This window comes from Dipteris shenzhenensis, chromosome 1 (genome assembly GCF_047967505.1).
Source record: "Dipteris shenzhenensis isolate YYH24624 ecotype China chromosome 1, Dip_SZ_1.0, whole genome shotgun sequence".
Lineage (NCBI taxonomy): Eukaryota > Viridiplantae > Streptophyta > Polypodiopsida > Gleicheniales > Dipteridaceae > Dipteris > Dipteris shenzhenensis.
This window is the reverse complement of record NC_141596.1, coordinates 50,537,459-50,681,637: the sequence shown is the minus strand read 5'-3', so window position 1 is coordinate 50,681,637 and position 144,179 is coordinate 50,537,459. Positions and strand designations below refer to the sequence as shown.

Genomic DNA, 144,179 nt, shown 5'->3' with positions numbered 1-144,179 from the left:
TAAAGGGTTACCGACATGATTGTAATTCTTTTAAAACAAAGACACAATATGCCTCATTGATTCATGTTTTAGAAACTATTTAGTTTTCCTCCAATGAACAATTTTTTATAGGTTTTTATCTTTGAGGGACCTATAATTCCTTTGATGGTATGTTCTCACTATTTTAAAGCTTGCATTTAAGGCTTGATGAATATACAAGTTTCATTCAATGTAGGCTTCATTATACATAAGATTAAGGTGTCCCACTAAACTCAAAGAGTTCATAAGCATGATTGTAATTCTTTTAAAAGGAAGACAACTTACAATTACTTCACGAGTCATAGTGCACCCTAAAATCCTTTAATAGGTCAAAATAATTAGGTGGGTGCCGACTAAATGAATAGAACTTTAAGATGATCGTAGGCATGAATAAGGCATGGAGAACTTGCCTTCCAATGTCCAAAATATAACTATTCCCCATCCCCAATGCTCCTTTCCCTGGAACAATCACCCCGATTGTCTTCAACTCAAATCCATTTGTGATTCCTGGGTCGTATCCCGCTTCCAGGACCTTGCGAAATCCGGCTTTACCGACAAACTCCTTGTTGAGTCCAGGTTTCATCTCTTTGCGTGCCTGGCCTATGCCAATGGTATTAGCAAACGGATGGTACCCATAGTCAAGCACGTCGCCTGGATGTTCTTGTTGGATAACTTCCTTGACGATCCCAAGGAAATGGGAGCCAACTCGGCTGCGGCTGATGAGATTTTGCAATCAATTATAGGTGTCTTAGAAGGCAAAGTCATCAGTAACTCGTCCTCTTCTCACGTGGCGCGCGTGATAACCGAAACTGCCGCTGATTGGTGGAACGAGATCTGCGAAGAGATGCCGAAGACGCAGCAGGGTCGCTTTATCCGATACTTCAAGGCGTTCCTCGACGCGAATAGGAGCCAGGTTATCTATCGACAAACACAGACTGTTCCTGATCTAAACACTTTCATTGAAATACGTCGATGCACTTATGGGTGGTATCCGGCCTCCATACTGATGGAGTACACGCTGGGCGTAGAGCTTGATGAAGAAACATACACGAATCCACTCATTTGCAAACTGCAGGACGCCACAACCGACAATCTCTGCTGGGTGAACGATCTGGTGTCGTTCAAAAAGGAGTATCTTGAAGGCGATTATTTCAATCTTATTGCAGTGATGTATTTGGACCATTCAAAATCCAAATCCACATGCAGTCCTGTCGACTTGTCGGGGATTGTTTCGGAAGTGTGCGAGCTAATCAAAGTCAAAGACGAGGAGTGTGTTAGGCTGGTGAACGAGATAAGGAAGACAAGCCTGATGGATAAAACTGGGCTGCAAGGCTATCTCGAAGGTGTGGGCAATTGGCTGGCGGGAACACTTTACTGGAACTCTTTGAGTGCTCGATATGCAGATCTATCTACACACTGATGCTTACATATGTAAGGTCATGTCTACACATCGATCTAAAAGCTTGATTTGAAAGTTTGCCTCTCAAATATCCCTTATTTAAAGGCATCTATCACATGTAAGGTCATGTACTATCTATCATAAGGTCGCAATGTATGCCTCTTGGGACTTGTTATCTTTCAAAACCTCCTTTATCTCTGGTACAATATATATGGAAAATAAAGCCACTAAATTAAAATGTTCCCTTAGTTTTTTGAATCAACAAGTTTTGACCTTATAGATAGTTCTATTGATGGCACATAAGCCAATTAAAGTTTTTCCATAATAAAACCTTGCTCTTACTTTGCTTTCTTATGAAAGAAAAAGTTCTTTAATAAGAGCCCATTCCTACTTACTGCATGAAAAGCATGGCATTCGGATTTTAGATAATATGATACATAATATAATAAATGCGGAGTTCCTTTAAGTGTTGCTTCTATCTTTAAAAGCTGCGGCTTTTTCCTCAAAAGAACAATTCATAGCTTTAAGCTTTGAAAGCCAAGACATCATTTTTTACAATGCACCTTTCCAGAATATAGAATAGAATAGCTAAAATGTCCCTTAAAAGCTTTGTTTCTACACGGTGAACAACATGCCACTATAGACAAGCTAAAGAAGTAAACAACACAACAACATGAGACACAGAGACAAGCACACATAGGTAGTGTGAGGATAGAGCTTCACATAGATGTTGCACATAAAGCAAGCTTCCATAGGCATAAAGCAAAACTCAAATAAGATAACAATTGGCATATAGCCACATTGTTGCTACATGTACCTCAATAGTACTATGTTGCACAATGCCACACCATCACTAACATAGGCAATCCTACCACATAAGCAAGAGTGCCACTTAGGCACACTTACCTTTGTAACATATGTACACGCTTGTTGGTACATGGATAATTATGCAATGCCATCTAATATTCGAATCTTAATCCATAATATAAATTCAAGATAGTCACAAATCATATGAGGAGAAAAAAACCTATCGATTGTAGCTCCTAGTTTATATATGCCTTTTGAGATTGTATCTAAGAGATATCCAAGTAAGATGTGGGGATGTATGAAGCCAATGCATGATTAGGTCATGTAGCCATTTTTTGTGAAGTATATTGCATATGGGTAACTTGCCTGGCCCATAACTTATGCAGTGCCTAACATAATTTGAAAAACTTGGTCTCCAAGCAATAACACACATTCCAAATTCGAATGTGAGATTTAAGAAAAAGAAATTAACGTTTTGAATGAGATTGTTAAATAATTTCAAGAGTTATGTTGCATGTGAAGCCCCGGGGGGGGGGGGGGGGGCACTAAGAAATACGTAAGATAGCATGTGTGATCAACAAAAGGGGTTTTATGTAAGTATATATTCATCTTCTACTGAATATCTACTATCTTTAATCATTCAAATGTTTTGTTATTCATATCTACCTCCTTGAATTTGGATCCACATAAATCTATGATTGGTAGGCTTCCAGATGACGACGAGTACATAAGGTCAAGAAGGATATAGAATCAATTGGCAAAAGGTGGCAAAGCATCATGTGAGTATACCCTAATCCTCATCGTTGTCTTACAATCGACGCTCTTATCTTATTTCCTAACTTGTTTCGTTCTTAGGGAGGAAACTTTGACCCATATAGAGACCTAGACATGGAGACTAGATCTTAAGACGAAGCAGAGAGGCTCATAGAAGAGGAGGTGGATCAGGCCTACACAGAGAGGCTATATACGAGGAGGGCAAGGAGGACGAGGAGGGCGAGGAGGATGAGGAGAGTTGGAGGGGGAGGAGGAGCAGTAGGATAGGACATTTTGTCGTTTGGTATTTTGGCACTTTTGCCATTTTATAGGGCATTATTTCAGTAGATTTGCCATTTTCCACTTCGGCACTTTTGCCATTTTGTAGCGCATTAATGTGGCAGATTTTCCATTTTCAACCTCGGCACTTTTGCCATTTTGCAGACCCTTTTTGTAACATTGTAATGTAATTTTGTAGACCTCTTTTGTAACATTTATAATGAAAAATTTTTTTGTGGGGCAGGATGGCAAGCCCCATCCTACCCCATAATTTTTTTAAAATTCTGTTAGAACGTTGGTATATACTGACACTCCAGTGTCGGTAGATATCAATGTTCATACCGATGCCCATACTGACACTGGAAACATTCACTTACCGATGCCCATACCGATGACTATATCAACACTTTCTTTGCGATGTAGACACCGACGAACATTCCAACACTTTTCACTGGTTAAGTTTTTTTTTCTTTGTATTTAGCATCAGTATCGGCGTCGAAAAGTGGCCTGTATCTTGTAGTGACCTCAATTTCAACCTTTCCCAGCAGCTGAATTTGTGATTGGCAAAGCTGATCGAGATCATCTTGGCTTTGTGTTATTGTTATATGTTTATAGTTTTAGATTCACAAATGTGTAGTAATAGAGTAGGATATAACCTGATGTAGTTTATGAAGCATCATATTTATGTGACAATAGAGGGTTTTCAATCTTACATGCTGCATCGAGGATAGTTGGTTGAATTTGTACATTTGTCATTGTCATATGTATGTTGTAATTGCTTATAGATCATTGGATCTTCTTTAACGAATTGTGTTTTCTAGATCAATCATAGCACTGTCTAGCTTTTCATCATGGAACCCAACATCTCGCCTAAATTGATGAGAGAGATACAATCATAGCATTGTCTAGCTGTTCATCATGGCAGCTAACATCTTGCTGGAATTGAGGAGAGATAAAAATGCGAGTTTGTCATGTCACAACTTGGTTTCATGTAGCTTGTAGAGTAGTGCCCAAGCGTGATGCCCAAGCGTGATGTGCATGAAGTAATTAAACTAGAATGCTTGGTGATGTGTTGTGCCAGCTAGAATTGTTGAGATCCCATCAAGATTTTGAGTTGTCATTGGATGGAGAGGCAAAGCTTGTTCTTGTGCAACTAAGTGGTCCAAAATGCAGGCTTCCATTGCCTAAAAAACATGAGAGAGAAAGGATTAGTTGGCACACACCTTGTGGCCTCCACGAATGAGGCAAAAGAAGAGATTAATGTAGGAGTTGCCCAAGGTAGGACATCAATGCAAATGTGCACTCAATATGTTTCCTAGTGCAAATATGATGTGAACTTTCTACATCGTGCAATAATGGTCCTTAAGAAATTGGGATCGGGAGTGGAAGGAAGGGTGCACTAAGTATCAATTGTTGGTGTTTCAAGTCTAAAATCAACAGCTTCATATGAAGGAAAAAGAAGTAAACACGATATTGTTGATGCATATGCCATGTTGAAGATGGAGCTAGCCATGTCAATGACATACAGAGGCGTGTGTCATGCCATAGGACGTTCTGATGATGAGGAGTTATGGATTATCAGTCCATTCTTTAATGGTGGCTCAATCCATAACATGTTTATGCATTTTCTTGCAACTTTGGAAAGCTATAGGTAGCAAAGCAAACATTGGTACCTAAGAGAGGACTCTCGTCATGTTTGGGAAAACCTAGTGATAAAAAAGCGGGCGCGATTGTTTGTAGATCAATCCTTGCCTATCGCTATTGGTTGCGATCAGTGCACTGAAGGTAGTGCATGCTAGAAGGTATATACATGTATAGATTTGAATGCATGTAATTATATGCTCGACTTCACTGCCGATGAGAAATAAATGCATGTGGGGATAATTGATTAGGGAACACAACAACACAAAGCAACTATAGACGCGCTTGGTAGATGCGCAAAATAGCGGGCACGTCTATAGGCGTTGCTTTAGTAGAGGAATTACGGGCGCGTCTAAAAGCGCGTCTAACAACTCGTCTATTTGTGCGTGTATTAACACGTCTATTTGCACGTCTAAACTGAGAAAATATGGGCCCGTCTAACATCGTGTTTATCAGCGCGTCTATTTGCGCGTGTATTAGCGCGTTAACACTGAGAATCAAACGCGCATTTAGATGCGTAGATAGACACAAACCAGAGAATACAAAAAGTGAGATTTTGGTGCACATCATTGCTTTCCAAACATTGCCCATGATTACCAAAGCACATAATTTTAACAAAAACATCAATGCTTTTTTGCAAGCCCACATCTATAAGAATTAAGTGAGGTGAGGAGAATGAAACAATATGTAAAATAGTTTTGCCAATATCAATGATGGGGCTACGGTTCAATCTCATCCTCAATGAGATCTTGCCAAACTATCTACTTCAAAATCCAAACAAGTGTTTAGATCTACAAATACATTCAACCCACTACTACTTGTGCTACTCATGTGCTCATCGAAATCAGCATCACCAATGGTAGGCTCGTCCTCACGGGTAATGGCCTCAATATCTGTATCTCCTATCTCATGATCATCCTCCTCTCTCGTATCACGATCATCATCACGTCCATGGCCATGATCATCCTCCATACGCTCCATATTAGTAAATGTACTATACATCACTTTGGAACGTGGCATAATAGGTATGACATGCCACCATCTATTATTATCCACCATTGGTTGATAGACAACCTAATTCAAACACAAATACAATCATGTTATTTTTCTTGCATCAAATATTTAAAAGCGAGTATTTTTATATGTGTGCACAGTACCTGTTCACATTGTTGCGGTAGTACTAGTGTGTCCTTCCTACTTTGCCAAAACTTTGTGGAGTCAATAGTTACAAAGCCACTTGCATGGCGTTTGATTGTTGCATTAGGGCCTCTTTCCACCACATCCTTAAACCACTTTACATCCAAAACATACACAAAGAAGTGTCGAAAGTCAAGCATAATAATATCTTGGATTATGCCACAATAATCATCCATGGCTCCATTGGCTCCCTCAAAGCTAGCAATGATGCCGCAATCTTGTGTGTTTCTCTTATCATCAATCTGTTGTGTTCGAAAATGCTTGCCCTCACACCATATAGCATTGAACATAGTGCACTACACCAAGAAAAAATCAATTAAATAAGCAATCTAAATTATTGAAAGCTCCTAACTTATGCATAACATTCTATATACCAACCTTGCTCATGCATCCCCTAGCATACTCCCATTCTTCCATTGTGATATGCATCCCCTCGTCTTTCTCTGCTTTTTCCATTTCATCAAGTAGCCAATCCACATGAATATCCTTTGGAAGTGCTCTTAGATACTGAGGGTATGGCACGCGAGATCCGTGGTGTGTACGAAAGAGGGCCCTTTCTTCTTGTCTTCTTGCCTTTGCATCCTCGTATCTTGTCACCCATCTTTTCATCACATCACTATTAAGCACGCAAAAGAGATTGATACTATTATGCAACTCCGTGTCTATTACTTTGTTGCGTCCTTTCCCTTGAGGCACAATAGAGGTCATCCTTAGGTCTTCATCATCTCTCCATAGTCATGGGAGAGAGCTATCCACATCAACAAGAAACTCAGAAATATATACAAGTGACTCTTGTACCAACCAACCCTCGGCCATGCTACCTTCGGGTCTTGCATTTTGTCTCACGAAGCCCTTCAAGGTCTTCATGAAGCGCTCGAGGAAGAACAACCATCATGCATGTATAGTACCACATATAGCAATCTCATCCACCAAATGCACTATAAGATGTAGTTGGCTTGTGAGAATAGAACATGGAAATGTCTCCTCCACTAAACAAACCACCTCCACTGACATAACTCGAGCATTCTCAAGCATGGTGGGATCTATTTCCTTTGAGCTCACATACCTAGAAATGAAAAAGTACAGCATATTAGCAATATGCATTCAAACTTGCATGGAGCATTGATACGCATCATATTTTGTATCATGTAAAGTACCTCACAAGCTCGCCCATCTTGTAAATACAATCTTTCACATCCTTCGATGCACTACGTGAAATGCTAGTAGGTAGTATGAACTGAACCCATGAGAAGGTGGTTGATTAGTTGCTTATAATTATTCACTCACAAATTTGAAAGGAAAAGGATATTATGCACATAAAATACTTACTTGGAGCATCTTGTGCCAATCATGAGATTTCAAGCCATATAATTGCTCTACACCTCTTTTCTTGCTCTTTGTAAAGGCTCCCTTCAAACACCTCATGCATCCAGTGGGAGTACGAATTGTAGTAATAGCGCGCTTCACTGTCGCCATCTCTAGCTTTGATAACATCCACGGTGCACGAGGTAAAAAAACACGCCCATTTGGTCTCTCTTGTGGCCAAGCTTCATGCATCCTCCCTATGGTACGTAAATCCTCCCTTATGCCTGCGGAATCTCATGTCCCATTCAAATGCTCCCAAATGGTAGATGCCACATTCTTGAAGATATGCATGGGATCAAGCAGGTGATTGATCTTGAGGTGGGACCAATATGGTAAACGATAAAAGATGGAGTATCTAAACAAAATAAAGTGTTAGCGGGCAACCTTTATTTCCAGCCAATATAGCACACAATAGTTACAAACCCTTACCGGCTCATGCCAAGTGGTGGAGGAGTCGTGGAGCCATCCCAGATTCTCATCCAATCTCCTACGATGAGTGATTGTGAGAGGACTTCATTCCAAGGGGCAACATATCTAGGATGATCAAGTAGGAGAAATCGATGGTGATTCTCATAGATGACCTTATTCAATGCGTCTACCCGTGAGGCAACTAGCGAAGGACCACAAACAGGACATGCATGGTAACCCGATGTAGTGAGACCTGAACAATAGACGCAATTAAGAGTTGAAGGTGGGTTTAGCGTGCACGATACATGTTTCCTCGAGTTGAACAATCTCCATACTTTGAGATGTGATTGAGTGTAATCTTGCGTGCACGATACATGTTTCCTCGACATCGATCACACATACATTTGATTTTTTGCTCCAACCACATTTCGTGATGGTGGATACGGATGGATTCATCCTCACTGGAGCTACTTGTTGAAGATGAAGATATCCTACAAACAAACAACCCACAAAAATTTGCTCTTCTTCAAATGTTTAATTTTAAACTCTGTGGCGCATCTAAAAGCACGTCTATTTGTTATGTGGTGCACGTCTATAGGCACGTCTAAAAGCGCGTCTAAAACCGCATCTACTCTATGTATTTAGACGCGCTTTTAGACACGCCTATAGACGCGATTTTTAACCTGCTTTTAGCGCGCTCGCTTCGCTTTTCTTCACATTACTTATACTTCGCGGCTTGCTTGCTTCCTTATTAGCAGATCCACAGTTTTGACGCTTAAGAGGAAGGCTCCCACTCTTACTTCCAAGCTTACACTTAAGAGGAAGGCACCCACACTTACTTCCAAGCTTAAAGGAGAGGAGGGCGAACAAGGAGGAGAAGCAACTTTGAAAAAGGAGAAGAACCTTCCATACCTCTATCCAAGGTAAGTCTTTTTGCAGTTGATCTTCTTTGGAAGTTTGCTCTCTTTGGATTTGTACTTTCTCGTATCCAAAAAATGCATGATCTGGGTATCAGTGTCACGTTTGTGTGTCGGGCACAGTGTCCTTTTCTACTCTTTAGAAAAGTCCGTCTGTCGGAGTGCGTCTATAGGCACGTCTCAGAGCGCATCTAAAACCGCATCTACAGGCGCGTCTAGCCTATTTACAGATGCAGACAGCCGCGTCTATAGACACGCTGTTATACGCAAAAATAGATGCGCTAATCAGATGCGTCTATAGATGCGCTTCGACAGTCAGTAATCCTCTCTTCCCTTCCCCTTTCTTCTTAGCTCATCAGTAATAGATTTTTTTTCTTTTTTCCAGTTCAACATGTGGCCAGGAAGCGCTTCTAGCTCACCTGATCCTCGGGATTCTATTTGGAAGGACTTATATAACCTTTTAGGGCACCCTCCTAGTCTTGCGGAGTTATACGAGTATATGACAGGTACTTTAAACACCCCCCAGGAGTCGGCACTACAGACTCCAAACCACCCCACACCAGCTGAGATCACCCCAGCGGAGTCAGTACAGCCCAGCCGGCTACACAGCGCAGGCCCATCTCCCATGCCATCTTATGCCCCTTCCCCCATGCCGTCTTATGTCCCTTCCCCCATGCCGTCTTATGCCCCTTCTGCCATGCCGTCTTATGCCCCTTCCCCCATGCCGTCAGGAGGTCCTTCTGTCTCGCAGAGCCGTCGACGTACTCCTGTGCAGTCGAGACTCAGTTCTCCAGCTACGAGTGGTCAACGTAGTCCCGTGCAGTCTCCAGCTACGAGTGGCCAACGTACGAGCTTGAAACGACATAGTAGCAGGGCGTAGTAGCAGGGAGAGCGGTGGGGGATGCATGGCACAGTGCTTTGGGAGGGGTGGCGGTGGGGACAATGATGATTCAGATGATTTAGACGTGCCTTCGGGTGATGGTACGATATTCTATGACATCACTCAGACAGGAGGCATCTTGATGGATGTGCGGGGGAAGGACATCATGGCCTTCATGCGCTCTGTAATTGCTAACAATTATAGAGATTGCTTTATCCACTTCAAAGACCAGCCAAAGAGGTTGGCTGATGAGACCCTCACTGCTGTTCGTTCTAGGTATCCTAACCCCCCCAATCGCCAGTTCACAGATAAATGGGCCAAGTCAAAGATTATTATGATACTTGGCAATAAAAGATCTTCGCTTAAGAGGCAGGCACTAGCAGAGATTACCAAGCTCGAGGGAGGTCAACCACCAAGGGGCCCGCCCCACACTGCTCACAAGCGTGAGTGGAAGAAAGCAATGAAGTCAGCGAGGGAGGACCCCAGTCTGCAGCACGTGGAGGCACGAAGGATCCAGATGGAGGAATATGGAAGCGCGCATTTTGGAGCAGGGGGTGTTGATTCATAGGAGGCCCAATTTGTAAGTATCGATCTCAAATTATATTGCTTATGTAGTTTATTAGGAGGTTGTTTCTTTGTACTAATCCCTCCGCAAATTGTGTCGTCTTGTAGCTTGAGATCATGGGCAGATACCCTACTCCTGTGGAGACAGCCTACCACTGCCACCATCGCAGAGGAGATACATGGAGGCACTTCTATGATGACGGGTTGATTACTAAGGAGCAGTATATCCGGGCTACTGGAGCGGTCCCCTAGGTATTTGAAAGTAATTAAATAATGCCAATATAATAAGTAAAGATTTGATTTTTCATACATTGATATATGTTGTCCCTTGTTTATAGGCCCGTGCACAAGACGACGAGAAAGACGAGGAAGGAGGCGCAGAAGGGAGTGCAGAAGGGAGCACAGAAGGGAGCATGGAAGGCAGCGAGGATAAGTCGTAGAAGTAGTGCTAGCTACTCTTTTTTGTACTTAAAGCCACTGACTTGGCTTCGTGCCTCTTGTATATACACTTCTCTTATTTTTTGTACTTTAAGCCACATGACGTGGCTTAGCTTCCTTATTTTTTGTACTTGAAGCCACATGACGTGGCTTAGCTTCGTGCTATATGTACATACAAGCACTTTTTGAGCTTTCAATTTTATTGCGTTTTGGAGTTGTAATGTTTTATTTGGAATTGTAATTAAAATACGATTGCATTGGCTGTAAGAATTGAATTACATAATGTGGAAATGGGATTCTTGTAACTATATAGCATACACAACATACACAGCATTCTGTAAATTTTAAAAAAAATATTATAAAGCGCATCTATCAGTGCATCTATAAATGCGTCTATATACGCGTCTGTCTGTTCGACAAGCATCTATTTTTGCATCTATAAACACGTTTATAAGAGCGTCTATTTAAGCATCTAAATGCATGTCTATACGCGCGTGTGTCTGCTATATAGACATGCTAGTAGACGTGGGTCTCCAGACGTGAAAATAGACGCACAAATAGATGCGCCCGTAAGTTTTTTATTTAGTTCAATAAACGCGTCTGTGTGCGTGTCTATGGGTGCTTTGTCTTGTTGTGGAAGCTCATTGCATTGGACAGAGAGTCGTGAGACACAAGATCCCAGATGTGCTCCATGTGCAAGATTTTCTTGGTTTGCTCTAAAACTTTATTGTAGGGAAGAGGCAGCCCCAAGAACAACAGGCCCAAGTGGTCACCTCACACCGGCTATTATGCTGTGGGTTGGTTATTTGGAGAAATCTATTGAGAGTTCACGCTCAACATCATGTGATCATGTGTGCATAGCACCATCACGTGATCATATGTGCATAGCACTAACCCAACAGAGTGCTATAAAGGAAAGGGTTAGATCCCCTAACCCTATTCCTAACCCTAAAAGGGTTTGTATATATTCTATTTTTTCAACTAAATCTAGTGTATAGTTAGTCATTTGTGGTGTTCTCTCTAGCTGTGCCCTCTCTCCTTATCTCCACTCTTCTCGTCTCCCCTCTTCATATTTTGTCATGGTATCAGAGCATGGTTTTGCCTTCTGCTGAGATGCCATCCTTCTTGTGAGAGTGATTGAGAGATTGAGAGATCGAGAGAGATTGAGTGTTCTCTTCTGTTGAGAGAACCTTCACTTTCTTTGATAGAGAATTTCCATTCATTGGAAAGATTTCCATCCATTCAACTCCACTGCGAGAGTTTTTTGATTGAAAGCAAGAGAGAGTGATCTTCTTCAAGTGTTTGTGAGAAAAATAGGTAGAGCCTTCTTGAGAGATTTCTGCTGTGAGAGGGAGACATGTTGAGAGACATGCTTCATTGAGAGAGCTAGCAACGCATAAGCAACCCTCTAACTCTTGCTCATGCAACAGCAAGCACGGCCTACTACAAGGCAAGCAAAACTCATAGTTCTCATAGTTTGGAAAGCTAGACGCCTCTCCAAACTACAAAGATCTCCAGCAGCACTTGCATCACCAGTAGCTAGCTCCTTAACCGCCTCAATGACTATCTGCAAGGCCTCTACTCCACGCTCTCAGCTTGTAAAATGATGGCTCCCCAGTAAAGGCGGCTTCTCAGCATCAACTGCTCCATGGACGACCCCCCAACAATAGCTTCACGGGTGACCCTCTGACAACAGGCCATCCTACCGCGCTCCTTTCTGCAACAGACTTGTGGGCAATCCCGAAGAAACAACACTTCACCTCGAGTGCGACCCACGGCCTTCTACTCTCAGCCGCGTGCCTTCCTAGACGGCCTCCCTACAGCACCTTCCAACGCTCCATCATGCAAGATGGCCAACGCTCCAACCTTGCCTCTCTATTCAGCGAGCGCTCCAGCGATAGCCTCTCCACCCGACTATACTAAGAAGCTCTAAGGTTCCTTCTAGCACTCCAGCGCTCTTTCATTCCTGCAATGAAGCTCCAAATGGCCTCCTTACCTCCACGGGCTTCGACGTCTTCTACAGCATCGAAGCATCACTCAAACAGCTGTGAGCTTGCAAGCTTGAAGGTGAAGAAGATGGTGAAGCACCGCAACTCCAAAACGAGCTCCCTGCATGCAACGACACAATGACGGATTGTCTCTTTGCCATCATCTTCTCCAAGTGGCCATTTCGTCGTCGTCTTCCTACTTAGAGTCTCTCTTGCTCTCAGACTGATATGTTGCAGATAGGAGCTAACCAGGGTTAGGTTCCGTCAACCTTGGTTAGGTGGTTTGGTCACAATTGTGACACATGGCACCCTATCTGCCACGTCACTCTAAGTGACATGTCAGCAGCCCCATGAAGCTACCACATCATCAGCTTATCTGCCAGTTGTCACCGACTGCCATGTGTGAGTCAAAGTCAATCTACCACATCAGCATGTGCCATGTCAACCTTATCTGACATGTCATCTGCCACATCACTTGTGCCATGTCATCATAGACACGTCACGCTACCAGCTCATCTGCCACATCAGCATAGCCATGTCATCACTGCCATGTCATTATTACCACATCATCTACTGACATCATCATTTGTGCCACCTCAGCTGTCCAATCAGCACTGACCCCTGCAGGCACACACAGTGCTCCACAGTCACTTCATGGCCACAGCCACCTCAGCACAAATGTCCATTGGCACACCTCTTGGTAGTCATAGTGCCACATCACACTGCATGTGACCCATAGTGACACATCATCATTGAGCACCATTTGCACTCCTTTTGCCCCTCCACCTAGATCAAGTCGTATCTCTTGATCCAGGAAGAATTTGAGGGTGCTTCAAAAAGGAAAGTCGCTCGTTTTTTTGTGCTGTACGCGTTGTCACATCAGACGCACATTTTGGTGCAAGTTACACTCACATTCAAGCCTCGCCAACAAAACCACTTCCTTCACGCACATTTCTCTTTGCATCGAGCATCTGACACAGCACTTAAAAAGAACAAAAGAAAAGGAATTATTTACTGTTCTTTCATCGATCGACAGTTGGTATAGATATAGATCAGAGTAGGCTAGATCACCATAGAGGGGACGCTTTAAATCTCCCCAAGTTGCCAATCTAAGCCATGCCGAAAATTCTTGACTAGTACCTACTCGGAGTAGTCCATACGCTCACATACGGTTTCACATCATTACATTACCTGAAACCTTATGTTCATCAGTTTAGTGAGCAAACTTCAGAGAGTACAGAGGCATTGCATATTGTTTCAGTGGGTAGATAGCACTTGATTTCACACACACATGCCACCATTGTAAAGCCTATTCGGCTATCTCACAGCATCGTGCACATCATTTCAGCCTTGTAAAGCCTCTTGGCTATTCCCGGCATCATTGCCACAAGCCTTGTAATACAGATCATAGATTTTATATATTGCAGTTCTATCTTCATCGACAGCTCAAAGATTTCACTTGGCACAGTCAGTGTATTTGCAGTTGATTCATACAAAGATTTTCACGACACTTTTGGGTACATTTCTTGCACCATGTCTATGACTAGCAACCTCAATCTGGAGGCATCTACTAAGTTACACAACTCCAATTATGGTACATGGAAATACTGAATGGAGACCATTCTTGTACTTCAGGACAAATGGGAGTATGTCGATGGGTCTACACCTAGACCATTGGCCGATCCACCCACAAGTAGCTCTACTCCATCTGTTGTCACAGCACCAGCAGCGGGATCTACAATTGGATCTACAGCTACACAAATAGTTTCCGCACCAGTAGTAGATCCTACCATTGCCCGAGCTCAGGCAGAATGGGATAAGAAAGACAAGTACGCCTATCATCTGATCAAGCAGAATGTGCAAGATGTCATGCTAGAATAGCTCAACACAGTCAAGACATCGAAAGAAGCATGGGATATGTTCGCAGCTCTCTACGATTCTAAGAACACATTCAGGATTCTCACACTAAGAAAGCAAATCAACCAGAGTTTTCACAACAACGAAACCGGTCATGCTTATGTACTCCGCATAAAAGAATACAACAATCAACTTGCAGCAGCAAGAGAGACAATGAACCCCGCAGAAATGGTTCAATTCATTCTGAATGGACTAGGAGAGGGATACGAGAATCTAGTCCAGAGTATTGCCATACAACGGCAAATTCCAACACTGGAAGAACTTCAGTCAGTCCTACTTGGTGAAGAACTCAGGACGCAAGCAATTCAAGCACGTAAAGGTCATTCTAATGATCAAGCATTCACAGCTTCAGACAAAAGCAGAGGCAGAGGCAGAGGCAGAGGTAGAGGTAGATTATATCAGAAAAGTGGTCATCATCAGCAACAAAATCAAAGTGAGCATCAGCATCAGCATCAGCAAAGAGGAAATCATTCCAACCGAGGAAGATTTCAAGAACGAGGGAATGCATCCACCAACGTGTCAAACAATCAGTGCAACTATTGTCACAAGTTTGGACACCATGAAAGAGATTGTCGCAAGAAGCAATACGACCAAGGCGATCAGTCCAGTAGTAATCAAGGGAATTCCTGAGGCAGAGGAAATCATCATGGTGGACATTCTAGTCACAGTCATTTTCCAAATAAACATGGAAATATGTTTATTGCAAGCGACGAAATGCATCAGACGGATACAATGTACCCAGACACTAATTTCAATCCCAAAAAGGATTTCAACTATCAAGTCGACCAAGTGGAACATGATCCTTGGTATATCGACAATGGTGCATCATCTCACATGACAAATTATCAGGAATGGTTCACAGAAATGAAGCCATTAGAAGGAAAGAAAAATGTCATCTACACAGTAGACAATACACCGAATCTAGTTTAAGGGATAGGCGTTATCCCTATGAACAATTTCACTGGTACAAAAGGATTAGTGAAAGATGTGCTCTATGTTCCGAAGCTCAACAAGAACCTTTTGTCAGTAGGTCAAATGATGGAACACAATTACAAAGTCATCTTCGACAGTGATGAATGCACTATGAGAGACAAATCCAAAAGATGTCAGCTAGTAGCAAAAGGTGTCAAGGAAGGATGCTTATATAGAATGCTAGCTACAGTACTAGATAAGCATGCCATGTCAGCTCAACCGCAATAGATGCCACTATCTGCAAAATGGCACAAGAGATATGGTCATGTCAACTTCAAGTACTTGTTAGATCTTAGGAATCAGAATATGGCAATTGGGATTCCGAAGCTACAGTTTCTTGGAAAGGTTTGCAAAGCATGCTGCTTTGGCAAACAAAAGCGAACCAACTTTGGCAGAAGTACCTCTCGTGCACGAGGTATTCTTGATTTGATACATACAAATGTATGGGGTTATGCCCAGACCCGCAGCATCAATGGTTCACTTTACTACTTGACTTTCATCGACGAAGTTACAACAGATATTGTTGGGTCTACTTTCTGAAAGAGAAATCTGAAGCGTTTTCCAAATTTCAAGAATTCAAAGCCATGGTAGAAAACCAGACAAGCAGAAAGATCAAGGTCATGAGATTAGATAGAGGAGGTGAATACATGTCTTCAGCATTCATGAACTTTTGCAAAAATCATGGCATTTGAAGACAATTCACATGTGCAAATAGTCCTCAACAGAATGCAAGAGCTAAAATGAAGAATGGGACTTTAGCAGACAGTGCTAGAGAAATGCTTAGTGAAAAGCACCTTCCAAATTAGTATTGGGCAGAAGCAATAGCCACTGCAAACTATTTGCTTAATTGGCTTCCTACTGCAAAACGATACAAGGTATGACTCCTTATGAAGCATTCACTGGATACAAGCCACACATTGGGCATCTCCGCATATTTGGTTGCATAGCATATGCCCACATACATGATGATCATCGCAGGAAATTGGATGCGAAGTCAAGCAAATGCATCATGGTTGGGTATAATGAAGAAAGCAAAGCATACAAATTGTATGATCCCATCAACCGCAAGGTCATTATCTCCAAAGATGTAATCTTTGATGAGGAATTAGAATGGAAAAGCTCACCTACACAGGAGATAGAAGCACCGACTTCACAATCATCTACAGAACAGGTTGATGAAGAAGAGCAAGAATTGCCAATAACACCCCAAGCAAAGCCACAATAGCTCATACGGTCTACTAGGGAAAGCAGACCTCCAGCCAGATTGACATATGTTCAAAAAGGCAAAGCAATTCAAGTTGAAACCACCAACTATGCTCTTATGACTACCATCATGGCTACAGAAGAGCCAATGTACTTCGAAGATGCAGTAGACAAGCCAGAGTGGCAAACTGCTATGAATGAAGAAATGGATCCTTTGTATAACAATAATACTTGGGAATTATGTGACCTTCCACTAGGAAAGAAGGCCATAGCAAACAAATGGGTATACAAAGTGAAGTACAATCCAAATGGAAGTATTCAAAGATACAAAGCCAGATAGTTGCAAAAGGATTTGCATAACAATATGGTCAGGACTATGATGAGACTTATGCTCCAGTAGCAAAGATGGATTCCATACGGTTCTTGATATCCCTAGTGACACTCAACAGATGGAATGTGTATCAGCTCCACGTCAAGAATGCATTTCTCAATGGTTATTTAGGCGAGGAAGTCTACATGCAACAACCAGCAGGTTATGTTGAACCAAGAAAGGAGAATAAGGTTTGCCATCTCAAGAAAAGTCTCTACGGCTTAAAGCAAGCTCAAGTATTGTCTTGGAATTGAGTTTTGGAGAGATTCAGATAGCACATTCATGAGTCAGCTCAAGTATGTTGACAGTCTCCTGAAGAAGTTTCATATGGCAGACTGCAAGATTTCAGCCACTCCCATGGAGCAGAGTTTGGAACTTACTAAAGATTCAAAAAAGCCTACAGTCATTGACAGGTACTATAGGCAACTCATCGGATCTCTTATATATCTGACAATCACACGGCCAGATATTTTGTTATGTAGTAAGCTCACTAGCACAATTTATGGCAAATCCAAAACAATCTCACTGGAATGCAGCCAAAAGAGTCTTGAGATACATCAGAGGTACAAGACAGTTTGGGATAGAATACAAAGGAAGTCATCCATGGTTGCATGGATACTATGACAGTGACTATGCCGGAGATCATGAGACTAGGAGATCGACACAAGGATATGCATTTTCATGGTTGTCAAACAAACAACAAACTGTTTCTTTGTCTTCGACTGGAAGCAGAATATAGAGCACTCACTACAGGTGCATGTGAGGCTATATGGCTCAGAAGACTATTGTCAGAAATAGATTACTTTAATGAGTCAAAGCCAACAACAATATATTGCGATAATCAATCCGCTCAAGCATTGGCCAAGAATCCAGTATATCACTCCAAGACAAAGCACATTGATGTCAGAGAGCACTTCATCAGAGAAAGAGTGTTACTTGGTGAAATCACACTACAGCATTGTGATAGCTAAGAGAATGTTGCAGACATATTTACCAAACCACTCGGTAAAGAGCTATTCGAGAAACACCGACTAGCTCTTGGTTTGATGCAGAGGAAGGACACTCCCATTAAAGGGGTGTGATGGAATGTAATGCTCAGTTCTTCTTCGATTCCCCAGAATCATCATCTTGAGGGAAGGCCTATTTCATGATGTTGATCTTGAGGGAAGGTGTTGAGAGTTCACGCTCAACATCATGTGATCATGTGTGCATAGCACCATCACGTGATCATATGTGCATAGCATTAACCCATTAGAGTGCTATAAAGGAAAGGGTTAGATCCCCTAACCCTAACCCTAAAAGGGTTTGTATATATTCTATTTTTTCAACCAAATCTAGTGTACAGTTAGTCATTTGTGGTGTGCTCTCTAGTTGTGCCCTCTCTCCTCATCTCCACTCTTCTCCTCTCCCCTCTTCATATTTTGTCAAAATCACCAAATTAATTTATGATGCTGATCAGTATGGTCAAAATATCGCTAAGAATGACATTGTAGTGAGACCCTCGCTTGATTGCAAAAATAAATTTATGCACGACAACCTCAAGGCATGTGCCTCCATGGACTAAAATTTGAATAAAATCCATGCACACATGGCCAATGAAGAAGAGGCTTTGCAACGCACAGAAGAGATGAAGATTTTACTACACTTTGGATTTGAAATGAAACTCTTTGGGTTGTACAAAATTTTACTTCATCAATGTAAGTCCTTTCACAATGTAAGTCCACTATTTTGCAAATGTTAAGTCCTACATGCTCTTTTCATCAATCAAAACTCCACCTTCAATAAATAATGTGCATGAGCAGCAATCACAATTCCATCTTTGTTAATTGTGCTATGTTATTTCATTCAAGCCCGCTCAAAATTTCATCTTACGCATTTGATAACTAGGAATGGATGCTTCACGTGTTTCTAATTACATTTCATTCAACATGCTCAGGTGTAGCTAATTATGTTGTGTTATTTCATTCAAGCCTACTCGGATAGAAACTCCTCATTCTACACACCAATTTCATGGTTTTCATGGTATTTTCTATAAATTTTATGCTACCACTAGGCTTTTGTCAGTTTTATGCAATATGGCATTGTCCTCACACACACCATATACACAAGCTACCTTTGAGGCCCAAGGCCAAGAATCTTGCTCAAAAAGTGCAATGAAGTACTTAATGGACATCATCGATGCTACATGGCACGAGAGTAGGAGGGCAGAGGCGGTTGCAGTTGCACAAGAAAGCTCCTACCATGACTCGAATGGTTGGAAAGTGAGACACATTCATGAGGCTATCATCATTGAGTAGTTGCCATCGGTGTGGAGAGTCTCTCAATGGGCCCATGAGAGATGGCCCATAAAACAATGCACACACCAAGCTATGCATGAGAATGCATGTTTTCTTTATGACATGGTGTAGTAAGATCACCACATAGCAGTTGTATTCAACAATACTTTGTGAAGATGTTGTATACAAAATTTGTGTTGGGTCAGCTTCCCGTCATCTTGTGGACTTTGCTGACAAGCCGCAAACACATGAGCTTGCATGGAGTGCACCTCCACTAGTTCGTGTGGTTGCATCACTGCCTTCAGACATTGGAAGTCCATCCTCAGATAGAAATTTCCACCATCTATTGTGATTTTTGTTTCAATCTATTTGTGAGTTAGGTTTGAGGTTCACTTTTATATTGTCTACACATTCTGAAGTTTTCATGAACGTGGAAGAGGGAGTAGTAGCACCTGCTCATGGCACTCGTAGAAAAGAACTCACCTTCACACCATTAATTGTCCAAGATGTAGTGCACGAGCATCAAAATGTTTTGAGTGAGAAGGAGCATCTCAAGTGAGAGGTCAAACAGCTGAACATCTTGCTTGCGCATAGAGGGAGCACACCAGAAACTAAGAATGTGCTCTGATAACAAACTCATTGCCACTACTTACCATCGGTAAGTTAGGGATGCGCAACAAGCCCTTCAACATATAAATGTGGGCAGAGCCATCCAAGATATAGATCCTGACTTCATTGACCTAGCTACTCGCAAGCCATCCACCCTTCTTTTTCCTATCACATATGTGCCTGAAGGACCTTTGTATCCTATTTGACAAGATCTCTTTGATACAGCCACTCGGTACTATGTGTTGTTGTGCCATCATTTTTTTCACTTGGTGTGCCTTGTGGACAATTGAAAACAAGAAGTGCATGTGTAGCATGTAATACACTAGTGGCACGTGAGTTGTACGATACACTTGGCATTGGGGCAACTTATTGGCTAACTGCTAGGTCGCAAAGTGTGGATTGTAGATAACTTTATTGAATACTCATGCAAATATGTATTTATTAATGTGAAGCTTGGATAAATCTTTTTGAAACTTTCTTGCCTATTGTTTTAATTTTTCATATGTCCATCGTGCTCTCAAATTCTCTAATGTAGTCTTTGTCAAATCATGCTAATTGAAAGTTTGTTTACACATAAATAAAGTGGTTTGTGTGTTGCATTTCGAAGTGCTTCTAATACATCATATCACGTTAGTTGAAAGTTGGTTTAAGTGTATATGAAGTGGTTTAGGGTTGCATTTTTAAACATCAGATTTGTGTACTTTTAGATTTGTTCACCATGCTTGCAATCCTCCTCTCATGCTTTGGGTCCATTATTCTTATCATCCTTTTGTGTGGCCTCTTCATGGTGCTACTACACAATTGCCATCACTATGGTTATTTGTGTGGTTCACCACCTGTACGAACCTAAGGGATGGGTTGAGGAGATGCCCTACTTTTTAAGAGATGTTTTTTGTAACTCTACTATGTGCCGATGTATTTTTTTAAAACTAAACTCTATGGGAATGGTACTATAATTCACATTAGGTAAAGAGGTCATACTTTACACTACAACTGTAACTGCCCCTATCTTAAATGAAAAGGTTTTGTGGCTATTCGTGCGGTTCACCGCTCGCAATGGTGCTAAGGAAATTTTGAGTTTCAATCCTTAAAGTTGAGGAGTATATGGCTACATTGTAATTGTCTCATTTGAGACTAAATTTTCCTTAATACAGAATGTTTTTTCTGCCAAAAAAAAAAAACACTTTAATGTTGGACAATGTATTTTTTTGAAATTGAACTCTATGGCAACGATATTGTAATTTGCATGAAAAAGAAAACTCATGATTTTTAACTTAATTAAAAGACTGTAAAAGTATATAAATTATAGTAAATATCGATTAAGCTTCAGCATCGATACTTTCACTGTCATTAGATTTTGCAGGTTAAGCAACCTCTAGTACTGGAGCATCATGCAAAGGACCAGGAAGAGTTTCAGCCACCAACTTTGTGGGATAAATTTCAAGGCTAATGTTTGCAAGTGAGGTGTCAATGCCTCAACAATTTCCAACCATCTCCATGTAGTCATGTTCTTTGCCAATTGTTGTATCTTGACATTTGTAAATAATCCTTCCTTGTTTCTAAAGAATGATAACTCCCTGATGGCTGCTACATACTCATTATTGTCCTCAAAGAGAGTAGCCAACAATGCATGCCCAGTTTTCATAGTCTTTGCATTAGTTTCAGGATCATATTCCCACCATTGACTCATCCAATACATGACTAGCATAGTGCATTGAGTTGTGAGCTTGAGTCCACCATTTACAGACAAATTCATTAGTAGTTGACATTTGGCCAACGTGTAATGGCTCTCATTTTGCTGTCTCCTTCCTTCAGTACGTCACGTTCAACAGTCCATCAAGCCATGTAGGCATTTCCTATACTTGATCATTTGACATCTAATTTATGAATGGCATTCCAAATGGGATTCATTACCTCTACTGCATCTAAAATCCTCTTCCAAAAGCTAGAGGAAATGGATTGACTTTTGAGCTCATTATAATCCATGCAAAAGTTGGCCGTGTGATATTCAACTATCCGCAATGTTGCCTATGCACTATAGAGAATATTTTGGTAATAACATCCTACAACTTTAACAAGCACTCTAATGCAATATAGTTCATACCAAAGTGTGTCTTGCTAGGCTTTAAAAGTTCCATCCTATACAATGGATCTTGGTGGTTTCTAAATATGCCAAAAAATCTTTCATGATTAAGAAAATACAGTACCATCTTTCAGCCCATGGGAATCTTAAAAAACTGTCTCGGAGTTCTTGTACCAATCCTTGAGTACTAGGTCGAGACAATGACAAGAGCATGGTGAGGCCCAAATCATTGTGGATATATTTACTTATCATCTTTCCAGCTTTTCTACACTTATTTTCATTGTTTGTGGTGACTTGAATCACATTTTGCTGCCCCACCTTTTCAATTACCTTTTGGCATTGTTCAGCAACATACTCTCCTGTCTTTGCTTGGCCACTTGTATCGACTGAAAGATGGAGTGCCTCACCTTTGAAGGTGACAAGACTCATTGTCACATTCTTCCATCCATATCGGTGCAAATAGTCTTATCCATGCCATCATACACAATCTGATGCATCTCTTCTTATCTTATCATAGTACTTATCCAACATGTCATCTCGCACAACGTGGTAAGATGGCATAGTAAATGAAACACCTGCTCTTGCGACAAAGGCCATTGTATTTTTCCAATGGGGACTTAGAACCATATTCAAAGGACATCCAATACGACATATCACTTCAAAGATGTCTTGTTGGGATTTTTCATCCCATTGTGTTTAAAACAAGCTTCAAAGGATATTTGGTCATAGTCTTGCATATTGAAGAGACATTCTGAACTTGTCCTTACTCCGTGGATGCATTCATACATCTTGATGTTTTGGTTGAAGCACCAAGAGTGCCCATAGGAATCTCTTGTGAGGAAGCACCTAAGTCAATAGATGTAGTTATAGCAATAGATGCCTCACTTAGGGATTCTCCATGCACAATAACTTATCTATCATGTGCTCGACACTTTTTTGTCCTCCTCCTAGTTTTCGTAGAATCCCTTCAGTGCCTCCGTCAGTTCACTTCCCAATCAAATTTTTGGGGTCTCCTAAGAAGTGAGATCAAATCCTAGTGCTTGATCCTATGAGCTATTTTCCACATATTGTGCAATTCTACTTATTAGGATATTCAATTGTAGTAACATAATTTTGTGGTGCATCTAGTGCATGACCATGTTTTTTTGGAGGCATCTTTACACCTATCTATCATCCAGTCATTAGAAAAAAATAAAACTATAGTCTACTGTATAAATGCTATACATTATGTGAAATAATTCTCAAAACAACTTTTGATTCATTGCAACCAAGTCTTACTACATCGCTTTACTTGCACATTACTTCAATATCGAGACTAAAACAGTCCATGATCATTGATGCAAACATCATATAACCTCAATTTCTAAAAAATGGGGTCCATGATATGAATTATCAATCAACTACTTCAGGAGTTTCCTTAAATGCTACATTCTTATCTCCCATGTGATCATCATCCACATGTTTAGCTCCCCGCAAGATGGCAACAACATTATCAACACCTGGTCCCTCACACCTCTAGATCATGTGCTCAGGATCTCCCAAGAAGTGTGAAATTTTCTTGTACCTTAGCGTGATTTTGAATCCCTTCTTGTGTAGCCATGAATACTGCCAATGTAAGACAAACACAAGCACTTATGTGTTATTCATGTCAATTGATATAATATTTTGATACAATATAACGTACAAATATTAAAAAATTAAAGTACCTCTAGGTCGAGTAGTGGGTCTAGGGGTCAATATGTGCCTCGAGGGGTTCACCTCATAAAAGTTTAGTGTACCATGTGCATTCAAAAGGAGGTGTATTTTAATTCAATCTTTTGGGAAAATTTCACTGGATTACAATAACATGAGGGGGATTTTAATTCAACTTTACAAAAAAAAGCTTATTTTATAAGTAAAGAGGGGTGTTTTTATTGGGGGGAAAATTTTAGTTGAGGGGTTTTTGAAGTACCCCTTGAACACACATGATACATTGGGTTTCTTAGTATTGCACACCACAAGATATGTGCATCTACTTTATGATATTTCTCTAATTCTCTTTCATGTAAGATAGCCACACCTCAACACAAAGAAACCATCCAATCGTCTTGCACCCTCTCGACATAACTAGATGTCTAAATCTGGCTATTGGAATGAATAGGTGTGGGATGACAGTTAATTGCCTTTTTCCATGTCCTTCTCTCTCTCAAGTAAGCATTATCTGCACTATGATGATTCACAACACCATGCAAAAGTGTAAAAAATAGTCAACAACCAGTTAAGAATGGTGAACAACTAGTTGATAACTATACTTGAGGCAGTAGAAGCAATACAAATAATATAGGATCTTTGTAGTTGCATGAATAACACTTGTCATGTGTGGCAATCATTGTTCAATCACTTGAATTTAAAGCTACTCAAAACTTGTGTGAGTCTAAGATATTCTTGGCACATACCCTGAACTTTATTATGCAAAAAGTATCCCTTCAAAGTTTCAAGCTATTAACATGCGAGGCACAATCAGAGTTTCTCAAATGGAGATAGAAAATATTCCTATGGAAGTCAAAAGATCAATGTCTACATCAAAAATGATTTATGATACTGTATCTACATTGATGGCACTTAAGCATATAGTCTCTTTTATCTCTCCACATAATCTGCAATCAGGATGGATAAAGTAATGGCAATGCAAAAAAAGTAGAAGAAGCAACTGAATCAAAGCTAGTGGGGTAGAATAGGTAGCTTCATGGTTACCCTTTGGAATCTCACATTTTTTAGATTTCAAATTCTATTTAGATGATCAAGGACCACAAAACCAAGCCTATCTATGGGTAATTGGCATAATAGACTATCAAGCAATAGATTGCTAGAGGAGGATACCCTAATGCAGACGATGAATTTATGTTCTTGTGAAAATGAGAGGATATCTACCCATGGATTAGTATGTCTCTCAAGACTTGGTGGCAAAAATATTCCATTTACCACTTATTCCACCTCCATCGATTAAAGCCGCAAGAGAATGTATAGATGACATGCTTGCTAAGGAATTTGGAGACCACGAGTGTTTGTTATGACAAAATATGAAGAGGGGAGAGGAGAAGAGTGGAGATGAGGAGAGAGGGCACAGCTAGAGAGCACACCACAAATGACTAACTGTACACTAGAATTAGTTGAAAAAATAGAATATATACAAACCCTTTTAGGGTTAGGTTTAGGGGATCTAACCCTTTCCTTTATAGCACTCTATAAGGTTAGTGCTATGCACATATGATCACGTGATGGTGCTATGCACACATGATCACATGATGTTGAGCGTGAACTCTCAACACCTTCCCTCAAGATCAACATCATGAAGTAGGCCTTCCCTCAAGATGATGATTCTGGGGAATCGAAGAAGGACTGAGCATTACATTCCATCACACCCCTTTAATGGGAATGTCCTTCCTCTGCATCAAACCAAGAGCTAGTCGGTGTTTCTTGAATAGCTCTTTACCGAGTGGTTTGGTAAAGATGTCTGCAACATTCTCTTTGCTATCACAATGCTGCAGTGTGATGTCACCAAGTAACACTCTTTCTCTGATGAAGTGCTCTCTGACATCAATGTGCTTTGTCTTGGAGTGATATACTGGATTTTTGGCAAATGCTTGAGCCGATTGATTATCACAGTATATTGTTGTTGGCTTTGACTCATCAAAGTAATCTGTTTTTGACAATAGTCTTCTGAGCCATATAGCCTCACATGCACCTGTAGTGAGTGCTCTATATTCTGCTTCAGTCGAAGACAAAGAAAAAAATGGCTATTTGTTTAACAACCATGATATAGCACCTTGACCAAGGAAAAATGCATATCCCTGTGTCGATCTCCTGGTCTCATGATCTCCAGCATAGTCACTGTCACAGTATCCATGCAACCGTGGATGACTTCCTCTGTATTCTATCCCAAACTGTCTTGTACCTCTGATGTATCTCAATACTCTTTTGGCTGCATTCCAGTGAGACTGTTTTGGATTTGCCATAAACTGTGCTAGTGAGCTTACTGCATAACAAATATCTGGCCATGTGATTGTCAGATATATAAGAGATCCAATGAGCTGCCTGTAGTATCTGTCATTGACTGTAGGCTTTTCTGAATCTTTAGTAAGTTTCAAACTCTGTTCCATGGGAGTGGCTGCAATCTTGCAATCTGCCATATGAAACTTCTTCAGGAGACTGTCAACATATTTGAGCTGACTCATGAATGTGCTATCTGAATCTCTTCAGAACTCAATTCCAAGACAATAGTGCATAAGTCCAAGATCTTTCATGTCGAACTCTGCAGATAAGTCTTGTTTTAATTTTCTGATGAAGCTATCCTTGCTTCCTGTCACAATCAGATCATCTATGTACAAAAGTGCAATAGTAATATCTTCCCCTTGAACTTTGTAGTACAGAGTATGATCTGCATTGGACTTCATGTATCCCAGATCAGCAAAATACTTGTCAATTCTGCTGTACCAACTTCTAGGTGCTTGCTTTAAGCCATAGAGACTTTTCTTGAGATGGCAAACCTTGTTCTCCTTTCCTGGTTCAACATAACCTATGGGTTGTTGCATGTAGACTTCCTCGTCTAGATAACCATTGAGAAATGCATTCTTGACATCGAGCTGATACACATTCCATTTGCTGAGTGTCGCTAGTGATATCAAGAACCGTATGGAATCCATCTTTGCTACTGGAGCATAAGTCTCATCATAGTCTTGACCATATTGTTGTGCAAATCCTTTTGCAACTAATCTGGCTTTATATCTCTGAATACTGCCATCTGGATTGTACTTCACTTTGTATACCCATTTGTTGGCTATGGCCTTCTTTCCTAGTGGAAGGTCGCATAATTCCCAAGTGTTATTTTTATACAAAGCATCCATTTCTTCATTCATAGCAGTTTGCCATTTTGGCTTATCTACTGCGTCTTCGAAGTACACTGGCTCTTCTGTAGCCATGATGGTAGTCATAAGAGCATAGTTGGTGGTTTCCACCTGAATTTCTTTGCCTTTCTGAGCATATGTCAATCTGGCTGGTGGTCTGCTTTCCCTAGTAGACCGTCTGAGCTGCTGTGGCGCTGCTTGGGGTGTTGCTGGCTATTCTTGCTCTTCTTCATCAACCTGTTCTATAGATGACTGTGAAGTCGATGCTTCTATCTCTTGTGTAGGTGAGGTTTTCCATTCTAATTCCTCATCAAAGATTACATCTCTGGAGATAATGACTTTGCGGTTGATGGGATCATACAATTTGTATGCTTTGCTTTCTTCACTGTAGCCAACCATGATGCATTTGCGTGACTTGGCATCCAATTTTCTGCGATGATCATCATGTATGTGGGCATATGCTATGCAACCAAATATGCGGAGATGCCCAATGCGTGGCTTGTGTCCAGTGAATGCTTCATAAGGAGTCATACCTTGTATCGGTTTGGTAGGAAGCCGATTAAGCAAGTAGTTAGCTGTAGCTATTGCTTCTGCCCAATATTGATTCGGAAGATGCTTTTCACTAAGCATTGCTCTAGCACTGTCTGCTAAAGTCCCATTATTCCTTTCAGCTCTTGCATTCTGCTGAGGAGTATTTGCACATGTGAATTGTCTTCGAATGCCGTGATTTTTGCAAAAGTTCATGAATGCTGAAGACATGTATTCACCTCCTCTGTCTGATCTCATGACCTTGATCTTTCTGCCTGTTTGGTTTTCTACCATGGCTTTGAATTCTTGAAATCTGGAAAACACTTCAGATTTCTCTTTCAAAAAGTAGACCCAACAATATATGTTGTAGTCGTCGATGAAGGTCAAGTAGTAAAGTGAACCATTGATGCTGCGGGTCTGGGCATAACCCCATACATCTGTATGAATCAAATCAAGAATACCTCGTGCACGAGAGGTACTTCTGACAAAGTTGGTTCGCTTTTGTTTGCCGAAGCAGCATGCTTCACAAACCTTTCCAAGAAACTGTAGCTTCGGAATCCCAATTGCCATATTCTGATTCCTTAGATCTAACAAGTACTTGAAGTTGACATGACCATATCTCTTGTGCCATTTTGCAGATAGTGGCATCTGTTGCATTTGAGCTGACATGGCATGCTTATCTAGTACTGTAGCTAGCATCCTGTATAAGCGTCCTTCCTTGACACCTTTTGCTACTAGCTGACCTCTTTTGGATTTGTCTCTGATAGTGCATTCATCACCGTCGAAGATGACTTTGTAGTTGTGTTCCGTCATTTGACCTACTGACAAAAGGTTCTTGCTGAGCTTCGGAACATAGAGCACATCTTTGACTAATCCTTTTGTACCAGTGAAATTGTTCATAGGGATAACACATGTCCCTTGAACCGGATTCGGTGTATTGTCTGCTGTGTAGATGACATTCTTTTGTCCTTCTAATGGCTTCATTTCTGTGAACCATTCCTGATGATTTGTCATATGAGATGATGCACCGCTGTCGATGTACCAAGGATCCTATTCCACTTGGTCGACTTGATAGCTGAAATCCTCTTTGGGATTGAAATCAGTGTGTAGGTGCATTGTATGCAATTCCTTGCTTGCAAGAAACATATTTCCATGTTCATTTGCAAAATGACTGTGACTAGAATGTCCACCACGATGATTTCCTCTTCCTTGGGAATTCCCTCGTGGATTGACTGCCTTGGTCGTATTGCTTCTTGCGGCAATCTCTTTCATAGTGTCCAAACTTGTGACAGTAGTTGCACTGGATGTTTGACACATTGGTGGATGCATTCCCTCGTCCTTGAAATCTTCCTCGATTGGAATGATTTCCTCTTTGCTGATTTTGATGTTGCTGAGGATGATGCTGATGCTAATGCTGATTCTGACTTTGATTTTGTTGATGATGACCACTTTTCTGATATGATCTACCTCTGTTTCTGCCTTTGCCTCTGCTTCTGTCTGAAGCTGTGAATGATTGATCATTAGAATGACCTTTACGTGCTTGAATGGCCTGAGTCCTGAGTTCTTCACCAAGTAGAACTGACTGAAGTTCTTCCAGTGTTGGAATTTGCCGTTGGATGGCAATACTCTGGACTAGACTCTCATATCCTTCTCCTAGTCCATTTAGGATTACTTGAACCATTTCTGCGGGATTCATAGTCTCTCCTGCTGCTGCAAGTTGATTGTTGTAGTCTTTGATGCGGAGTACATAAGCATGACCGGTTTCACTGCTATTGCGAAAACTCTGGTTGATCTGGTTTCTCAGGGTGAGAATCCTAGATGTGTTCTTGGACTCGTAGAGAGCTGCGAACATATCCCATGCTTCTTTTGATGTCTTGACTGTGTTGAGCTGTCCTAGCATGACATCTTGCACATTCTGCTTGATCAGGTGATAGGCATACTTGTCTTTCTTATCCCATTCTACTTGAGCTCGGGCAATGGCAGGATCTGCTACTGGTGCGGAAACTGTTTGTGTAGATGTAGATCCCGCTGTAGATTCCGTTGCTGGTGTTGTGACAACAGATGGAGTAGAGCTACTGGTGGCTAGATCGGCCAATGGTCTAGGTATAGATCCATCAACATACTCCCATTTGTCCTGAAGCACAAGAATGGTCTCCATTCGGTATTTCCATGTACCATAATTGGAGTTGTCTAACTTAGCAGATGCCTCCACATTGAGGTTGCTAGTCAACATGGTGCAAACAATGTACTCAGAAAGTGTCCTGAAAAACTCTATATGAATCAACTGCAAATACACTGAAGATGCCAAGTGAAATCTCTGTACCGTCGGTGAAGATAGAAATGCAGTAATATATATATAAAATCTGATCTGTGTTACAAGGCTTGTGGCAATGATGCCGGGAATAGCCAAGAGGCTTTACAAGGCTAAAAATGATGTGCACAATGCCGTGAGATAGCCAAATAGGCTTTACAATGGTGGCATGTGTGTGTGTGAAATCAAGTGCTATCTGCCCACTGAATCAATCTGCAATGCCTCTGAACTCTGAAGTCTGCTCACTGAACTGATGAACGTAAGGTTTCAGGTAATGTAATGATGTGAAATCGGATGTGAGCATATGGACTGACTCCGAGTAGGTACTAGTCGGGAATGGCTTAGATTGGCAACTTGGGGAAATTCAAAGCGTCCCCTCTATGGCGATCTAGTCTACTCTGATCTAGATCTAAACCAACCATCGATCGATGAAAGAGCAGCAAATAATTCCTTTTCTTTTGTTCTTTTTAAGTGCTGGGTCAGATGCGTCGATGTAGAGGCAAATGTGCGTGAAGGAAGTGGTTTTGTCGGCGAGGCTCAAATGTGAGTGTAACTTGCGCCAAAATGTGCACGTGATGTGACGAGCACGTAGAGCACAAAGAAACGAGCGACTTTCCTTTTTGGAGCACCCTCAAATTCTTCCTAGATCAAGAGATACGACTTGATCTAGGTGGAGGGGCAAAAGGAGTGCAAATGGTGCTCAATGATGATGTGTCACTGTGAGTCACATGCAGTGATGATGTGGCATTGTGCTTAGCAAGAGGTGTGCCAATGAAGCTCTGTGCTGAGGTGGTAGGAGTGTGCACATGCAGTGTGTGAACAGTGTGCCTGGCAAGGGACTGTGCCTGCAGGGAACAGTGCTGAGGTGGCACTACTGATGTGGCAGAGGTGACATGTCACTAATGACATGGCAAGTGACGTGGCTGATGATATGGCAAGTGACGTGGTTGATGATGTGTCACTGATGATGTGGCAAGTGACGTGGCTGATGACGTGTCATTGATGATGTGGTAGGTGATGTGGTTGATGATGTGTCACTGATGATGTGGCAGTCGATGATGACATGGCGTGATGATGTGGCACTGGTGACATGGCCTGATGACGTGGCTACTGGTGCTGACGTGGCAGATGATGTGACACTTGGAGATAAGGTTGCCACGTGGCACACTGGAGACCTAGCCTACGTGCTATCTTATCTTGCCACGTGTCGCTTGGAGAAGCTCACAGAATCTGTTGAGATGCCAACGAAATCTTGAAGATTCCATCGTCGTTTCCGTTGGAGAGGCCGATTGGAGCTCTGTTGAAGAGTGCGGGCATGTGGAGGAGACGGTTGCTGTGCCAGGCGTTGAAGGGCCGTCGGGTGCCAAGAGCCTGAAGGCTTTGGAGGTCGTGAATCGGTGGCTGCTTGGAGAGGTGGCTGGTCGTCGGAGATGGCGCTGGAGCCTGGCTTAGTCAAAGCTAGGAGTTTTCAATGAGGCGCGCTGGCGTTTTTCGCTAGGTGGCGCTGTCTGCTAGGGAGTCCGCAGAAAGGAGCCGTCGGTGGCTGTGGTGGTTGTGAGAGCCTTGGAGATCGCGCATTCAGCCGATCGTGAGCTCTTGGAGCATAGATGGTGATGGAGGTGGCCCGTGAGCCCCCGATGAACCCGTTGTTGTTGCGCGGAGCGGCCGTTGAAGACGCTGGGCTTTAGAGCTACATAGTCGGTTTGCAGGTGCTTTGGTCATAGATGCTTTCGAGAGTCTCTGCTTGTTGTAGGTCCAAATGGTGCATCGTAGTAGTGTGGTCGGTGAAACGTTGAGGCTGGAGAGAGCTTTGAAGATGCCCAAAGAGTTTGAGCAGCGTCGACGTTGCATGCGTTACGTGCTGGAAATGCCATCGAGGGCGTTGCTGTGGAAGAGCCGTATGGCGCTAGAGGTTGTTGGCAGTTGAAGACGGTGGAGCAGACCGTGAAGGAGCACGTTGCTCATTGGAGAGGCTTGGAGGTCTGTCAGGAGACACAACACTATAGCTTGGAAGTCCTTGCAAAGGCTTCCAGTTTCTGAGAAGAACTCATCCATCCGTATGAGCTTTAGGAGGCCGTGAGCTGCCAAGCTAAGGTCATTGGAGCTTGAAGGTGCGCCTTGAAGGAGAACTAAGACCGTAGAAGCTTGCTGTTGAGGTTGCCTTGGAAGCTTGATCTCTCTGGCTAGAGTTCTTTCACAAGCTTGTTGTAGAACAATTGGAGGACTCTCTTTTTCCTTCAACTTCTCTCTCTCAAACGAAGAATAATGGACGGAAACTTTCTCTCTCAATCACAATGGAAGTCCTCACAAAGAACTCAAGCAATGAATGTAAAACTCTCTCTCGCTTTCAATCAAAGAACTCTCTATCTCACAATCTCTCTCGCACTCTCAAGAATTGCAATGCCTCAATGGAAGGCAAGGGAGCTCTGATACCATGACAATATATGAAGAGGGGAGAGGAGAAGAGTGGAGATGAGGAGAGAGGGCACAGCTAGAGAGCACACCACAAATGACTAACTGTACACTAGAATTAGTTGAAAAAATAGAATATATACAAACCCTTTTAGGGTTAGGGTTAGGGGATCTAACCCTTTCCTTTATAGCACTCTATAAGGTTAGTGCTATGCACATATGATCACGTGATGGTGCTATGCACACATGATCACATGATGTTGAGCGTGAACTCTCAACATGTTATGAATGCATAGCTACTATAAGAAATGGTGTTAGTGCCATGCCCATGAGGTTGCAAGTGGACGGAGGATTCAGTAGGAGATGGAGGAAGGAATAGGAAACCGAGGATATGAGGAAGAAGATGGACGAGCACAAGTGTGAGGTATTCGGAGTGAACAAGGGGTATAACTATCCTTAGCTGATTCTAGGCCTCAGAGCTGCATGGCGATTGATGCTGAACTCAAGATATCACCAGCAGTTAAGTGACCATCACAACAAGGAGTACACAATCTCGCCATTGGATTCTGTGCACCTACCCCTATCCAAGGAATGAGTACCTCACGTGTGACTAGGAATGGGCATTTAAGGTGGCCTTCATGGTGATATCTTTGCAATTGGAACCCGTTCATTGGCAATGGTAATACCCACCATCCCTATAGATACGCCAAGTAGAAAGAAGTCGATTCACAATACTCAAAGATCCAAAAGGGTCTTGACCACTGCATCTTCAGCTTCCTTGCATGCGGCCCATGCAGATGTTGAAGAGTAGGACCAAGTGTCCCTTCTTAAAGAACTTATTATTTGATGCCAAGTCCAATCAAGTCTCTTTCTTTGTGCTTGCACTACCTATTTCAAGTAGTAACTTTCCATCCTATCTTCCTCCAACTTCTCCGGACCATCAAGTCAAAACTCCATGGACTCCTACAAAAGTAGCTTGTCTTCGATTGCAATGCAGAGGCTCAGAACAACATATTCCAATGGCATGATAGCCTCCATCCTGATTGCCAATTTGAATGGTGTGAGACCTATGGTGACTTTGAATGATGTGCGGTATGCCCATAATAACAAAGTGTATAACTTGGTTGTTCTGCCATATTGCAAGTGCCTTGAGCAAAAGGGACCTGCAATAAATTGCCACACCCATGCAATTATTCCAAACACAACTTCAATAAATTCTCCCAAATACCACTTCAATCAATTTATGCATTCATGTGTAGCTAGGGCCATGAGAGGGTTGAGTGGGTGTTTCCAAATGGGAGAAATGGAATCTACAAGGGATTACCAGAATTTGAGCGACTACGTTCGAGCGAGACCAAAGTTGAGACCAAAGTTCGAATGGGCCTACACTTTCAAATTTAGCACTGGAGTTCATTTATCAATTTGGAAAAGTAGCAATCATTGATGTCAAGCCCTTTTCTCTTGGGCAAAAAGTATAGCCATGTTTACACCTGCCCAGGAAGGACCTCGCTTTCGTTATTCGTGGATAGTGGTTTGGTGCAAAGCAGGTGTAAGTTTTTATGTATATCTTGCTTCATTATAACAAATGTTTGCTTGGAAAACTTGACCATTTCCAAAAATTCTCTATGAATTTGCAACTCTAGAGGTAAATAGCAATAGTTTCTTGCCCTACCTATTACATGTATACAAATCTTTGCTCTCAGACAAAAAGCACCATGCTTGGACAAGAAGTAGATCAAAGGGATTTGCACATGTACAAGTAAATCAAAAGATTTATCTCACATCTTTATTGGACTGGAAACATCCTTAGTGGATATATTAGAACTATAGTATGGCTTCTATGAAGTAGTCTCCAAAAATTTGCTAATACACCCGTGCACATATTCCAAATACCTACTACCAGCTTTGCAAAATGTCTCCTCTATGGTCTCCAAATTTAACCAAGTCCATTGCTAATACTTGGTTGGCTTTGATGATAAGCCAAGGCCTGGAGCAATTCAACCTTTGTAAGTGCAGCTTGGTGCATGAACTCATGCACTTTGTCACTCAATCCCAAAACATCCATGACGACAAAGTAGATGTGTTTGCACAGAATGTACATCCCTTTCTTTGCATCTTGTTGCATGAAGTCCTTGCAAGATGATCGTGGAAACTCTAATATTGTCATTGTGTATGTAAAGCCTTTAGCAAAAGAACTCTTTGTACGCACATGAAATTTGTAGAATTTCAACATTCAAACACTGAGCCTTCTAAATCCTCTCTTGAAAATCTTTACTCAAATTTGATCTCCACTATACTATCTTGTTATCCCTTTGGCCTGCATAAACATGACTCATTGCTGCAACACTCCTTGGCACGTGTGCTCCCTCCACATGTAGACTATCATCCTCCTCAAGCACAAAACCTGCTTGTTGCAAGTGCTCCTTTTCATGTGTTTAAGTCCCAATTGCGACCTTCCATACCCCAAGTGAATGACCAAGCACACCCAAGATGGAGTAATCAACACACCAGGTATGGCCCACAGAGGTATTGCAAAACCACACAAACTGCTCTTTGATACAATTAGGATGTTGTCTTCTACCCTTGAAGCAAGGTGCGGGGAAACCTGCACTCCCTCTTCGACCCATTATGTTAAGGCATTAATAGTTTGTGGGGTTATCATGGGCTTACAATAGATTCATAGAGGTGCAAGTACCCACAACCCTTCGACCGATGATTGCGACCCCATTTTGTATATCCATGGGACCAACGGTGTCTCCTCTTGATCATTCTATGCAGGTTCACGTATTCGGATTACACATTGTGTCTTTCCTGTCTTTCTAAGTGCTGAGTATGATTCACATGTGCATGAGTATGCATGCAGTTTATCTTTCCATAGCGCCTATAGCTTAGGGTATTACACACTGGCCACCACAACTAATCATCAGTTTCCTACATGTGGGTTGTGCATCAACCTTTATGGTGCACCATTTGTGTCAGCATTGCCGGGCGGGATGGCAGGTGACATGACCACGACTTGAGGTTTCAGTGGTGGCTTACCTGCAAGCTCGTGTGACCCAGAAGTGACAATAGATCAGCGTTGTGCTCGAAGAACTATTTGCAAAGAATACACGACCACAACATGCCCTATTTGATGATCACCATTTTGACATTGAATTAGTTCGTTAGATTTTGTGGCTTCATGTGGAAGGAGACCGTCTGACCCATCAAATTGTAGAATTAACCCATAGCATAAATCCAAATGAGGTCGCAAGGACCTCTGAAGCCCTTAGTTTTGACAAGAGGCTGCCCCGTTAGCCTAGCGGTCCCTCTCCAACGATGGAGAATTATGGGTGGAGCGAGATGTTTGGCAGACTCCACAAGATGCTAGCATGGGCATTTTGGGACCTAATGAAGCCCAATTTGAACTAGAGCACCCTGCAAGAGCATGCGAGGGCACCTTATTCGATAGATGAGTGCGAACGATGCCATTCGTCCCTTTCGAATGGGGTCGGTGCGTGCTGAGCGAGCCATCTTCACCAACAATAGGGCATGTCTCATCAGTGGTACAAGGTTTGTTCATCACTCTGCCATCTCTGATGACAAGAGGAGGGCTAATTCCATAGGTACTAATTGTTCTGGTTGCTCTGATCAATCCAATCACGATGGTAGCATAGTAAACGTGAAGTACACCAAGTTTCAGGGGAGAGTTCGCAATGATCCAGATGCACATGTCTGACAATTTGATGACTAACTATACCATAGATTTCGTTGAAAATATATAATATATACAAATCCTTTTAGGGTTAGAGTAGGGCATCTAACCCTTTATTTTATAGCACTCTATGTGTTAGTGCTATGCACAATATTGAACACATGATGTTGAGATGGTTTCTCAACACGTTCCCTCAAGATCAACATCATGAAGTAGGCCTTCCCTCAAGATGATGATTCTGGGGGATCAAGAAGGACTGAGCATTACATCCCATCACACCCCTTTAATGGGAATGTACTTCCTTTGCATCAAACCAAGAGCTCCTCAGTGCTTCTCAAAAAGATATTTGCCAAGTGGCTTGGTAAAGATGTTTGCAACATTTTCTTTACTATCACAATGTTGTACTATGATGTCACCAAGTAACACTCTTTCTCTGATGAAGTGCTCTTTGACATCAATGTGCTTTGTCTTGGAGTGATATACTAGATTCTTGGCCAATACTTGAGCCGATTGATTATCATAGTATATTGTTATTGGCTTTGATTCATCAAAGTAATATGTTTCTAACAATAGTCTTCTGAGCCATATAGCTTCACATGCACCTGTAGTGAGTGCTCTATATTCTGCTTCTATTGAAGACAAAGAAACAGTTGGCCATTTGTTTAAAAACCATGATATAGCACCTTGACCGAGGAAAACTGCATATCCTTGTGTGGATCTCCTAGTCTCATGATCTCCGGTATAGTCATTGTCACTGTATCTATGCAACATTGGATGACTTCTCTGTATTCTATTCCAAACTATCTTGTACCTCTGAAGTATCTCAAGACTCTTTTGGCTATATTCCAGTGAGACTGTTTTGGATTTGCCATAAACTGTGCAAGTGAACTTATTGCATAACAAATATCTAGTCGTGTGATAGTCAGATATATAAGAGATTCGATGAGCTGTCTATAGTACTTGTCATTGATGGTAGGCTTTTAAAAACATTTTTTAAGTTTCAAACTCTGTTCCAGCATTCAGTGGACACAAGCCACACATTGGTCATCTCTGCATATTTGGTTGCATAGAATATGCCCACATACATGATGATCATTGCAAAAAATTGGATGTGAAGTCATGCAAATGCATCATGGTTGGCTATAGTGAAGAAAGAAAAGTATACAAGCTGTACGATCCCATCAACCACAAGGTCATTATCTCCAAAGATGTAATCTTTGATGAGGAATCAAAATGCAAAACATCAAATTCTCAGGATATCGACACATCGATTACTTAGTCACCTACAGAAAAGGTTGATGAAGAAGAGCAAGAATTGCCAGAGACACCCCGAGAAGGGAAACAACAATGTAGACAGTCTACTAGAGAAAGAGACCACCAGCCAGATTGACATATTCTTAGAAAGGCAAAGCTATTTAGATCAAAGCTACCAATGATTCTCTTATGAATACCATCATGGCTACCGAAGAGCCAATGTACTTCGAAGACGTAGTTGACAAGCCAGAATGGAAAACTACTATGAATGAAGAAATAGAAGCTTTGTACAAAAACAACACTTGGGAGTTATGTGACCTTACACCAGGAAAGAAGGCCATAGCAAACAAATGGGTTTATAAAGTAAAGTACAATCCAGATGGAAGAATTGAGACTAGTTGCAAAAGGATTTGCATAGCAATATGGTCAAGACTATGATGAGACTTATGCTCTAGTAGCAAAGATGGATTCCACATGGTTCTTGATATCACTAGCGATACTCAATAGAAGGAATGTGTACCATGTACATGTCAAGAATTCTTTTCTCAGTGGTTACCTAGATGAAGAAGTCTACATGCAACAACCAGCAAGTTATTTTGGACTAGGAAAAGACAATCAGGTTTGCAATCTCAAGAAAAGTCTCTATGGCTTAAAGCAAGCACCCAAAAGTTGGTACAACAGAATCGACAAGTATTTTGCTAATTTGGGATACATGAAATCCAATGCAGATCATACTCTCTACTACAAAAGTTTAAGGGGAAGAAATTATTAATGCATTTTTGTACGTAGATGAACTAATTGTGATCGGAAGTAATGATAGCATCAAAAAGTTGAAACAAGACTTATCTTTAGAGTTCGACATGAAAGATCTTGGTCTTGGAATTGAGTTCTGAAGAGACTTAGACAGCACCTTCATGAATCAGCTAAACTATGTTGACAATCTCTTGAAGAATTTTCATGTGGCACATTGCAAGATTGCAGCCACTCCCTGAGCATTGCTCTAGCACTATTTGCTAAAGTACCATTCTTCCTTTTAGCTCTTGCATTTTGATGAGGAGTATCTCCATAAGTAAATTGTCTTTGAATGTCATTACTTCTGCAAAAATTTATGAATGCTGAAGATATGTATTCACCTCCTCTATCTGATCTCATGACTTTGATCTTTCTGCATGTCTGGTTTTCTACCATGGCTTTGAATTCTTAAAATTTGGAAAAGACTTCAGATTTCTCTTTCAGAAAGTAGACCCAATAATATCTACTGTGGTCATCGATGAAAGTCAAATAGTAAAGTGAACCATTGATGCTGCGGGTCTTGGCATGACCCCATATATTTGTCTGAATCAAATTAAGAATACCTCGTGCTCTAGAGGTGCTTCTACCAAAATTGGTTTGCTTTTGTTTACCAAAGCAGCATGCTTCGCAAACTTTTCCAAGAAACTAAAGTTTCAAAATTCCAATTGCCATATTCTAATTTTCGAGCTCTTTCAAGCTTTTGAAATTGACATGTCCATATCTCTTGTGCCATATTGCGGAAAGTGGCATCTATTGTTGCAATTGAACTGACATAGCATGCAAACTTGGTACTGAAGCTAGCATTCTGAACAAGCATCCTTCCTTGACTACTTTTCCTACTAGCTGATATCCTTTGAATTTGCCTCTAATCGTGCATTCATCTCCATAAAAGATGACTCAATAGTTGTGTTTTGTCATTTCACCAAATGATAAGAGGTTCTTGTTGAGCTTCGAAACCCTTTCGAAACATAGAGTAAATCTTTCACCAATCCTTTCGTACCACTGAAATTATTCATAGGGATAATGCCTTTCCCTTGAATTGGATTTGGTGTGTTATCTGTAGTGTAGATACCGTTCTTCTGTCCTCCTAATGGTTTCATCTCTGTGATCCATTCTTGATGTTTTGTCATATGAGATGATGAGCCACCTCAGGGGGGTCACTATGTGTAAACCCTCTATATCACGTGCGTTCAAGGCCTATTTGTAAAATCCTTTATTTGTAATTTTTCCATTAATAAAATATACCCTTTTTCTATACAAACCTGTCAATTTTTTCAAATTCATTTAAAAACTCCCTTATGTAAATTAATTTTTGTAAAATTTAGATATTAAAAATATCATTCTATTGAACTCATGTGATAGGGTTACATATGATGAATGATCCCCTCGAGTGTGGCACTATCTATGTACCAAGGATTTTGATATTCTTGATCAACGTTATAACTGCATTCCCCTTTTGAATTGCAATCAATGTCAAGATATATTGTTTCAGTCTTCTACATGTCCTTGCTTGCAAGAAACATATTCTCACGTTCATTGGCATAATGATTGTGACTTGAATGTCCACCATGATGATTTTCTCTTCCTCAAAAATTCCCTCAATTGTTGCTAGATTGACCGCCTTGGTCGTATTGCTTCTTGCAGCAATCTCTTTCATAGTGTCCAAACTTATGACAGTTTTTGCATTGAATGCTTTATATGGTGGTGGATGCATTCCCTCATTCTTGGTATCTTCCTCTATTGGAATGAACTTGGATTTTAACGTTGATGTTGTTGAGGATGCTAACTTTGCTGATGACTTTATTGTTGATGATGACCACTTTGCTGAAATGATCTACCTCTACTTGTGCCTCTGCCTCTGCTTCTATCTAAGGATGTGAATGCTTGACCATTGGAATGACCTTTGTGAACATGAATGGCTTGCCTCATGAGTTCTTCACCAAGTAACACTCATTGTAGCTCTTCAATTGTTGGAATTTGTCATTAAATGGTAATACTCTAGACTAGATTCTTGTATCCCTTTCCTAGCCTATTTAGAATGACTTGAACTATTTCTATGGGATTCATGGTCTTTCCTCTTGCTTGTGCAAGTTGATTGTTGTAATCCTTGATCTTGAGTACATAAGCATGATCAGTTTCATTGCTGTTGTAGAAACTTTGGTTGATTTGGTTTCTCAGTGTGAGAATCTTGGAAGTGATCCTAGACAAATAAAGAGCTACAAACATATCCCATGCTACTTACAAACATCCCAGATGAAGCTAACAAATAACACACGTGAGGAGCCAAGTGTGTACATTTGAGGGCTCCATTCCTATGAAAAACTAAATGAGTTCATGAAATAGTGCAATCAACAACTACCAAAACAAGGATGGCTCTGACCAATTCACAAACGGTAATGTCAAAAACTATCATGATAAATCATCTACAACAAGAGCAACAATAGAGTTTTATTAACAACTATCTAATGAAGTAATTTTCAAGGCTTGTGAAAAATATATTAAGGAAGCTAGACATCCTCCATGTGGGAAAAAATATTACTTATTACAACACTACCATTTATATAAACCATCCATGGTATTTTTGAAAAATGATTTTCCTTAAGTATCTCTTGTGACTACTGTAAATGATTGCTATCAAACCGTAGTTCTACTTTTTCCAATAATGTTTTAATAAAAAAATTACGCACTAGTTTTGTATATTTTAATAATCAATAAAAATAAACTTTGAAAGCTACTAAAAGAGAGCATGACTTTGAAAGAAAAGACTCTCATCATGCCAAATCACAAGAAGTATGTTAAGGTATAACTGTAAGAAAATAATACAATGTCTGTGCTCAACAGATAACAGGATCTTGTATGCAAGAGAGAAAACAAGATAGTATGGAGAATCAAAATTTTGATTATTGTAGAACTGATACAATAGATGGCGTTGCCTCCCAACCGTGCACTCCTGTGAAAGAAGCTTCGATGGCGTGCTGGAAACAGTAGAAGACGGAGGCTAGATGCTAAAGAATCAGGGTTGCTATAGCCAGTGATGAAATGGGCTTTACGGGCTTGCTCTTATATAGCCACCAGTCATAGTCGGTTAGGCTCAATTGGGTGACCGACCCAATCCGCCCAAAACGATCGACTGGGGGTCGGTCCCGAAATAGGCCACCGACCATATGATAGAACCGGTGCGCAAAACAGAGGCACTAACCTATGGTCTCCGTTCGGCCGAGATCATCTGAGGCTCCAAACGAGCCCCGCAACCCGAGAGTGGGCTGCCTCGAGAAATGCTCTGTCTACTCTCAGTGCGATCAATCAAGGGATGCCTTCCCGCACTTGCATGTAGCCTAGTTGGCAGTATACCAACTCTATCTGAAGCCATCCAGCCATCAGGCCACACATGGCCCCCATCTGGTGTCCAAACCAGGACCTACCGGATAACCGAGCTACTCAAATGCCTTCTCCTCATATGGGGGGCTTACAAGTAGAGTTAGCTGGTTCCCGCATAGTTACACGAGAGTGGAGCATTGATATCTAACACCCCCCCTCAATGTCCACCTGCAAGTGAACTTACTTTTTCGGCCCAATGCCAAGTCGATGAAGATGCCTCTCCAGCAAGTCTCTTCCAAGAGCCTTCGTGAAGATGTCCGCAGCATTCTCTATAGTCGAACAGTACACCAAGTCGACCTCTCCATCCATGATGAGCTCGCATACAAAGTGATATTGAATCTCAATATGTTTTGTGCGAGCGTGGAACACCGGGTTCTTTGCAATCACCATGCAACTCTGATTGTCACATGATAATTGCGTAGGCTTGTTCTGCACTGCACCCATGTCCCCCAAAATCCTCCTCAACCACACTGCCTCGCAAGAAGCAAAGCATGCAGATTTGTACTCGGCCTCAGTAGAAGAAAGAGCAACTGTGGGTTGCTTCTTGCTGACCCATGACACAACTCCAGATCCAAGTGAGAAACAGTACCCTATCACTGATCTCCTGCTGTCCACGTCTCCTGCCCACCAATCCGAGTCACAGAATCCGATCAAGATGTTGCCCTTGGTATAGGTGATGCCATAATCAAGTGTGCCTTTGATGTATTTCAGCACCCGCATCCTTGCCCTCCAATGGTTCTCCCGGGGCTTATTGGAAAACCTGCTTAGTACACCAGTCACAAAATTGATGTTCGGCCGTGTGTTGCACAGGTAAATCAAGCTGCCCACAAGCCTTCTGTACTTCGCTTCGTCCACCAATGGTGATGAATCCTCGTTTGAGAGCTTCGCGTCAACCTCCATAGGGGTACCAACTGTCTTGCACTCAGCCATGCCAAATGCCTTCAGTATCTCTCCAGCATACTTCAGCTGTGAAATGAAGATCTGTTTCGGCTCCTGCCAAACTTCAATCCCCAAACAGAAATGCATCAGTCCGAGGTCTGTCATTTCAAACTCTCTTCCTAGCAAATGCTTCGTCTGCGAGATCTTCTCTTCATGGTTCCCTATTATGACAAGGTCGTCCACATAAAGGACCACGATCATACACCTGCCTCCTTCTCTGAAGATATACAAATTTGCAGTAGATGGGCTCCTCCTAAACCCGTTTTGCAGAAAGTAGGCATCAATTCACTAGTACCACACACACTCGTGGAGCCTGTTTCAACCCGTAAAGTGCCTTCTTTAGTTTGCAGACTTTACCTTCTGAACCGGGGATCTCAAAACCTGGTGGTTGTTCCACGTATATCTCCTCCTTGAGATCTCCATTCAGAAAGGCGGATTTCACATCCATTTGAAACACGGGCCAACTTCCCTAGGCAGCTAAAGCCAAAACACTGCGAATTGTGGTTAGTCGAGCTGTGGGAGCAAAAGTATCTTGATAATCAAAACCATGTACCTGTGCAAATCCTTTTGCCATGAGCCGATCCTTGTACTTATCGAACGTGCCATCAAACTTGTACTTGGTCTTGTACACCCACTTGGTTTCGATTACCTTGCGTTTTGGTGGTCGATCCACAAGGTCCCAAGTGTTGTTCTTCATTATGGATCCATACTCTGATTGCATAGCCTCCATCCACCTATCATCGCCCTGTGCCTCTTCAAGACACTTGGGTTCATCAACACGGATCACTTCTGTCATCAAAGCATAGTTGACCAAGTGTTCCTGCGCCCTTCTTTGCTCCTCTAATCTCTTGGACTAGCAGTGTTCAGATGGTTCCTCCTCAATGGTTGGAGGTTCTCTACCATCCAAAAGCTGCTTTACCCACTTCGAGAATGGCCGTTGCCATTGTGGTTCTGTAGGCTCTTCTTCATCTTCTTTGTCTTGAATCCTCCCAAGCACCGTTGTGGGATTTTGGTCTGCTATTGGTGGTGGTACTGGATATCCTAGTCCTGGTTGTTTGGGAAGGAAGCATCCTCCTCCAATTGATGCGGCTGTTCTGAGAAGACCACATCACGACTTACAATTACCTTCTTGGTAATAGGGTTATAGAGATGGTAACCCTTCGCCTCTTCACTGTAGCCCAAGAAAATACACTTTCGGCTCTTCGGTTCCCATTTGGTCCTGGTAGCATCAGGGACATGCACAAAACAGTCACATCCAAAAACTCTGAAATGTGCACCTGAAGGTTTCTTACCAGAAAAGGCTTGCAGTGGAGTCATCCCATTCACAGCCTTCGTGTAGCTATGATTCAGGATGTAAACTACAGTGTTACATGCTTTAGCCTAGAAAGTCTTTGGCAAATCTTTCCCTTTCATCATACTCCGGCCCATTTCACAGATGACGCGCATCTTGCGTTCTGCTACTCCATTTTGCTGTGATGTATGTGGCGAGGGTTTCTGCCTCTTGATTCCATGACTTTTGCAGTAACTTTCGAATTCAGTCGATGTGAACTCTCCACCTCTGTCTGATCTCAACTTCTTCACCTTCCTCCCTGTTTCTTTCTTCATTACATGCCATTCCTTGAACCTACTAAAAGCCTCATCTTTAGTCTTCAGGAAGTATATCCATATCCTTCTACTGTAGTCGTCGATCAGCGTCATGAAGTAGTAGGAACCACCCAAAGCTTCCGCCTCCATCTTTCTATAGAGGCCCGTGTGAACGAGCTCTAGAGGAGCCTTTGCCCTGCTGGCCTCTTTAGCAAAGGGATGCCGATGCTGCTTGCCCATCATGCAAGCTTCACATACATTGGGCAGATCTGAAATTTCTGGTAGGTCTGCAATCATTCCACTTTTATGCATCTCCTTCAAAGAACTAAGGTTTAGATGACCAAACCTCTCATGCCACAACTTAGTGTTCTTCACATCCGCTCGAGCACTGAAAGCTGAGAGTTCATAAATGTTGTTGCGCCGTGTACCTTTACCAACGACCTTTCCTTGAATATCCAGGATCTGTGCACCATTCTTATCGAATTGAACTTTGAGGTCTCGATCCATGATCGTAGAAATGGACAACAAGTTCCTCTTGATATCTGGCACATAAAGAACATCGGACAACTGTTTTACAACTCCATTTGACTTGAGAGCAATCGTACCTTTTCCTTTTGCTAGACATTTTGCATCATTTCCGACTACTACCAGGATGTCATTCCCTACCGGCTGTAGAGAGGTATACCAATCCTTCCGACTGGTCATGTGGCACGATGCACCACTGTCAATGATCCACGGTTCATCCATAGATACATGAACTGCATCCATGCAAATCTCCTCAATTGTGACGAAATATCACCAAAACTCAAAGCTCACAGCTCTACTGGTACTGCCTGCACGTTGTTGCTCGACTCTTTCTTTACTCCATTCTTCTCATCTGCAATCTTCTTTCGACACTCATTCTGCTTGTGCCCTGCCTTGTTGCAATAGAAGCACTTGATCTTCTTCTTTCTCTTTTTATCATCAGAAGAAGATGGGTTACCAGAGTCCTTACCCTTACCTTTCTTTGATCCAGTCTAGAAAGCCGAATCTTCTCCAGTCCTCGTCTTTTGATGCATCTCCTCCTCCAGAAGCATTGCGCTGAAATCCTCAAAGTTGAGGGGCGGATTTCTATTATGCGTATTCAACACCATAACAAGACCATCGTACTTTGGTGGGAGAATCCGTATGCACCTTCGTGCTAGATTCGCGCTGGTGATGGTGATGCCAATCGCAGTCATCTGATCGCGCAGATTCTTCACCCTGGTGATGAACTTCTCTGCCGTTTCAGACTCAGACAACTTCTCGTTCACGAGTTAAGTCTCTAGATTTTGAATCCGTGTTTGATTCGTGGTCTCGTACTGATTTTTCAAGACCGTCCATGCCTCCTCTGTTGTGGTGACATGTTGAATTAACGCCATGACGGAATCACTAACACTGCAGACAATAGAACACAGTGCATCTACATTTCTTCTTGTCCACGCGAGAATCTCATCCGCAATTGGTACTATCTGTTGTCCTGCATTGGCTGGATCCGATCTCGCAACTGGCCTCACATCCACCCCAGTAGTAGTGTCCCAAAGCTCGTATGCGCTTAGGATGGTCTTCATCTTGAACTTCCAGAGTGGATAGTTAGAGCCGTCCAACTTTTTGCTTTCGCCGAACGGTGGGATTCGCAGTCTTGCGGGCTGGGCCATCTCTTACAATCTTCTCGCAAATAGAAACACACTACCAAATCTTCTTGCTAGAGTCCAGGCTCTGATACCATGTAAGAAAATAATACAATGTCTGTACTCAACAGATAACAGGATCTCGTACACAAGAGAGAAAACAAGATAGTATGGAGAATCAAAAATTTGATTACTGTAGAACTGATACAATAGATGTCGCTGCCTCCCAACCGTGCGCTTCTGTAAAAGAAGCTTCGATGGCGTGCTGGAAACAATAGAAGACGGAGGCTGGATGCTAAGGAATCAGGGTTGCTGTAGCTAATGATGAAATGGGCTTCACGGGCTTGCTCTTATATAGCCACCAGTCGTAGTCGGTTAGGCTCAATTGTGTGACCGACCCAATCCGCCCAAAACGGTCGACTGGGGGTCGGTTCCGAAATAGGCCACTGACCATATGATAGAACCGGTGAGCAAAATAGAGGAACTAACCTACGGGTCTCCGTTCGCCATCCGAGATCATCTGAGGTTCCAAACAGGCCCCGCAACATGAGAGTGGGCTGCCCCAGGAAATGCTCCGTCTACCCTCAGTGCGGTCAGTCAAGGGATGCCTTCCGGCACTTGCATGTAGCCTAGTTGGTGGTGTGCCAACTCTATCTGAAGCCGTTCGGCCATTAGGCCACACATGGCCCCCATCTGGTGTCCAAACCAGGACCTACCGGATAACCGAGTTACTCAAATGCCTTCTCCTCATATGGGGGGCTTACAAGTAGAGTTAGCTGGTTCCCGCGTCGTTACACGAGAGTGGAGCATTTATATCTAACAATAACCACATATCTTAATTTCTAGTCTCACATCAATCTTTTGTTATGCATGCTTTGATATAAAATTTTGAAAAATGAGTTTACTTAAGTACTTCTAGTGTGTATTCTTAGTAACTTTTGCAAACCTTAGTTTCATTTTTGTTAATAATACTTTATGCAATAATTTTGTTATTTATTATAATCAATAGAAATTCAATTTTAAAAGATTATGGATAGGCTTGGTCATGCATTGTTAGTTCCTAGTACGTGTATGTATTTTCTAAATTCATAAATAATTTATCTCATTTATCTATTAAGGAGAGGTTTTAGTTATTCAGAGGAGAAATTTGAAATGTTCAATTAGGATGCTTTTTTGAACGTGGCCTTCCAATTCTTTGTTTTAGTTTTAATTCATTTGCCTCCCAAGGAGTCCTCCTCTAATTTCATGTGTGCTCCACCTTCACTATGTGTCTCTTTGTCCTTTCTATCTTTAAAGGTATAAAGCTTGTACCTTTTGTAGTTATGCCTTCTAAATAAAACATTACTTAATATAGAGTGTCAGGTCAAATTTTCCTTGCCAGCATGACCATTAGGACAAAAAAATTGCCTCTCCAGATTGTTGACAGTGCAATTTTCCTGCATCTTTTAAAGCTCTTGTGTATAAGTTTGGATCACATTTTTCTGAAAGAGTATCTTATTGATGAGATATGATTTTTCAAAGCCCGAAAGTTTGAATTTTTTAGAAAGGGACTTTAGGCACCATTGAAAAAAAATGTAGTGCTCGATTCACAATTCCATTATTATCAATCTGATTCCAATAGTATATTCCCCAATATCCCTATCTCCCTTTGGCTTTGTCCCCCACATTGAAGCATCTATTTCCCATAGAGTCAATGAGAATTTGAGTCTAGATTGAGTCTATTGTTGCTGAGAAGTACCTTGTATCTTTCGCTTCTTGATTGGATGTCTTGATTGGATGAGATATGACCAGCATTACGATATGTTACTGACTTTGCTTCAAGTTCATTCTTCATCACTCACTTAGCATGAATGACATTACCTAACATTATCCATTAGGTAATTTTCTTTTAGCTCAACTTATATGAGCAGGATCTAGATTCGTATCAATAGGATACAAAAGATATCCATTGCTCTAGTTTTCATGCTTGAGAAATAATCTAAGAGCTAAGGAATGCATTGTATGAAATTTTAACCAAATGAAGAGATGCAACATACAAACAAGCTACCCTCACAAGAGTAAATGGATGTAGGAGCTATAGTTTGTAGCCCAATTATGAGTAGAAGCTAGATTTGTATCAGTAGGAAATGAAAGGTATCCATTGCATGAGTTTGCAGGTTTGAGAAGGAATCTAAGAGCAAGGAATGTAGTGTATAGAATTGTAGCCACATGAAGAAATGTCGCATACAAACAATATATCATTGCAAAGTCAAACAAATCTAGGAATTGAAGTCTGCAAGGAAATATAGGGGAACAAAGACAAGGATAAAGCATAAAGCATATCTTGCAAACAAAGTCAAACTAATGTTTGACCTAAAATGTGCAAAGAATTTATCCTAAAAGGTATTTTACAATTTGTTAGTGTCAATAACAATTATCAAAATTGTCTCGAGATTTACTAGTGATATATTTTATATAATCATCTAGATATATTTTTTACATTGGTTTCATTATTAAGAAAAAGTTGAAAGTTTTTTCTCCTATAAAAACAAAAGCTCAGTATATATGCCAAGATTGGAATTAAATTTAGAAAAAGAGATAATATTAGGCTTTAAGATTCTAAATTTATAAATAATTTCCATGAAAGTTCACCAAATTTTTATTTAAAAAATCTAGATACGTTAAAATTTGGCCAGAATATATATTCATAAATAGCTTGAGTTTAGATTCTAGGCTCTAGCTAGTTGTTGGCATGTTACTTGTAGATAACCATAAAAAACTAAACATTCATTCAAGTTTGTCACTAGCAGTCATCATGATAATGTTTGAAAATTAGTGGTTCTATATTGTAGTTCTTATCTTCTTGAGTCTCAACTCTAGAATTTCAATTGCTCTCAAGTCTTGGCTCTCCACCCTCAAACTCACACCAAGCCTCAAATATTACTCTTTAATCTCTCTAACATTTTGATATCACGAGCAACACCTCATACTACCTTGCAGCTTGCTCTAGTAGCCAGTGTCCAACATCCAAAGGTATGGGAGAATTTTGTGAAAACTTTGGATTTTTTATGCCATGAGATGTCTTTAGATAATTTTAAAAATTTTGCATTAATGCACAATTGATGAGCATAAATTTTGCCTTAAATTAGCATGAATATTAAATGAAAATGTGATGATTGACAAGATTGCATTAGGAAGTGTAGGACAAGCTACCACCAATAAATGTCATATTACCATCAAAATACATGACAAATATCAATTAAAAATGCTTGTGGGGATTCTTCATCATTTAAACTCGTCCAAATTCCCATGAATTTAATGGAACATGTTATATTTCACATCTACCCAAATGCTCTAGTATGTAATAGTCTTGTTCTTCATTGATACCTTGATTACATATGGGTATTTGGTTAAGTCAAATAATCACCAAAAGCCTCTGACCATTTATGTATTTAAACTCATTCTCCTTCACTAGTAGCTATTCTACCATCTATATCCTCCAATATAGAGAGAGCATTGAGAGAAATCCCACTAATATCTTGAATCCCTATTATTGGATAATTTATCCCACTAACCTCTTCATTTATTTTCCCTTGTGCTTTCTCAACATAGTTTTATACCGACCAGTAACGTTAAGTTGTACTCACATTCAACACAAGAAATCTCTTAAGTGTTAAGAACAATAAACTTACACATAAAAAATGTTCGTCCTCAATACCCATGACCATGTCAGTAATTTATGCTCTCCATACATGCTTGAATTTAATGATGTAGAGCCCTTTTGTGCAATCCTTTTCTTCTGGTAAATAACTACCTATGCCTAGGTGATGTCAAGAAAGCCCATTTAATAGTACTCTAAACATATAAATATGAACTATACTGCATTGCAAATTTTGAGTGATGCCTTATCACATTAGCTTAATTACATCTACCATGGTCCATATAAAGAAAATTTTGAATATAGCCTTTGAATTCACCTATTGCTAACACTTCTCTCGAGCAAGGAAATGGCTCGAATTTTACTCCTTTAGATTTGGTTGTCTAATATCAAGTAGGTAAGCCTTGGGTATGATTTCATCTTGATCACAAATTGTTTTTTATACACAAATGGTTGGTAATTTTATCACTACAAAACTATTCTCATCACAAACAACATTAAAAATGGCACACAAGTATGAGAGCATCAATATGTATTCATCCAAAAGATGCCACTTCATTGCTTCCATATAATACCACATCTAAGCCCTCTTCTAGTGTGAATATATATAACAAGTTTAAAAATGTAAAAATATCTTCATCTAGTGCATAAACACAAATGGCAAGAGATGATCTATATGAGTAAATTATTTTTCATAACTATGATCAATGCATGTTATCAACACTTGAAATGTGTTAATTGATATGATTAGTTAACTTATAGCACTTTAACATATAAATATGATAATATATTATAATCTCAACACTAGAAAATAAGACATATCTATTTCACCTATGCATACATAAAAGAATCAAGGATTCTATATTGGTCTCTCATTGGTGGATAGACCTCCCTTGGGCCCCACTACCTTCCACTTGCATCCCTCTTGCCTGCACCACCTCTTGGGGCATTGACTCATCCCCTTAAACTTTTGGATGGTCCCCCTACCCTCTTCCTTCTCCATGGTGGGCCCAAATTCGTGTGGAATTCCCCCGCCCCCCTCCCTTAAATTCGTGTGCACTTTCCAGCTTTTGGATCCAACTTGGATCTCAACTCATCTGGCACATGAACATAGGCAATGCAACCAAAAACTTTCAAATGATAAATATCTAGTTTCCTACTAGTATACCTCTCCTCTGGCGTCATGCCATGTATTGCCGCAGTGGGAATCCTGTTCATTATGTAGACTGCTGTAGCAACTGCTTCAGCCCAATAATAATATGGCAGGTCTTTTTCGTTAAGCATGGCACGAGATACCTCTCCAATATGCCTGTTTTTCCTTTCTGCAAGTCCATTTTGATGTGGGGTATGACTGCATGAATATTGATGCTTTATGCCATGCTCCTACAGGAACCTTGCAAACTCATTTGATAGGTACTCTCCCCCTCCATCTGACCTTAGGCATTTCATTTGCAGGCCTGTTTCTTTCTCAACCATAGCTTTAAAAGCTTTGAAATGCCCAAACACTTCACTTTTCTTTTTTATAAAATACACCCAAACTTTTCTGCTGTAGTCATCAATAAAAGTGCCAAAATAATGACAGCCTCCAATAGATGCAGCTTTAGTAGTCCACACATCAGAGTGGATTAATTCCAATGGCCTCTTACTCTCTTGAACATGTCTAGGAAATGGTTTCCTTGCCTATTTTCCAAATTGACAGGCTTCACATACCTTATGCATTTCTGCAACCTTGAACTTAGGCAATCTTGCAACAATATTCTGGGCCTACATTAATTTAAGTCACTGTACATTAACATGACCAATGCGTTTATGCCAGATATTTATATCTACGACTACATCAGTCCCATGTGCAAACATTGCTGCACTCAATTCAAGCATGTCTGCATCCAACATAAACATCCTGCCCTTCTTCTTCCCTTTTGCTATCAAGCGACCTTTATTTTTCATATCCTCAACAAAGCATCCATAAGGATTAAATCTGACCCTTGCAAGCCCTGCTCAACCATTTGATCAATAGAAACCAAGTTCTTGGTGATATTCGGGACATGAAATTTTTCAGACTGGTATTTCTTTTTCCCATCCTGCATAGACAAAGGAATTTTACCCATCTGCACAATAGGATGTGTAGTATCATCACCAGTCTCCACAAATCTTGGTCTTTCCATTTTCCTTGCATCTTGCATCCATTCTGCATGACCTGTCATGTGGTTTGATGCACCTGAGTCAACATACCACACATCATTGCTTTCTTCTGCACTTGTCATAGAATCGATCATGTGCTGCTCTATAAACAAATGCTCATTTCTGTCATCACACTGTCTACTAGAGGATGCATAATTGCCTTGCTACAATTTTTCAGTCATGATGTCATTCTGCTTTTTATAGCATTCTTTAACCATATGACCCATTTTACCACAGTAGTAGCATTCAACATTGCTGTTTGTGTTTTGGCCTCTCTGCCATCCACCATGACCTCTTTGGCTCCCCCTGCCTCTAAAGTTACGATGTCCTCCTCCATAGGACTATTTTTCTTGAATTTGCTGCATATTTTGATTTCTGCCACGGCCTCTAGATCGGCCTGCCCTACCTCTGCCTCTACTCCAAACAATCCTCTGCCGTAATGCTGACCATTGCCGCCCCATCCTTGCCATGTCATACTTCTCTCTCGATCTTCAACCCGCCAGCCTCTCCCTTCTCCTCTAACCTTCAGACCCTTGCTGCCCACCCCATCCTGCTCAACTTCCAAGCGTGGCGTCGGGTCATCACAAAGTCCACCAATTACCCACAAGACGATGACGTGATGCAACTAGCCAAGCCTGATGAACTCATCCCATGGGTTTGCACTCCCGACGGCCTCCAAGCCGATATCAACTAGATGCAGACCTATGGCCGAGCCTCAGCACTCCAAACGCAAAGTCACCTAGTTGCCTACCATCCCCTTGGCATAATCATTCTATATAACTGGGTGCTGTAAAGCTCTCCAGGACTCTCTCGAGTCCTTGGTCAACAATTTTAAAACAATCCACATAGCATATCCTGAAGAAGTCACTGAGGCAGAGGGGCAAGAATCCATAGCAATTTTCAAGTCCACCACCCACCCATCAAAATCCCACAATCGCCTCCTATTGATCCCACCCAACCCCCCCCAGCAAACCACCCATGCCATCCCGCCCCAACTCCCCCGCACAAACCTCCCCGTGTACTCCTCCAATGCCTCCAACACAAGCTTTGCACAGTAGGGGACCTCCCAGTCCATCTCCTCCAACACTCATGTCAACCTTTCAGAGGAAGCACTCAACACGCTCCTCAAGCCAAAGAATTTTGTACATATGCCCACCATCGACCTATCACCCACTGGGACTGTTGAAGAGGAACCCATGCCTATGGACAACAACGATGTCCCTCCAACACCCCCCTCCTCCCCGCCCAAAGATGTTCAATGGTGACCCAATCTACAGTCCTTCCAAGATCTACCCAACAGTGCCCTAATGCATCACTGGAAGAAGCAGATCGAAGGCTCTCGCCTCCACCTCTATTAAAGTATGGAAGTTCGCCCTCTTACACAATTTATTACCCAGTCCTTCAACGATTGGCGGTGAACCCATCCGAAGCACACTAATTAGTGTGACTGTAGGTGACTGAGTAATTAGTGTGATCACCCAGTGTGATCACCTACAGAAAAGGGTGATGAAGAAGAGCAAGAATTGCCAGAGACACCCCGAGACGAGCAGCAACTCAGACAGTCTATTAGGGAAAGTAGACCCCTAGGAAGATTGACATATGCTCAGAAAGGCAAAGCAATTCGGATTGAAACCACCAATGATGCTCTTATGACTACAACCATGGCTATAAAAGAGCCAGAGTACGCAGTTGACAAGCCAGAATGGCAAATTGCTATGAATGAAGGAATGGAAGCATTGTATAAAAACAATACTTGGGAATTATGCCACCTTCCACCAGGAAAGAAGGCCATTGCAAACAACTGGGTTTTCAGTAGCAAAGATGGATTCCATAAGATTTTTGGTATCACTAGCGACACTCAGTAGATGGGAATGCATATCAGCTAGATGTCAAAAATGCTTTTCTCAATGGCTAGCTAGACGAGGAAGTCTACATGCAGCAACCAACAGGGTATGTTAAACCATGGAAAGAGCATCACGTTTGCCATCTCAAGAAAAGTCTCTACAGCTTAAAGCAAGCACCTAGAAGTTGGTACAACAAATTGACAAGTATTTTGTTAATCTTGGATACATGAAGTCCAATGCAAATCATACTCTCTACTACAAAGTTCAAGGGGAAGACATTACTATTGCACTTTTGTATGTAGATGATCTGGTTGTGATAGGAAGTAATGATAGCTTCATCAGTAAGTTGAAACAAGGCTTATCTACAAAGTTTGATAGGAAAGATCTTGGACTTATGCACTATTGTCTTGGTATTGAGTTCTGAAGAGACTCAGACAGCACCTTCATGAGCCAATAGAAATATGTGAATAGTCTCCTAAAGAAGTTTCATATGGCAGATTGCAAGATTGCAGCCACTCCCATGAAACAAAGTTTGAAATTTACTAAAGATCCAAGCCTACAGTCAATGATAAGTACTATTGATATCGCATTGGATCTCTTATATAACAGATTATCACAAGGCCAGATATTTGTTGTGCAGTAAGTTCACTTGCATAGTTTATGGCAAATCCAAAATAGTCTCATTGAAATGCAGCCAAAATAGTCTTGAGATACATCAAAGATATAAGAATAGAATACAGAGGAAGCCATCCAAGGTTGCATGGATAATGTGACATTGATTTGCAGGAGATCATGAGTAGGATATGCATTTTTCTTGGTCGAGATGGTTGTCAAACAAGCAACCAACTATTTCTTTGTCTTCAACAAAAGCAAAATATAGGGCACTCACAACATGTGCATGTGAGGCTATATGGCTCAAAAGACTATTGTTAGAGATAGATTACTTTGTCTCATCAAAGCCAACAACAATATACTGTGATAATCAGTCGGCTCAATCATTAGCCAAGAATCGAGTATATCACTCTAGGACAAAGCACATTGATGTCAGAGAGCACTTCATCAGAGAAAGAGTGTTAGTTGGGGACATCACATTGCAACATTTTGACAACAAAGAGAATGTTGCAAATATCTTTACAAAACCACTTGGGAAAGAGCTTTTTAAGAAACACCGACAAGCTCTTGGTTTGACCCAGAGAAGGGATGTGATGGAATGTAATGCTCAATTCTTCTTCGATTTCCCAAAATCATCATCTTGAGGGAAGGCCTACTTCTTGATGTTGATCTTGAGAAAAGGTGTTGAGGAACCATCTCAACATCATGTTATCATATGTGCATAGCACTAACCCAAAAGAGTGTTAAAAAGGAAAGCGTTGGAGACCCTAACCCTAACCCTAAAGGGGTTTTTATATATCCTTTATTTCAACTAAATCTAGTATACAGTTAGTCATGAAGGAGTTGAATAGTTGAATGCAGTCTTCAATGGTCTCCCTTGGAAGAAGGTGGTCAAGTTATTGGAAATGAACCAAATAGCGTGATTAAACCAAAGTGGTTGTGCTGGCTAGGGGAGAGGGAGGAGACGGGGGAAACCCTAGAGGAGGGATTAGAGGAAGTATGGGAGGATTAGTGTGCTTGGTGTGTGGGGTGCTTAAAAATAGAGTGTAAAGGAAAAATTACATGGGGGGTACATAAAGGAATAATTCATAGTTGGGAAAGTATACGTGTGTGTGTGCATGCATGCATGTGTATGTGTACGCACGTGTGTGTGTGTAAAGAAGTAAGTCTTTGTATGTAAGAGATGCATTTACTAATCAAAATTATTGGGTGTGTGCGCGCGCATGCGTGCATGCATGTGTGTGTGTGTGTGTGTGTGTGTGTAAAGAAATGATTGTTTGTGTGTAAGAGATGCATTCACTAATCAAAATTATTGTGTGTGTGTGTGTGGCCCACCCCAACCAAAGGGTAAGACCACATGGTGGGAGTAAGCCCACCATGTGGAACTTACTCCCAACCTACTGACAATAAGTGAATAAAAGTGGATCTATATGATAAGTGTCAAAATGAAAAAAACTTATGTCTGTACCTATGGCATTGGTTTCCTTGCTTAATAATCATCTTGATTTGTACTCTTGCTTAAGTTATTGTTCAATAATGGTTGTGTAGGCAAGGGTTGGGATTACTTTGTCATGGAAGGCTTAGGTAGTTGGTTTTTTGTTCCTTTATGTTAAGCCACACATACACACACGAGCATATTGTGACTTTAATAATTGCAAAAATGAAAATGTTAAAGTAAAGAATAGTAGTGTTATGATACATGTATATACTCACAATGTGAAGGAAACAAACTAAATTTACAAGATCAACCATGTACAGACGCTGAACCCTCACCTCCAAGCTTTTTTTGTCTTTAGAAACCCACCTTTTCAATGCCTCTCTTTCTTTTCTCTAACGTGTGATTGCATTAGCCTAAACCCTTGAGCAATGCAAACATCATTGTCGTCCTTCAAATATTGTCATACACAAGATTGAAGTGATAGCTTTGGGCTAGGAGAAAGTGATTGCTTGATTGGATGCAGCCACACTATACCTCAATTGTGAGTTTATCATAGCAACTTTCTCTCTCTTTTTTAGTACCTTTGAGTAAGGCAAATACAAATGTAGATTCAGTCCGATCTAGCGTCCTTGAAGCCCATCTTCTTTACCAATCAATTCGAATGAATCCTTGCATATGTAAAGAGTCTACTGGACACAAAATTAATGAAACAAATATCATCCCATAAATCTAGCCATTCTTCAACTTCGAGCTATTGATATCATGTATTGGGTCTAATCGGTGCAATCCTCTTTTTCACCATGTTCTGATCTGCAACCACAAATTAGACAAAAACCCTTTGCATTTTCATAGCCATGAGATGACTTTCCTTATCCCTAGTGCACCACTTGGCAGCACCATATCAAGGGCGACGCTCATTGCACCTATCCAAGGGATATGCATGAAGCAAACTAAGCCCTTCAAACCCTTGCAATACCAAGATTTACGATTCTTTTTCTCTAAAGGGTAAATACATGAGATTGAACCTCTTGATTAACCTGGAGATAGCCTTTGTTTACCCGTATCTAGTAATACTCACATTCGACAAACAAACAAAGCATTGCATAAGAACTTGCAAAGTATCACCATTCTTGCATAAGAACTTGCAAAGTATCACCATTCTTGTTTCTTGTCAACCTCATCCAAGGAGTCATCAACAAGAGACCTTCTCTTATGTTTATCTTTCCAATTGCCAATTTCTTTTTTCCCCTTTTGCTTTTGTTTTCCACGTCCATTTGGTTGCCATTACAAGATTTCACCACAATTAAGTTTCAAATTGAATTGGCATGGCTTAGACACTCACTTAGCTTCCAAATCTTCCCTGATATGTTTCTCTCTATGCCCATATGAGCATTCAAAATCTTTACAGTAACATGTAAGGAACTACCCAAGCAAACTGGTGAAGGATCCCTTGTCAATGCGCAATTGCCACGTATCCTCGTACCTTTGCCACATACAAATATCTGTTTTCTTCTTGGGACCTGGTAGAAAGCACATCATAGCTTTCGAGAATAGCAAAGGATTATTCCTCGGCCTCAAAGACCCACTCAACTCAATAAATGTGCTACCTTTGTCTTGAAATCACTACTCCACTAACCACCCAACGTTTCTACACCTTGCAGAGTCTTCATGGCCTGCATTGACACATTCTTATTAAGATGAGCTCGAGTTGGTGAGCCATCCTACACCAGCTCCCTCGAGGCAAGCATGCAAGACTCTCTCTTATCACGCTTCTTCAAAACCCAACGAATCAGTCCATCACAAAGGCTCCCTTCAGGAGCAACAAGATTAGTGTATTGACTCATGCATCTAGGAGTTACACACCTATCACATTTACTCACAACTGCACATGCAAGAAAGCTGTAAAAATAAGTAACTTCATGAACGGTGACGTGAGGTGACTTTCTTGGTTCACTCTAAAGAGCCTTGTTTTATGCTTAAGATGTAGATCAAACAACCGGATAAACTGCTCTCTCCATAGTTTGAACAAGAATATTTCTCATGTTTAGCCATATGCCTTCTTAAGATATGTTATTCTTTTAAGGTTATTAATTTCATACAAATGCAAATTTTCAACTCAAGACTTGCCCTAGCTTTATCCAACACTTTAGAATTAAAAAAGGGTACAATTTCAGCGTGTCTCAGTTTTTTAGGGCCATTAAGCAGTACATAAATTTGGTGTGTGCATAATTCAGGCGTGTCTTAGTACAGAACGTTCAGATATTCCATTCTGCAGAGAGAGATCAATAGTTGTTTCAAAGCACGTGCATCTGCTATTACAACAGACAATGAATGAACAGAATCATAACACTATTACGGTTTTCTACTTTTAATGTGATTCTTGGGAACTTGAGAACATTTAATGGCAATAACTGAATCGTTTTTTATTCTTTTAGCATAAAGTTCCTCCTTAATGGAGACCTTTTTCTCTTTGAACAGTCCTTCCATGTACATATATAGCTTTTAGGAAAACAGTTCGCCGGCCTCTCTTTCATAACAAAATCCGCTCAGAGCTTGCCGCAACTGGAACTAAGGCATTAGCCATAAATTACTATCATGCCTACAACAAATGGACAGGTCACTCTTTCCAAACTAGCACCTCAAGTCCAAATATATGCAAACTGCCAAATAGGTAACGATCAGTGTAGGACACAAATCTTCCCTGGGGGGGCGAGAGTTAACACTCCTTGGAAGTTAATCTGGCAATTTGCAGGTTCTCTCTTACTCGGAATGCTAATCATCCTTATTATTGTAAATTCTAAAAATTGATCTAATCTTTGACGTAATCCAGCTCCACAATATCTGATACCAGTACAATTTTCTTGTCTTTGCAGCACGAGGAGGACCAAATAATCCCTTGTACAGTTCCTTCTGCTTCTCATATACTTGTTTGTCCTGTTCAGCAAGTAGACGCAGCTCTTTAACAACAACTTTGTCTTCCGGAGATAGCTTCTTAACTTTCTTGAAATCCTCTCTGGCTTCATCTGTCCGACCAAGAGCAGCACGAGCCTTGCCTCGTCTAAACAAAGCTTTGACATTTGTCTCATCCTCCTGCAAAACCTGATGAAGTTCCAAGCATATTTGGAGCAATCAGAAAATCTGCTTGTTTGCATTCTAGCCCAATACTCAAGTGATGCCTCAATAATCTTCAAACGTTTTGTCAAGCTAAGGCAAGCAAGCACACTAGAAAAGCTTTTTGGATCCTGGAAATCTTATATCCCTAGGGCATCTGACGCAGAAATTAAACGACTCGATTGAGTGGTTTTTACAAAGATTTGAGCCAGTCATTGTAAATTGACCTTAATCAAGCTTTGACAAATTCAACATACCATACTGCACTGTGCAATTGCATCATCATAACGATCCAATCTCAACATACAGGCTGCCATGTTCAAATGGCATGGATGTTGAAGGGGGAAGGTGATGTGGGAGAAGTACAAGAGGGAGAGAGTGAGAGAGAGAGAAGACTCCAAATGTGCGGGTGTGAAGTGATGAGCCACACCACAAACTCATAGGTTTTATTAGGATTAGGTTTTCCCCCTATGACTGTCTTAAGACAGTCATAGGTGTCATATCTTTAATAAAGGGGTGGCAATGTGCCTTTACCCCAACAACCTCCCACCTAAAGGCCAATGTGCCTAAAGGGGAGAAAAGAATAAAAAATTACAGCAATATACAGTTACTGTATACAAGACCATAAAATAAGAGTGGTCTCATCCTAATCCCATGATGTGGCGGCAATGTGCAAACCGCTCTGTAGGCAAGCTCTTAGTGAGCAAATCTGCAGGATTATCATCAGTATGCACTTTCACAAGCTCAAGTCGCTTGTCTTCCAGTACCTCCCTGATGAAATGATATTTCACTTCTATGTGCTTGGTCTTCTGATGAAAGACCGGATTCTTTGCCAACATGATAGCACTCTGACTATCACAATGCAAAACTGGCATATCTCCTGTAATGCCCAAATCTCCCACCAGCCGAGTAAGCCATATTGCTTCCTTGCAAGCCTCAGTGGCTGCAACATATTCAGCTTCAGTAGTTGACAGTGCAACGCATTTCTGCAACCGAGACACCCATGATATAGCACCTCCTGCAAATGTGAAAATATAACCGGTAGTAGACTTCCGGTTATCTGCATTCCCTGCATAGTCTGAATCTGTAAAACCATGCACCAATGCATCTTGCCTGCCATAGCATATGCACAAATCTTTGGTACCCTTGAGATACCTCAAGACACCTTTCACTGCTTCCCAGTGCCGCTTGCCTGGATTTGCCATATACCTACTGATGACTCCCACCGCAAAAGCAATATCCGGACGAGTGGCAACCATGGCATACATCAAAGAACCAACTGCAGATGCATACGAAACTTTGGCCATTTCAGCCTTATCATCATCTGATCTGGGGCTGTCCTTACTGCTGAGTTTTAAATGTGGAGGCATCGGGGTACTAATAGACTTCCCCCCCTCCATTTTAAATCTCTGCAGTACTTTGTCAATGTACTCCTTCTGTGACAGAAACAAAAGTCCCTTGGACCTGTCACGAGTAATCCGCATGCCAAGAATATGATTTGCATCACCCAAGTCTTTCATGTCAAAAGACTTATGCAGTTGTTTCTTCAAAGCACTAATCTCCTGCTGAGATTTACTGGCAATCAGCATGTCATCCACATATAGAATGAGTAGCATCAAACTGCCATCCTTTGCCCGTTTGGTGTACAAGCAATGATCGGTCTCACACCTATGATACCCTTGGGACTGCATGAAGGCATCAAACTTCTTGTACCATTCTCTTGGTGCCTGCTTGAGTCCATACAAGCTCCTCTTGAGCTTACACACAAGCTGCTCTTTCCCTTTAACAGCATATCCCTCTGGCTGACTCATATAGATCTCATCATGGAGATCTCCGTGAAGAAAAGCAGTCTTCACATCCATTTGACATAAATCCAAGTCCTCATGAGCAACAAGAGCTAACACTGCTCTCAAAGTAGTCATCTTGACTACAGGGGAAAAAATCTCATCAAAATCAATGCCCTTCTCCTGCTTAAATCCCTTGGCAACCAATCTGGCCTTATACCTCGGTAAAGCATTTGAATCCACTTTGACTTTGTAAACCCACTTGCATGGCAAAACCTTTCTGCCTGCAGGTAGCTGCACCAAGTCCCATGTATCATTTTGAAGTAGGGAGTCCATTTCAGATTGCATGGCTTTCTCCCACTTCCTTTTCTCTGTTCTTCCCATAGCTTCCTTGAAGCTGGAAGGCTCACCACAATCTGTCAGCATAATAAAATCAGCCACATTATTGGCTCCTGGAACAAACCTGGCAGGAGGCCGTTGTACACGGGTGCTCCTCCTAACAAAATGTTCCGGATTAGGCTGCTGTCCAGCCTGTTCGTCATGCATGACGGGTGGCTGTACCACCATATCTGGCTGTTCTACAGCCCCATTTGCTGGCATATTCAGTGGTGCATCATTGGCAAAATTATCTGGCTGATTTTCAGCCTGTATACCCTCTTGAACAGGGTTATCTGCAGCAGCCTGCTGCTGCAAATAAATGGGCATTCTTTGCTGTCCAACATCATCATAAATAACCCTCCTGTATTCCACAGGTTGCACGGGTTCCTTGTGTACACTATCCTCTTTAAAGATGACATCATTGCTGCGTATAATCTTCCGTTTAACGGGATCCCATAACCTGTACCCCATTTCACCTTCGTCACCATAACCCATAAAGATGCATCTGAGAGACTTTGGCTCCAGTTTGGTGCGCAGTTCTTTGCGTACATGAGCAAAACACTCGCAGCCAAACACACGTAAGTGCTTATATGAGGGTGGCTTGCCAAACCACACCTCCTCTGGCACTTTCAACTCCAAAGCCTTGTTTGGCGACCTGTTAATAATGTGAACTGCTGTTTGCACAGCTTCTGCCCAAAAGCCATGGGGTAATGCAGCATAAGACAACATACATCGAACCTTCTCCTGAATAGTTCGATTCATCCGCTCACTTACACCATTTTGAGATGCATTATGAGGGGCTGTGAGTTCCTGTTTAATGCCCTTAGCTTCACAAAACTGTACAAAAGCATGTGACACATACTCACCCCCATTATCGGATCTGAGGCATTTCAGCCTACGACCTGTCCGATTCTCAACCTGAGCGACAAACTTCTTGAAAGCATCTAAGGCATCGCTTTTATGCTTCAAGAAATAGACCCACACTCTGCGTGTGGCATCATCAATAAAAGTAATGAAATACTTTGCACCCCCTAGTGATAACTGTGGCATCTCACACAAATCAGTGTGCACTAGATCAAGCGGTGCTCTATTCTGGGGAGTTCTCCTCTTATGAGGAGTCGCAGAATGCTTGCCAAATATGCAATGATCACAAGTAGGCAAATCTGAAAAAGAAAGAGACGGCAGATAACCCAAACGTGACAGTTCTTGCATTCCTTTAACAGACATGTGTCCCAACCGGCTATGCCACAATGAAACCTTTGGTAGCTCGGTTATGGCAACAACATGATTACCCGCACTGGAAACATAAAGAGGGTACAAGGTATCACTCTTAAAACCCTCAGCCACTACACCCTGGCCATCAGTAATCACCCATTTGGAATCCCCAAATGTGGTGTGGTAACCACTGTCATCCAACAAGCCAGTGCTAATCAGATTTTTCTTGATTTGCGGCACATGGCGAACACCATCAAGCATAAATGACCGTCCATCAGGGAATACTATCTGTATACTGCCAATCCCTGCAATCTGACATGCATAGTTGTTCCCAAGATGAACAACTCCATGAGTACCTGTATAGGAAGTAAACCACTCCCTATGAGGAGTAACATGAAAAGAAGCACCTGAATCCAAGAGCCAGGTGTGCATGTCATGGCCATCAATAACCAAAGTATGTGCAATTACAGCAGAAGAGCATAAAACATCATGTATGTCACTGTCACTATCCTCTGCTGCAACATTCACTGCATCCAAGTCATCTGCCTTGGCCTTGCCTTTGCCTTTGCTTCCACTGCCTGCATCCTTTGTTTCAGCCTTCTTGGCTTTCTGATCCCGTATGAACTTAAAGCACTTAGACTTCACATGTCCCTTCTTGCCACAATAAAAGCATTCAATATCCTTTTTGCCACGGGACTGACTGCGGGATTTGGACTTACTAGCAGATCTCCCCTTCTGCTGAGTCCTGCCTCTATCCTGTACCTGCAAGGCATTTGAAGACTTGCTGCTCGCATTATTCTTCCTGCTCATCTCCTCCATAAGGAGAGAGCTCTCTACATCAGCATACATCAGAGTGACATTCGAATTAGACAGGGTGGTCTTGAAAGTGTCCCAACTCTCAGGGAGGGTACACAACAAGAAAGTAGCCTTGAACTCCTCATCAAGGTTCAATCCCTGTGCAATAAGCTGTGTAAAGATGGCATTGAACTCACTCAAGTGTGAGGTCATAGCTGTACCTTCCTTCATGCGAAGATCAACCAGCTTCTTCAACCAATAAACCTTACTGGCTGAACTCTTTTGGGCATATAACTCTGCTAGCCTCTGCCATAGGCCATAAGAGGTCTTTTCAGCCTGAACATTGAACACAAGAGTATCAGAAATAGTAAGCATGATAGCTGCCCTTGCGGACAAATCAAGCTCTTCCCAGTCATCATCTGCCATGTCAGATGGCTTGACACCCTTTACCCTTATGGGCTTAGAAATCTTCTTAAGCAGAAGTACATTCAAACACTGTTCTGCCCATAATGCATAATTGTGTGCCCCTTCCAACTTCTTTATGTTCAGAATTGATGATTCACTTCCCCCTGATGCCATATCAGATAAGGAAAGTACCTGACTCCCTGTAAGTCAAAAAAAGACTGAATAAAATTCTGATTTCTCAGAAAAAGCCTGCTCTATCAAGAGCCAGGAGCACTCACAATAGTGCTGTTTTTTTTTTTACTGTCAGAAAATCTGCAGCAAAACAAAAAATTTCTCTCCAATTACTGTACCTTCTGACACACTGTACCGTGCTCAAATAGGCATAAAAAACAGTAATTTCAGAATGCTGCAACTGCTCCACAAGTGCTTTAACAGTGCGTCATCAGCTGACAAGGCACAAAAAAAAGAACTGCTGTCCTGATCACTTCTCCCACCTCAGATGAGGTATTGCACTGATTTAATATGCATAAACCACTTGGCATACACTGTTTTGTTTACTGAAAAAGAGGCTCTAGACACTTCAGCCTGTCACAAACCTGCAACAGAAAATGGGACAAATCCCAAGCAATCACCCTTCTGCCAAGGGGATAAAAGGCATCTGAAGGTCTCAGACAGTAACCCAAGTGCTCTCAAGCAAAATCTGGGCAAAAGCCCCTTGATCTGACACTTGTACCAAGTGAAAACAACCTCAACAATGAGGGATAAGGCATACAATGTGCAAATCTCTCTGACAAAATCAACTAACAGTGTAATGCAAATACTGCCCTGTGTAGAAATGACATACACAGATCCCAACGTACAAACACTCAATGAGGAACCTTTTGAGCACTATCAACGATGGACAGTTAGGGACCGAGTAAACTCGATGCGCCCTGGCCAAGCGTGGCTCAACTGAGGTTCTCTGAGTGTTGCACAAGAAATGTGACCTGCAAGAAAATGTCACCTCCACACTACGGAAATCGAGACAAATGTGTGCACTCTGGCACCACACTACCTCAAGGCATACAATGCATCAACTGCTGGGCAAAAGCCCTATGATCTGCTCACCCGTAAACTGAGATTCAAACCCAGTAAAAGCATATATCCTCTGCAAAATCAAGGCATTACCTTCCCAAAACAAAATAACTGTGCAATCAACCACACACTGTGGTTCTGGTCACCTCAAGCACGAGGGAGATGAAGGTACTTGCTGTACTTTCAAAAAAACACAGTTTTGAGAACTGAAAAAATGATCCTGAATGAAGAGCAGAGTGCTCTTTCTTCTCCCAAAAAAAAACTGATGTACCTGCTGTACTTTTGTACCAGTGTACTTGTGCAGGGTACCTGTGTACCTGCTGTACTTCTGCAGGGTTCAGAAAATTTTTTTTCGAAAAATGCACTTCTCTTGACGTAGATCCCTGACGCTGCTCCCAATGACGCAGGTTCCTGTACGTACGGCGGCGTCCGTACAGTACAGACGCCTGTACGGAGTCCGTACGGCGGTACGGACGGCCGTACGTCCGTACACACGCCGCGCTGTTCGAGCTCTGAAGCTGAAGCAGCTAGCAGCAGCTAGCTGCTGCTGTTGCAGCTGCTGGCGCTGCTGTTGCAGCTGCTGGCGCTGCTCGGCGCCGCCCTGCGCTGCCCCGCGTTGCTGTCCCGCGCTGCTGCCCTCGCTATCCCGCTGTAGCCTTCCCGCGCTGCCCCGCTGCAGCCGCCTGCGCTGCCCTGCGCTGCCTGACTGCGCTGCCCGCTGCAGCCTTGCTGGCCACTAGGGCAAAGAGGTAGGGGGAGTGGGTAGACGGAGTGGAGAGGGAGGGGTAGGCTCTGATACCAGTTGAAGGGGGAAGGTGATGTGGGAGAAGTACAAGAGGGAGAGAGTGAGAGAGAGAGAAGACTCCAAATGTGCGGGTGTGAAGTGATGAGCCACACCACAAACTCATAGGTTTTATTAGGATTAGGTTTTCCCCCTATGACTGTCTTAAGACAGTCATAGGTGTCATATCTTTAATAAAGGGGTGGCAATGTGCCTTTACCCCAACAGATGTTTTACAGCATTCGCCATGTCCTTGTATTTTCCAAATAACTGAAACATGAACTCATCATTCATATACGCCAGAGCCTGATCCAAACACAGAAAAATAATAATGTCATGATCTGATGCTGTGCATGCAAACAAATTGGGACCCACCAAGGTTGAAAACAACCTATACTTTCAAAAGATTAAATATATCAAATCTTACAAAAAGATGGCCAGTTTTCTCTTTCAATGCCTCACAGAGAGGTAATTCTTTGTATTGTTTTCAAAGTCCTCATAGGAGTTACCTTTTTCACACGGGGAGGGAGAGGAGCAGGGGATACCTGGCTCCCTCCCCAAGGAGAGTGTTAATTGCAGCTATATCTGTAAACGTAGTACTGCATCAAGACTGGAGGACACTTTATACCAATGTTCAAGAAGAGTTAAATCATCCTAAACTCCTGACTATTCTAGTTGGCTGGCTAGCCAGACTGAGGCTAGGTTGGCTGGCTCCTTGTCCAGTTGGCCATTGGCTGGCCTGTGTGGGTGGCCTTTTGGCTAGCTTATGGTGCCGCTAAATGGGCTGTCTCAGGCCCTGTGTTCTTGTCTGCTACCCTTCCCATTCTTGTTGCCTCAATGCGAACCTCTACCATTACTGACTCCTCATGGTCATGCAAAGAAGTGAGATCCACGTCGACGGATGTATCTCACCTCACCATAATTGCAGAGTGCTCAATAACGGGGGTGATGAAGAGAAGCCGACCACCAAGGAATCAAGGTGATGACTCTTCCTGCACTGAAAATGAGCTTTTCCACTTAATGTGGAAAAATAAACTTGGTGGATCCAGCCTTACGATGGAAGAGCCAGATCCTTCCCACTAAACGATGGAGACAACTAAAGATCAACTGGTTAAGGAGCCACACTAGACTTCGATAATTGAATGAACCTGCTGATGGAGAATGAGGGTCAATTCCCCACATGTAAGGCGTACATACGAGGAGAGCATGGAGGATTGACACCGGTAGAAAGACGGGGAATGATGAGGGAGAAAGGGGCTGCCAAAAGGCAGCACATTGAACTGAGCATGTGGACAGCATGCATATATTTTTCCTACTTTAAAAAAAAAAAGTTTCTGTCTTTACCCTGTTAACCAAATCGATAAATACATGTCCAAAACTATTGCAACAAAAGCTAGCATACATTAAAGATAATATACTAGCTAATAATAATCTGTCTTTAAAGATGATATGCGTGGTGTAGAGCAGGCATTTGCTGCTAAGTACAAAGGAAAGGCAAAGTTTGCTGGTTTTCAGCCAAAGCATGATGCAGCAGAGCCATCTGGAAAGGACAAGAAGAATGCAAATAAGCCCAAGAAAAGGGGCAGATGCTATCACTACAGATCACCACATCTCAGTGTGTCCAAAGAGGATTGCAAGGGAGAGGGAGAAAAATAAAGAGTCTGGCATGGCAGTTGCAGATTCTTCATTCCATTGGTCCTGAGCACTCCAGAGCACTCCTGCAGTAACCTGCTGGAGAGCAACGTGGAGGGCAGAAGCACAGCAATGTTCAGAGTTCCATACACAGTTCAACCTGCAGATCATTCTTAAAGGTGAAGAACAGAGGGAACTTGAGAGTTGAAGGAGTTCTTGCAGGAGCAACAGTCCCAGACTTCTACATGTCAGAGGGATCTTTGTCTGCAGAGAACTAAAGAGCTTATTTGGCAGGAGTTGAGCCGCTACTGAAGCCTGCAGGAGGCACATAGCAGAAAAGAAAGAGTTTTCCACAGAGAGTGCAGCGAAGAGATGTTAGAAATCGAGGGTATGCACAGCGGAAGACTGATAGAATAGCCCAGGAACTCACACAGCATGTGTGGGGAGTGGAATCACAAACTTCTTAAACTTATGTGCATCAAATAGATGTGCAGACTCATCAATAGACAATAATCCAGCCAGATATAGAAACCACCAAAACAATATATTTCCGTCCAAAGCTATGGACACAATACAAAAGAGATAGATCCAAAGTCCCACCAGAGCGTGGTCCTTTGATCTTACCACCATGTACTTCTACTATCTGCCGGATATCTCTAGACTTGAGCCCGCATGCTCCACCTCGAGTACATGTGGACTCTCCCTGCAGATCACAACACCTTGCTGCCCTAGAAGACACCCAAGGTCTAGCCCTTGAGAGCTCAGTCTGCAGCAACTCCTGGACTCCTCTGCCACCTCGATGTAGGCCTGAGGGTGTGAGTACAGCTGCTCCTGCTGCTCCTCTGATGGCTGACCTGTTGGATCAATGAATGCCCTGCAATGGACTGCTTTTATAAGCCTCAAGGGCCCTTGAAAATACCGACTGGTCTGCCATAAACTGGCCGACTCAGCAGATTTTGACATCGAAACGTTCCCAAGGACTACGACCAGGGAGTTACTGAAGCATCGCCATTGAAGTGTTGGCATTGTGCCTAGATGTGTCGGTCAGAAAGGGTGTTGGAAAGGTCACCTCCCCATCTGTAAGCCCCCATATGAGGAGAGCATGGGGGGGTGAACCTGTCTAAGAGATGGCCACATGGGCAGCATCATGGCTGCCATGAGGGCAGGGATCAGATAGAGAAAAGAGAGGACAAGGGTACCTGGCTGATCTGCAGGAGCATAAGGCGGAGCAGAGGACAGCAGCAGGGACCCAAGAGAAGAGGCTATGAACTCATGGATGGCGTCAACAAAAGTACAGAGCAGTAGGGTGCAGCAGAGGTGGGACAGACCAGCACATGGGTCAGCCAAGAGAGAGGCTGGTTGGGCAGGCAGCCAACCAGGCCTTACATAAGGCAGACCTAGGGGCTGGGCCCTTGCCTTGATGTGAGGGGCAAAGCCCTAGTTTTGTGGGCCAAAGGTCCCTAGTTTTGAGCCCCAGAAGGGGCACTTTAAGGAGATTCCGCTGCGTGGGAGTTGATCTTTAGCAAGCAACTCCCTAATGATACCCGACAAATGATATAAGACACATAACATGACATGATAGGAACTTCCTGATACATGGTGGTTCTTTCCTATGGTTCCTAGTTTCATAAGTAGTCTTTTCTTAGTTTCATCAGTCTTGGAGATGTGAGATAGACACCTCTAGTTCCCCATGGGGGATGTACTTGTTAGAATTTAGAGCATCTCATGCATGCAGAGTGAGGACTTCTATGTGGGTGTGCCCACCCTGGAAAGGAGTAGTTTTCTCAGTTAGTTTGCGGCCTGTTTACCAAGGCATTTGGCCAGGGTTAGAGGCAGGTTAGAAGACTGGTAGAGGGCCTATTACAGGCTGGTTTTGTGCCAGCTGGCTGGGGCTAACCAGGCCAGCAGTGTGGCTGACCAGGGTTGGGTCAGTCAGCTGACCAAGTTCGTGTCAGGTAAAGCAGACCTAGGTCGGCTATCTGCAGACCCTACCCCCACACTATAAATAGGGCTTCCTTGCCACATCTCGATAAATCCATTTCCTCCCATATCTCTGGTTGGCACTGTTTCCCATGCTATAAACGAAGTTATCTTGCCTCATTCAATCTCTCTCTCTCTCTCTCTCTCTCTCTCTCTCTCTCTCTCTCTCTCTCTGTGTCTCTCTCATGTATGCTTCCGCAATGTGCAACATTTACATGGTATCAGAGCCGCAAGTCGTCTAGAAGCTGGCCTTGGACCTGGAGAGTGTGGGGCTCATGAAATTTACCACTGGCAGGCGTGACACACGTCAGAGGGTGCTGGTCAGGGTGCTGGTCACTGAAAATTTTTAAATCAATTTCTTCACTTTAAAATTAATACAAGTTTGACGTTTGAAGTTTGAAGTTGAAAGTTTTGTAGCTCTCTGTCAATTAAATGTGTACAATGTATATTTTCCTGGTTGTTTAAATTGTAAAATTAGGGTCACGAATGATTCAGCCCTAGGGGCTGATCCATACTTCCGTACCCATATACCGTATGCGTATGTTAACGTATGGAAAAAACTATGATTGCAGGCATGGACCCCAAGGGATTTGGAATTTTTTGAAGAAGGCGCCTTAGCAGCTTCTTCTGCCTTCCTACTTTCCCATCCGGCCCCCCTTCTCTTCTTTCCCCAGCCACCCTCCTTATCTCTTCTTCTTTCCCACCCATCCTCCCCTTCATCAGGGCTGTTCCTCCGATTTTCAACACGTGTGTGTGAGTGATTGGAGTGGATCCATGGCACACCCGTGTATGAGCAAGGAGGACAAATTCAAAGGATCCAATATGCTCATTGGAAGCTGAACATGAAAATCTAGTTCATTCACAAAAGCCTCTAGGAAATCATTCAAGGGTATGAAAGGAAGCCCAAACATCCAAAGAACTCGATATGTTGGGATTGACCGGGATGAAGCTTTCCTTGAGGAACTCCAAGATTGGGAGGACCGTGATTCTAAGGCACATTCGGCGTTGGTGCGGACCATTACGAACGAGGTCTCCCCAGCAGTGCAAACCTTGGCTAGTGCCTCTAAAGTCTGATCCAGGTTGAGGATCTCTATGCCCGGGATTCTTCATACGGGGGTTGTCACTTTGCAAGGTCAGCTCTACAGTCTTGAATTTCCTGCAAGTAGCTTGATGCAGCCGTTTATAATGAAGGCCAAGGTAATCCATGACCAGCTACAGGCAATGGGTGCTTCCTTATCCTCTCCTCAGTTGGCTGCATTTATCCTCACGAAGCTTCCAACAGCGTATGATGTCATTTCCCAAGCATTGCGGTGCCAAGTTTCGACAAATTAGTTGGATTTTGATGACATCTGCTCCCTTCTCTTGGAGGAGGAATCTATTCTCCTGTCCCAGGTAAGTTGAAAGTGTCTCATGGTGGTGATCAGGGACTTTTGATAGTGTAGAAGAAAGGAAGAAGCTGGTGCTATGCCCGTGGGAAGAGAAGTCACTTTGCAAATGATTGTCGGTCCAAGCACAAGACGAAATCCAAGGACTAGGACACAACTTCATCAGGCACGCTCTTCTTCGGACAAGTCTGGTGATCCGAGGCAGCTCTTGCTCAAGAACTCCAGATTGCACCTGCTTTCTAGCAAAAAGGTAGGGATGCCACAGCCAGAGAGGGCTTATGGGCGGAAGAGCGGGCTGAGCTATGGACTTGATGTGTTCGAAGTTCATTCCTTGGTGTAGCAAAGACTATGGACAGGACGTTTTCGAGTTTATTGTTCGGGGTTCCTAGATGTTATGTGTTCGCCAATGGATATTGGGCATGGTTTGCTCTACAGCTCAGCATTCTTTACTTGGAATTCACTGCACACTGGTATGGAAAACCAAAAGCCAAGCAGATCTCTTTGCTGTTCATGGTGGCATTGTGTTTCGAGGATCCAGATTGACAGGTGCTCTCTCCAAAGTGATTCCAATATTCAGGTGCTGGAGGGTCCATGGTTGCATCTTCATTTAGAGCATCTCATGTGTGGAGAGTGAAGGGCTTCTATGTGAGTGTGCCTGCCCTGAAAAGGAGTAGTTTTTGCAGTTAGTTTGGGGGCTGTTTACCAGGGCATTTAGCCAGGGTTAGGGGCAGGTTAGAAGGCTGGTCAAGGGCCTGTTACAGGCTGGTTTTGTGCCAGCTGGCTGGGGCTAACCAGGTCAGCAGTGTGGCTGACCAGGGGCGGGTCAGTCGGCTGACCAAGGGCAGGTCAGTCGGCTGACCAAGGTCGGGGCAGCTGAGCTGACCTGGGTCGGGTTAAGCGGACCTAGGTTGGCTATTTGCAGCCCCTATCCCAACACTATAGATAAGGCTTCCTTGCCACATATGGATTGTTCCATTGCGCTTGCCACGTATTCATTCTTCCATTTCCTCCTCACAAACACCTCTGGTTGGCACTGTTTTGCATGCTATAAACGAGGCTATCTTGCCCCTCTCTCTCTCTCTTGTGTACGCAATGTGCAACATTGACAGTACTCTCATGATGATTTCAGTTTTCTTTCTCATTGACTTTTTAGACCTTTTTCAGGCATTTCACATTTGATGAGTCCCCTGTTGAGGTAGTTTCATGATACACTTATCTGGGGGTCGTCTTTTCCGGACCCACCTTCACCATGAGACCCGCAATGCAGGCGCGCCTGAGCAGAGGATATGCTTCATTGGCTAGACTAGAGGGACAGTGCTGCCGCTCTCATTTTCAGGATCCACGGACCAAAGGGTTGGCTTTTTGACTCCTTGGTCCACCCTGCAGGGATGTATGGCAGCCCATGCTGGGGGGCAGATTTGTCGGATACAGAGTGGGCCAAGGTGGAGCGGCTACAGGTTCTCATGTTATCACGGATGATCCGTGGTAAGCCATCTGTCCCTCACCAGATCATTCAGGTGGAGTTTGGGTCACCCCCATTACAGCTAGATGCTGCATTTCAGGTCATTACATATCTGTACCGAGTCAGGGAGTATGGGGATTACACATCCGGGCGTAGCAGGATACCATGGCTAGCACTGTCCTCTTCTATGGCACTTGCAACAGGGCAAGATCAAAGGTGTTGGTATGCACGCACAGAGAGATGGTTTGCAGGACTAGATCTCCACATGGACAGACTACCTCCTTTCCAATACAGCATGGACGGTCCTTTCTCTCCCCTCCTATCACACGAGGTCAACTAGGTTATTCTTGAGGATCTACTACAACTACACATATTCCGGACTTGGTTGAGCCCGAGTGATCTTCCAGTGAAGATGAGTTCTACAAAGATCACTTCCTACATATCACAGTGGAGGGTTTCATTGATCCACCAAGATACATGCAGATTCACCTACCCCACTCGCTGAGGATCTCCCTTGGGCAGTTCCGGGTCTCTTCACACAGACTTCGTATCGAGAGCGGCCGAGCAGAGCGGTTACCCAGGGAGAGGCACATATGCACACTGTGTGACATGCAGGAGGTTGAGACGGAGGAGCACTTTATCTTCAGGTGTCCTATTTACTATGAGATCCGAGGGCGTTTCTACTGCCTCTTCAGAGATAGTTATGGGATGTTGGCCCATGTCCTCTCCTACCCAGACTAGCGATGCTTGGCTGGTTTCATTCATGAGATGCTCAAACACCGAGATAGGATACTCCGAGCACAGAGACAGGAGTAGCCTTCTCCTTCGACTGATCCCTCTCAGAGCTCTATCACGGAGTTCTTTTAGCTAGATCACATAGACTCCCTCGAGGCGAGACCCCGACATGACCGTGACCCGGAGCCTATGACCCGACAGCTCAAACAGAGGGTTGACTCACATATCACACTTGGGGACATCCCCTCCTTGTTTAGAGTCGGAGCCCGACCGACGGGGGTCACAGTGGCCTTGGTTAGACGCAGAGCTACGACCAAGAGACGTATCAGGACTGCACCCTTGAGGAGGCGACAACGTTCTATTGCTGACCTCATGCCTCCACTTCCACAGCCTCATACATCCCGATATTGTGTTGCTGACGATGATGATGATGATGATGATGATGATGATGGTTATGGTGATGCCGACGATGATGCTGAGATGGATATATATATACATATAGTCGGGATATGACTATGTTGTACTTAGGACTTAGTACTGCCATTTTGCATTTTTTTGCATTCTGCATTGGTATGGATGCTCGTTTAGTAGCTCCACTACCACAGCTCATTGTATCAGGTTTTTCAGTCTCATAGACCCATCGGTCTTCCGAAGACTTTAATAAACTCTCTCTCTCTCTCTCTCTCTCTCTCTCTCTCTCTCTCTCTCACACACACACACACACACACACACACACTTTTTTTTTAAATAGTAATATCCAGTGCAGTATATTTATATGCTCATGAATTTACATGATGGGAGGTCTCCGAAATGGAGAGTATCCCAAAGATCAGAAAACTAAAAAGAAAAGCTCTATGCAAGAAGCATCCATATCACCCTCATGGCACGCATCATATAAGGATTGCCGCAATGAGGCTCGGAAAGATTCATATGACTTGTGAATCTGCCGACCCAAGTATGCCAAATTATGCTCACTCCAGATTGTCCAAAGAGCCCAATATCTCACCCAAGAGAGAAATAGTGAGTATTGAGACAAAGACCTCATAAATCTGCCAAAGAGCCAGAAATGTTTCCCAAACCTGTGACTCGGGAAACGGAGCCGAAGATGATCTGAAATTCTCCTGAGAAGGATCCTAGAACACGGGCAGTGCCAAAGCAAATGAAGAACAGTCTCTGAAGGAGCCTAACATCTTAAACATGTGGATGGTGCAATGCGACGTTTAGCAAGTGTGACCCCCATTGACAATATGCCTGTCATACATCTCCAAAGAAAAAGTCTTTGTTTCAAAGGCATTTTACACTTCCATAATATCCCGAGATTCTTCCGCCACCATGAGAGGGGCTTCCTTATATGCCACAGAGAATTAGCATATTGCTGAATCCATGGAGCAGGCTGAAGAAGCCTGTAGGCTTTGATGGAGGTTAAGGCAGAAAGAGGAACAGGATGAGTGCATGTAGCAGAGGGTTGCAATTGCCAATCCGTAAGCATGTCTGTGTCAACCACAGGAGGAACAGGTAGAAAAGGATGTAACAAATCAACAATTTTCTTCCATATAGACCTATGATGCATTCCCAATGCATAGGAAGCAGTGGCCTGATAAAAAGATAAAACATAGCCCTGATCATCTACCACATCATGTATGTATCTAATTCCCAATTTCATGAGATTGTATGCCCGAACAGGTTCCTGTAAAGCGAGTGGAATGTCAAAGATGGCACTCCAATGAATACTTTCTTTCCTCATTGAGTTTGTCCCCGAGCAATTATCAGGAGCCCATTTGACCTTAGAAAGTACTTGTTTCCAGTCAAGTATCAGAGCAATAGACATGGATTTGTCTTCGCGGCACAAACCCATACTGATGAGGATGAAGTCCCGCATCCAGTATCCTGTGAAGCCTATGCACAATCATTTTGGCAATGAGTTTATAAACTACAGGCATCAAAGTAATAGGCCTCCAATCTGACATATGGTCACACAGATGTTTTTTGGGCACAAGTTTGACTATGCCATGCTTCCAAGAGTGCGGCAACTGATTTTCTTGCCAGGCAACATTGATCATTTGCAAGAGGACTTCTTTCAAATCATCCCAAAAAGAAATATAAAATTCCACCGTAAGGCCATCCCAACCAGGGGACTTGTATTTGCTGAGGTGGAACAATGCATTATCAAGTTCTGTGTCAGTAAAAGGTCTCTCCAAGATAAGAGCATCATCCATTTCCACTATTCCAGAAACATATTGGAGAAACTCAGTCCTAGCATCAGTCATTTGATTTGATGGGGAACCATGAGCGGAGAACAATTTCTGGAAATAATTTTGGCATTCATCTTGGAGATCAGAGAAAGAGTGCGTCCAAGAGCCATCGAGCTTCCTTACCCTTAGACATGAGTTTTTCTTTCGAGTAGCATGCAAGCCCTAGAAGAAGGCTTTTGATGAGCAGCCCTTATCCATGAGGGGCTTCATTCTTGCCCTAATCTGCCATTTGTGCAATTTCCTCTAATCATTAACAGTCAATTTAATCTGAGCATGTGAAAGGGAATCGTTTTCTGAATCAGAGACAGGCCTTAACTGAGAAAATTCAGTCAATTGTTGTGCTGTCCTTTTTGCCCATTTAACCTCATTCCTCCATTCAGTCATATGCAACCTGCAAAGGCAAGGGATGAATTGCAAGTCTGATCATTTGCTGGAAAGAGTGATGTCGGAAATAAGCCTGATTAACATGCAATAATCTACTGGAAAGGGGTGGCAAATCATCCAGAGGCATGCCAAGCTGCAAATTCATCCACAATGGGGCATGATCTGACAAGCCCAATGAGAAATCTATAAGGAGATGAGGGCTAAAATCTGCAAATTGTTGTGGGTAAAACAAATACCATCTGTCAAGCCTTGCCCAGTATGTAGTAAGAGCATTATGATGAAAAGTATATCCAAGCACTGACCCTTGGAGAAGCAGCCATAAATCTTCAGCCTGCACAGAAAGAAGCATGCTATCCCATTTCTGTCTTTCCAATGATAGCATATGAGATCTTGAAGTGGTGTTATCTCTTGGTAGAGGGGAATTATTAAAATCTCCACAGATGAATGCATTGGATCTCCATGGATATCTGCATAAAGAATCCCATAATGAAGCCCTCATGGCAGAGGTCTGGGAAGCATAGACTGATGCAAACTCAAGAATATCACCATTGACATTACATTGTATGACCATCATCTGCCACTGCTGTCATTGAAGGCTAACTAAGATTCCAGCTCATGTCTAACCAGTATGCATACACCTGAGTAGGTAGTGGTACCAGCATAATATATATCATAACCGCCAAAATAATCATGATGACCAACCATGGAGTGTTGATTATGCTCTTGCAAACAAACAATATCTGGCTGCATTTTATGTACATAATTCCATAAAAGCCTCCACTTGGAGACATTGCAGAGGCTCTGTACATTGTATGTAAAGCACTTAAGTGTTTGAGGCATGAAAGAGGTATATACAGCAAGGTATCATAATAAAACAAGACATCAGAGAGGCAAAGCCTCTGCCTGCATGGGCTGCATTCCTTCATGATCCATGAAAGACATAGCATTTTCCCCTTCTTTTGAATCACATATGGGGATGCCCTTCTTCAATACCCCCACCCAATTTTGAAGGATAGGAGCTGAAGTAGAAGCCTGTCCGGGTGAAGGAGAGGAAGCATCCCATTGACGAGATTGAAGGGGGCGTTGCTTCAATACAACCACCTTCTTAGGTTGTTGAAAACCATCCTGATCATTCCCCGCAAATTCCTTCATCTTCTCTTTTCCTTTATCTTTTCCTTTTCCAGCAAGTGACTGCACCTGATTGATTGGTTTGGCATTCTTTGCTCCATTTCTATTTGCTGTCTTAGCTTGCAAATTCTCATTCATTTCCCGTGTCTGGGGCGGCAAGGCATTGGGAGGGGGCTGATGCAGAACCATTGGGCATTCAGAGGCTAGATGCCCAAACTTGTGGCAGGCAAAACAAGCTCCTGCAAACACGCCCCACTTCAATTCAAAATACTTTTTTCCCAATTGCACTCCCTCAACTTCCACTGCAATAGAAGGAGGGGTAGGTGTATCAGTGTCCCAGAGAATGCAGAACCTGTTACGGTTTCCCATGAGGCGTGGAGGACAAATGACCTGTCCCAAAGAAGCAGCCAAGCCAGGCAACTCTTCACGCATATAGTCCGGGAAGTTAACAACCTCAACCCATACAAGACAATGATGTCGTATAAGACTTTGATAATCCTTGTTTGGGGACCAGGGCATAGCATGTACCATCTACTTCTCGTAAAACAGGGGAGAGAACTCGAGAAGCCTCTGCTTACACGAAGCATCTGATAAATGCACCTCATAAAGCCTCTGGAAGCAAAATACACTCCCTCTATCAAGCATCCTCCAAGGATGGCCTTAATCCACTGCGTGACATCACTGGCCACTGGGATTCTTCCTGGAAAGAAAATTATAACCGCAGTTTGAGAAAACTTCCTGAGAGGATTCACGAGGGACGGCAATTTCAATTTGTACGTGACCTCTGGAACCGGTTTGCCCCATTCCTGTCGTGACTGCTGAAAGTCATCCTTAAGGGTGTCAAACACGTACTGAGCTTCCATAGTAAGTTCATCATCTTGTGATGCAGGCTCTGATAGGCGGCGCTTAGCATCTGCGGGCCTTTCTTTTCGAGCATATGTACAAACATCCAAACCTGAAGCCATGATTGAACTACGACAAGACAAGAAGGAAAAAAAGAGCGTACACACAGGACTGTACGGAGAAGTACAGAAACAACAAACGTGTACGGAGCTGCAGACGGGACTGTACGGAGATGCAGACGGAGCTGTACGGACGTACGAAGCGTGGTCTTCCTGAAATCTGTACGGAGATGCAAATGGGATTGTACGGAACTGCGTGCAGAACTGCACGGAGGTACGTCCACCTAACCTATCTGTGTGTACGGACGTACGAACAGCGTGCGAACGCTGTATGGGGACTGTACAGGTGTATGGACAGAAGGGGGAGGCTGTACGGAAACCTTGACGAGGCTGAACAGCAGAGGTCGCACTCTCTCTCTCTCACACACACACACACATCCACACACTCTCTCTCTCTCTCTCTCTCTCTCTCTCTCTCTCTCACACACACACACACACACACAAGTTCGCACACCCGGCATGCACATTAGTTCCTTCACTCATTTTCTCATTCCTTTTGTCCCCTCCTGCTATTTCTAGCATCTAGTAGACTAGGGAGATATGAAGGTTATATCAAACTTGATGTATTGTGCACTACAAAGTTGACTTGTATAGCCCTTCCTATAATGCCCCCTATTGCACTATTTGGCTAGAACAGTCCTACCCATATTACTCGTACTGAGTTTTTGTCACAACTCCAAAGGTCAACAGCAGACCCAGCTGTGCTGACACCTAGCATTGAAGGAGAAGGCAAATGAAGAAGTAGGCTCACTCTCCTCAGTCAAGCTTTAACTGCTTTAGAAGACTCTCCCACACAAGCAAAGCACAAAAGCCTAGAAAGAAGGTGCAGCGGTTATGCAAGTTCATTCCCAATATGGAACATCTTTTTTTTTCATTTAAAAGCCTTGATGAGCCCATGAAGCATATAAGAAACATAAGGCAACAACAGTTTCAACACAGATTAAGTCATCCACATAATCATATACAGGTGAGCAAGCACAGACGGTTGAGGTGTTTCAGCCCACAAGTTGGGAAAGTATGGTTAGGGATATTCCTCGTTAAATATTCTGCCATGATTGACAATCTGAATGACACATACATATGATAGTCGTATGGCTAATATTGAGATAGTTCTTTCTAAAGACTCGTTTCAGCAGTGTGTTATCATCCTAACTCTGACAGCTGCTAATGGTAAGGGAGTTTGATGATACGGACATAGCATCACACACATATGAGCACATGGTGCTGCCCAGAACTACATCTCACGCACCCCTGCTATGGAGCACGTCCCATGTTTAAGCCAGCAAGAGTCAAACTTGACACCTCCATCTCTAGGACAAAAAGATGGATTATAGTGACTTGCTGTTTCCAAGGTTCTTTTCTGCTGTATTTCTTGTCTTGCAGGCTGCACATTATATGCTTTCAGCAGGAGCACACCTTTGAGGGATTATCAATGTGCACAAATATAATTTTTCCAAACTAGCAATCTTAGCTTTTGCCAGAATAGCTCATAAAAAGTGAGTATAGAATTGTGTGGCATTTCATTTCTACAGTTGTATTGATTAGAAAAGGAATTGACAGCCCTCTTGTTAACTCTGATAACCTTTTAGTTGTTTTGGGACGAAAATCAGGTTTTGGCAAGGATTAGGTAACATCTCGTACTGCTGTATGGCTTCCTCAATCTTGTCATCTTTGAAAATCTGGTTTCCATCTGCCTTTCTCCTATCTGCTGCTTCAATACGCTCCTCAACAGTCATCTGAGAACGAGGCTTTCCCTACATGCATAATTTCAGCATAAGCTTCGTTAATCGTGACAAATTTCTCGTGAAAAAGTAGATTTTTAAAAACATTTGCATGCACAGGTACTCTGCCAAGTTACACGTGCAGTGTTTGATGTTGTCATCTACATGCTCTATAAAATATGCACATCACACACTATAAAAAGCTACTCTCAAGCTCCACATCAGAGATCGTCTTTCAATCCTCACCAACAAACAGTCATGCATTAAAACATAAACTGGAATTGGGAAAAAAGCTGATGTACTTGGTCGAATCATGACAAATCCACTGCAGAACTGTACATGAATCAAAAAGGACACCAAGGAGAGATTGCATGAATTCCGAGCACAGTTGGAAAGGTACACTTGCACACTCACTTCTTTCCCATCCTCAAACCCAATCATCTCAACTTCATAGATAAGGTCCGCCTTTGGTGGCACGTTAGGGAAGGAAAAATTCCCTTCTTCACCATAACCAAGTTGCCAACCAACGTGAAAGAGAGCACTTTCACCAGCTTTCATGCTTCCACCAACTGCTATAGCGAGACCTCGATGTACTGTCTTCTCTGGTAGAAAAAATAGATAAGGTTGTAAAAGTCACATCTGAAATTTAAGAGAATTTTGGCAGCATACATAAGAAAGTAAAAGGTGAATGCACCCATCCAAATAAGCGAAATACATGTAGTTCTAACAATTCTGGGCAGAATACTAGAGGGATAGGAAGCTAAGGCTGATGATTCACCATGCCCCAGGACCAGTTCCATCGGTTGCTGTTCCTGGAAAGTATCCTGAAATTTGTGCATGATCATCTCAGTCCATGCTCGATAATGTACTGCCAGTTCAAAAAACAAGAGACGTAAAGGCAAGTTATCAAAAGTTATCAATTCACAACAAGCAGAACCCAAGTTCATTTACACTGCAAATGGAAACAAAGCATCAGTGTAAAAATGGCAATATTCTTATCATAGCACAGTAAAATCTGTCCTTGGGTTGTTACGCTGGCATGATGTTTCACCTCTATGTTTCATAATAGGCTGTATTTTATATAATGGTCCCGAAAGTTTAAACTTTTGACAAGAACTAAAGATATGGGAAGACCCAGTCTCCGAGAATGATAGTTTCCATGCAAAGCCTTGACAAGTCCACAAAGCATTCAGCCGATTGCTCAACTACCTTGGCAAATTATAGTACCTCTTAAAGCAAGCTTGCCATGTCAATTATTTTATCGCTGCATTGTTGTGATGCGTTGGAGATGTTATATTGTTCCAGGGAAAAGAAGTCACAGATGGACACACATTGATTGAGAAAGAGAGTTGTTGGCCTCTGTCGTATACAATAAATATCAATTTTGCCAGTCTTAAGTATCTATTCCCAACAGCGAAGCACGCTTACTCCTATAAGACTCGGTCATAACATTCCCTGGACAAAGATCCTGTCTGTACGTTGATCTATAGAGGTACCCTCTTGTTGAAATAGTTTCACAATGAAGCAAATCTCACTGCATAAACCTCAACGTGCACTCACAAAAGCAAGTGGAATGTTGCGAAGGAGGCTTTCCATGACCCTCCTTTACGATTTGTTTTGTCACTCCCTCATGCAGCACTTCCACTTCCGACGCGACCTTGGGTGGCAATGCTTCGTCTCGCTCGAGAGCGGCGCTTTTAAAAACGGAGCCCTCAACTTGGACTGCGTCGTCATTGCCTGAAACACAAGCGAAACTGTCATGGGCGTTCATGCAACTCGGGAAGTGTCCAATCAGTAATGAGTACATGGGAAGTAGAGGGAGAGATGCGAGACAAATAAGTACTTTGCTTGTTGACCATAATGAGTGGACATAAAACCCAACTCTAGCTTAGAGTTGACACTAACCCACGTCTGCTTTAGAATAAGCATGGCTAGATATCATAACTGCAAACCCTATACAAACAGGATAGCCCAACGTTGGTTTGTAGTTGACTTGAATGTGGTCATGAGATGACATGATAATCCAACTTTGGTTTGGAGAGTGGAGATTGTTGGGATATGTGTGATCAAGGGCTTGCTAGGAGCATGTGTGCATCCACTAGCAGTCACATGGTTGTGTGTGTGTGTGTAGAAGAGGCACACTTAGTGCCATAGGCCATGACATAGGTGATGATGTAATGCAAAGGCCCCCACATGGGGTGGTGCCTAGAATTTCCTTTATGCTAAGAGTTTGGGGTATTTAACTCTCTCTCCAACCAATTATACTTGTGGAGAAGGAGACTTCTTTGTAAGGGACTGGACACTGCCACATTAGTGGTAAGACCTTCCCAATATGCCTTCATCATATAGTTCCTCTGACATTGACTATGTATCTCAGAGGAAAGCATTCCAAAAGAGGCCAAGAATGAGAGTAAAGCCCTGTAATGGTGAATATTTCATCAAGGTGAACACCAAGAAAAAGATATGTGCCTTCTGTGGAGTACCCAATCATACTATGGAGTATTGCCACCTAAAAAGGTTTTCTCTACAGCTGCTCTCCAAGAGACAAGCCTAAGAAGAGAGGAATGACTCCCAAGAGAATGAAGCATTTCATGTGAAGAAGAGCTGCATCAACAACAAAGGAAATCTTGCTGAAGGAAAGACTCCATCAACAAATGAAGAATCAAACTTTGTGGTAGAAGATAAAGACTATGCCTTTTGAGCACTTTGTCTTTTGAACTTTATTTATCATCACTTGGTCAAATTTTGACGTTCTCTGCCTGGAATAGTACTCCAAAAAGAATGTTATGTGTTTTGTATTTTGTAAATCACCTCTGGTCACCATATGATGTAGGCCATGTGATATGTGTTTACCCCCATGGTACCTCTTGTAGAAATGAGAAACTAGGTCCACATAAAGGCCTAAGATTCATCCTTGTACATGCAAGGGAGATAACCATTTTGGAGGGGTCTATCCCATTTTTGTAAACCTCAATTGACCCTTGGGCACCTTTGCTAGCATGAGATCCTAGCCATAGATTTATCCTTGACCACCATGAGATGGCATGAGAAATTATGTGACTAGATGTATCCTTTGACATAGCATGAGGCAAACCCTTGAGAGGGGGTATGTTGGGATATGTGTGATCAAGGGCTTGCTAGGAGCATGTGTGCATCCACTAGCAGTCATATGGTTGTGTGTGTGTGTGTGTGTGTGTGTGTGTGTGTGTGTAGAAGAGGCACACTTAGTGCCATAGGCCATGACATAGGTGATGATGTAATGCAAAGGCCCCCACATGGGGTGGTGCCTATGATTGTGGAGTTCCTATGGTTTAGGATTTACCTCCATTGATGTAGGAGAGGTGCCATTGATTTAGGCCACCCTCTCTCCCATTCTATAAAAGAGGGACTTCCCTCTTAAATCAAGAGAACACCCATTGCTAATCTTTTGTGTTCTCACTCCTCTTGCCACCACAATGCATCTATTCTCCCCCACGTTCCAGCAGAGATGAGTGCACATGATGACTAACTTTGGTTTATGATGACCGAAGGTCCATATTAGTGGAAGGCTTAATAACATCTCCAAGTTAGATCAAGGATGGACCCCATTCAAAGGCAAAGGGACCACTTTGTATCTCCTTGAATATGGAATTTGGGTGTAGAATGTGTTGATTTTTACTTCGGTGTGTACGTGCTACAGTGCTTCATCAATTCTTGGTCAAGATTTTATATGCAATTTGTAGAGACACCTTGCTACTTGTAGTAGTGGGCAAGTTACCGCTTGTAGCACCTTGCTACTTGTAGTAGTGGGCAAGTTGCCGCTTTCCTTTGTAGTAAGTAAAAGATTCCCACCCTCATGTTGTCATGTAGTTGTTGGAACCCTTCATGTCCTCGACCGCCTTTGTAGGATAGTACAAAGGATCCCTAAAAGCTTTTGCTACTAGTAGTTATGGGAAAGGCGCCCCTTCTCGTTGCACCTTTCTTAATAGAGTCTCCCACTCCTAACACTCTTCACAATCTCTTCTTTGTGAAGACTACATTGCCATGATGGAAACCTCCTTGGAAACCTAAACTCAATTCTAAACACTAATTTCCTCATGTGACTTGGCCATAGCTTTAACCTACAACTCTAGTCCCCCTTGAACTTTCACACCTAGGCCTTGGTGAAAGTTTTCAAACCTAATTCATCCCTGAGCTTGCAACTACACTCCAGAAAATAAGAAGTGCCTTTATCAACCTAAAATATATCGAGTTAGGATTTGCCAGCTAGGCTTCCAACTTGTCATAAAAAACACCCAAAGACTCCATGTGGCCTCATTTAGGTGATTGATATGATTGACATTGACCTCCCTATACCATAGCGATGCCTTCTTAAGAAGTGCCTTTATCAACCTAAAATATATCGAGTTAGGATTTGCCAGCTAGGCTTCCAACTTGTCATAAAAAACACCCAATGACTCCATGTGGCCTCATTTAGGTGATTGATATGATTGACATTGACCTCCCTATACCATAACGATGCCTTCTTAATTCTCATCTCTCTTTTTATTAAATGTGCTAGCATCTTTGAGAAAGCATTCATCCTCAATACTCTACTCAACATCCATATTTCTTGGAGCCTCTTCTTCCATCTCTAGAGTTTTAGAACTTGGAAACATGTTGTTTCCAATTTCTTGGAGCCTCTTCTCCCATCTCTAGAGTTTTAGAAATTGGAAACGTGTTGTTTCCAAATCCAATGCAAGTTGCCATAGCATCCAAGTCCTTCTATGATAGCTCATCCCACTTTAGCTCAACATAGATTACAAAGATAAGGAATGTGTATGTTTATTTAATGAGTTGCCAAACACTAATAGGGTACTATGATCCAATACAAGGTTGGAGCAATTATATGACATTAAGCTGGTCAATTGATTTGGGCATAATTCTGTGATAACTATCAATGAAATGGCTCATGCTTTCTAAGATGGTAAGTAGGCTAAGCAAGTTATTACCTGAATTTTGAAAAACAATAAAATCAACTATGATATTCACATAAAGTAAGATGCTATAGTAAGATAGATGAAGTACATTACTCATAAGACTTTCTAGCTATTATTGAGAGTTTGGGATAGACAACTTATGCAGTGGCATCAAAGAGTGCTTATATTTCATAGTATTCTATACGCAAGGTAGACTAAGTATATTTACTTAACCTATTACTAATGTAGTGGTATCAAAGAGTGCTTATATTTCATAGTATTCTATATGCAAGGTAGACTAAGTATATTTACTTAACCTATTGGTTTGTGTTGGGATAGTTTCGAAATAGGCACCTCATAAGTTTGACGTGATGATATTTTCTTGAGTTGCAATTTTGTGAATTATACAAAATTTGAATTTCGATAATAAAGAATCAATTCCCTTTTAGATAGCTTGTTGCTATAGGTGTTTCATTTAGATCAATCAAGGGCATTACATTTTTGTTAATGACAAACTATTTAAACTCTAACATATCCGTGAATTGTTCGACTATTTTACATACTACTCTGATACCACTTGTTGGAATTTCAAGCATGCAAACCTTGCTGAATTTTGAATGCACTCAATATAACTTCCACATGTGATATAGAATAAAGCAAATAAACACTCGACATAAACAAAACAAGAACGAGATTAAATCGTTCCTCATGTACATGCAATTGCTTAATTACGGAACGAGATTTGTGACTCAATGAACCGAGAGATTGAACTTTTATTGATATCAACTTAGGACTCTATCTAAAGACCTAAATTACCATGCACTTGGACTGTGTTTGTTGCAGTTCACATCATAAGGATTGACCCTGACACGGTGAATAGCTGCTTATAGACTAGACACAATACTAGAACTAGCCAAAGCCTCTGTATGCGGCTCTCTTTGAGAGTTAGGACAAGAAGGAGAAGCTTGAAGCTCAATGACGGTTGTGAGAACAAATGAAAACAAAAAATGAATCAAATGAAGACAAAAGACTATTAAGAACATGATTAATCCTACACTTAACAACACTAACCACACGTTCAACTACAGAACTAACATGGCCATATACTCACAACATCTACCCTCATTAGCAAAAAACCATCCCAACTCTCCATAGACTCTTAGCAAGGACAACAAAAAGAGAACTATATGGACGTGGAGCTTGGGTCTTCCAGGTGTTTTTCTTGTCGTTTGGGGTCTTGGAGGTGGATTTGGCAACAGGCGTGTGCCCTCCCTTTTTAATCATATCTTGTAAATCTTCAATGGCCATCTCTAGCACCTTTTTCCCCATGTATTCAGGATTGATGTCGACAAAACCTTTCAAAGTAGGAACGAGGAGTGCTCCTAGCAAAAGCATGATATCAACTTCATGCTTCATTATCTTGAAATACTGGTAGAATAAAGATTCCAAGTACTCTACCTACTCTTGGTTTTTGCTTGCCATGTGTTGACATGAGTTTTTGGTGAGGAGAGTTGCACTAAAAATAATAAAAAATACATGAGGGATATTAAATTGCATGCAAGCCCAAGAAGCTGCCATGCCGGCCTCATCATCATTGAGCTCTATGATCATACCGAGTTTGGTTGTTCTGACTCTCGACATTCCTTATTTTGCACAACTCCCTATGCTCAAGGGTCCATGAGTAACTGGGGACAATACAAGCACCTCATAATTGAGCATAAATTTCTTCATCATAGCTTCCTTCAAGGCACTAGAAGAAATCAACCTAGGTAAAGGAAGCACATATTATTACTCTCAGCTCCATGACACACATCATCTTGTGAGTCACTATAAAGTGTGCTTCTCTTACCAGGATATAATAGTTTGCCATCGAGCCTACTAAGCTTTCTCAGATGCAAAAGAAGGGCTGTTAGCTCCTTGGCTCAATGCTTGGAATGGTATGAGCCTTGATGGTGGAAAAACCTTGGCTATCCCTTGATGGTGGAAAAACCTTGGCTATCCATGGATGGCTTGATGGAGTCACGATGGTATGAGAGACGCCCAACATCTTCTGGCCTTCCATTTCCCTTTCCTTCAAGAAAAGGGAAATAGATAGACATGGAAAGGCCTGGTGACCTTCCAAATAGGCTGGGTCTTTGTTGTTGAATCATAGTTGTCGATCTCTTGGCTTGACCATTCCCTTTTGGAATGGTAGCCCAATGACGGATCCACAAGGGTTTTAGAAGAAGGGCGTGCCTTGTGTGCTATGCTAGAAGCTGGTTCTCCACCTTTGCATGGCACCTATTTTGTCCAGCTTTTTCTAGAAGCCCCTCATTAAGACTGTTTCCCTTGGTTGCCCATCTAGCAACTCCCCTGGTCATGGCTATGGCTCGTGGAGTGCTATGGGATGGACAACCAAGGCAAATAATAGATCCCATGACTTGGGCAGCATTAAGCAAAAGGGGCATCGGGGTTGCAATAGAAGATTCATCATAAGGGTGGAAGGGGGCTTTGAGAGCATGGAAGGGGGTAGGAGAGGGATTTTCCTAGGTGCAGCAAATTGTTTCTCTCCCCTTAAGGCCTTTATATAGCTAGGTTGGAGGACTTCCCACCCTCCCACTCTTTTCACCTTTGTTTCTTATGTCAGTTTGTGGGACGTTGGGTGCCTATAGATGCTATGATCACATAATCTATCAGTGGATTTTTTAATGACCAGATAATCATGATACTGGCACCCCCTTGTCGAGATGAGGGGGGAGGGGTGGTGGCACATGCAAAGTCCCAATTAAATATTCCAGTCAGCACCCACCTTTCTGGTAGCCTAGCCTCGCATAAGCGGTCATATACATCATCGTCTAGCCAACCATGATGTGAAATTAGATGGTTGCCTTGGGAGAATTTCTTAGTCTCATCCCTGTCTCATCAGAGCCAAGATCATAATAATTCAATGGCAAGCAAACTACCATTTTGAATGGCATTATAACTAGAAAATCTAAAATTCTAATAGTCTAATTTCCTATTATTCTTACTTTCTAATTCTAGCTTAATGCTAATCCTAGCCTGCGGTCCTGACATTGTTATAATAGTTTGATGCAAGCTAATGTGAGTAGAGAGTTTAGATGGTGATGACCGCTCTCATGTAGGGCCAGCTGGTGTCTATAATTGTCCAGATGAACTTTGATCATCCACAATCTTAGAGTTATCCAAGAATACATATCAGTAAATTTCAACCTGCAATGTGGATCTTGAAAATCTGAGCTTGCAAATCAGGTGGTCCCGAGTCTACAATGTTGATCATCAAAATCTGAGCCTGTGAATTAGATGGTCTCTTACAGCTACACACTTGGAACAAACATGGTACTATAATGTGGATCTTTTGAATGAGATGGTCTTGAGTCTTCTCATCCAACATGCACACACAACCATACTGATCCCCCTTTTTGCACTCTATGACAAAAATAAAACAAAAAACAGTATGTGCAAAAATGCCTTCTAAATAAAAAAATTTCAACCACCGGGTTGGTTTAGGACAATCACAGATAATCAAGCTAATAACTAAACTAATCAAGATAATAATTAAACTAATTGAGCTATTAGCAAAAAAAATTAAAAATTAGTTTAGGATAGTCACATATAATCAAGCTAATAATTAAACTAATCAAGGTAATTAATAAAGTAATCAAGCTAATAGCAAAGAAAAACAACCAAGCTAGCTTAGAACTCGTTTAGAATAGTACCACCGGGTAGGTGTTTGAACTAAACTAGCTTGGTTATATATTGCTGTATGTGCAAAAAACACAATCTAATTAAACTAATCAAGCTAATAATTAAACTAATCAAAGCTACTAGAAGACAAAACAAATTCTACCCTTGGGTTGGTTTAGGATAGTCATATAACTAATGTTTGACCTGAATAGGTGTTCGTGACATATAACAACTATACAATAACGATATGTTGCTGTTCACTTCTGCATTTCTGTCCAAACACAATTTCAATCATTTAATTGTTGCTATTTGACTTGAACCAACTCGGTGATGTTCCAAGCACCAGGCTAATTTAGGACAATCAGGTTTAGATATTAACAGGTATATGACCGGAACAAAACAAAAATTAAATTTAAATAATTTACTAGTAGGAATCACACTCAGTGGGGTCACCGTGCATAAACCCTATATATCATGTCCGTTCAAGGCCTATTTGTAAAATCCCTTATCTGTGAATTTTTCATTATTAAAATGCACCCTTTTCCTATTCAATCTATAAATATTTTTTCAAAGTCCTTTTTATAGCACCCTTCTGTATGTGAAAATGTGTGAAAATTTAGAATTAAATATGTCCTTATGTTGAACTCACGTGATAGTCGCATTTAATATTTAGTGACCCCCCGAGGAATCACATCAATTTTAACCATCAATCTGGTCATCAATTAGACAATAACAATATATTGTTGTTCTGTTGTGAAATATGTTGCTGTGTTTTTCTGCTCAACCACACCGGTATAGGACAATCACATAGCTAGTGTTTGACCTGAACCAGCCATGGTTTCTTGATGTTCCAACCACTGGGTTGGTTTAGGACAACTACGTTAAGTCCATCTAGAAATTAAACATTACAAAACTCAATCACAGACAACCACTGAGCTGGTTTAGGACAATCACATGATGTTCCAACCACCAAGCTATTTTAGGACAATCACATTAAGTCCAAGCTAGCCAGATTTGAAAATTAGATAATTAAACTATTCTAAATCTCAATCATAGACAACCATTGGGATGGTGTAGGCAAACCCTGATCTGCATTGTATCTAGCATGTGTATGATGTGCTCGTCCAATTGCTTACATCCCTCTGCTTTTTATAGATGTCCTTTTGATTTCAAATCAAGATGATTGTGAATTACTTCCGCTCTGTCTTCAAGAGTTGGAGCCATGTTGGTCCTTTTGATTGACAACATCTTCCACATTATGCGGCCAAGCCATTTCTTTTGTGTTTTAGGGGATACCAACATAGCTACTGTCACCCTCTTGTAGCTTGTTGATCTAAGATCATGTTCTTTGCTCTAATGATGTGCACATGTAATCACTTCATAGTACTGCTATGTAAGAAATCTTCTTTCTTCTCGTTCTTTCTCCCTCTGCAAACATTGCAAAAGTGTCCTCCATTGTCATTTTGATACCATGCCATTGCTTTACTCAACCCATAATTTATTCCTTGTGTCTTGACCAAGCTTTTCAAATTTCCTATCTTGTAGCCTCTGTTTGCTTCTCTTGCAAGCCATGACAAACTGCATCTTTCCATTGATTCCATGGCAACGATCAGTGAGCTGCCAGAATAGAACCTCCAAAATAGAGACTGGCTAGCTTATAAAACAATCAAAGAATAGAAGACAACTTACTCGAGTCATCCAACCCTGGGATTGCATATTCACGTAATCACATGAATTTTCTTTGATTACGTGTCATGATGACACATTTCATGAATCATGGGCACAATCATGCCTTTGCGCTATCAAGTGGCCCTAACTTGAAAGCTGAATATATATTGGCGGTAGTATCAATACTACCAGTGGTAGTCTCCTACTGGCAGTAGTACTAATACTATTGCCAGTAGTTTGACACAATACTACTGGCGGTAGTATGCACACTACCGGCAATAATATTATTACCGATGGTAGTGGCAATATTCCTGCGAGGGATCCTATTACTACCCATGGTAATTGACATACTGCTACCATTAGCACTACTATTACTAGTGGCAATACATAAATTACCACCGGTAAATACTACCAGCCCAAGATATATGCCATCCGCCAGGCTCATTTTCACCAAAAGTGGATTGAGAAGAGGCAAAAGTCCTCCTCTCTCCAAGTCTTGGCCGAGGGGCCTGGCCTAGGAAGTGGTTCCTGGTCCCACATCCTGGAATAGGTCGAGACATACATGGTGGTTGTAGCTAGCTTGATTTTTGTAAATAGTTGGACTACAACCTACATGCATGGTGGTTGTAACTATTGTTATAAAAAGTTTAACTAAACCTTCATATTTGTCAAATGGCCAGCTTAGCCTTCTACTTTCAACCATCGAACTTAGCTCTAAACTACATCGACATTCAAAAAGTATAGCTTCCAAGATTAATAGAGTGGCAAGCCTCTTAGGCCACATTCATAAACACCTTAATAGCTTAAAATTTACAATAATAGTATTGATAATAAAAGTTACAATAATAATATTGATAATTGCTTTGTTGTGAATATCAAAAGCCACACAAAATCTCCCATAGTACACATATTTTTGTGATCTACCATCATGTCATGAACCTTAGTGGTGCACATATGGTGTCCAGAAACACAATTTAAAAGACTGCAAAAGTGCATTAAAGCTCTATTAGATGCCATTCTTTTGAAGGGGTTATGGAAAGCATTTCATGTAGTTAAAAAAAAAAAGAATGTATAGGGTGGGAATTATTGTCAGATGCCTGCCTGCTCATTATTGTGTGGCAAATGTAGCTCTTTGCTATTGTCAAGTGATAAATCTTTCTGCATACACAGTAAGATTTGCTCGCAAGCATGGGCTTAATGTTAGATATCAATGCTCCACTCTCGTGTAACTACGCGGGAACCAGCTAACTTTACTTGTAAGCCCCCCATATGAGGAGAAGGCATTTGAGTAGCTCGGGTAGGTCCTGGTTTGGACACCAGATGGGGGCCATGTGTGGCCTGATGGCTGGACGGCTTCAAATAGAGTTGGCAACCCGCCAACTAGGCTACATGCAAGTGCGGGAAGGCATCCCTTGACTGACCGCACTAAGGGTAGACGGAGTATTTCTCGGGGCAGCCCACTCTCGGGTTGCGGGACCCATTTGGAGCCTCAGATGATCCCGGATGGCTCTAGGCCGAACAGAGACCATAGGTTAGTTGCTCTGTTTTGCGCACCGGTTCTATCGTATGGTCGATGGCCTATTTCGGGACCGACCCCCAGTCGACCGTTTTGGGCAGACTGGGTCAGTCACCCAATTGAGCCTAACCGACTACGACTGGTGGCTATATAAGAGCAAGCCCATGAAGCCCATTTTATCACTGGCTATAGTAACCCTGATTCCTTAGCATCCAACCTCCGTCTTCTACTGTTTCCAGCATGCCATCAAAGCTTCTTTCACAGGAGCGCACAGTTGGGAGGTAGCGCCATCTATTGTATCAGTTCTACAGTAATCAAATTTTTGATTCTCCATACTATCTTGTTTTCTCTCTTGCATATGAGATCCTGTTATCTGTTGAGCACAGACATTGTATTATTTTCTTACACTTAACTGCCAGCAGTAAGCAAACAGTAGGGGAAGAGCTAAGTAAGGGCGAGTGCAAGAGAATGATGAGAAGCATTCGGGATGCCTTTTTTGTTAGGGTGTGCAACATGGAGGAGAGTGAGATGGAATCAACCATGTCTAGTCTAGAGGGAGTCAGCACTATGAAAAGGAGTATTCTTAAAGATGCTAAGAGTAGTTTATAGTCTGAAGGTCATGATGATTTTGCCAGTTGCGGGTGCAATGGGAGATAGATGCCATGCTTTGGGTTGGCAGCTTTATTGGGAATGCAGTGACCTGATTCAACGAAGCATGTAATGTAGACCCTACTCTTGCACAAGAGTTTGATGTCTTCAAGTTAACGCAATGGATGGGTGTATGGGCCAAGCGCACAAGAGTAGGGTCCTTTCATGAGATCACCATGTCATAGTGTCTAAGTGCTGGGACAAGGAGGCTGAAATAGCTTATGGGCGAGCTATGTCCGTGGCCGCAGGTGAAGAGCAGCTAGACTCTACACCCTCTCAACCATTAAGAGGTCATGAGGTTCAAAGGGCACAACACGTGGTTAGTAATATAGACAGAGTGTCACACTTGGCATATGTCATAGAGAGGGAGATACAAGTTGGCGAGAAAATCGGCTCAAGCACCTATGGCACTATATTTAACGTGCAGTTGTTAGGAGCTGCAGGGTTGCCATATCACATGGAATATGCCAAAAAGAAGTACAAGGGAAATATTGGGACACGTACACGAGAAGCAAGGAGAGAAAAACTCATGCATATTTTACACCCAATCCTTGTACGTGTGATCGTAGCAACCCAAGAAGAGCCACTATGGACCATCACGCCATACTTTAATGGTGGTAGCTTGTTGCAGCCCTTCAGATTCTACCAATGGAGGACTAGGGTAGGTAGGTTCATACACTACTTCCACCATTTTCTAAGGGGAGGAGCGAATCTGATGGCCATAGCAACTAGGGGAGTCCAAGCTACATTAGAGAAGGAAGATATTGCCCAAATCAATGTACTTTGTGAGAATCTCCTCCATATCATCCATGCACTTGTGGATGGTTTAGCAAGGCTACACGCTAGAAGGTGGATGCACACAGACCTACACTTGGGCAATATCTTATTGGATTTTGTTGGAAAGTCTAGATGCCGAGTCGGCATCATAGACTAAGGGATGGCCATGGAATTCTTAGAGAGTCGAAAAGCAATCAAGCATCTAAAGAAGCAGTCTTTGGAGACAGATGCTAACTACCGAGTTTGTAGGAAAGAGGAAGAGCATGGGTAGAAAAAGAGGAAGAGCATGGGCAGAAAGAGGAAGAGCATGGGCAGAAAAAATGGCTTGCACCTAAGCTACAAGAAGTAGCATTAAGAGGTAGATATACATGCCATGTAGATATGCATGCATTGGGATGGATCATTGTTGAGATAATTTATTTTTTTGAAGATGTCTGGGGTTATCTTGAGGATGATTGGAAAAATGCCTCCTTCTCATGTCATTAATTCCATTAAGCATCATGCAAAAGAACAAATGATGCATCACATTGCCGATCAGAGAAAGCCACTTGGAGAGATCAGTGATATCTTAAAGAGAGTAGAATGTGAGGGAGAATTGGGCTATGAGGCCTATGGAAGAGATGAGCCTGGCCCTTAGGATTGCAACATAAGCCACATTTTTTGTCTTGTAATATTTTTGGGACCCCATGTGTCAAACTTATTGTAATGAAATTCTTGTTAAAAAATAAAATTTAATTTGTACCATTTGACGTAAATAAAGATTGCAACATGTACATTTTGTTAAATTAAAATAATTTTGTTATAACTTGTTTTGCATAGCATATGTAATAGTTTGCATCTTGCATGGGATATGTAACATTTTTATCTTGCATTGAGCATATTGCATGTGACAAGTGCATCTTGCATCCTACGTCACACATTGGCACCTCACAAATGTTGAATTTGATGCATGCAGACTTTGCATACTGTTGCACACCAAGCATTCATCTACACTTCGCTCTCTACAACAAGCAATAATTCCTGTGTCACAAGGAGAGGATACTCCTCCTTTGCCTAGTGAGGCAGAAGGCTCTAGAAGAGCATGCAAACATCCATTGATGCAAGCAAGAGGAGGCTGAAGAGTAGGCTTGATGTGCTGTCCACAAAACACGAGAATGTCAGCCATGCTTGGAAAATGGAAAAGAGAGATGAAATGAGGCTTATCTATTGGCAAACGTAGTTCAAGCGACTACGCAGGGTTGCCAGTGCAACGCCTAAGCATGTGCAAGATATGATTGCACGTACATCCTATATGCTCAACCTGGAGGTCTGTATGTTTAATATTTCAAAATTTGCATGCTTCCAATATTAGATGTATCATTTCTTAGGTCTTTTGTCAATAATTATCACATACAAACTAGCAACCAATGCCATGGGCATTGGTTTTGCAGGCATGCAATGGAAAGAAGTGAACAAGCTTGTCTCAAAATAAGAGCTTTTGGCAATATGGCCCTTAGAGGCTTATGAAGAGGAAGCCTAAGGCAACCAAGCAAGGAGACGTAGGAGGGAGGTGGAAGCACCCCAACCTAAGCTTTGGACCAGCATGAGAGATAGAAGATAACAAATTGCCGAAATTAACGGATTCAACAAAATGCTAGGCAGATATATATCTAGATATATGGGAAGGTGCCACACCATAATGAAGTGGTGATGTACTTTGCAAAATTCTTGTACGTGCACTTCATAAAGGGTATCTAGGTGGATTTCTCATCTTATAAAGGACAAGGGTAAGAGATTACAATGTACATTTACGTCCAATAACAGGTTATTAAGAAATTAACAACTTATACTGAGCAAAAATTGAACAGAGGATCTTACATTTATAAAACTCGGCAATTGCTGAGAGCCTTAAAGTCCAAAAGATTACAGCTATCGGCCCATAACCATTCAAATATAAAAGTTAACAATAGTGCATATTGAGAGCCTTAAATTGAACAAAAAGAGATTACATAAATGTAATAAAAACTCAGCAATTGTTGAGAGCCTTAAAGACCAAAGCATTACATCTAGTGAGCCAAAAGATCATTGAGAGCCTTAGAGGCCAAAAGATTACATCCAGCCATTGCTTGTTGAGAGCCTTGTCTAAAAAAGAGGGAATTTGTACAACTTAGTATTTCTGCTAGTCTAGCTTGTTGCATTAAAATTTTTTAGGGAGCCAAAGGAGGAGACAATGGAGAGGTTGAAGACCATGCACATTGTCAGGACTCAAATTATATTGCAGTTCCACCTTCATCGATAGTTCAAATTTCACTTGCTACAGTCAGTGTTTTGTAGTTGATTCAGACAATGTTTTTCACGACACTTTGAGTACATTTCTTGCACCATGTCTACGACTAGCAACTTCAATCTGGAGGCATTTGTTAGGCTAGACAACTCCAATTATGGCACATGGAAATGCCGAATGGATACCATTCTTGTACTTCAGGACAAATGGGAGTATGTTGATGGATCCACACCTAGACCATTGGATGATCCAGCCAGCAGTAGTTCTATACTCCACCTGTTGTCACAGCACGAGCAACGGGATCCACAGTGGGATATCCAACTACACAATTAGTTTCTGCGCCTGTAGCAGATCCTGCCATTGCCTGAGCTTAGGTAGAATGGGATAAGAAAGATAAGTATGCATATCATCTGATCAAGCAAAATGTGCAAGATGTCATGTTAGGACAACTCAACACCGTCAAGACATCGAAAGAAGCATGGGATATGTTCGCAGCTCTCTACGAGTCCAAGAACACATCCAAGATTTGTCACACTGAGAAACCAAATCAACTAGAGTTTTCGCAACAGCAACAAAACCGGTCATGCTTACGTACTCATAATTAAAGACTACAATAATCAACTTGCAGCAGCAGCAAGAGAGACTATGAATCCAGCAAAAATTATTCAAGTCATCCTGAATGGACTATGAGAGGGATACAAGAATCTAGTCTAGAGTATTGCCATCCAATGGCAAATTCTGACATTGGAAGAACTTCAATCAATCATACTTAGTGAAGAACTCAGGACTCAGGCCATTCAAGCACCCAAAGGTCATCCTAATGATGAAGCATTCACAGCTTCAGACAGAAGTAGAGGCAGAGGTAGATCATTCCAGAGAAGTGGTCATCATCAACAAAGTCAGAATCAACATCAGCAGCGTCCTCAGCAATATCAGAATCAGCAAAGAGGAAATCATTCCAATTGAGGAAGATTTTAAGGATGAGGGAATGCATCCACCAACGTGTCAAACATCTAGTGCAACTACTGTCATAAGTTTGGACACTATGAAAGAGATTGCCGCAAAAAGCAGTACGACCAAGGCGGTCAATCCAACAGTAATTGAGGGAATTTTTATGGTAGAGGAAATCATTGTGGTGGACATTCTTGTCACAATCATTTTGCAAATGAACATGGGAATATGTATCTTGCAAACAAAGAAATGCATAATACTGATACAGTGCACCTAGACATGGATTGTAATCCAAAAGATGATTTCAGCTATCAAGTCAACCAAGGAGACCAAGATCCTTGGTACATCGACAGCAATGCATCATCTCACATGACAAATCATTAGGAATGGTTCACAGAGATGAAACCATTAGAAGGACAAAAGAATGTCATCTAGACAATAGATAATACACTGAATCCATTTCAAGGGACAGGCATTATCCCTATGAACAATTTCACTGGTATGAAAGGATTGGTAAAAGATGTACTTTATATTCTGAAACTTAGCAAGAACCTCCTGTCAATAGGTCAAATGACAAAACACAACTATAGAGTCATCTTCGACGGAGATGAATGCACTGTCAGAGACAAATCCAGAAGATATCAGCTATAGTAGGAAAAGGTATCAAGGAAGGACGCTTGTACATAATGCTAGCTATAGTACCAAAAAAGCATGCCATGTTAGCTCAACCGCAATAGATGCCACTATTTGCAAAATGGCACAAGAGATATGATCATGTCAATTTCAAGAGCTTGTTAGATCTCAGGAATCAGAATATGGCAATTGGGATACCAAAGCTAGAGTTTCTTGGAAAAGTTTGCGAAGCATGCTGCTTCAGCAAACAAAAGCGAACCAACTTCAGCATAAGCACCTCTCGAGCATGAGGTATTCTTGATTTGATACACACAGATGTATGGGGTTATGCCCAGACCCGCAGCATCAATGGTTCACTTTACTACTTGACTTTCATCGATGACTACAATAGATATTGTTGGGTCTACTTTCTGAATGAGAAATCTGAAGTGTTTTCCAAATTTCAAGAATTCAAAGCCATGGTAGAAAACCAGACAGGCAGAAAGATCAAAGTCATGAGATCAAACAAAGGAGGTGAATATATGTCTTCAACATTCATGAACCTTTGCAAAAGTCACGGCATTCAAAGACAATTCACTTGTGTAGATACTCCTCAACAGAATGCAAGAACTGAAACAAAGAATGGTACTTTAGCAGACATGCTTAGTGAGAAGCATCTTTCGAATCAGTATTGGGCAGAAGCAATAGCCACTGCAAACTATTTGCTTAGTCGGCTTTCTATCAAACCGATACAAGGTATGACACCTTATGAAGCACTCAGTAGACACAAGCCACACATTGGGCATCTCCACATATTTGGTTGCATAGCATATGCCCACATCCATGATGATCATCGCAGGAAATTTGTTGCAAAGTCACGCAAATGCATCATGGTTGGCTACAGTGAAGAAAGCAAAGCATACAAGTTGTATGGTCCCATCAACCGCAAGGTCATTATCTCTAGAGATGTAATCTTTGATGAGGAATCAGAATGGAAAACCTCAAATACACAGGACATAGAAGCATTGACTTCACAGTCATCTACAGAAATGGTTGATGAAGAAGAGCAAGAATTGCCAAAAACACCCCAAGCAGAGCCATAGCAGCTCAGACGGTCTACTAGGGAAAGCAAACCTCCAACCAAATTGACATATGCGATGGCTCTCATCAACCATGTCTGTCATGGCTACGATTCCACTGGGCTGGCAGTTAAAATTACCAGTCATCGGGCTCACATGCTCAGTAGAGAACTAGAGTGCATGGTAATGAGTGATTAGAGCTTCATGATTTACCTTTGTGGGAATTACTACCCGATGGTGGTGGCTCTCATTAGCCACGTCTGTTGTGGCTTAATTCCATCAGGCTAGTAGTTAATTACCAACCACCAGAGTGGCTTGCTCACCCACCACATGACATCTACTTCATGATTACCAGCCCGTCTGGGGTTGCGCCTAAGATTCCACTATGAGGGCCCTCTCATCCGCCCTTGCTCTTATACTTTGCTCCACACGTTCTGCTACTTTGCTCCACACCCCTCCTCCATCTCTTTTCCACCCCTGCTCTACTTTGCTCCATGCCCCCTCCTCCAACTCTCATCACTCATCTGCTCCCCTGCTCATCTGCTACTCACCCACTCATCTTCCCCATGCCTACTACCACCCCCCCAAGATGCTCTGTGATCCCAATGTTATCTACCTTCTCATATAAGGTGATTGTGTTGCACTCACATGGAGTAGAAATTTTGGCACTAGTGGAGACCCTTCGTTCCCACAGTTGATTCCCCCCACATCTGCCTGTCACCACCTTAGATGACATGCTCACAAAGGGTCTCTTTATGGCTGTGGTGTATGGGTTCCCCCTAGATGTCGACGAAGGCCTTAGTATTTTTAGAGCAGAGTACTCTTGACTTGTTGGGGGGGCCATAATTCTGATATGAATTACAAGGCTTGTGGCAAATGATGCCGAGAATAGCCAAGAGGCTTTACAAGGTTGAAATGATGTGCACAATGCCGTGAAATAGCCGAATAGGCTTTACAATGATGGCATGTGTGTGTGAAATAAAATCAAGTGCTATCTGCCCATTGAGAAGTATTATACACATGGAAGAAAAGCATACATGCTAAAAGCAAGTGTGTAAAATTTAATATTTTCTTATTTTTTAAATTAATTCAATTCTTTGATTGACTACTTTTTAAAATTGAAAGGTTATTAGTATATAATCTACATAATTTTAAATGTTATTAATGTATAATATTAATAATTTATATATTTATTTAAATTTATATAATAATTAATTTATATTTATGTTAGTTTTTAAGTTAATAATGTATAGAATAGCAATATATTCACTAATTCTTCATTGTTTTAAGAATAAGTATTATATAAAGCACATATGCTAGAAGACCTCCCTTTCAAGTTATATTTTTTTAATTAATGTATTTATATAATAATTATATTAATTTATAGATTAATAATATATATTTTTAGCAAAATTATATTTTAACATTAGTTAATAAAAATTTATTATATTATGGAGTAAAAATATTATAAATGGATTTCTTATATTAATAAAGTGTCGTGAGAAGAGTTTTTTGGAAAGAGATTTATGATTAAATTTTGTTTTGAAGTTATTGCGTACGCAATAGGTAGGGAGGTTTGAGTGGTTTTGAGGTTGAGAGAGAAATTTGTAATAAAGTGTCATGAGAAGAGTTTTTTGGAGAGATTTATGATAAAATTTTGTTTTGAAGTTGTTGCGTACGCAATAAGTAGGGAGGTTTGAGTGGTTTTGAGGTTGAGAGAGAAATTTGTAATAGATTGTTTTCTTTTTTGAGGAGTTTTTTGGAGAGATTTATGATTAAATTTTGTTTTGAAGTTGTTGTGTACGCAATAGGTAGGGAGGTTTGAGTGGTTTTGAGGTTGAGAGAGAAATTTGTAATAGATTGTTTTTTTTTGTTGAGGAGTTTTTTGGAGAGATTTATGATTAAATTTTGTTTTGAAGTTGTTACGTACGCAATAGGTAGGGTTTGAGTGGTTTTGAGGTTGAGAGAGAAATTTGTAATAGATTGTTTTTTTTGTTAGAGAGTTTTTTCAAGAGATTTATGATTAAATTTTGTTTTGAAGTTGTTGTGTCCGCAATAGGTAGGGAGGTTTGAGTGGTTTTGAGGTTGAGAGAGAAATTTGTAATAGATTTTTTTTTAAAAAAAATTGTTGCGTGCCCAATAGGCTAGGAGAGAAATTTTTGAAAATAGGTTGTGAGAGTTTGAGGGAAAGAGGAAAATTTGTGGGAAAAAAGATTTAATGCAAAAATCTTGATGCTTTTGAGAACTTTAGAAGGAGTGACTTTGTTCATGGAGAGGCTTTGTACCAAAGCCGATATGGGACTGACATCAAGAAGAGATACATGCTGGCAAAGAATAGATTCTTGGAAAGATGCAGGTTGAGCCCATTGATGGGCAACACTTTTGTGAAGCTTGCAGGATCGCCCTTGATGAGGGAAGAAACGGAAACTTGCCACAAATCGAGTGGATGGAAAAGTTTCAACGGGTCATTTGTCATATATGCATATTTAACGATGACTCGAAGTACATTCTAGAATCAGAAAGGCTGAATTCTGCTCCATTTAGGTTGAAAAAAAGCTCTTCTCTTTCTGAGATCTTGATAAAGGCAAGGGAGTTATGGATGGGCTGTGGAAAGCCACAAACAGTGAAGGGCAGGAGACCTACATCTGAGTACATGGCAAAGAGGACTCGGTTCTATATATGCTTGAAAGGTGTTGTAAGCAATACACAAGGCATACCAAGTTATAAGGTTGAGGCAAAGGATTTGAACACCGCCGTTGCAAGATACAAGGATGTTACTTGCATTGTCTTCCACGAGGACTCAGTGTTTCAGAGCATGGTGGATGTTTGCCAAGCATATGAAACATGGAAGATATCCTTTGAGGCACCAGAGCACACTGCAACTCAGAGGAAAGAAATAAAGAAACCGATGTCTATTGTTTGGTGGAGAGCATTAAGGTTTGTTCCAAATGCAATAACAGAAGAAGTATGCAAGAAGATCCTAAGTGGTGACTGCTTCTTTGGAAAGAAGAGCAAGCATAGCAACTTGGATGAAGTGGTCAACCGAATGATTCAAAGTGAGGCTGCTCTCTCGGCACTATTATTTTTATTGAAATCTGATGATGAGTTAGCTGGCAAGTCAATTGATGTGGATAAGAAGAAAGCACTTAGCCTAGGTCAACTCCTTGATAAGACATGGGCTAGAAAGTGGTTGGCTTCAATGGATGCAGATGCCACACCAACAAAGGATCTAAGAGCTAAAATACCAAAGGTTGTTGAGACAGAATATATGGACATCAAGAAAAAGGCCTTGCAGTCCACTGCCCAAGGTAGAGCAATTGGTGGTTTAGATGATGGTTCTCCATTCAGCTTCTCCTATGATATCCTCCTATCAGAGAATGATACAAAATTTGCACACATCAATGGCATTGATATAGAGCATTTCATAACAATGAGCGGTCATGCTTGGGAGAAGCCATGTGTATTTTTCATAGATGAATTGCAAGACCTTGCAGTGTCACGGATAGTTGAACTTGTGCAGTTTATCGTAGAAGGTCCTATGGCAGATAAGAAAAGATCAATGTTGGTCCTGTTCATGACAGAATCACAAAAGGATGCCTTGTATGCGAGTTTGACATCTGCATTTGGGTATTTACTTTCAAAAGTATACCATGGTATAATCCTACGCAATCATATGACTGTCTTGGAAGGCACTGCCATTCAAGTCTTGCAGCCTTTCTTGATGTGCTTCTTATCCAGGGGTGGTGGCAATCTAATCAAAATTCCCTTAAGGACTCTCGAGCTTCATTACTTTGAGGACAATAAGGTTAAGCTTGATGCAGCAATGGTGGATTACAGAAAGCCGATGGATCCTGATGTGATACTAGAGATGACAAAGAATTTACTGAATGATGGGTGGGAAGTAGCATTGTATCGAATGGGTTTTGCTGCTAAGAAATTGCTATGCCAAGGTAGAAATGTAAATGTCATTGATACCGCCCATCAAATTGAGTTCTTTGACACATATTACAGTTGCACTACCTTCTTTGAAGAGGAAAATATCAAAGAAGAGGGTAGTGAGAAAAATGTCGAAGACGAGGATAGTGAGTCTGAGGGTGATGATGAGATTGAAAGCTCTGCATCCGATGACTTACGCCAAGAAGAAATCCGCACAAAGAATAAGGGTGATCAATTGTCAACTAGAGTCAAGGAGGTTCCACTCATCATACGGGAAGGCTCACGGCAGCAAGAAGTAGTAGTACAGCACGTCACAGGAAAAGGTAAGGCTAAAGAGGTGGAAGCACTTCCCTTGAAATTAAAAGTGAGGAAGGCACCCTTGATCTTGGGTGAAGGACATGCAAGGGGATCAAGCAAGGAAGCCTTAATCAAAGAAGGTATGGACGAGGCAAAGCATGACCAGGAGGAGTTACCAGGAGGCATAGATGGTTCTTTAACCATGATCTTACAGACTCCAGAGCAGCCTACTAGTCAGGAACCTAGTAGCCAGGTCCCTACTCACCAAGAACTTGGTCATGAGACTCTAGAGCAGCCTACTAGTCAGGTGCTTGGAACTGAAGAGCAAACTATTGAGGACCTTGCTACTGAGACTCCAGTCTTAGAGCAGCCTATTAGTCAGGACCCTGGTAGTCAAGGGCCTGGCATTGAAGACATTGGTACTGAGTAACATGATGGCTGACGGCTTTATAATCACAAGTTTTGAACTTCTATGTAAAGCGAATATCTAATAAAAAGTTTACTACTTTTTTGATTTCTTTACTCTCATTATTGTGTATAAAGATTGTTTATGAGGTCCATTTTATACTTAATGGTGTATTTTAAACTTTATGTCAAATGTATTTTTATAGTTAAGGGTGTTTTTTAATACCAAGTGAGGTGTATATGTACACCACTTACACATAAAAGGATTTATCTACACTACCTTTCTAAGGGGTTTATGTACACCACCTTTCAAAAAGAAATGGTCATAAAGGTGTGTGCACACCACTTATACATAAAGGTGTTTATTTACACCACCTTTCTAAGAGAATTGGTCATCTATTATTGGTCATCTATTGATGTTCTTAGGTGATAGTAGCTCAATTCACAAGAAGTTATGAAGATGTTTATGTAGACCACCTCTGTAAGAGATTTTTGTAAAGTTATGAAGATGTTTATGTAGACCACCTTTGTAAGAGATTTGGTTATGCATTGATGTTCTTAGTACTTAATCATCAAATCTTTTGTTTTGAGTTGTCAAATCTAGTTCAAAAAACAACATTACTAGTATAATTTTTGGACTGTTTTTTGGTCCATTTCTCAAATTGGACTTTACACAAGTCCAAAAATTTTGAATAGTGTGTTCCTCTTATCTACCCCCTATTTACGGGACCTTACCTTATAAAATGTACCTTCCTTCCCTTATATAACCCCCCTCCCTTACACTCACATGGTACCATACGATAAACCCTAGTGGACTCCCCGGGCTCTGAGGGATCTATTGATCTGTAAGGAGTCCGTAAGGGACCTTTGCAACATAATTTAAATGTTTCAAAGAAGAAGACACAATATGCAGTGCTTTTTCATTTTTTAAAACTACTCATAGGACAACATTCAACATCTCATCTAATCAATCAAATTTTATATTGTATTTTATCTCTAAGGAGCCTATTCCTTTGACGGCCTAATTCTATAATGTGGCTTTCAATTTTTTGACACATATATAAGATGGTGATCTTATATTATTGACTTTTATATCCAAGGGACCTTCCTTTGACTGCCTAATTTTCACACTATTTTATAAGATGGTGGTCCAAGGGACCTATTCCTTTAACGGCCTAATTTTCACACTATTTTATAATTTGACTTTTTTATAACACAGATAAGGTCATGGTCTCTTATTAAAATTAAAGGGTTACCGACATGATTGTAATTCTTTTAAAACAAAGACACAATATGCCTCATTGATTCATGTTTTAGAAACTATTTAGTTTTCCTCCAATGAACAATTTTTTATAGGTTTTTATCTTTGAGGGACCTATAATTCCTTTGATGGTATGTTCTCACTATTTTAAAGCTTGCATTTAAGGCTTGATTAATATACAAGTTTCGTTCAATGTAGGCTTCATTATACATAAGATTAAGGTGTCCCACTAAACTCAAAGAGTTCATAAGCATGATTGTAATTCTTTTAAAAGGAAGACAAGTTACAATTACTTCACGAGTCATAGTGCACCCTAAAATCCTTTAATAGGTCAAAATAATTAGGTGGGTGCCGACTAAATGAATAGAACTTCAAGATGATCGTAGGCATGAATAGGAGGTATTGTCTTCCTCCAACTTTATGTAGACCCATCACCTAAGGGCCTTAGCACATGGATGGGGCTAGCATGGGTTTAGGATGGGAATATTTTTGTCATCATTACTCCCATCCTACACCAAGTGGTCTAGGATGGATTTAGAATGGGAGTAGCCACTTTTTCTCCCATCCTGGACCATGGCCTCTAGACCCTGGCAGCCAGAATAGGTTCCCCTTTTTTAGGGATTCAAAAACATGGAAGGATGACATGTGTCCTTGTCCCCACAAGGTCCCCACCTCTTAAACACATGAAATGATGCCATGTGTCCTCTTCCTCCTAAACCCATCCCTAGTTCTTTTTTTGTTAGCACATGGTGGGATGGGAATAGGATAGAAATATGCATGGGACCACTTGGGACCACCTTTTCCCATTCCCATCCTATTTCTTCCCATGTGCTAAGCCCCTAAGTAGGAAGCGTGGCTTTATGATAGATTTAGGGGTTTTCGCTTTGTCCGTACTAGATGTGGGGGGGGCCTGGAAAAGATGCTTATAATAACATGTGATTATAAATACGATGTTAATTATGGTGTGGTAGTTAGAGCGTATAAATGTTGTTGGATCAATTCCCAATCGTCTATAATCTTTTGCACTTCCGACGCTCAGCTTTTTCGCCGACCCACAAAATAGGCTAGGGACTCGGCGTTGATGGGATAGGACCTGTCTGAAATATAGGACATGGTACAGAATGGGATTTTGTCTCATTAATGTTCGTGTCTACATTGAGTGGAAATTCAAGTATTGTGGAACACAAAAATTAGGGGGAGCACCTCGCATAAGGGGTCACTTTCTTGGCGACTCAAGAAAGAGCATTCAGCATTATGTGGCCCCAAGAGCTGTTGTAGTAGCTCGCATCTTGACAAAGAAGTTATAATCTTCTAGAAAAATCCAAAGAAGATCAATTTGAAAAAGTTAAGGTGTAAGTGAAGTAGAGTCTATAAGCACACACTACGATGGAAGTACAAGTGTTGTAGGCTCCCATGCCAGAACTCCTTGTGTGGACACTAGGACAACATTCAACATCTCATCTAATCAATCAAATTTTATATTGTATTTTTTCTCTAAGGAGCCTATTCCTTTGATGGCCTAATTTTATAATGTGGCTTTAAATTTTTTGACACATATATAAGATGGTGATCTTATATTATTGATTTTTATATCCAAGGGACCTTCCTTTGACCGCCTAATTTTCACACTATTTTATAAGATGGTGGTCCAAGGGACCTATTCCTTTAACGGCCTAATTTTCACACTATTTTATAATCTGACTTTTTTATAACACAGATAAGGTCATGGTCTCCTATTAAAATTAAAGGATTACCGACATGATTGTAATTCTTTTAAAACAAAGACACAATATGCCTCATTGATTCATGTTTTAGAAACTATTTAGTTTTTCTCCAATGAACAATTTTTTATAGGTTTTTATCTTTGAGGGACCTATAATTCCTTTGATGGTATTTTAAAGCTTGCATTTAAGGCTTGATTAATACACAAGTTTCGTTCAATGTAGGCTTCATTGTACATAAGATTAAGGTGTCCCACTAAACTCAAAGAGTTCATAAGCATGATTGTAATTCTTTTAAAAGGAAGACAACTTACAATTACTTCACGAGTCATAGTGAACCCTAAAATCCTTTAATAGGTCAAAATAATTAGGTGGGTGCCCCACTAAATGAATAGAACTTTAAGATGATCATAGGCATGAATAGGAGGTATTGTCTTCCTCCAACTTTATGTATACCCATCACCTAAGTAGGAAGCGTGGCTTTATGATAGATTTAGAGGTTTCCGCTTTGTCCGTAGCGGATGTGGGGGTCTTTTCCAGTGGCGGGAACACCGGGAAAGATACTTATAATAACATGTGATTATAAATACGATGTTAATTATGTTGTGGTAGTGAGAGCGTATAAATGTTGTTGGATCAATTCCCAATCGTCTATAATCTTTTGCACTTCCGACGCTCAGCTTTTTCGCCAACCCACAAGATAGGCTAGGCCCTAGGGACCAGACAAACCCCAAAGCTCACGTGCGATCAGCACGACCTGTCTGAAATACAGGACACGATGATAAACGTGTGCGTTGATCTTACTCCGTCGGGCTCTATTTATTACCGTGACACAAACCCGATACGGCGTTGATGGGATAGGACCTGTCTCAGGTCTGAAATATAGGACACGATGATGTCTCAGGTCTGATAAACGTGTGCGTTGATCTTACTCCGTCGGGCTCTATTTATTACCGATCTTCTTCTTCTCGACTTACCCGCATACCGACTCCCGCTCTATCCCCTTCGATCTGTCTGTCGTCATTCTATCTTCATTCTATCTTCCTCCATGGAGAACTTGCCTTCCAATGTCCAAAATATAACTATTCCCCATCCCCAATGCTCCTTTCCCTGGAACAATCACCCCGATTGTCTTCAACTCAAATCCATTTGTGATTCCTGGGTCGTATCCCGCTTCAAGGACCTTGCGAAATCCGGCTTTACCGACAAACTCCTTGTTGAGTCCAGGTTTCATCTCTTTGCGTGCCTGGCCTGTGCCAATGGTATTAGCAAACGGATGGTACCCATAGTCAAGCACGTCGCCTGGATGTTCTTGTTGGATAACTTCCTTGACGATCCCAAGGAAATGGGAGCCAACTCGGCTGCGGCTGATGAGATTTTTCAATCAATTATAGGTGTCTTAGAAGGCAAAGTCACCAGTAACTCATCCTCTTCTCACGTGGCGCGCGTGATAACCGAAACTGCCGCTGATTGGTGGAACGAGATCTGCGAAGAGATGCCGAAGACGCAGCAGGGTCGCTTTATCGGATTCTTTAAGGCGTTCCTCGACGCGAATAGGAGCCAGGTTATCTATCGACAAACACAGACTGTTCCTGATCTAAACACTTTCATTGAAATACGTCGATGCACTTATGGGTGGTATCCGGCCTCCATACTGATGGAGTACACGCTGGGCGTAGAGCTTGATGAAGAAACATACACGAATCCACTCATTTGCAAACTGCAGGACGCCACAACCGACAATCTCTGCTGGGTGAACGATCTGGTGTCGTTCAAAAAGGAGTATCTTGAAGGCGATTATTTCAATCTTATTACAGTGATGTATTTGGACTATTCAAAATCCAAATCCACATGCAGTCCTGTCGACTTGTCGGGGATTGTTTCGGAAGTGTGCGAGCTAATCAAAGTCAAAGACGAGGAGTGTGTGAGGCTGGTGAACGAGATAAGGAAGACAAGCCTGATGGATAAAACTGGCCTGCAAGGCTATCTCGAAGGTGTGGGCAATTGGCTGGCCGGAACACTTTACTGGTACTCTTTGAGTGCTCGATATGCAGATCTATCTACACACTGATGCAAAAGAATAGTTAGCCTCTTAAATATCGTTTGTAATCAAGGCATCAATCACTTCTCACGACTACATATGTAAGGTCATGTCTACACATCGATCTAAAATCTTGATTTGAAAGTTTGCCTCTCAAATATTTTTTATTTAAAGGCATCAATCAGTTCATGCTTACATAGTTATCACATGTAAGGTCATGTACTATATCTATCATAAGGTCACAATGTATGCCTCTTGGGACTTGTTATCTTCCAAAACCTCCTTTATCTGTGGTACAATATATATGGAAAGTAAAGCCACTAAATTAAAATGTTCCCTTAGTGTTTTGAATCAACAAGTTTTGACCTTATAGATAGTTCTATTGGTGGCACATAAGCCAATTAAAGTTTTTCCATAATAAAACCTTGCTCTTACTTTGCTTTCTTATGAAAGAAAAAGTTCTTTAATAAGAGCCCATTCCTACCTTATTGCATGAAAAGCATGGCATTCGGATTTTAGATAATATGATACATAATATAATAAATGCGGAGTTCCTTTAAGTGTTACTTCTATCTTTAAAAGCTGTGGCTTTTTCCTCAAAAGAACAATTCATAGCTTCAACCTTTGAAAGCCAAGACATCATTTTTTACAATGCACCTTTCCAGAATATAGAATAGAATAGCTAAAATGTCCCTTAAAAGCTTTGTTTCTACATGGTGAACAACATGCCACTATAGACAAGCTAAAGAAGTAAACAACACAACAACATGAGACACAGAGACAAGCACACATAGGTAGTGTGATGATAGAGCTTCACATAGATGTTGTACATAAAGCAAGCTGCCATAGGCATAAAGCAAAACTCAAGATAAGATAACAATTGGCATATAGCCACATTGTTGCTACATGTACCTCAATAGTACTCTGTTGCACAATGCCACACCATCACTAACACAGGCAATCCTACCACATAAGCAAGAGTGCCACTTAGGCACACTTACCTTTATAACATATGTACACGCTTGTTGGTACATGGATAATTATGCAATGTCATCTAATATTTGAATCTTAATCCATAATATAAATTCAAGATAGTCACAAATCATATGAGGAGAAAAAAACCTATCGATTGTAGCTCCTAGTTTCTATATGCCTTTTGAGATTGTATCTAAGAGATATCCAAGTAAGATGTGGGGATGTATGAAGCCAATGCATGATTAGGTCATGTAGCCATTTTTTGTGAAGTATATTATTGCATATGGGTAACTTGCCTGACCCATAACTTATGTAGTGCCTAACATAATTTGAAAAACTTAGTCTCCAAGCAATAACACACATTCCAAACTCGAATGTGAGATTAAAAAAAAAGAAATTAACTTTTTGAATGAGATTGTTTAATCATTTCAAGAGTTATGTTGCATGTGAAGCCCCGCGGGGGCGGGGGGGGGGGGGGGGGGGGCACTAAGAAATATGTAATATAGCATGTGTGATCAACAAAAGGGGTTTTATGTAAGTATATATTTATCTTCTACTGAATATCTACTATGTTCAATCATTCAAATGTTTTGTTATTCATATCTAACTCCTTGAATTTGGATCCACATAAATCTATGATTGGTAGGCTTCCAGATGACGACGAGTACATAAGGTCAAGAAGGATATAGAATCAATTGGCAAAAGGTGGCAAAGCATCATGTGAGTATACCCTAATCCACATCGTTGTCTTACAATCGATGCTCTTATCTTATTTCCTAACTTGTTTCGTTCTTAGGAAGGAAACTTTGACCCATATAGAGACCTAGACTTGGAGACTAGATCTTAAGACGAAGTAGAGAGACTCATAGAAGAGGAGGTGGATCAGGCCTACACAGAGAGGCTATAGACGAGGAGGACAAGGAGGACAAGGAGGGTGAGGAGGATGAGGAGAGTTGGAGGAGGAGGAGGAGCAGTAGGATAGGACATTTTGTCATTTTGTATCTTGGCACTTTTGCCATTTTATAGGGCATTATTTTAGTAGATTTGCCATTTTCCACTTCGGCACTTTTGCAATTTTGTAGCGCATTAATGTGGCAGATTTGCCATTTTCAACCTCAGCACTTTTGCCATTTTGCATACCCTTTTTGTAACATTGTAATGTAATTTTGTAGACCTCTTTTGTAACATTTATAATGAAAAATATTTTTGTGGGGCAGGATGTGACTGAAACAAGCCCCATCCTACCCCATAAATTTTTTTTAATTCTGTTAGAATGTTGGCATATACTGACACTCTAGTGTCAATAGATACCAATGTTCATACCGATGCCCATACTGACACTGGAAACATTCACTTACTGATGCCCATACCGATGACTATATCAACACTTTCTTTGCGATGTAGACACCGACAGACATTCCAACACTTTTCACTGGTTAAGTTTCTTTTCTTTGTATTTAGCATCAGTATCGGCGTCAAAAAGTGGCCCGTGTCTTGTAGTGACCTCAATTTCAACCTTTCCCAGCAGTTGAATTTGTGATTGGCAAAGCTGATCGAGATCATCTTGGCTTTGTGTTATTGTTATATGTTTATAGTTTTAGATTCACAAATGCGTAGTAATAGAGTAGGATATTACCTGATGTAGTTTATGAAGCATCATATTTATGTGACAATAGAGGGTTTTCAATCTTACATGCTGCATCAAGGATAGTTGGTTGAATTTGTACATTTGTCATTGCCATATGTCTGTTGTAATTGCTTATAGATCATTGGATCTTCTTTTGAATGCAAGTAATGAATTGTGTTTTCTAGATCAATCATAGCACTGTCTAGCTTTTCATCATGGAGCCCAACATCTCGCCTAAATTGATGAGAGCGATACAATCATAGCATTGTCTAGCTATTCATCATGGCAGCTAACATCTTGCTGGAATTGAGGAGAGATAAAAATGCGAGTTTGTCATGTCACAACTTGGTTTCACGTAGCTTGTAGAGTAGTGCCCAAGCATGACGTGCATGAAGTAATTAAACTAGAATGCTTGGTGATGTGTTGTGCCAACTAGCATTGTTGAGATCCCATCAAGATTTTGAGTTGTCATTGGATGGAGAGGCAAAGCTCGTTCTTGTGCAACTAAGTGGTCCAAAATGCAGGCTTCCATTGCCTAAAAAACATGAGAGAGAAATGAGTAGTTGGCACACACCTTGTGGCCTCCATGAATGAGGCAAAAGAAGAGATTAATGTAGGTGTTGCCCAAGCTAGGACATCAATGCAAATGTGCACTCAATATGTTTCCAAGTGCAAATATGATGTGAACTTTCTACGTCGTGCAATAATGGTCCTTAAGAAATTGGGATCGAGAGTGGAAGGAAGGGTGCACTGAGTATCAATTGTTGGTGTTTCAAGTCTAAAATCAATAGGCTCTTCATATGAAGGAAAAAGAAGTAAACACGATACTATTGATGCATATGCCATGTTGAAGATGGAGCTAGCCATGTCAATGGCGCACGAGTGGCGCACAGAGGCATGTGTCATGCCATAGGACGTTCTGATGATGAGGAGTTATGGATTATCAGTCCATTCTTTAATGGTGGCTCAATCCATAACATGTTTATGTGTTTTCTTGCAACTTTGGAAAGCTATAGGCAGCAAAGCAAACATTGGTAGCTAAGAGAGGCCTCTCCTCATGTTTGGGAATACCTAGTGATAAAAAAGCAGGTGCGATTGTTTGTAGATAAATCCTTGCCTATCGCTATTGGTTGCGATCAGTGCACTGAAGGTAGTGCATGCTAGAAGGTATATACATGTATAGATTTGAATGCATGTAACTATATGCTCGACTCTACTGCCGATGAGAAATCAATGCAAGGTGTCCCACTAAACTCAAAGAGTTCATAAGCATGATTGTAATTCTTTTAAAAGGAAGACAACTTACAATTACTTCACGAGTCATAGTGCACCCTAAAATCCTTTAATGGGTACTATGACCCTAAAATCCTTTAATAGGTCAAAATAATTAGGTGGGTGCTGACTAAATGATTAGAACTTTAAGATGATCATATGCATGAATAGGAGGTATTGTCTTTCTCCAACTTTATGTATACCCATCACCTAAGTGGCCCCTAAGCTCTTTTCCAGTGGTAGCAACACCGGAAAAGATGCTTATAATAACATGTGATTATAAATACAATGTTAATTATGTTGTGGTAGTGAGAGCGTATAAATGTTGTTGGATTAATTCCCAATCGTCTATAATCTTTGGCACTTCCGACGCTCAGCTTTTTCGCCGACCCACAAGATAGGCTAGGGACCAGACAAACCCAATACGGCGTTGACGGGATACGACCTGTCTGAAATACAGGACACGATGAGAAACGTGTGAGACCATTCTTGTACTTCAGGACAAATGGGAGTATGTCGATGGTCTACACCTAGACCATTGGCTGATCCAGCCACAAGTAGCTCTACTCCATCTATTGTCATAGCACCAGCAGCGGGATCTACAATTGGATCTATAGCTACACAAATAGTTTCCGTACCAGTAGCAGATCCTACCATCGTGCAGAATGGGATAAGAAAGACAAGTACGCCTATCACCTGATCAACCAGAAGTGCAAGATGTCATGCTAGGATGGCTCAACACAGTCAAGACATTGAAAGAAGCATGGGATATGTTCGCAGCTCTCTACGAGTCCAAGAACACATTCAGGATTCTCACACTAAGAGACCAAATCAACCAGAGTTTTTGCAACAACAAAACCGGTCATGCTTATGTACTCTGCATAAAAGAATACAACAATCAACTTGCAGTAGCAAGAGAGACAATGAACCCCGCAAAAATGGTTCAAGTCATTCTGAATGGACTAGGAGAGGGATATGAGAATCTGGTCTAGAGTATTGCCATACAACGGCAAATTCTGACACTGGAAGAACTTCAGTCAGTCCTACTTGGTGAAGAACTCAGGATGCAGTCAATTCAAGCATGTAAAGGTCATTCTAATGATCAGGCATTCACAGCTTCAGACACAAAGGTAGAGGTAGAGGTAGATCATATCAAAAAAGTGGTCATTATCATGTACAAAATCAAAGTCAGCATCAGCATTAGCATTAGCAACATCAGAATCAGCAAAGAGGAAATCATTCCAACCAAGGAAGATTTCAAGAATGAGGGAATGCATCCACCAATGTGTCAAACATTCAGTGCAACTACTGTCACAAGTTTGGACACTATGAAAGAGATTGCCACAAGAAGCACTACGACCAAGGTGGTCAGTCCAATAGTAATCGAGGGAATTCTCGAGGCAGAGGAAATCATCGTGGTGGACATTCTAGTCATAGTCATTTTGCAAATCAACATGGAAATATGTTTCTTGCAAGCAAGGAAATGCATCAGACTAATATAATGTACCCAGACACTAATTTCAATCCCAAAAAGGATTTCAGCTATCAAGTCGACCAAGTGGAACATGATCCTTGGTATATCGACAACAGTGCATCATCTCACATGACAAATTATCAGGAATGGTTCATAGAAATGAAGCCATTAGAAGGAAAGAAAAATGTCATCTACACAGTAGACAATACACCGAATCTAGTTCAAGCGATAGGCATTATCCCTATGAACAATTTCACTAGTATAAAAGGATTAGTGAAAGATGTGCTCTATGTTCCGAAGCTCAGCAAGAACCTTTTGTCAGTAGGTCAAAGGATTAGTGAAAGATGTGCTCTATGTTCCGAAGCTCAGCAAGAACCTTTTGTCAGTAGGTCAAATGACAAAACACAATTACAAAGTCATCTTCAATAGTGATGAATGCACTATGAGAGACAAATCCAAAAGATGTCAGCCGAGTGTCAGCCAGTAGCAAAAGTTGTCAAGGAAGGACGCCTATATAGAATGCTAGCTACAGTACTAGATAAGCATGCCATGTCAGCTCAACCGCAACAGATGCCACTATCTGTAAAATGGCACAAGAGATGTGGTCATGTCAACTTCAAGTACTTGTTAGATCTTAGGAATCAGAATATGGCAATTGGGATTCCGAAGCTACAGTTTCTTGGAAAGGTTTGCGAAGCATGCTGCTTCGGCAAACAAAAGCGAACCAACTTTGGCAAAAGTACCTCTCGTGCACGAGGTATTCTTGATTTGATACATACAAACGTATGGGGTTATGCCTAGACCCGCAGCATCAATGGTTCACTTTACTAGACTTTCATCGATGACTACAGTAGATATTGTTGGGTCTACTTTCTGAAAGAGAAATCTGAAGCGTTTTCCAGATTTCAAGAATTCAAAGCCATGGTAGAAAACTAGACAAGCAGAAAGATCAAGGTCATGAGATTAGATAGAGGAGATGAATACATGTCTTCAGCATTCATGAACTTTTGCAAAAATCATGGCATTTGAAGACAATTCACATGTGCAGATACTCCTCAATAGAATGCAAGAGCTAAAAGGAAGAATGGGACTTTAGCAGACACAGTGCTAGAGAAATCTTAGTGAAAAGCATCTTCCAAATTAGAATTGGGCAGAAGCAATAGCCACTGCAAACTATTTGCTTAATCGGCTTCCTACCACAAACTGATACAAGGTATGACTCCTTATGAAGCATTCACTGGATACAAGCCACACATTGGGCATCTCTGCATATTTGGTTGCATAGCATATGCCCACATACATGATGATCATCGCAGGAAATTGGATGCGAAGTCATGCAAATGCATCATGGTTGGGTACAATGAAGAAAGCAAAGCATACAAATTGTATGATCCCATCAACTGCAAGGTCATTATCTCCAGAGATGTAATCTTTGATGAGGAATTAGAATGGAAAACCTCAGCTACACAGGAGATAAAAGCACCAACTTCACAGTCATCTACAGAACAGGTTGATGAAGAAGAGCAAGAATTGCCAATAACACCCTAAGTAAAGCCACAATAGCTCAGACGATCTAGTAGGGAAAGCAGACCTCTAGCCAGATTGACATATGTTCAAAAAGGTAAAGTAATTCAAGTTAAAACCACCAACTATGCTTATGACTACCATCATGGCTACAGAAGAGCTAGTGTACTTTGAAGATGCAGTAGACAAGCTAGAATGGCAAACTGCTATGAATGAAGAAACGGATCCTTTGTATAACAATAATACTTGGGAATTATGCGACCTTCCACTAGGAAAGAAGGCCATAGCAAACAAATGGGTATACAAAGTGAAGTACAATCCAAATGGAAATATTCAAAGATACAAAGCTAGATTAGTTGCAAAAGGATTTGCACAACAATATGGCTAGGACTATGATGAGACTTATGCTCCAGTAGCAAACATGGATTCCATACGGTTCTTGATATCCCTAGCGACACTCAACAGATGGAATGTGTAATTGCTTATAGATCATTGGATCTTCTTTTAAATGCAAGTAACGAATTGTGTTTTCTAGATCAATCATAGCACTGTCTAGCTTTTCATCATGGAACCCAACATCTCGCCTAAATTGATGAGAGAAATACAATCATAGCATTGTCTAGCTGTTCATCATGGCAGCTAACATCTTGCTGGAATTGAGGAGAGATAAAAATGCGAGTTTGTCATGTCACAACTTGGTTTCATGTAGCTTGTAGAGTAGTGCCCAAGCATGATGTGCATGAAGTAATTAAACTAGAATGCTTGGTGATGTGTTGTGCCAGCTAGAATTGTTGAGATCCCATCAAGATTTTGAGTTGTCATTGGATGGAGAGGAAAAGCTTGTTCTTGTGCAACTAAGTGGTCCAAAATGCAGGCTTCCATTGCCTAAAAAACATGAGAGAGAAAGGATTAGTTGGCACACACCTTGTGGCCTCCACGAATGAGGCAAAAGAAGAGATTAATGTAGGAGTTGCCCAAGGTAGGACATCAATGCAAATGTGCACTCAATATGTTTCCAAGTGCAAATATGATGTGAACTTTCTACGTCGTGCAATAATGGTCCTTAAGAAATTGGGATCGAGAGTGGAAGGAAGGGTGCATTGAGTATCAATTGTTGGTGTTTCAAGTCTAAAATCAACAGCTTCATATGAAGGAAAAAGAAGTAAACATGATATTGTTGATGCATATGCCATGTTGAAGATGGAGCTAGCCATGTCAATGACGTACAGAGGCGTGTGTCATGCCATAGGACGTTCTGATGATGAGGAGTTATGGATTATCAGTCCATTCTTTAATGGTGGCTCAATCCATAACATGTTTATGCATTTTCTTGCAACTTTGGAAAGCTATAGGTAGCAAAGCAAACATTGGTACCTAAGAGAGGACTCTCGTCATGTTTGGGAAAACCTAGTGATAAAAAAGCGGGCGCGATTGTTTGTAGATCAATCCTTGCCTATCGCTACTGGTTGCAATCAGTGCACTGAAGGTAGCGCATGCTAGAAGGTATATACATGTATAGATTTGAATGCATGTAACTATATGCTCGACTTCACTGCCGATGAGAAATAAATGCATGTGGGGATAATTGATTAGGGAACACAACAACACAAAGCAACTATAGACGTGCTTGGTAGATGCACAAAATAGCGGGCGCATCTATAGGCATTGCTTTAGTAGAGGAATTACGGGCGCGTTTAAAAGCGTGTCTAACAACTCGTCTATTTGTGCGTGTATTAACACGTCTATTTGCACGTCTAAACTGAGAAAATATGGGCCCGTCTAACATCGTGTTTATCAGCGCGTCTATTTGTGCGTGTATTAGCGCGTTTATTTGCACGTTTACACTGAGAATCAGACGCGCATTTAGACGCATAGATAGATGCAAACCAGAGAATACAAAAAGTGAGATTTTGGTGTACATCATTGCTTTCCAAACATTGCCCATGATTACCAAAGCACATAATTTTAACAAAAACATCAATGCTTTTTTGCAAGCCCACATCTACAAGAATTAAGTGAGGTGAGGAGAATGAAACAATATGTAAAATAGTTTTGCCAATATCAATGATGGGGCTACGGTTCAATCTCATCCTCAATGAGATCTTGCCAAACTATCTACTTCAAAATCCAAACAAGTGTTTAGATCTACAAATACATTCAACCCACTACTACTTGTGCTACTCATGTGCTCATCGAAATCAGCATCACCAATGGTAGGCTCATCCTCACGGGTAATGGCCTCAATATTTGTATCTCCTATCTCATGATCATCCTCCTCTCTCGTATCACGGTCATCATCACATCCATGGCCATGATCATCCTCCATACGCTCCATATTAGTAAATGTACTATACATCACTTTGGAACGTGGCATAATAGGTATGACATGCCACCATCTATTATTATCCACCATTGGTTGATAGACAACCTAATTCAAACACAAATACAATCATATTATTTTTCTTGCATCAAATATTTAAAAGCGAGTATTTTTATATGTGTGCACAGTACCTGTTCACATTGTTGCGGTAGTACTAGTGTGTCCTTCCTACTTTGCCAAAACTTTGTGGAGTCAATAGTTACAAAGCCACTTGCATGGCGTTTGATTGTTGCATTAGGGCCTCTTTCCACCATGTCCTTAAACCACTTTACATCCAAAACATACACAAAGAAGCGTCGAAAGTCAAGCATAATAATATCTTGGATTATGCCACAATAATCATCCATGGCTCCATTGGCTCCCTCGAAGCTAGCAATGACGCCACAATCTTGTGTGTTTCTCTTATCATCAATCCGTTGTGTTCGAAAATGCTTGCCCTCACACCATATAGCATTGAACATAGTGCACTACACCAAGAAAAAATCAATTAAATAAGCAATCTAAATTATTGAAAGCTCCTAACTTATGCATAACATTCTATATACCAACCTTGCTCATGCATCCCCTAGCATACTCCCATTCTTCCATTGTGATATGCATCCCCTCGTCTTTCTCTGCTTTCTCCATTTCATCAAGTAGCCAATCCACATGAATATCCTTTGGAAGTGCTCTTAGATACTGAGGGTATGGCACACGAGATCCGTGGTGTGTATGAAAGAGGGCCCTTTCTTCTTGTCTTCTTGCCTTTGCATCCTCGTATCTTGTCACCCATCTTTTCATCACATCACTATTAAGCACGCAAAAGAGATTGATACTATTATGCAACTCCGTGTCTATTACTTTGTTGCGTCCTTTCCCTTGAGGCACAATAGAGGTCATCCTTAGGTCTTCATCATCTCTCCATAGTCGTGGGAGAGAGCTATCCACATCAACAAGAAACTCAGAAATATATACAAGTGACTCTTGTACCAACCAACCCTCGGCCATGCTACCTTCGGGTCTTGCATTTTGTCTCACGAAGCCCTTCAAGGTCTTCATGAAGCGCTCGAGGAAGAACAACCATCGTGCATGTATAGTACCGCATATAGCAATCTCATCCACCAAATGCACTATAAGATGTAGTTGGCTTGTGAGAATAGAACGTGGAAATGTCTCCTCCACTAAACAAACCACCTCCACTGACATAACTCGAGCATTCTCAAGCATGGTGGGATCTATTTCCTTTGAGCTCACATACCTAGAAATGAAAAAGTACAGCATATTAGCAATATGCATTCAAACTTGCATGGAGCATTGATACGCATCATATTTTGTATCATGTAAAGTACCTCACAAGCTCGTCCATCTTGTAAATACAATCTTTCACGTCCTTCGATGCACTACGTGAAATGCTAGTAGGTAGTATGAACTGAACCCACGAGAAGGTGGTTGATTAGTTGCTTATAATTATTCACTCACAAATTTGAAAGGAAAAGGATATTATGCACATAAAATACTTACTTGGAGCATCTCGTGCCAATCATGAGATTTCAAGCCATATAATTGCTCTACACCTCTTTTCTTGCTCTTTGTAAAGGCTCCCTTCAAACACCTCATGCATCCAGTGGGAGTACGAATTGTAGTAATAGCGCACTTCACTGTCGCCATCTCTAGCTTTGATAACATCCACGGTGCACGAGGTAAAAAAACATGCCCATTTGGTCTCTCTTGTGGCCAAGCTTCACGCATCCTCCCTATGGTACGTAAATCCTCCCTTATGCCTGCGGAATCTCATGTCCCATTCAAATGCTCCCAAATGGTAGATGCCACATTCTTGAAGATATGCATGGGATCAAGCAGGTGATTGATCTTAAGGTGGGACCAATATGGTAAACGATAAAAGATGGAGTATCTAAACAAAATAAAGTGTTAGCGGGCAACCTTTATTTCCAGCCAATATAGCACACAATAGTTACAAACCCTTACCGGCTCATGCCAAGTGGTGGAGGAGTCGTGGAACCGTCCCAAATTAACACCTATTTCATTAATTTTGGACTCTTGCACTGTCCAAATTCATTTTGTGAGATAATTCTGGATAAAACATTTCAAAAAAAGAGGCTCTTATAAAACAAAACATTGAGTCAAACAGGAAGATTTAAAAAAATCAAATTAGAAAATATGACGTGAGATGTTAAAAATAGAGTACATCACATTGTTAAAAGAGACAAAAAAGTAAGATTTTAAAAAATCAAATTAGAAAAAATGGCGTGACATGTTATGAAAACTAGAGTACATTTCAAAAAGAGCACATCACATTTGTAAAGAAGTAGATCATATTACTCAAAGCCATATGGTGTCAAAAAACACCTTAATACAGTCTCTCTTAACATCATCTTAACATCACATTTGTACAAGAAGTAGATCATATTACTCAAAGCCATATGGTGTCAAAAAACACCTTAATACAAAGCCATATGGTGTCAAAAAACACCTTAATACAGTCTCTCTTATCTAAGTCTAGAAGATCTCATCATTGGTCTCTCTTATCTTCTCAACAACCCAATCCTTCACTGCCTCCACAGCTGTATCCTCAACATAATTACATGTGAAGAAGAAGTTTAAGCAATCACAAATTGTTTCTTTATAATTTCTCTGAGAGGCTCTTATTGTTCTCTCAGCATCCGCATCAAATCGCCCATGACGAGAGCTGCGATAACGCAGGTTACTTAAGAAGTCTAATAGATCTTGTCGTGCTTTTATCATACGTCTTAGAAGTCTTTCACTGTCTGCTATCTTGAGAGTCTCCTCCCTCTCTGCGTGCCTTTGTGCAGCAAATTCCTCTCTCTCCATGTGTGTCAAAGGAGAACCTTGTCAAATTCTGGCCTCTCTCTGTGCTCCTTGGTCAGCAATCCATTCTTTGAGATTGTTAATTCCAAACTCCACGTCTTCGACAATGCCAAGGACATCCATGGGTGGGGAGATGATAAAGAAAGGGAGATGGACTACGATGCAAGAAAGAAGAGAGTGTCTGCGGAAGAACTAGGATAGAAGAATACTTGGTTATCAAGATGAATGAAAGAAGACTCTGAGAGTGTTTGCGGAAGGACTAGGATAGAAGAATACAAGAAGAATACAAGTTAATGAGAAGCACTAGGATGCAAGAAAGAAGAGAGTGTCTGCGGAAGAACTAGGATAGAAGAATACTTGGTTATCAGGATGGATGAAAGAAGACTCTGAGAGTGTTTGCGGAAGGACTAGGATAGGACTGGAGATTGAATGCTCTACTTTAAGTGAGTGGAGATGATAAGGATAAGGGTTGGAATAAAGTGAGAGAAGCATTGCGAATGCTCTACTTTAAGTGAGTGGAGACTGTCCAACTGAATAAAATTCTCATCACACAAGGATTTATTTCCAAATAATCACATCATCACACATTCATATCATAAAATTGTGTGCATGAAATAAATATATTACAAATATTACATCATCACATATTCATATCAAAATTCTCATCACACAAGGATTTATTTCCAAATAATCACATCATCACACATTCATATCATAAAATTGTGTGCATAAAGAAATTATATAAATATCATGATTATGCCACTTAAGTAATAAGTCACAAATTGGTGTATAATCAACAAAAACTACAAACACAACATCATACATGCATCACAACTCTTGTGATGCTTCTAGTGGAGACTCTGGCAACTCTTCGGATGCTTCCAATGGAGGTTGTGGTGCTGTAGATGTACACTCGGTCTCTACTTCTTCTGTAGTATGTAGTGCTTTCGGAGTAGACTCAGTATCCTCTTCCTTAAATGCAAGCGGAGGCAGTGGCAACTCTTCTGATGCTTCCAGTGGAGGCTGTGGTGCTGTAGGTGTACATTGGGTCTCTACTTCTTCTGTAGTATGCAGTGCTTTCATAGTAGACTCAGTCTCCTCTTCCTTAAAGGGAAGCTCTGGTATTGCTTCAGTTGCACGTTGTATTCTAATGGCAGCAATTAGGTCTCGAATGATTTTAGCCCTAAACAATTGTATATCCTCCTCTAAATATTTGAGCTCCAAAGAGTCTTCCGATGAGATCTGTGGCTTAAGTGAGAAAATTTCTTTGAAAATCAACATGCAGTTGTAGGCAACTCTCCACCCACAACTATGCCCATCTTCCTGCTCTACTACTAAACGCTTTTGGAAGTCTACCGAGTCTTTGTACTGTCTTGTTTCTCTGATAGCAGATACCAACTTCTCAATCGACCTGCTCATCGTGACATATTAAAAAAACTTAGTGTATCTATCACATAAGGTACATAATATAGAAGTAACAACAGATTAATAGAATACTTACGTTTGCACTGAGTCATGAAAGCCTGCAATCGAGTTAACAAACCAACAATAGTTGTCTTCAAGGTTCAAACCACCAGACTCCAATGTTCCCTACACGAATAATTAAGAACCATTATTATTTAACACAATGTTGCCAGGATAAGATGAAAATAAAGGTTGCCATGATACTTACATCTCATGATATGCCATAAATAAGACTCGCACGCCATGTAAATGTAAAGGCTGTAATAATTTACAAACATCGGCTATTGTCTTTCTGCTATCGCTAAGTATAGGAGAAAGGAGGGAATCCAACATATACGCACGATTTTGTACGACTCTACCAAATCGTGAGATAACTATACTGCACCAACAAATAAATGAATATTAGCTTATTAGATTTAATCAAAATAAATGAATATTAGCTTATTAGCTTATTAGATTAAATCAAAATATTGAATTATCAAGTAGAGAAAAAGTTTGTATCAAGCCTGAGAATGGCCATCATAACGTTGTTATTGACCTCATTTGAAGCTTTAGAGAGAATTGAAATCTCTTCTTCCCCAAATTCAAGATACTGAGGTCTATGTTGAATCATAACCCTAACATTAAAAGAGCTTCCCAATTCTTTTAATGAAGCCATGTTTGTAGAGTTGAGGTCATCTATCCTCTTTGACTCTTTGATGGCATTCATTTCGCAATCAATGATTGCTCGAATGGTACATGTTATAAATGCATAGAGATGCAAATCCGTATATGTTGATAGTGTGGTGTCATTTTGCATCTCAAAAATTTGACCAAGTACCAAAAAGCAATTGTAGCCCACCCTCCATCCACAATTATAGATGTGGCTATTATCTTGATGTGATACCTGACATGTTATATACTCTATTTGTTGTGCCAAGTCACATTGCCGCATTACTATGTCGATAGCATCTACTAATTTTCGAGCTGATCTGCATATCAAAACATATAACAACAGTAAATATGTGCATTGCATATCAATCTACATGTCAAGAAGTGACAACAAGTGTAGTCTATACTTACTCTAACACATTGCCATGGACGGATGTCATTGAGTTTGCAAAGAAGCACTTCTTCGCAAGGATGTCCACGACTACCAGACTCCAATGTGAGCTGCATTATCAATAAAGAATAATTACTGTGTTTGAGACAATTCTAGCAATGCAATAGAAAAAACAAGTAGGGTTTGATGCTTACTTCTCATAATATGCTGTAAAAATAACTCGTGCGTCATTCATAGGAATGTGCTTCAACCACTTGCAAACATTCTCTATGGTTTCTTCTTTGTTGCTAAGCACTTCCGAAATACGAGGATCGAGCATATATGAAACGCTTTGTATATTTTGCGGAAAATTTGCTATAACATTACTATATTAAAAAAAAAAGTATTAGCTTCTTGGGTTTAATCAAAATAAGCAAAGTATAAAGCCAAGGAAAAGGCTGCATCAAACCTGAGGATGGTTGTAATGACTTTGACATTAACCTCATTCTTAGGATTCAAGAGGATTGAAATCTCTTCTTCACCAAATTCAAAAAAATGAGGTTGTTGTCGAATTAACAACATAGCAGTGAATAAACTTCCAATCTGCTCCAATAGATTCATATTTTTATGACTCATCTTATTGAGGGAGTAGTCTACATCGTATTCTTCTTCACTTGCTATGTCCTCCACATCCTCCTTCTGCCATAAAAATATAAAAAAGTTATGCGATGTACACATCCCAAATAAAGGCTTAAACAAGCAGGTAAGGTTTCATACATGCTTTCATTAGTGTAAGTCTCTCCTCTGCTTGGAGCAAAAATTTAAAAAGGTTTCATACACGCTTTCATTAGAGTGAGTCTCTCCTTCTCTTGGATGAAAAATTTAAAAAGTTATGAGATTTACACATCCCAAATAAAAATAATGGTTTAAATAATCATAGAAGTATAAAGATAGCATGCTTTCATTAGACAAGTTATGAGATTTACACATCCCAAATAAAATTAATGGTTTAAATAATCATAAAAGTATAAAGATAGCATGCTTTCATTAAACTCATTCTCTTCTCCTTTTGGAAGAAAATATAAAAAAGTTATGAGATTTATACATCCCAATTATCCCAATTAAAGGCTGGAACAAGTATACAAGTATAAAGATAAGGTTTTATACATGCTGCAATGTAGTTATATTTTCATGTTGTTTCCCAATGGTAGTAATTAGATGCTGAATACTGTCAGCCCGAAATGCTAGCAGATCAGCTTCTGTATATGATTCCATTTTGACTGGTAACTCCAAATCAAAAATCTCTCTAAGAAACAACATGCAGTTGTAGGCAACTCTCCACCCACAGCTGTGTCCATCTTTTTGCTCCACTGGTAGACGTCTTTTGAATTCTACTTGATCTTGTTGCTCCGTGGTTGTTCTGACAGCAGATACTAGCCGATATGCAGCACTGTCCAACATGACATATGAAATATATTAATATGTCATGATCATAAGATACAAAATAAGAAAGTATCAAAAATATTAAGAGAATAATTACCTTGGGGAGTTGGCATGATAGCCTTCTATTGAATTCACAAACCATAAATGGTTGAGTTCAAGGTCCCAGAAGATCAGACTCCAATGTGAGCTACATGACCAGAATAAAAATGATTATTGTTTTACACAAACTTGCCAAAGAAATAGTAAAAATAAGGTTAGAGTTGATACTTACGCCTCATGATAAGGCATTAAGATGACTCGCACCCCATCTAAATTCAAAGGGCTTAACCAGGTCATCTTCTATAGTCTTTTGAGGAGAGCTAAGAATAGAAGAAAGGAGAGCATCGAGCATGTAGACACGATGCTGCACTGTACTAGGAAGCTGAGAAATAACTACACTGCACCAAGAAATAAACAAACATTAGCTCATAGAATTGATTTGCATTCTGCACTAGGAAACTGATATATAACTGAACTGTGAATAAATAAACAAATGTTAGCTTATTGAAGTAGCAATAAATAAATAAACATTACCTGAGAATGGCCAAGATAACATTGTCATTAACCTCTTTTAAAGGATTGGAGAGGATTGAAACCTCCTCTCTACCAAAGCTTAAATACTGAGGTTCTCATTTCAAAACGATCTTAACTTGAAATGAGCTCTCCATTTTATCTAATGCAGCTAAATTTGATTTTTCAATCAAATTTAGAGGTGGTTGCATTGTTGAAGTAGAAGGGAGTGCCTCCGTATTGACTTCATCCATTTCTTCTCCCTCTATTGCCTGTAAACAAATATGAGAGATTAGATTCATTATCTTTAAATTTAAATCTTATTTAAAAAATTGTATTTAGTTGAGAAATAGAGAGTTCATACCGCTAAGTATTGTCGTAGTGGCCTTTTTTCATAACCCTGCGAGCCATAATTATCAAAGAAGGCATCATCATATTTGTCTTCATCCACCAACCTCTCTGTGAATAGGTCATGTAAGTCCATCTTTTCATCATCAACAACTGGGACATTATGATCTTCAAGGTAATCATCCATGTCATCGGTGTCCTTGTGGTCTATCTCTTTTTCATAGCCTGTGGTTAGATCTGCTTGAAGCTGGAAATAGGCCATGAAATGCTTATTTTCAATAATATTGGTGGAGTTGCCTTTTCTTAGGAGATCCTCAAATAAATATCCCATCCTGCACAAGGTGACCTCCCAACCTGCCGGCAGCAAATTCTCCATCATGGTAAGCAAGAGACTCCCACTTTTTGTAGGACTTCCATAGTTGTTTTTTTGATAATGTATGGACCTGGGAATATCTTGCTCTTCTAGCATCAATCTCAAATTATTTGAATTCCCTCTTATGTTCTTTTATAAGGAGTGATCAGGGTTGGGACTCCGCATACACAGAAAGAATGATTCAAGAGTTTGAATCGCTATGCCACATTCTCTCTTGCCTCTCTTTGCTGCATAAACACCACTATAGATCTTCAAATCTGATGAATATGCTCGCTCTAGAGTAACCTGCATGGCTTCTTTGTCTTTTTTATCAACAAATATGACAATGTTACAAATCGCCACTTTGCTAATGGTGGTATATACTATTCTATCAATGAAGTTATGGATATCATCGCTAGAGACTTCATTGATAAAGAATAGTTGTGGCTTATCCCATGCTGACTCATTCTTGAAGAAGTCATCTTCTGAGACTCCCCTGAAGTTGACAAGCTTTCCAGACTCTGCCGTAACCTCTACATTGAATTGAAAGCTTTGGTGCATATCTGTTGGCATTCTTATCTCGCTGATTAATCTTTCCACATATGCAACCACCTGTTGTGGGATCTCTTTTCTCATATAAGAGGTTACTATTTCTGACCCATCTTCATCCTTTTTAATCCACCTGTTTGCCCATAGCTTTACCTTGGGTGTTGACAAAGAAGCTATATGCTTCACCACATTATAGTCAACGTTACAATGAGTAAGTGGAATTTGTTTCTCTGACAGCAAATACTTGATGGCACTATGCACTGCATCACGCCTCACCTGTACATTGATGCATTCTTCCATGCAGTGGTCTTTGTCTTTTTTTCCAAAAAACCATTCTTTCTTTAAAATTTTTTGTGCTGCCATGGATGCATACTTATCAGGTAAGTACTTTACAGGCCTCCACATCCTTGCCGTAAACTCCTTCTTATCCATTACCTTTGACTTGCCGGAGATAAACAAAGGAGCTTCATAGGTCAGCTGTCCACGCTCACAAGCAATGCACGTTTCAAGCATCTCATTGAACACTTCAACAGGATGAAATATGATAGAAGTGTAGACCACCACCTTGAGGCTTGTCATACTTTCTTCCCGCTCTTGGGTTTCCCTAGGCACAACTGCACTCAAAGAAGTATAAAAGTTTGCGAGTGTGTCGGCGTCTGCTTTTGTGACCTTTCGCTTCAAATCAGGATTTGGAGAACCAAATGTTGTCCATATCACCCTTGCCTTCTGTAAGACCTCTGAGGTTGAGGATATCTTACGCTTTCCATGGACATAATGATTAAGTCTTTCGGACTCAATCAAATACTTAATCTCATGCTTGAATATACAGATCGTTGCAGGATAATAATGGAATGAGCTTATCTTTACAAATTGTTCTGGAGTGAGTCTTTTGCCCTCCTTTGCTTCCCTTGCAATCTGATTACAAGCATAAGCCCAATGTTGACCATCAATGGGCTGGAATCTGCAATGAAGGAGAAATTCCTTCTTGACTTCCTTTAGCATATTCTCTCCTTGTGCCTCTTCGCCTTGTTCATGTGGAATATTTTTTAGAGTGTTTTTAAAGAATTGACTGAAGATCTCCTCGAAATGTGTAGGCCCTGTAAATGTTATTTGATCCAGAAAACTATTTTTGGTTGGACAAAACATTATTGGGCGCAAGACCACATTACTTGCCACAGGTTTCTTACCATCTCTCAAAGCCTCGTATATTTGCATTGTTGGAAAGCTGAAAGGAAAGCAAAGAGTGGACACAAACTCAGAATACTTGCATTACTTGGTTGTAGAATGAAGAAGAGTGAGGTCCTTAAGTAGGCACCTCATACATGCTCACTGACATCACTGATGACTTCAGAGCTCCACAATCATCTCCTCAATCTACTCCTAGATTCTTTCAATCATCCTATGTGGCTTTCCACCACCTAACTGTGCTTGTGGGCACCTAACTGTGCCTCTAGCACTCACACATAGAAACATAAGGTGTGCCTGAGGCATACACCTTGAGATATCCCAACAAACCCCCCCTCAAGGGAATGCCTCAGGCTATGTCAAGGATACATCTAGTCTCATAGTTTCTCATGCCATCTCATGGTGGTCAAGGATAAATCTATGGCTAGGTTCTCATGCTAGCAAGGGTTCCCATGGGTGTAAGGTAAACAAAAAGGGATACAAAAAGACCTTCCAATGGTTATCTCCCCTGCATGTACATGCACACAATGTCTGCAGGAGGTACCATGGAGCAAAACATACACATGGCCTACATCATAAGGTGACCAGAGGTGTTTACAAAACACACAAAACACAATAATTTATTTCATTCATTTTGGAGGGCTATCCAGGCTGAGTACCTTGACATAAAAAGAGAGATCTGGAGCATACATAGAGATGATTTAAAATGCATAATCTTCATGGGATGCCTCATCTTGTGGAGGCAAATTCACTGTAAGTAGATTTGCATTTTCTGTCTTTGCTTTGTCTCTGCAAAACTTCTCACTATGGTTGTTTTTGCCACAGTGCTTGCATGGATTAACTTTGAAGCAGTCCTTTGAAAGGTGATTTGTCTTTCCACAGTGATTGCAAGGAGAATACTTGCCCTTCTGGAATTTCATAACATAAGCAGTGTCATTGCCTTTCCTTAGCTCCATGTGTCTTTCTTCTTCTTGGAGAGCTGAGATAATGCCTTCAAGGTTTGGATTGGGAAGATTCTTCAAAGTGCTAACAATGTGATCAAAACTTTCAGGCATACTCTTAAGTAGCACTGCCATAGCATCATCAGGGGTGATAGGAGAGTTGATAGAAGCTAACTGAGTCATAAGACTCCGCATATAGTTGACATGAGCAGCTAAAGTAGTATCACTTGCCATCTTTAATTCAAAGAAAGAGATTTTAAGTGATAGTTTAGATATGTGAGAGCTTGCACCAAAAATCAAATCTAGCTTCTGCCAAGCTTCCGATGGAGACTCCAAGTCAGATATATGATGTATGTAATCATCACCCAAAGCTAAAGCAATTATACCATATGCTTTTTCTTCTCTTGCTGGATCCCTTTCCGGTCGTGTCGGAGTTGAAGTTTCTCCAGCATTTGAGGCTGTAGAAGAAGCGGTAGGAGTAGGTTTGACAAGTGCCCATAAGTTCTCCCGCATCAATGCAAATTTTACCTTCATTTGCCATGTATGGAAGCCCTTTCCATTGAACTTCTCAAGATTATATAAGGTAGCCATGAGAGGGTCTAACCCAGATATTGGGCAGTGTCTATCTCTCTTACAAGGCAAAAATAACTGAAATGCTTCCAAAGTATAGGCACTTGATGTAGCAAATAGTAGTGACTAGTTTTCAAACAATGATGCTACTTTTTGCATGCTTCATAGAAGTGGATGAAATAAACACTTTCCAATCACAACCAGGTCTAGCAAGTGAAAACAAAACTGAAGCAACACTTGTAATGAAGTTATTGAAAACTTCAAAAGACCAGAAATGCTAGAGTAGCATTTTATGTAGCATCATCTTCAAAACTTGTCCAAAACTGTCAAAAATGAAAAGCTGAACTTGGAGGGCTTGTAGCTCACTCTTCAAAGCAAGGAAAAGAGGGATTTCTGAAGCAAAAGAAATCTCATATACCAAAGAAGGTCCAGCACAGAGGTTGGACGAAATGGTGCGCACTTTTGCCCGGGAGAGTTGCTACAGGCTAAAACTGAGTTTTGACAATTTCTCCCTCGTTACTGAACCAAATGACCTGAAAAATGGCTCAAAATCTTCGTCTTGAGGTCGCCCATCTACTCCTAAGAGGGCTTAGGCAATGGCAGATCAGGCAGGGAGTATTGAGCAACAAAAGAAATTCGCTCTTTGGAGAATGGTAGCCACCACAGACGTTTTTTCTTCAATTGCTTGTAGGTGGAAGTTCGCCCATACTAGAGGAGTTTCTAGCTCAGAGGGTTTGGTCAATGGTCGTTTGTAGGTGGAGAACCAAGCTCTCAAAGATTTTGGGAAGAAAGAGGAAAATGGAGAAGAAGAAGATGAAGAAGAAGATGATGATGTGGCAGAAATGGGCTCAAGGGGGATCAAATGGCTCTGATACCATGTTGGAAAGTTGAAAGGAAAGCAAAGAGTGGACACAAACTCAGAATACTTGCATTACTTGGTTGTAGAATGAAGAAGAGTGAGGTCCTTAAGTAGGCACCTCATACATGCTCACTGACATCACTGATGACTTCAGAGCTCCACAATCATCTCCTCAATCTGCTCCTAGATTCTCTCAATCATCCTATGTGGCTTTCCACCACCTAACTGTGCTTGTGGGCACCTAACTGTGCCTCTAGCACTCACACATAGAAACATAAGGTGTGCCTGAGGCATACACCTTGAGATATCCCAACATGCATTGCATAGGATATATCAAGGCTTCGGCTATTAGTAAACAGAGCTGCAGCTTCCACATCTTTGGCATTCACAAACCACGTCCTTTGACCCCAGATATATCCCACATCATCATCTATAACTGCTTCATTAAGACGCAGATTAAGATTTTTGATTGATGTGAGTTCATCTTGATCATCTTCAGCCTCGGATTCTGAGTCTTCTTCATCTTTCTCTTTTTTTGACCGTTTTTCATCCACATTATCTTTCTCTACAGTGGGACGATGTCTTTTCTTACTGCTTGGAACCGTGGCTCTTGCAGTACTAGCCTTTTGCATTTCACGTCGTGGTTTGCTAGCAAGAGCTTCTAGCATAACTGCAGTGGATCGACCTTGATCTTCTTCAATTTTTGCTAATTCCCGTGCACTCAAGGCTTGTTTTTCATCATCCTTAGTTACATCCACCATTTCTGGCTCTAGAAGTTTGCGCTCATGTTCTACAGGTTTGTGACAGTGTGCCTGTTCTTCTTGTCCCTGCATTGAAGTCTGAGCTTTTTGATCTCCTTCATGTGATGATTCTTGCATATGGAGAGCATATTCTGCATCCTGAAAGTATTCAAACATTATCTTTGCATGCATCCTTTTTGCCACCACAGTAGGAAATTGCTCCCAAGAATATGAAAGAGTCTCCAATGCCCTTTGCAGCTCTGGAAACTTTGATGGTTGAGGAGGAGGCATCACAAAGGTCTTTGCGTCTCTCCTTGACACAATAAAATGCATACCGCCAACTTCAGGATCTGAACTCTTTTGTTAAAATATCCACAAAGGTGTCTTTTCGCTGAATTATTATGCCTACTACAAGGCTTGAAGTCATATCTTTTTTGAAGAAAGTAGCATCCCATGGATCTTCAACACCATTGAACTCCCTTTTTGACATAAGTAGAAAGAGTCTCTTTTCCTTTTGATGAAGAAACCAAGCTCTTCTACCCATGTGATATCGAGTCCACCTACCAAAGCCATTGGGGCTATATTCCTTTCCTTTGAAATTCAAAGTGACATCAGAAACCCATTCTCTGATCTCAGAGTCATTTAGCATAGCCATCACATTAGCTGATTGCTCCATAATCCTACAAGAAAAGATAATGAAGAATTTAGATACATACAAGTAAAGTACAATATACAACCCTTGATACAATAAATGTGGAAAATAGCCCAAAAGGCTTTACAAGGCTTCATATGGCAATAAATGTGGGAAATAGCCTAAAAGGCTTTACAAGGCTTAAATATTTGTACAAATGTAAAAGAATTAGCCAATAAAGCTTTACAAGTAATATAAAATGTCGTCTAGTGATAAAGCTTCAATCTTCGTGAAGATTCATGTAATCTGTCCATCCATTGATATCTGAGCACTGATACCCAACTGGTGCAATCTATCCACTAAAAACTGTTCCACTGATATCCACTTATGCAGCCCACATGATATCCACTTATGCATCCCACTAATACTCGTTAATTAGTGAATGGTCGGGATGGTCGGGTTTATTACAAGGCGCTTCATATGACAATAAATGTAAAAAATAGCATAAAAGGCTTTACAAGGATTTTTATGACAATAAATGAGCTTAAATATTTATACAAATGCAATAAAAATAACCAATAATCATCAAGCTCCAATATGTCCCATGACATGTAATCTGTCCACTGATATATGTAATCTGTCCACTGATATATGTAATCTGTCCACTGATATCTGCTCATGCAATCTGCCCACTGATAAACTTCTTGGTAAATGGTAAAAGGTCTTATTTAATAGCATGTTATGAGTGTTAAACCGCATGTGAGCGAAGGGACTGACAACGATTAGGAACTAGTTAGAAAAATTTGAGCATGGCTTTGATTGGCAACTTGGAGAATTGTCTCTCCTCTAAGGCAATCTAATCTATGCTAAACTATGCTAAACCAACCGTCGAAGCGAAGAAAAGCAATAAATAATTTCTTTTTCTGTGTTCATTTTAATGTGCTGGGGTTTAAGAGGCTTAAATATGCAAAAGAAGGGGTTGTGATGTAGAGGCTAAACCTACATGTGATATAAATGAAGAACAAGTATCTAAAGAAAAGTTAACATTTTTCAATTTAAAAGATGAATATATATAAAAACATTATCTCACCTTCAAAACAAACCATAAATTCACTCTTTTATAATTTTTTAAAAGTATAATATAAAAGATGTAAATATATAAAACTGTCTTTACTTTCTCTCTCTCTCTCTCTCTCTCTCTCTCTCTCTCTCTCTCTCTACTCATAAATCTCTTTGTAGCCATAGTCAAGACACCTCATTCTCTCTCTTAATCTCTCTCTCTCTCTCTCTATAACTCTTAAGTATTTTTCTCTCTATCCTCATCCCACTTATTCTCTCTCTCCCTCTCCCTCCCTCTAGCAGAGAAGTATCATTCCTCTCTCTCTCTCCCTCTCTCTCCCTCTCTCTCTTTCTCTCTCTCTCTCTCTCTCCCTAAGTCTCCCTCTTCTCTTCTCTCTCTCTCTCTCTCTCTTTTCCTCTCTCCTCTCCCCACGTTTCATTCTGATAAACATCTCTCTCTCTCTCTCTCTCCCTCTCTCTCTCTCCCTCTCTCTCTTTCTCTCTCTCTCCCTCTCTCTCCCTACTCTCTCCCTCCCTCAAGCAGCCACGGTCCCCAAGAGACCCGCTTCTCTCTCTTAATCTCTCTCCCCCTCTCTCCTCTCTCTTTCTTTCCCTCCCTACTCTTCTCTCTCATTTAAAAATATAATATAAAAGATGTAAATATATAAAACTCTCTTTACTTTCTCTCTCTCTCTCTCTCGACTCCTAAATCTCTTTGTAGCCATAGCCAAGACACCTCATTCTCTCTCTTAATCTCTTTCTCTCTCTCTTTGACAACTCTTAAGTATTTTTCTCTCTATCCTCATCCCACTTATTCTCTCTCTCCCTCTCCCTCCCTCTAGCACAGAATTTTCATTCCTCTCTCTCTCTCTCTCTCTCTCTCTCTCTCTCTCTCTCTCTCCCTCTCTCTCTTTCTCTCTCTCTCTCTCTCTCTCTCTCTCTCTCCCTAAGTCTCCCTCTTCTCTTCTCTCTCTCTCTCTCTCTTTTCCTCTCTCCTCTCGCCACGTTTCATTTTGATAAACATCTCTCTCTCTCTCTCTCCCTCTCTCTCTTTCCCTCTCTCTCTTTCTCTCTCTCCCTCTCTCTCTTTCTCTCTCCCTCTCTCTCCCTACTCTCTCCCTCCCTCAAGTAGCCACGGCCCCCAAGAGACCCGCTTCTCTCTCTTAATCTCTCTCCCCCTCTCTCCTCTCTCTTTACCCGCTTCTCTCTCTTAATCTCTCTCTTAATCTCTCTCCGCCTCTCTCCTCTCTCTTTCTTTCCCTCCCTACTCTTCTCTCTCATTTAAGGATCTCTTTGTAGCCATAGTCAAGACACCTCATTCTCTCTCTTAATCTCTCTCTCTCTCTCTTTGACAACTCTTAAGTATTTTTCTCTCTATCCTCATCCCACTTATTCTCTCTCTCCCTCTCCCTCCGTCTAGCACAGAAGTTTCATTCCTCTCTCTCTCTCTCTCTCTCTCTCCCTCTCTCTCTTTCTCTCTCTCTCTCTCTCTCTCTCCCTAAGTCTCCCTCTTCTCTTCTCTCTCTCTCTCTTTTCCTCTCTCCTCTCACCACGTTTCATTCTGATAAACATCTCTCTCTCTCTCTCCCTCTCTCTCTTTCCCTCTCTCTCTTTCTCTCTCTCCCTCTCTCTCTTTCTCTTTCTCTCTCTCCCTCTCTCTCTTTCTCTCTCTCCCTCTCTCTCTTTCTCTCTCCCTCTCTCTCCCTACTCTCTTCCTCCCTCAAGTAGCCACGGCCCCCAAGAGACCCGCTTCTCTCTCTTAATCTCTCTCCCCCTCTCTCCTCTCTCTTTACCCGCTTCTCGAGTCCCGCTTCTCTGTGTGAATCTCTCTCTCTCTCTCTCCCTCTCTCTCTCTCCTCTCTCATTTAAGGAGCCCCTCTTCTCTCTCCCTCCCTATTCTCCCATTTCTCAAATTTACAAACTCAAATATAAATTAAAAACTAATTAAAATAGAACTCAAAAACTCAAATAAGAAACTAATTTAAAAAGAATTGTAATGCCTTCTAAAAGACCACCCTCCTCAAAAACTTTAAGAATAAACTAATTGAAAAAGAATTATAAGTAAAGAAAAAGAATTACAATACGAATTTTAAGAAATAGAACTCAAAAACCTTAACAAGAAACTAATTGAAAAGAATTGTAAGTAAAGAAATAGAATTACAAGACGAATAAAAAAGAATGCAAGTACCTGGAAAAAGTGAAAAAAGTAAGGCTCGGCTTATCCTTTCTCTTCCGCTCTTGGTTGCTTCAATGAAATGAGGAGAGAGTTAAAACTAGTCCACTCCTCCTACGCATAAATTTGAATTTTCAAAAAAGAGAGGGAAATTTGAATTCATTATAAATTTGAATTCAAATTTGTGTTCAACATTCTTCTTATACTTTCTTCTCATACGTTCCTTTTGAATTCAAATTTATGTTCAACATTCTTCTTGATACTTTCTTCAACATTCTTCTCGATTCTCGTAAGTCCTTTTCATTCTTCTCGTAAGTCAAATCTTATTTTTCGTTCTTGCTCGTGATAGTAAGTCAAATCCTCCTCTCCCATCTCTCTCCTTCTGCTCCCTCCTCTCCTCTCCCTCTCTCTCTCTCTCTCTCCTCTCTCTCCTTCCTCTCCTCTCCCTCCCTCCATCCATCCCTCGACCCAACCAACCTCCTTCCCTCCCCTCCCTCCGCCGCCAAAACTCCTCCCTCGACCCCTCCCTTCCCCTCCCCCCCCTCCTTCCCCAAAATCCCCCTCCCCCTCCCCCTCCCCTCCCGCTACCCTTCCCCCTCTCCCGTTGCCTAACCTCTTCCTCCCCTACCCCTTTTTCCCCCTACTCCCTTTTAACCTTCCCCCCTTTTCCCCACCCCCCTTGGCGACCCCCCCAACCCTTCCACCCTCTTCCCCACTCTCCCTTTGGCCCCCTCTCAACCCTTCGTCCCTCCCTCCTTGGTGACACCCCCCCTTCACCCGGGCTGGCGGCCGCGGCCGCCAGCCCCCCCTCTCTCAACCCCCCCCTCCTTCACTCTTTCCCACCCCCCCTTGCCTCGGGCTAGCGGCCGCGGCCGCCAGCCCCCCCTCCTCTCACCCATCCCCCCCCTCTTCACCCTCCCTGGGCTGGCGGCCGCGACTGCTAGCTCCCCCTCTCTCAACCCCCCCTCCTTCACTCTTTCCCACCCCCCCTTGCCCTGGGCTGGCGGCCGCGGCCGTGGCCGCCAGCCCCCCCCTCCTCTCACCCATCCCCCCCCCTCTTCACCCTCCCTGGGCTGGCGGCCGCGGCCGCCAACCCCCCCCCCTCCTCTCACCCAGCCCCCCCCCCTCTTTACCCTCCCCCCCCTTCGCAACCCCTCCCTGGGGCTGGCGGCCAGCCGCCAGCCCTCCTCTCACCCATCCCCCCCTCTTCACCCTCCCTAGACTGGCGGCCGTGGCCGCCAGCCCCCCCCCCTCTCACCCAGCCCCCCCCTCTTCACCCTCCCCCCCCTTCGCAACCCCTCCCTGGGCTGGCGGCCGCCAGCCCCCCCCCTCGCAACCCCTCCCCTCCTCTCACCCATCCCCCCCCTCTTCACCCTCCCTGGGCTGGCGGCCGCGGCCGCCAGCCCCCCCCCCTCCTCTCACCCAGCCCCCCCCTCTTCACCCTCCCCCCCCTTCGCAACCCCTCCCTGGGCTGGCGGCCGCGGCCGCTAGCCCCCCCCCTCTTCACCCTCCCCCCTCAGCCGCTCCCCGCCCCTCCCCCCCCAGCCGCGCCCCCACCCTCCCCCCCCCTTCGCTACCCGCCAGCGCCCCCCCCTCTTCACCCTCCCCCCCCTTCGCAACCCCTCCCCCTCCCCCCCTTCACCCTCCCCCCCTCCCCCCCTCAGCCACGCGGCCGCCAGCCCCCTCCTCTTCACCCTTCTTCACCCTCCCCCCCCCTCCCCCCCTCAGCCGCGCCCCCACCCTCCCCCCCCTTCGCAACCCCTCCCCGCCAGCCCCCCCCTCTTCACCCTCCCCCGCCCCTCCCCCCCTCAGCCGCTCCCCGCCCCTCCCCCCCTTCGCAACCTCTCCCCCTCCCTGGGCTGGCGGCCGCGGCCGCCAGCCCCCCCCCTCTTCACCCTCCCCCGCCCCTCCCCCCCTCAGCCGCGCCCCCACCCTCCCCCCCCCCTTCGCTACCCGCCAGCCCCCCCCCCCTCTTCACCCTCCCCCCCCTTCGCAACCCCTCCCCCTCCCTGGGCTGGCGGCCGCGGCCGCCAGCCCCCCCCTCTTCACCCTCCCCTCCCCTCCCCCCCTCAGCCGCGCCCCCCCCTCCCCCCCTCAACCGCTCCCCGCTTCCCTCCCACCCGCCGCGCCAGCCTCCCCTCCCACCCCCTTCCCTCCCACCCACCTCCCTCTTCGCCCCTTCCTCCCCTCCCTTCCTCCTCCCTCCCCTCCCACCCTCTTCCTCCCCTCCCTTCCTCCTCCCTTCCTTCTCCCTCCCCTGAACCTTTCTCTCTCTAGTTCCTCTCTCTTCAAATTTTAAAAAAGAAACTAGAAAAAAAAGTTTGCAAGTACCTGGAAAAAGTTTGTAAGTTTGCTCTTTCTTGCTCTTCCTTCCTTGCTCTCTTGATCGTCCTTGCTTTCTTGCTTTCTTGCTTCAAGTGAATGAAATGAGGGGAGAATGAATGAAGAAGGAAGACTATATATAAGAAAATTTAGGTTTTCCTCCTCCTCTCCTATTGGCTTTCCATTCCTCCCCTCTCTCCTATTGGCTTTTCATTTATCTCCTCTCCCATTGGCTCCCATTACTCCCCCTCTCCTATTGAACCCCCATCCCTCATCCATTAGCCCTCCTCCCATCCATCCATTTCTTCTTCCTCCCCATTGCCACCACTCCCATCCCACATTTCCACCATGTCCCATACTCCTCCCATTTCCCAAAATCCCATATTTCCCCATCTCACCCTCCTCTTTTTCATCCCCTCACTCATTTCACTCCCTTATTAGCCTACTCCCCTATTACCTTCCCCTCTCCCATTCCATTCTTCCCTCCCCACTCTCACTTCCACTTCCCATTACTCACTTGCCATTTAAAAACTATTAATATATTATTATACTATTTTTTATACTTATTATCATACACCCTTATTACTTCCCTATCCTATTCTACTCCTCCCTCCTCATTCCCACTTCCACTTCCCATTACTCACTTGCTATACACATTTGCAAACTATTAATATATTATTACATGATTTTTTATACTATTTGTAAACTTACATATGGGCAAAATCACAGGTGTCAAAGCGATCCTATTGTGGTCATACAACAACTGTGCTTTTATTCAAGGGCATATTTATCCTCATCAACAAGCTTATTTACTCAAGGTATGAAGTGCATAATTTGTGCACTAGGTGTTTACTTTGTGCCAAAATTGTTTGCCACACACACACACACATATACATATACCGAGAATTTTCTAATATTATCGCATCTACATTTCTCCAATGGGCACAAAACTTTGTACACTCCTCAACCTAGGTCTTATTGACTTGCATACAAAGTGGTGCACCGATCTCATAAGTACTTGTTCGGATAACACACCTCCTATGTATTTTATGACGATTGTGCATAACACTAGCAACAAAATGGTGTATCATGTGAGACAGACTATGCAAAGCATATCCAATGGACACAATACTTTACACATTCATCAACCTAGGCAGTATTGACTTGTGTGCAAAGTGGCATCCCCATCCGATAAGTACTTGTTTGAAAAATACACCTACGATCGTGTTTTTTGACGATTGTGCATGACACTAAGGCGACAATGGTGTTTTATGCTTGATCGACAATGCAAAGCATATCCGATGGGCACAATACTTTGCACACACCTTCAACTAGGTAGAATCGACTTACATGCAAAGTGGCATGCCCATCCCATAAGTGCTTGATCCTATAACATACCTAGCAACGTGTTTTTTGACGGATGTGCATGACACTAGAGTAAAAATCGTATTTAATGCTCGATCGACCATGCAAAGGATATCCGATGGGCACAAAACTTTTCGTACGCCTCAACCTAGGTGGTATTGAAATGTTCTCAATGAGGCACACCTATCCGATAAGTACTTGGTCAGATAACACACCTAATGGCGTGTTTTTTTGCGAATGTGCATGTCATTAGGGAAAAAATGATGTATAATGCGTGATCGACCATGCAAATCATATCCGATGGTGACAATACTTTGCACGCACCTCAACATAGTTAAAACGGACTTGCGTGCAAAGTGGAGCCCCCATGAGATAAATATTTATTTGAATAATACACCTATGGCCGTGTTTTTATATGGTTGTGCATGACACTAAGGCAAAAACAGTGTGTTATGCTTGATCGACAATGCAAAGCATATCCGATGGGCACGATACTTTGCACACACCTTCAACTAGGTGGAATTGACTTACATGCAAAGTGGCACGCCCATCGCATAAGTGCTTGATCAGATAACACACCTAGCAGTGTGTTTTTTTACGGATGTGCATGGCACTAAGGCAAAAATGGTATTTAATGCTCGATCAACCATGCAAAGCATATCGGATGGGCACGATACTTTGCACACATCTTCAACTAGGTGTAATTGACTCACATGCAAAGTGGCATTCCCATCGCATAAGTTCTTGATTGGATAACACACCTAGCAGCGTGTTTTTTTACGGATGTGCATGGCACTAAGGCAAAAATGGTATTTAATGCTCGATCGACCATGCAAAGCATATCCGATGGGTATAATACTTTTCCTATACCTCAACTTAGGTGGTATTAAAATGTTGTCAAAGAGGTACACCCATCCGATAAGTACTTGGTCAGATAACATACCTAAGGGCGTGTTTTTTTGCGGATGTGCATACCACTAGGGAAAAAACGGTGTATAATGCGTGATCGACCATGCAAAGCATATCCGATGGTGACAATACTTTGCACACACCTCAACCTAGTTGAAACAGACTTGCGTGCAAACTGGAGCCCCCATCCGATAAGTACTAGTTTGAATAACACAGCTAGGACTACGTTTTTTGACGAATGTGCATGACACTAAGATAAAAACGGTGTTTTATGCTTGATCGACAATGCAAAGCATATCCGATGGGCACAATACTTTGCACACACCTTCAACTAGGTAGAATCAACTTACATGCAAAGTGGCACGCCCATCCCATAAGTGCTTGATTGGATAACATACCTAGCAACGTGTTTTTTGACGGATGTGCATGACACTAGAGTAAAAATAGTATTTAATACTCGATTGACCATGCAAAGGATATCTGATGGGCACAATACTTTGCACACACTTTAAACTAGGTGGAATTGACTTACATGCAAAGTGAAATTCCCATCGCATAAGTGCTTGATCGGATAACACACCTAGCAGCGTGTTTTTTTACGGATGTGCATGGCACTAAGGCAAAAATGGTATTTAATGCTCGATCGACCATGCAAAGCATATCAGATGGGCATAATACTTTTCTCATACCTCAACCTAGGTGGTATTAAAATGTTGTCAAAGAGGCACACCCATCCGATAAGTACTTGGTCAGATAACATACCTAAGGGCGTGTTTTTTTGCGGATGTGCATACCACTAGGAAAAAAACGGTGTATAATGCGTGATCAACCATGCAAATCATATCCGATGGTGACAATACTTTGCACACACCTCAACCTAGTGGAAAGGGACTTGTGTGCAAACTGGAGCCCCCATCCGATAAGTACTAGTTTGAATAATACACCTAGGACCGTGTTTTTTCATGGTTGTGCATGACACCAAGGCAAAAACGGTGTTTTATGCTTGATCGACAATGCAAAGCATATCCGATGGGCACAATACTTTGCACACACCTTCAACTAGGTGGAATCGACTTACATGCAAAGTGGCACGCCCATCCCATAAGTTCTTGATCGGATAACATACCTAGCAGCGTGTTTTTTGACGGATGTGCATGACACTAGAGCAAAAATAGTATTTAATGCTCGATCGACCATGCAAAGCATATCCGATGGGCACAAAACTTTTCGTACACCTCAACCTAGGTGGTATTGAAATTTTCGCAATGAGGCACACCCATCCGATAAGTAATTGGTCAGATAACACACATAGCAGCGTGTTTTTTTACGGATGTGCATGGCACTAAGGCAAAAATGGTATTTAATGCTCGATCCACCATGCAAAGCATATCCGATGGGCACGATACTTTGCACACACCTTCAACTAGGTGGAATAGACTTATATGCAAAGCGGCACGCGCATCCCATAAGTGCTTGATTGGATTACATACCTAGCAGCGTGTTTTTTGATGGATGTGCATGACACTAGAGCAAAAATAGTATTTAATGCTCGATCGACCATGCAAAGCATATCCGATGGGCACAAAACTTTTCGTACACCTTAACCTAGGTGGTATTGAAATGTTCTCAATGAGGCACACCCATTCGATAAGTACTTGGTCAGATAACACACCTAATGGCGTGTTTTTTTGCGGATGTGCATATCATTAGGAAAAAAATGGTGTATAATGCGTGATCGACCATGCAAATCATATCCGATGCTGACAATACTTTGCACGCACCTCAATGTAGTTAAAAAGGACTTGCCTGCAAAGTGGAGCCCCCATCTGATAAGTACTTATTTGAATAACACACCTATGGCCGTGTTTTTATATGGTTGTGCATGACACTAAGGCAAAAACGGTGTGTTATGCTTGATCGACAATGCAAAGCATATCCGATGAACACAATACTTTGCACACACCTTCAACTAGGTGTAATTGACTTACATGCAAAGTGGCACGCCCATCGCATAAGTGCTTGATCAGATAACACACCTAGCAGCGTGTTTTTTTACGGATGTGCATGGCACTAAGGCAAAAATGGTATTTAATGCTCGATCGACCATGCAAAGCATATCCGATGGGCACGATACTTTGCACACACCTTCAAACTTGTGGAATAGACTTACATGCAAAGTGGCACGCCCATCCCATAAGTGCTTGATCGGATAACATACCTAGCAGCGTGTTTTTTGACGGATGTGCATGACACTAGAGTAAAAAAAGTATTTAATGCTCGATCGACCATGCAAATGATATCCGATGGGCACAAAACTTTTTGTACGCCTCAACCTAGGTGGTATTGAAATTTTCTCAATGAGGCACACCCATCCGATAAGTACTTGGTCAAATAACACACCTAATGGCGTGTTTTTTTGCGGATGTGCATATCATTAGGAAAAAAATGGTGTATAATGCGTGATCGACCATGCAAATCATATCCGATGGTGACAATACGTTGCATGCACCTCAACGTAGTTGAAACGAACTTGCGTGCAAAGTGGATCCCCCATCTGATAAGTACTTATTTGAATATCACACCTATGGCCGTGTTTTTATATGGTTGTGCATGACACTAAGGCAGAAACGGTGTGTTATGCTTGATCGACAATACAAAGCATATCCGATGAACACAATACTTTGCACACACCTTCAACTAGGTGTAATTGACTTACATGCAAAGTGGCACGCCCATCGCATAAGTGCTTGATCAGATAACACACCTAGCAGCGTGTTTTTTTACGGATGTGCATGGCACTAAGGCAAAAATGTTATTTAATGCTCGATCAACCATGCAAAGCATATCGGATGGGCACGATACTTTGCACACATCTTCAACTAGGTGTAATTTACTCACATGCAAAGTGGCATTCCCATCGCATAAGTTCTTGATCGGATAACACACCTAGCAGCGTGTTTTTTTACGGATGTGCATGGCACTAAGGCAAAAATGGTATTTAATGCTCGATCGACCATGCAAAGCATATCCGATGGGTATAATACTTTTCCTATACCTCAACTTAGGTGGTATTAAAATGTTGTCAAAGAGGTACACCCATCCGATAAGTACTTGGTCAGATAACATACCTAAGGGCGTGTTTTTTTGCGGATGTGCATACCACTAGGGAAAAAACGGTGTATAATGCGTGATCGACCATGCAAATCATATCCGATGGTGACAATACTTTGCACACACCTCAACCTAGTTGAAACAAACTTGCGTGCAAACTGGAGCCCCCATCCGATAAGTACTAGTTTGAATAACACAGCTAGGACTGCGTTTTTTGACGAATGTGCATGACACTAAGATAAAAACGGTGTTTTATGCTTGATCGACAATGCAAAGCATATCCGATGGGCACAATACTTTGCACACACCTTCAACTAGGTAGAATCAACTTACATGCAAAGTGGCACGCCCATCCCATAAGTGCTTGATTGGATAACATACCTAGCAGCGTGTTTTTTGACGGATGTGCATGACACTAGAGTAAAAATAGTATTTAATACTCGATTGACCATGCAAAGGATATCTGATGGGCACAATACTTTGCACACACTTTCAACTAGGTGGAATTGACTTACATGCAAAGTGGCATTCCCATCGCATAAGTGCTTGATCGGATAACACACCTAGCAGCGTGTTTTTTTACGGATGTGCATGGCACTAAGGCAAAAATGGTATTTAATGCTCGATCGACCATGCAAAGCATATCGGATGGGCATAATACTTTTCTCATACCTCAACCTAGGTGGTATTAAAATGTTGTCAAAGAGGCACACCCATCCGATAAGTACTTGGTCAAAAAACATACCTAAGGGCATGTTTTCTTGCGGATGTGCATACCACTAGGAAAAAAACAGTGTATAATGCGTGATCAACCATGCAAATCATATCCGATGGTGAAAATACTTTGCACACACCTCAACCTAGTGGAAACGGACTTGCGTGCAAATTGGAGCCCCCATCCGATAAGTACTAGTTTGAATAATACACCTAGGACCGTGTTTTTTCATGGTTGTGCATGACACCAAGGCAAAAACGGTGTTTTATGCTTGATCGACAATGCAAAGCATATCCACCGATGGGCACAATACTTTGCACACACCTTCAACTAGGTGGAATCAACTTACATGAAAAGTGGCACGCCCATCCCATAAGTTCTTGATCGGATAACATACCTAGCAGCGTGTTTTTTGACGGATGTGCATGACACTAGAGCAAAAATAGTATTTAATGCTCGATCGACCATGCAAAGCATATCCGATGGGCACAAAACTTTTCGTACGCCTCAACCTAGGTGGTATTGAAATGTTCGCAATGAGGCACACCCATCCGATAAGTAATTGGTCAGATAACACACCTAGCAGCGTGTTTTTTTACGGATGTGCATGGCACTAAGGCAAAAATGGTATTTAATGCTCGATCCACCATGCAAAGCATATCCGATGGGCACGATACTTTGCACACACCTTCAACTAGGTGGAATAGACTTATATGCAAAGCGGCACGCGCATCCCATAAGTGCTTGATTGGATTACATACCTAGCAGCGTGTTTTTTGACGGATGTGCATGACACTAGAGCAAAAATAGTATTTAATGCTCGATCGACCATGCAAAGCATATCCGATGGGCACAAAACTTTTCGTACGCCTTAACCTAGGTGGTATTGAAATGTTCTCAATGAGGCACACCCATTCGATAAGTACTTGGTCAGATAACACACCTAATGGCGTGTTTTTTTGCGGATGTGCATATCATTAGGAAAAAAATGGTGTATAATGCATGATCGACCATGCAAATCATATCCGATGCTGACAATACTTTGCACGCACCTCAATGTAGTTAAAACGGACTTGCGTGCAAAGTGGAGCCCCCATCTGATAAGTACTTATTTGAATAACACACCTATGGCCGTGTTTTTATATGGTTGTGCATGACACTAAGGCAAAAACGGTGTGTTATGCTTGATCTACAATGCAAAGCATATCCGATGAACACAATACTTTGCAAACACCTTCAACTAGGTGTAATTGACTTACATGCAAAGTGGCACGCCCATCGCATAAGTGCTTGATCAGATAACACACCTAGCAGCGTGTTTTTTTACGGATGTGCATGGCACTAAGGCAAAAATGGTATTTAATGCTCGATCGACCATGCAAAGCATATCCGATGGGCACGATACTTTGCACACACCTTTAAACTTGTGGAATAGACTTACATGCAAAGTGGCACGCCTATCCCATAAGTGCTTGATCGGATAACATACCTAGCAGTGTGTTTTTTGACGGATGTGCATGACACTAGAGTAAAAAAAGTATTTAATGCTCGATCGACCATGCAAATGATATCCGATGGGCGCAAAACTTTTTGTACGCCTCAACCTAGGTGGTATTGAAATTTTCTCAATGAGGCACACCCATCCGATAAGTACTTGGTCAAATAACACACCTAATGGCGTGTTTTTTTGCGGATGTGCATATCATTAGGAAAAAAATGGTGTATAATGCGTGATCGACCATGCAAATCATATCCGATGGTGACAATACGTTGCATGCACCTCAACGTAGTTGAAACGAACTTGCGTGCAAAGTGGATCCCCCATCTGATAAGTACTTATTTGAATATCACACCTATGGCCGTGTTTTTATATGGTTGTGCATGACACTAAGGCAGAAACGGTGTGTTATGCTTGATCGACAATACAAAGCATATCCGATGAACACAATACTTTTCACACACCTTCAACTAGGTGTAATTGACTTACATGCGAAGTGGCACGCCCATCGCATAAGTGCTTGATCAGATAACACACCTAGCAGCGTGTTTTTTTACGGATGTGCATGGCACTAAGGCAAAAATGTTATTTAATGCTCGATCAACCATGCAAAGCATATCGGATGGGCACGATACTTTGCACAGATCTTCAACTAGGTGTAATTGACTCACATGCAAAGTGGCATTCCCATCGCATAAGTTCTTGATCGGATAACACACCTAGCAGCGTGTTTTTTTACGGATGTGCATGGCACTAAGGCAAAAATGGTATTTAATGCTCGATCGACCATGCAAAGCATATCCGATGGGTATAATACTTTTCCTATACCTCAACTTAGGTGGTATTAAAATGTTGTCAAAGAGGTACACCCATCCGATAAGTACTTGGTCAGATAACATACCTAAGGGCGTGTTTTTTTGCGGATGTGCATACCACTAGGGAAAAAACGGTGTATAATGCGTGATCGACCATGCAAATCATATCCGATGGTGACAATACTTTGCACACACCTCAACCTAGTTGAAACAGACTTGCGTGCAAACTGGAGCCCCCATCCGATAAGTACTAGTTTGAATAACACAGCTAGGACTGCGTTTTTTGACGAATGTCCATGACACTAAGATAAAAACGGTGTTTTATGCTTGATCGACAATGCAAAGCATATCCGATGGGCACAATACTTTGCACACACCTTCAACTAGGTAGAATCAACTTACATGCAAAGTGGCACGCCCATCCCATAAGTGCTTGATTGGATAACATACCTAGCAGCGTGTTTTTTGACGGATGTGCATGACACTAGAGTAAAAATAGTATTTATTACTCGATTGACCATGCAAAGGATATCTGATGGGCACAATACTTTGCACACACTTTCAACTATGTGGAATTGACTTACATGCAAAGTGGAATTCCCATCGCATAAGTGCTTGATCGGATAACACACCTAGCAGCGTGTTTTTTTATGGATGTGCATGGCACGAAGGCAAAAATGGTATTTAATGCTCGATCGTCCATGCAAAGCATATCGGATGGGCATAATACTTTTCTCATACCTCAACCTAGGTGGTATTAAAATGTTGTCAAAGAGGCACACCCATCCGATAAGTACTTGGTCAGATAACGTACCTAAGGGCGTGTTTTTTTGCGGATGTGCATACCACTAGGAAAAAAACGGTGTATAATGCGTGATCAACCATGCAAATCATATCCGATGGTGACAATACTTTGTACACACCTCAACCTAGCTGAAACGGACTTGCGTGCAAACTGGAGCCCCCATCCGATAAGTACTAGTTTGAATAATACACCTAGGACCGTGTTTTTTCATGGTTGTGCATGACACCAAGGCAAAAACGGTGTTTTATGCTTGATCGACAATGCAAAGCATATCCGATGGGCACAATACTTTGCATACACCTTCAACTAGGTGGAATCGACTTACATGCAAAGTGGCACGCCCATCCCATAAGTTCTTGATCGGATAACATACCTAGCAGCGTGTTTTTTGACGGATGTGCATGACACTAGAGCAAAAATAGTATTTAATGCTCGATCGACCATGCAAAGCATATCCGATGGGCACAAAACTTTTCG

General features: G+C 41.6%; 4 protein-coding genes across 4 annotated transcripts; 2 read left to right on the top strand and 2 right to left on the bottom strand.

Annotated features, from left to right (window-relative positions):
* Window positions 1-415: 415 nt before the first annotated feature.
* Window positions 416-1,438, top strand: LOC147905991 (microbial Terpene synthase-like protein 13). The gene has a single exon (XM_087381830.1). The coding sequence runs from the start codon at window positions 416-418 to the stop codon at window positions 1,436-1,438; it is 1,023 nt and encodes a 340-aa protein (XP_087237956.1).
* Window positions 1,439-57,660: 56,222 nt separating this feature from the next.
* Window positions 57,661-58,662, bottom strand: LOC147905990 (peptidyl-prolyl cis-trans isomerase FKBP42-like). The gene is made up of 2 exons (XM_087382616.1): window positions 58,589-58,662; window positions 57,661-58,319 (listed from the first exon to the last, which is right to left on the bottom strand). Exons 1-2 carry the CDS (start codon window positions 58,646-58,648, stop codon window positions 57,993-57,995), a joined length of 387 nt encoding a protein of 128 aa, XP_087238742.1. The 5' UTR covers window positions 58,649-58,662; the 3' UTR covers window positions 57,661-57,992.
* A 6,349-nt stretch (window positions 58,663-65,011) lies between these two features.
* On the bottom strand, window positions 65,012-105,183 carry LOC147905989 (peptidyl-prolyl cis-trans isomerase FKBP42-like). Its single transcript, XM_087381718.1, has 7 exons — window positions 105,137-105,183; window positions 104,901-105,034; window positions 79,965-80,141; window positions 79,183-79,272; window positions 78,819-79,006; window positions 78,266-78,437; window positions 65,012-65,069 (listed from the first exon to the last, which is right to left on the bottom strand). Exons 1-7 carry the CDS (start codon window positions 105,181-105,183, stop codon window positions 65,050-65,052), a joined length of 828 nt encoding a protein of 275 aa, XP_087237844.1. The 3' UTR covers window positions 65,012-65,049.
* An 11-nt stretch (window positions 105,184-105,194) lies between these two features.
* Window positions 105,195-106,230, top strand: LOC147905988 (microbial Terpene synthase-like protein 13). The gene has a single exon (XM_087381598.1). The coding sequence runs from the start codon at window positions 105,208-105,210 to the stop codon at window positions 106,228-106,230; it is 1,023 nt and encodes a 340-aa protein (XP_087237724.1). The 5' UTR covers window positions 105,195-105,207.
* The last annotated feature ends 37,949 nt before the right edge of the window (window positions 106,231-144,179 follow it).

Bases quoted from the DNA above. Each gene is read 5' to 3' on its own strand.
- LOC147905991 (XM_087381830.1), top strand. From the start codon at position 416: ATGGAGAACTTGCCTTCCAATGTCCAAAATATAACTATTCCCCATCCC.
- LOC147905990 (XM_087382616.1), bottom strand. From the start codon at position 58,648: ATGGCAGCCTGTATGTTGAGATTGGATCGTTATGATGATGCAATTGCA. The intron at 58,320-58,588 runs GTATGTTGAATT...GAACTTCATCAG, and splicing joins CAATTGCACAGTGCAGTATG to GTTTTGCAGGAGGATGAGAC.
- LOC147905989 (XM_087381718.1), bottom strand. From the start codon at position 105,183: ATGACGACAGACAGATCGAAGGGGATAGAGCGGGAGTCGGTATGCGG. The intron at 79,273-79,964 runs GTGAGTGCACGT...TTGAACTGGCAG, and splicing joins GCAACATTCCACTTGCTTTT to TACATTATCGAGCATGGACT. The intron at 79,007-79,182 runs GTGAATCATCAG...TTTTTCTACCAG, and splicing joins GGAACTGGTCCTGGGGCATG to AGAAGACAGTACATCGAGGT.
- LOC147905988 (XM_087381598.1), top strand. From the start codon at position 105,208: ATGGAGAACTTGCCTTCCAATGTCCAAAATATAACTATTCCCCATCCC.